The following is a 113,382-nucleotide window of genomic DNA, read 5'->3' as shown; positions in this document are numbered from 1 at the left end:
GCACTTACTCCAAGACCCTAGACTACCAGCAAACTAACCCTAGGGAATATCAAATAGAACTCACACAAAAGAAACCATTTGAATACAAGACTTGGCATCACCCAACCACCAGTATCACCCTGTGTAGGATGCCTCATGTAAACAATGAAGGAAACAAAAATACAAACCCAGTCTTCAGCAGACAGGATTACCAGCTCACTTAGCCTTGCCTATCAGAGGAAAAACAAACAAACAAAAACTCAGCACAAATCTCACCCTATTCAAAGCTTACACACACACACACACACACACACAAAACAAAGCTTACACAAACCACTGGACCAACCTTAGGAAGGCAGAAACCAAAAGGAAGAAAGAATTCAACCTTGAAGCCTGGGAAAAGGAGACCTCAAACACAATTAGTTAAAGAAAAATAATGAAAAGGAAGAGAAATAGTATACAAATGAAGGAACAAACTAGAAACACAGAAATGCAAGTAAATGAAGAGGAAATAGGCAAACTACCTGAAAAAGAATTCAGAATAATGATAGTAAAGATGATAAAAAAAATCTTGAAAACAAAATGGAGAAAATGCAAGAATCAATTAACAAAGACCTAAGACAATTAAAGAATAAACATACAGAGACAAACAACACAATTACTGAAATTTTAAAAACTCTAGAAGGAATCAATAGCAGAATATCTGAAGCAGAAGAATGAATCAGTGAGCTGAAAGATAAAATGGTGGAAATAACTTTTGAAGAGCAGAATAAAAAGAATGAAAAGAACTGAGGATAGTCTCAGAGACCTCTGGGACAATATCAAATGCACCAACATTCAAATTATACAGGTCCCAGAAGAAGAAAAGAAAAAGAAAGGGTATGAGAAAATTTTTGAAGAGATTATAGTTGAAAATTTCCCCAACATGGAGAAGGAAATAGTCAATCAAGTCCAAGAGGCACAAAGAGTACCATACAGGATAAACCCAAGGAGAAACACACCAAGACATATACTAATCAAACTAGCAAAGACTAAACACAAAGAAACAATATTAGAAGCAGCAAGGGAGAAGCAACAAGTAGCATACAAAGGAAACCCCATACACTTAACAGCTGATCTTTCAGCTGTTCTTGCCTGGAGAATCCCAGGGATAGGGGAGCCTGGTGGGCTGCCGTCTATGGGGTTGCACAGAGTCGGACACGACTGAAGCGACTTAGTAGTAGTAGTAGCAGCAGCAATCTTTATATCAGACAAAATAGACCTTAAAGATTATAAGAGATAAGGAAGGACACTACATAATAATCAAGGGGTCAATCCAAGAGGAAGAGATAACAATTGTAAATATCTATGCACCCAACATAGGAGCACCTCAATATATAAGACAAACACTAACAGACATAAAAGGAGAAATTGACAGTAACACAATAATAGGAGGAGACTTTAACACCCCACAGTAATGGCCAGATCATCAAAACAGAAAATTAATAAGGAAACACAAGTATTAAATGATACATTAGATGAGATGGATCTCTTTGATATCTTCAGGACATTCCATCCAAATGCAGAAGAATACACTTTCTTCTCAAGTGCACATGGAACATTCTCCAAGATAGACCAAAATCTTGGATCATAAATCAAACCTCAGTAAATTGAAGAAAATTGAAATCATATCAAGCATCTTCTCCAACCACAATGCTATGAGACTAGATATCAATTACAACAACAAAAAAAAACTGTAAGAAACACAAACACATGGAGATTAAATAATATTTTTCTAAATAACCAACAGGTTACTGAAGAAATCAAAAGGGAAATCAAAATATTTCTAGAAACAAATGAAAATGAAAACATGACAACTCAAAACCTATGGGATGCAGCAAAAGCAGTTCTAAGAGGGAAGTTTATAGCAATACAACCCTACCTCAAGAAACAAGAGAAACATCAAATATACAACCTAAATTTATACCTAAAAGAAACTGAAAAAGAAGAACAAAAACAATTAGTAGAAGGAAAGAAATCATAAAGATCCAAGCAGAAATAAGTGAAAAAGAAATGAAACAATAATAAAGATTAATAGAAGTAAAATCTGTTTCTTTGAGAAGATAAACAAAATGGACAAACCTTTAGCCAGACTCATCAAGAACAAAAGAGAGAAGAATCAAATCAACAAAATTAGAACTGAAAAAGTAGAGGTTACAACAGACAATGCAGAAATACAAAGGATTATAAGAGACTATCATGAACAACTATGTGGTAATAAAATGGATAACCTGGGAGGAATGGACAGATTCTGAGAAAAGTTCAATCTTCCAAGACTAAACCAGGAAGAAATAGAAATTATGAACAACCCAATTACAAGCATAAAATTGAAGCTGTGATCAAAAATCTCCCCAAAAAGAAAAGCTCAGGACCAGATAGCTTCACAGAATTCTATCAAATATTTAGAGAAGAGTTAATGCATATCCTTCTAAAACTCTTTCAAAAAAATTGCAGAGGAAGGAACACTTCCAAACTCATTCTATGAGGCCACCATCACCCTGATACCAAAACCAAAGACAACACAGAAAAAGAAAACTACAGGCCAATATCACTGATGAACATAGATGCAAAAATCCTCAACAAAATTTTAGCAAACAAAAACAAAAACAAAAAAAAAATTTTAGCAAACAGAATTCAGGAACACATCAAAAAGCTCATACACTATGATCAAGTTGGGTTTATTCCAGGAATGCAAGGATTCTTCAATATATGCAAGTCAATCAATGTGATAGACCATAGTAACAAATTGAAAGATAAAAACCATATGACGACCATTCAGTGCTGCTGCTGCTGCTGCTGCTGCTAAGTCGCTTCAGTCATGTCCGACTCTCTGCGACCCCATAGACGGAAGCCAACCAGGCTCCCCTGTCCCTGGGATTCTCCAGGCAAGAACACTGGAGTGGGTTGCCATTTCCTTCTTCAATTTATGAAAGTGAAAAGTGAAAGTGAAATCACTCAGTCATGTCTGACTCTTAGTGACCCCATGGACTGCAGACTACCAGGCTCCTCCATTCATGAGATTCTCCAGGCAAGAGTACTGGAGTGGGGTGCCATTGCCTTCTCCAATGACAACTCAACAGATGCAGAAAAAGCCTTTGACAAAATTCAGCACCCATTTATGGTTAAAATGCTTCAAAAATGGGCATAGAAGGAACCTTCCTCAACATAGTAAAGGTCATATAAAATAAGCCTACAGCAAACATTATTCTCAATGGTGAAAAACTGAAAGCATTCCCCCTTAGATCAGGAACAAGACAAGGGTGTCCACTTTCACCACTATTATTCAACATAGTTTTGGAAGTCCTAGCTACAGCAATCAGAGAAGAAAAAGAAATAAAAGGAATCCAGATGGGAAAAGAAGAAGTAAAGCTCTTACTGTTTGCAGATGACATGATACTCTAAATAGAAAACCTTAAAGATAGTATCAGAAAATTACTAGATAGAGCTAATCAGTGAATTTAGCAAAGTCACAGAATACAAAATCAATACACAGAAATCACTTGCATTTCTATGTACTAACAATGAAAATCAGAAAGAGAAATTAAGGAATCAATCCCATTCACCACTGCAACAAAAATAATTAAGTATCTAGGAATAAACCTACCTAAGGAGACAAAGGAATGGTGGCTGCACAGGTGCAGGAGGGCCAAGAGGAGCCACTCCACGTTCAAGGTCAGGAGGGGCAGCGGTGAGGAGATACCCCTCGTCCAAGGTAAGGAGCAGCAGCTGTGCTTTGCTGGAGCAGCCGTGAAGAGATACCCCACGTCCAAGGTAAGAGAAACCCAAATAAGACAGTAAGTGTTTCGAGAGGGCATCAGAGGGCAGATACACTGCAAGCATAATCACAGAAAACTAGTCAATCTAATCACATGGACCACACCCTGGTCTAACTCAATGAAACTAAGCCATGCCCTGTGGGGCCACTGAAAACGGTGGAGTCATGGTGGAGAGGTCTGACAGAATGTGGTCCACTGGAGAAGGGAATGGCAAACCACTTCAGTATTCTTGCCTTGAGAACCCCATGAACAGTATGAAAAGGCAAAATGATAGAATACTGAAAGAGGATCTTCCCAGGTCGGTAGGTGCCCAATATGCTACTGGAGATCAGTGAAGAAATAACTCCAGAAAGAATGAAGGGATGGAGCCAAAGCAAAAACAATACCCAGTTGTGGATGTGACTGGTGATAGAAGCAAGGTCCGATGCTGTAAAGAGCAATATTGCATAGGAACCTGGAATGTCAGGTCCATGAATCAAGGCAAATTGGAAGTGGTCAAACAGGAGATGCCAAGAGTGAATGTCGACATTCTAGGAATCAGTGAACCAAAATGGATTGGAATGGGTGAATTTAACTCAGATGACCGTTATATATACTACTGTTTTAGAAAAGGCAGAGGAACCAGAGATCAAATTGCCAACATCCACTGGATCATCGAAAAAGCAAGAGAGTTCCAGAAAAACATCTATTTCTGCTTTATTGACTATGCCAAAGCCTTTGACTGGGTGGATCACAACAAACTGTGGAAAATTCTGAAAGAGACGGGTATACCAGACCACCTGACTGGCCTCTTGAGAAACCTATATGCAGGTCAGGACTCATCAGTTAGAACTGGAAATGGAACAACAGACTGGTTCCAAATAGGAAAAGGAGTACGTCAAGGCTGTGTATTGTCACCCTGCTTATTTAACTTCTATGCAGAGTACATCATGAGAAATGCTGGACTGGAAGAAGCACAAGATGGAATCAAGATTGCTGGGAGAAATATCAATAACCTCAGATATGCAGATGACACCACCTTTATGGCAGAAAGTGAAGAGGAACTCAAAAGCCTCTTGATGAAAGTGAAAGAGGAAAGTGAAAAAGTTGACTTAAAGCTCAACATTCAGAAAACTAAGATCATGGCACCTAGTCCCATCACTTCATGGGAAATAGATGGGGAAACAGTGGAAACAGTGTCAGACTTTATTTCTTTGGGCTCCAAAATCACTGCAGATGGTGACTGCAGGCATGAAATTAAAAGACGCTCACTCCTTGGAAGAAAAGTTATGACCAACGTAGCATATTCAAAAGCAGAGACATTACTTTGCCAACAAAGGTCCGTCTAATCAAGGCTATGGTTTTTCCAGTGGTCATGTATGGATGTGAGAGTTGGACTGTGAAGAAAGCTGAGAGCCAAAGAATTGATGCTTTTGAACTGTGGAGTTGGAGAAGACTCTTGAGAGTCCCTTGGACTGCAAGGAGATCCAACCAGTCCATTCTGAAGGAGATCAGCCCTGGGATTTCTTTGGAAGGAATGATGCTAAAGCTGAAACTCCAGTACTTTGGCCACCTCATGCGAAGAGTTGACTCATTGGAAAAGACTCTGATGCTGGGAGGGATTGGGGGCAGGAGGAGAAGGGGACAGAGGATGAGATGTCTGGATGGCATCACTGACTCAATGGACGTGAGTCTGAGTGAACTCCGGGGCATCAGAGACTTTTCCAATGAGTCAACTCTTCGCATGAGGTGGCCAAAGTACTGGAGTTTCAGCTTTAGCATCATTCCTTCCAAAGAAATCCCAGGGCTGATCTCCTTCAGAATGGACTGGTTGGATCTCCTTGCAGTCCAAGGGACTCTCAAGAGTCTTCTCCAACACCACAGTTCAAAAGCATCAATTCTTCGGCTCTCAGCCTTCTTCACAGTCCAACTCTCACATCCATACATGACCACTGGAAAAACCATAGCCTTGACTAGACAGATCTTTGTTGGCAAAGTAATGTCTCTGCTTTTGAATATGCTATCTAGGTTGGTCATAACTTTCCTTCCAAGGAGTAAGCGTCTTTTAATTTCATGGTTGCAGTATCAAATCACGAATACAAAATTTCCAAAAATCTAAATAGTGCAGAAATATATATGAAATAGATAGAAAGTGAAAATCCACTGAAATCCACTCTTTCCAAAAATAATCATTATTTACAGCCTATTTTATATTCTTCTTAATTTTCTTTGTCCTGACATGCATATATGTATATGTCTCTTGTCAAAAATGGTATTGGATTATATATGCTCTTCTGCACTTAGCAGTATATCCTGCCACATCAGTGTACATGACTTCTTCCAGTTCCTCAAAGATGCCAAACTTTGCTTAGCTCACGACCTTCCATACAATCCTGGAATGTTCTTTCCCATACTTTGCAAAGCTAGTTCCTTGTTTCCCTTTAATCCTCTGCATAAATGTCATTTCCTTGGATAGATTTTTCCAGATCAATTTATAGGGTTCTTCCCACTACACAATATTTATTTCCCTTGAAGCAAGTACCACAGTTTGTAATTGTATGTTTGTTTACTTTTTTTTGGGGGGGGCCTACTTTTTTTCTCTAAATTGAGTCTTACAAGGACAGGGAACAAACCTGTTTTGTTCATTACTGTATATTCAGTGCCTTGCACAATGCCAGGCATGTAGTGAGCTCTCAATAAATATATTGAAATAAACATATAAGTAACACACTGAAAAAAAGTGTACTTGTTCTTTCATTTCCTATCCATGATGGATAGAGCATTGTTTTCTCTTTTTCTTCAGTTCTTTCTTTATTCTTAGTTAAGAAACAATACCATACAGTTGGCCTTTGAACATCATGAGCTTGAACTATGCAGGTCCACTTATACACGGATTCTTTTTTTCAGTAAATGCGTATTATAGTTCTTGCATGGTATACAGTTGGTTAAATCTGTGGATGTGGATACAGAAGCCAACTGTAAAGTTATACACAGATTTTCAATAGCCCAAGAGTTAGTGCCCCTAGCTCCCTACATTTTTCAATTGTACTTGTCTGGATTCCTACCTGGGATTTGTTTTAATCAAATACAGTAAGGTGACAGACACAAGGACAATTGCTTTTAAAAGAAGAGTTTATTATTTACAGTGTTCAAGAGCAGGCGGCATGCCGCACCATGCAGGGCCACATGGGGAAGCACCAGAGTCGGTCTGGAGGCAGAAGGAGTGAAAGAGAAAGCATAGCCCAGAGACTTTATTTTGGTTTCTGCAGGAACAAATGGGTGGGACAGTGTACAAAAGTCTGAGTGAATTTGGGATTGGATAGTTAAAATAGTTTTGGCAGGCTCTGCTCTATAGGGGTGGTCTCTAATTTTCCAGTACCTAGCCCGGGGGTGATTTGGAACAGGGGAGATATTGGCTTCATATATGAGAAATAAAGGAGGATTTGGGGGATATGGGTTTTGGGTTGGATGGTTTCCAGAGGAAAGGCACGTTCACAGGGGAAGTTGTTTGCTAGCTCTAGGATAATTTCCAGAGATCAAAGCCCTGGGAGGGAAATCCTCCCCTTCATCACTAAGGCCACCAAGATAGCAAAGCATCATAAAATATACAAAATAAAAACCATAATTAATACAGTTCTAACCTAATTTAGATATTATGACTGTTCATTTCCCAATTAAAATTTCCAGATGAAATATATAACCACATCTGTGTGTGTGAATTTTTTGTAAAGTTTAATGCAGGAAGATGGGCAGAGTCTGAAATTAGGAGTTAAGAAACTGAGTTTATTCAGTGACCCTTCCCATTTCTAGTTGGATGCTCTTAGCCAATTCATTTAACCTCCCTGAACACCAAGCTCATCATCCCTACAACAGGGATGACAGTAATATTTACCAGATGAATTTATTGGGAGAAATAGATTAATCTAAATGTGGTTATATTTGTCAAAGTGTTTTATAACTGCAAGGCACCATATAATGTTTGAGTTTCACTCTTACTGCAGTATACTGCAAGGACTTTTTTCAGAATAAGAATTCAGGTTTTTTGTTGCTGTTGTAGAAATATTCAAAGTTGTGATTAGAGGGGGAACACTAAAAATTCATTCAGGAAAAGAATAAAAATTCACTGTTTAGTTATTACACCGAATGAAATTTTGGATTTAAAAGATACTCTCCATTGATGGAGAGTACTTCAAACAGCTTTGAAACGTTTACTTATTTTCATAAGATTTTGAAGTCAGTTAGGTTAAATTTGTTCTCATTTAATCTCTGAAAGGGAAATAAACAGAGAGCAAGTTATATAACGGCTTTCAATTTTGCCATGGATTGCTTAGACTGGTGTGGCACTGCTCCCTACAATAAACAAGCACCTTCTTTTGCTGGAATCAGCTAAGGTTTGGTGCTGGTGGTGGTTTAGTCGCTAAGTCATGTCTGATTCTTTGCATAGCCTGCCAGGCTCCTCTGTCCATGGGATTCTCCAGGCAGGAATACTGAAGTGGATTACCATTTCCTTCTCCAGGGGATCTTCCCAACCCAGGGAATGAACCCAGGTCTCCCTCATTGCCAGGCGGATTCTTTACTTACTGAGCCACCAGGGAAGCATTGAGCAACTTCACTTTCACTTTAGGGCTTCCCTGGTGGCTCAGAGGATAAAGCGTCTCCCTGCAATGTGAGAGACTTGGATTTGATGGAGAAGGAAATGGCAACCCATTCCGGTGCTCTTGCCTGGAATATCCCACGGATGGAGAAGCCTGGTAGGCTACAGTCCATTGGGCCGCAAAGTGTCGGACATGACTGAGCAACTTCACTTTTATCAAAATGCTTCCTGAATCAAGCAATTAAAAGAGGAAGTCATGGAATAATCATTAGAAAATCATTTCTGGCAAATAGACCACATCAAGTGCCTCTAAGATATAGACATTGGTTTTACTTAATGAAATTAAAAATCTGTGTCCTTTCCTGAGGTCCCAGAGGTACTATTTTTGTCTCTTCTGAGCCATTCTTCCCTCTGCTTGCATCTTGTCTTCACATTCCTTTTCTCCCTAAAATTTCAGGTGATTTAAGACTAAATCCCAGGGAGGGAGGAGGGTTTGGGATGGGGAACGCATGTATGCCTGTGGCAGATTCATTTCGATATATGGCAAAACCAATACAATATTGTAAAGTTAAAAAATAAAATTAAATTAAAAAAATAATAAAGTAAGTTATGAAAGTGAAAGTAAAAAAAATAATAAAGCATCCAAATAAATAGGTTTTTCTGTAAAAAAAAAAAAAAAAAGACTAAATCCCAGGACTAAATCCAAAGTACCTTTCTTGGCTTGCAGAATCTTTATTTTCGGACTCTGAAACACCTTCCTCTGCTTCCAACTGCCTTTATATTTAAGCCTCATTAAATTTTCTGACAGTCAGACTCAAGCTAGGCCTTTTCACTGCCCTACCATGACACTCAACATTAATCCACCTAAAAAAGAAATAAGGGGAGGTTGAAGAAAGAAAGAAAAGGCTTCACTTGTGTTTTGGGGGATTTTTGGTTCGGTTGGTTGGGGTTTTTTTGTTTTTTGTTTTGTTCTGCCACAATGCGTGGCTTCTGGGATTTTAGCTCCCCAGCCAGGAATTGAACCTGGGTCGTCCACAATAAGAGTGTGGATTCCTAACCACTGGACCACTAGGGAATTCCCTACACTTATTAAATATAGTTGTTGCTCGGTATCCATGGGGGATAGCTTCTAGCACCCTCTTGAATACCAAAACCTGTGGATCCTCATTCTATAAAACGGTGTAATATTTCCATATAACCTATGTGCATCATTCTGTATAGTTTAAATCATGTCTAGATTACTTATAATACCTAATGCAATGTAAATGTTATGTAAATAGTTGTAAAGACAGTGTAAATGCTATGAAATAGCTGCCAGAGCACAGCAAATTCAAGTTTTGGTTTTTGGAACACTCTCTCTCTCTCTCTCTCTCTCTCTCTCTCTCTCTCTCTCTATATATATATATATGTATATATATATATATATCGGAGAAGGTAATGGCACCCCACTCCAGTACTCTTGCCTGGAAAATCCCATGGGCGGAGGAGCCTGGTAGGCTGTAGTCCGTGGGGTCTCGAAGAGTCAGACACGACTGAGCGACTTCACTTTCACTTTTCCCTTTCATGCATTGGAGAAGGAAATGGCAACCCACTCCAGTGTTCTTGTCTGGAGAATCCCAGGGATGGGGGAGCCTGGTGGGCTGCCATCTATGGGGTCGCACAGAGTCGGATACAACTGAAGTGACTTAGCTTAGCTTATATATATAAAATATCTATAGTTGGTTGAATCTGTGGATTCAGAACCTGAAGATATAGAGGACCAACTTCCCTACTGAGTGCTTACATACAGCAAGCACTGTATATATGGGTTTGCTGTACATACCTAATTTGTACAACAAACCCATGAAGCAGGTATTATACTCCATTTTGCTGATGAGGATACACATTTTAGTGGGATTAAGTACCTGTCTAAGGTCATACTGCTACTAAGTGGCAGGATTAGCTTTGGAACTGAAGTCCACCTGTGAGATACTTACTCTGGCCTCTTCCGTGCTGACCCTCTCCACCTACTGTAGTCATCAGCATTCTTCTTCAGATTCTGCTCAACCTTTTCTTCCTTTGGGCTTCGCAGCCTCCCCAAGACTCTCACAGTAGTCTATTTATAATCCTCTAATTATACTTGTATGTGCTGTGCTCAGTCGCTTCAGTTGTCTCCAACTCTTTGCAGCACCATGGACTGCAGCCTGCCAAGTTTCTCTGTCCATGGGATTTTCCTGGTAAGAATACTGGAGTGGGTTGCCATGCCTTCCTCCAGGGCATCTTCCTGACCCAGGGATCAAATCCGTGTCTCCTGCAATGCAGGTGGATTTTTTATCTGCTGAGCCATTGGGAAAGCCCCTCTAATAATACTTAGCAGGTATTTGCTTTTAATTAAGATATAATTCACATAAAATTCATCTGTTTAAAGCATATAACAAAGTGTATGTTCACAATGTCATGTAATCATCACTAGTCTGTAATTCCAGGACATTTTCATCACCCCAGAAGAAACTCCAAGACCATTAAGCAATCATTGCCCATTTCCCATTTCCTCCAACTTCTAGCAACCATTAATCTCTTCCTGTCTATATAGATTGGTCTGTTCTGGACATTTAACATAAATGGAACCATACAATATGTAGCCTTTTGTGTCTGGCCTCTTTTTGCATAGCTTAGTGTTTTCAAGGTTTATCCACATTGTCAGGTGTCTCAGTACTTCATTCCTTTTTATTGCTGTTGTTTAATTGTAAATTATGTCGGACTCTTTTGCAACTGTTTTAGGGATGTACCACGTTTTGTTTATCCATTCTTCAACTATAATGGACATTTGGTCTGATTTCACAATTTAGCTACTCTGAATAATGCTTATATGAACATTTGTGAACTAGTTTTTGTGTAGACATATGTTTTTATGGTTATAACCAAGTTCTCTTAGTTATATAACTAGCAAAGGAATTGCCAGATCTTATGGTAACTTTATGTTTAACATCTTGAGAAAATGTCAAACTGTTTTCCAAAGTTGCACTTCTTTGCATTCCCACCAGCAACGTATGAAGGTGCCAATTTCTGCACATTCTCTCCAACACTTGTTATCATCTGTCTTTTGATTACCATCAACCTAGTAAGTATGAAGTGATTGAGCTGCCCTTCCCTAATGACTAATAATAAATATTTTTCATGGTTTTTATGGCCATTTTTATGTCTTCTTTGCAGAAATGTATTTAAATTCTTTGCTCACAAAGAGAAACTGAATTGTATTTTTAGTTATAAGAGTTACTTACATATCTGAATGTGTGTGTGGTCGTATCTGACTCTTTGTAATGGGATGGACCACCAGGTTCCTCTGTTCATGGAATTTTCCAGGCAAGAATACTGGAGTGGGTTGTCATTTCCTACTCCAGGAGATCTTCCCCAGCCAGGGGTCAAACCTCTTGAGTCTCCTGCATTAGCAGGCAAATTGTTTACCACTGCACTGCCTTATCAGACATCTGATTTGCAAATATCTCCCATTCTGTGAGAAGACTTTTCACTTTCTGGATGTATCCTTAAGAAATACCAGCATTTTTAATTTTGATGAAGTTCAATTTACCTTTTCTTTTGCTAGTTGTAGTTTTGGTGACAATCTAAGAATCCCTTACCTAATCTAAGGTCACAAAGATTTACTACTGTGTTTCTTTCTAAGAGTTTTATAATTTTAGTTCTTATACGTAAATCTTTGATCTATTTTGAGCTAAGTTTTCTAAATGGTTTAGATACAAGTCCAACTTCATTCTTTCGTGTATAGATATTCAATTTTTTCAGCATCATCTGTTAAAACAAATTAACTCCAACCCCCTACCCCTCAAAACTATTATTTTCCCTACTGAGTTGTGGGGAACTCTTTGCTCACAAAGAGAAACTGAATTGTCTTTTTTAGTTATGAGAGTTACTTATACATCTGAATGTGTATGTGGTCATATCCGACTCTTTGCAACGCAATGGACCACCAGGCTCCTCTGTTCATGGAATTTTCCAGGCAAGAATCCTGGAGCAGGTTGTCATGTGTGGAATTTTGTTTGTTTTTTTGGTTTACACTTTCTAAATTTTTATTTAGAAATAAAATAGATTTACAGGAGTGGAAGAGATGACAGAGAATATGTGTTTTTAAGTAAATATTGACACATATTTGTTAAGGTGAGCTCCTTGAGGGCAAGATTTTTTGCATTCCTACCTGCATGTCTCAGAGGGGACCATGACCTAGTAAACCCTAAGCAAACATGTTCAATGAATGAAAAGCTGATTTGAGAATCCTACCGTCAACTTCCAAATACCAAGTCCCATAGACTTTGTCAGGTGCTGGGAAAGTTTTATGTCAATACATGATGTCACAGTCTAGTAAGTTTTTCAGGGGTCCCAGAAGTTTCCAAGGGGTCCCAGAATCTCACAGTCTTAGACTGGAATGGGACTCGGAGATCATGAAGTGAAGTGAAAGTCGCTCAGTCGTGTCGATTCTTTGCGACCCCATGGACTATACAGTCCATGGAATTCTGTACAGAGATCATGAACCCTCTCATTTTCCATTTTCCAGGAAACGCAGAGCTTAAAAGACTAAAAGGCCTGTGGCCTATCTCATGTTAATTTGCCAGAGGATCCCAGGTCTCTTTGAAATTACATTATGACTTTACAGCTTAACAAAGGATTTTTTTCAGTTAGTCCTCGATAAAGCATTTTTTCAGTTAGGCCTTGATAAAGTCCTCTCCCAATGAAAGACAACTACCTCTGTTTCATACCAGTCTTATCTTCTCAGATAACTGCTATCAGAGATTTAAAAAAATTTTTTTTCCACCTTAGTTGGGCATAATCACTCCTTTCTCTGAATTCTATAGCTATTATTTGCTCTTCCACAAATTAGCAATTTGTTTTGTACTGCCCTATTGCTTTGGATTTTTATGTAATCTTGAATTGTTATTTGTCACAGGTTTGTGTGTGAACTTCCTAAGGAGAGTACCGTAGCTAGAGCCAGGGGCAAAATTTGCATTTACATTTATTATATGACATTTAGAGCTTTGTACCTAGTGGACATGCAATAGATGTTTCCTGATATTATTTGTGTTTTTATATAATTCATTTTTAAAATAAGAAGCTATTAGGTTTAAAGTTTCATTCTGTTTTTCCCTAGAGGCTCAGGGTGAGAGGCTCAAAGTGATAAGTACCTTCTTTCCTGTGGACAATTGCTAGTGACCCTCTACTTGTTTTTATAAAGGAATGGAGATACCAGAGAACTAATAATTAGTACACATACATATTTCAGGGCTTCCCTGGTGGCTCAGACAGTAAAGAATCTGCCTGCAACAAGGGAGACCTGGGTTCAATCCCTGGGTCAGGAAGATCCCATGGAGAAAGGAATGGCTACCCACTCCAATATTCTTGCCTGGAGAACTCTATGGACAGATGAGCCTGGCAGGCTGCAGTCCATGGGATCACAAAGAGTTGGACATGCCTGCGTGACTAGCTTTCACTTTCAAGGTACATATTTAACTATTTCTTAATATTACTATTGAAAGTTTTAAAATCCTGCTAAAAGGATAAAGAAGATTTGTAGAATTCTCCTGAGAACCCAGTAAATTAAGCTATCCCTCAAGGGAACTTTGAGCTGTAGTTTTTAAATTACTGAGTCAGAAAGTAGAGAAAGAGGGACTTCCCTGGAGCTCCAGTGGTTAAGGCTTCCACTGCAGTGGGCACGGGCTTCAATCCTTGGTAGGGGGACGAAGATCCTGTGCCTCATGCGGCATGGCCGAAAATGAAAAGAGGAAGAAAAAAAGAAAAAAGAGAGTAGAGAAAGAGATCCTGTTTCTCTTATCGCAAGCTTGCTTTCCAGTTACTAGGTAGAGGAAGAAGATGGAATAATCTAGCCTCAGGTTGAACAGTGTTGCAGAACATAACCATCTCACCTGGAATTGTTTGACAGAGGTAAAATAGAAAAGGTGGCTGAACAGAATGATAGGATATTCAGAACATGGTCTTGCACCTACTGGGACACAGTGAGCCTGTTAATGGATTATGATAAGAATAGATTATGTGTAGATTATAGTGATTCTCTAATAACAATGAATCCAGACAACATTTTAGCATGTGATTAGATCATGGAAAACAAAGAGAAAAGAAATAAAAACTAAGAATTTTGTGAAGTTAATTTTCTTTTCCTCATCCGCCAGAAACCAGTCCTTGTTTCAAATTCATGTTATGCTTAAGAATGGAAAACATTGGAACAATGATACAAATCATTGCCATTTCCATACTTTGGAGTTCATTTGTAAAACGAGGCTTAGATTTTTTGCTCTTCAAGCTGCTCTCAGGGAGACCAGCAGCATCAGACATTTTATATCAGAATGTGCATTTTAACAAAACCCCAGGCCTAATTTTTATGTTTATCAGAGTTTGAGAAGCCAAAGTAACTCCCAGCTAGTTAATTCTACCATCCCATGATTCTTGTTGGAAGATTCCATGTTGGTAAAAGGAGACTCACTTTCTTAGGAGTCCTGTTTGACTTGAGTAAACAGATCGCTCAGCAAGTTGAACTAACTTTTCAGGTCATAGCTTTAACAAGGCAAAGCTGAAATAAAGACTTGCTCTGCTTGTTTGGTGTCATCAGCTTCCTTCCTCTGACACTAAGGTTAATCTTGTATCTAAGTGGACATAAACCAACAGAAAATTATTTCAATATAATTTAATGTTTGTGGAATACCAACAATTTTCTCAGTGCCAAAAAGAACTTGGAAGATAAGATTCCTGCTCTTGAGGCACCTAGGCAAGATGGTCACTTTGCTTCAAAAGTCTGTGATCTTATTTTCTTGGGCTCAAAAATCACTGTGGATGGTGATTGCAGCCATGAAATTAAAAGATGCTTGCTCCTTGGAAGAAAAGCTATGACAAACCTAGACAGCATATTAAAAAGTAGAGACATCACTTTGCCAACAAAGGTTTATCTAGTCAAAGCTATGGTTTTTCCAGTAGTCATGTACAGATGTGAGAGTTGGACCATAAAAAAGGCTGAGTGCTGAAGAACTGATGCTTTCGAACTGTGGTGCTGGAGAAGACTCTAGAGAATCCCTTGGACAGCAAGGAGATAAAACCAGTCAATCCTAAAGGAAATCAACTCTGAATATTCACTGAAAGGACTGATGCTGAAGCTGAAGCTCCGATACTTTGTCCACCTATTGTGAAAAGCCAGCTCATTGGAAAAGACCTTGATGCTGGGAAAGGTTGAGAGCAGGAGGAGACGAGGCTGACAGAGGATGCAATGGTTTGATGGCATCACTGACTCAGTGGACATGAATCTGAGCAAACTGCAGGAGATAGTGAAGGACAGAGAAGCCTGGAGTCCTGCAGTCCATGGGGTCACAAAGAGTCAGACACGACTGAATGACTGAAGAATAATATGGATTGATTCATAATTTGTTATTATCCAGGATGGGGAGCCATACCAATTCAGTAAAATACCTCATGCCTAAGTCTTAGGGTGATAAGCACAGTGTGAAGGTAAGCTAACAGACAGCTTTATCTCTGAAGTGCTGTTCCCTTTGACATTGTACATGTGATTAAGCAGCCCAAAATCATTACAGGCTATGAGCTCTGCTTTTTCCCTTGATTTCTCTGTGGCCCAAAATAGGATGTGGTTTAATTCAAGGTCAGCAGAAATTCGATATGAAAAGATTTGAGTCCAGTGAGAAATAGGTGGAGGTGGTAGAGAAAATGAGCTAGTCCTCTGTGAGAGGGGAGAGGGGTTGGCAACCTTGTAGGGGAGAGGAATTTACTCCAGAGACTGAGACAGAACTCAGTTATTGAAGGAAGCCAGTGCTGGGGTGCTGAGCTGCTGGATTGGGAAGAATTTATTAGATAAACTTACATTTTCAATTGGAAATGCCATCCTCAAAAACAGGTTTGCCTTTTCAAATTGGAGGGTAGCTTACATTTAATGGTTGATTATTGTTAGGGACAGCATACTTGGTATGCCAACATCATTAAACTGATACTTCTAAAAGAAGGCTGTATATTTTTGTTGTTCTTAAAGTTTTTTTTTTCAGTATTTATTTATTTGACTGTGCCAAGTCTTAGTCGAAGCATGTGGGATCTAGTTCCCTGACCAGGGATTGCACCTGGATCCCCTGCATTGGAAACACAGAGTTCTAGCCACTGGACCACGAGGGAAGTCCCAAAAGTTTGTATTTTTTTTTTTTTTGATGCAGGCTTTTTCAACCTGTCATTTACTAGTCAACTTTGTGCTGTTCAGTCAAGCCAGACAGAAGTGGATTCTTCTGGTTCCTGAAGAAGACGAGGTAGCACTCAAGAGCTGTTATAATCATTCTTTGTCATTTACTGGTGCAGAGTTTCCCATCTGCCTTGTTCTTCTCTTCATTGGTATATGTCCTGATATCCTATCTGGATTGTAACTTTCTTAAAAAGAAGGAGAGAGCATAGTGACTGCACCAATAAACCCCATAGGAGTTAATTATGTTGAGATTTCTCAGACCTCTTTGGCTATTCAGTAACTTTCATTAAGTACATGTTTGGGTTTACCTCATTTATTCATTTATTTTGCTGACTCCTCTGCTTCATGGGACTCTCCATTGATAGTTCATTAAAACAAAGCCGTTTTATTTCAGGCAAAACAAATTAAGGCTCAAACTGTTATATGTCATTATCTGTAGTGTGGGAGTGAGACTGGGGAAGGGCAGTGGAAATAAATGTATGTGGCTGGAGTGAAGGGAGTACCCAGATAAAGCGGGCGATGTCAATAGGGCCGTGAAAGGGTATAAGAGAAAGAAGGGCGAAGGGGAGTCATGGGGGTATTGTTTGCTATCTATGCTAACTCAGTAAAGTTAATTAACAGAATACACACTAAACTCTCTCACTAACTTCAGCTGTCAGGACTCCTATCAGGAGTTTGGGTCATGACTGCTGCTCTTCAAGGTTAAGTAAAACAATTAATGTGGTACTGCTGCTGCTGCTAAGTTGCTTCAGTCGTGTCCGACTCTGTGCGACCCCATAGACGGCAGCCCACCAGGCTCCCCCGTCCCTGGGATTCTCCAGGCAAGAACTCTGGAGTGGGTTGCCATTTCCTTCTCCAGTGCAGGAAAGTGAAAAGTGAAAGTGAAGTCGCCCAGTCATGTCCGACTCTTAGACTACCAGGCTCCTCCATCCATGGGATTCTCCAGGCAAGAGTACTGGAGTGGGGTGCCATTGCCTCCTCCGAATGTGATACTATTAGGACACAATTACATAGGACCTGTGTCTGTCATTTATTCCTTCAGCAGGTTATTTCTGGACATATGGACAAGCATTCTGATAATGACAAAATGAGAGAATGTTGGACAAAAATATTTTAAATCCCTTAAGCTGATGGATTTGAGCATTAATTACTTTTTTTTCAATTAAAATAATTGTAGTAAGCCAAAAGTAGGTATCATTCAGGTCATTCAGCCCAATATTTATCTCCACAGGTCATAAAGTCTGTCCAAATGGTCAGGACTTGCAGTTTAAACACTTTTCTCCCCTTTTAGTGACATTATCACATACTTAGTAAAACCACTAAAGAATGGTAAGTTAAGGAAGGCAGGTTTTCAAAACTGCAGGTGTTAATAAGCACCATTTTAAGTATTGGGGTGGCCAAAAAGTTCGTTCCAAACAAACTTTTTGGCCAACTCAATACAACAGAAAGAAAAAGGACTGTCAGAGGCTTTTTCAGAATGTCTACCATTGACTTTCCATTTTTGGATCATATGATTCTCAGTTGAGAAACAGAAATCAAAGATCCAGCAGCAGGATTTATCACCTGACATAAAGAACATGGCACACAAATTTTCGTATTTGATTTTGGCTTCAGAGCACACTGGCGGGGCTCGTTAAGATTGAACAGGAGTCTGCTCTCTGTGTCTGCATCTCCACTGCTGCCTTGCAAATAGGTTCATCGGTACCATCTTTCTAGATTCCACATGCATGCGTTAATATACAATATTTGTCTTTCTCCTTATGACTTTCTTCAATCTGTATAGAATAATAGAATACAATAGAGAATAATGTAATATGGAAACATATACATTACCATGTTTAAAATAGATATCAAGTGGGAATTTGCTGTGTGACACAGGGAGCTCAACCCAGCGCTCTGTGACAACCTAGAGGGGTGGGATGGGGTGGAGGTGGGAGGGGGTTTAGGAGGGAGGGGACATATGTATACCTGTGTTTGATTCATGGCTATATGGCAGAGGCCAACACAATATTGTAAAACAATTATCCTCTAATTAAAAAAAAAATTGAATACAAAGATCTACCTATTCTGATTAGACATTTTCTTGCTAGCTCAGTCTGTAGAAAGGAAGCCAAATTTCCCTAAAGATATGATTAATGTGATGCTAGGTTCCTTTTAAACCCTTTTACAGAGTCCTGTTTTCTTTAAACTGAGATAGTGTCTCATGTTCTGTTACTAAAAATGACATAATCTCTACACCCTGATCATCCTATATGTTTAACTGTGTGTGCTTTATCTAATTTTAATTACATCAAATTGACTTTAAAAGTTAATGTCATAGCACTTCCAGAATGGACACATGAGTAGCTCCCTATATTCTCCCCAATGCAACAACCCTAACTGGTAGAAATTATAAATAAAAAAACAACCACTGGATCAGACTGTGAAACAATTTTATGCCCCAGTTCAGTTCAGTTCAGTCGCTCAGTCGTGTCCGACTCTTTGCGACCCCATGAATCGAAGCACACCAGGCCTCCCTGTCCATCACCAACTCCCAGAGTTCACCCAAACCCACGTCCATCAAGTCAGTGATGCCATCCAGCCATCTCATCCTCTGTCGTCCCCTTCTCCTCCTGCCCCCATCCCTCCCAGCATCAGTCTTTTCCAATGAGTCAACTCTTCGAATGAGGTGGCCAAGGCATTATCAAAAACACTGGAGCAATCAGTTGCCAATTAGTGGAGGCTAACATCTGGGAGCTAAACCCCAGCCAAAAGCTTGATAGGGAGTTGAGGAGAAGAGACAAAGAGAATCAGACTAAAATCACTGTCATCCCCCAGGGGAGGGACCAGGAGTCGGGGTGACAGTGTGCATGCGAAAGCTACACCCTCTGAGGAGAGACACTAGAGGCTGCACACTGTGGAGGAAACAGACTCTAGTGACCTAGTCTGGTCAACTCAAAAACAAACAAGCAAACAACCACAGCCACCAAGGAGCTGGTTTGGATCAGTCTTCAGAGTTGCTGCAGTGGAAAGGTACGGTTTGCAACAACAACAAAAACAACATGAGACATACAAAGAAACAGGCAATGTGACCCATACACACCGAAACTGTCTTTGAAAGGACATGTATGGGAGAAGGCAATGGCACCCCATTCCAGTACTCTTGCCTGGACAATCCCATGGGCGGAGGAGCCTGGTGGGCTGCAGTCCATGGTGTCACTAAGAGTCGGACACGACTGAGCGACTTCACTTTCACTCTTCACTTTCCTGCATTGGAGAAGGAAATGGCAACCCACTCCAGTGTTCTTGCCTGGAGAATCCCAGGGAAGGGGAGCCTGGTGGGCTGCTGTCTATGGGGTCACACAGAGTCGGACACGACTGAAGTGACTTAGCATAGCATAGCATAGCATCACATCAATAGGATAAAGCACAAAACTACATGATAATCTCAATAGACACAGAATACTACTACTACTACTAAGTCACTTCAGTCGTGTCCGACTCTTAGCAACCCCATGGACTGCAGCCTACCAGGCTCCTCCGTCCATGGGATTTTCCAGGCAAGAGTACTGGAGTGGGGTGCCATTGCCTACTCTGAGACACAGAATAAGCACTAAACAAAACCCAACACTCTTCATAATAAAAATAGGCAAAAAATTAGGAATAGAATGGAACTTCCTTAACCTGATACAAGGCATCTACAAAAAAAAATCCAGAGCAATAATCACATCTAATGGTGAAAGACTAAAACTATCCACAGAAGACTGAGAATAAGACAAGAATGTTCACATACTTCTCTATTCAACATAATACAATAGCTTCTAGCTAATGCATCAGACAAGAAAAATAAAAGATATACAGATTGGAAAGGGAGATGTTAGTCTATTTGTATTCTTAAATGGCATAATCTTGTACAAAGGAAATTCTAATGAATTTATCAAAATACTATTAGAACTAATGAATGAATGCAGTAATCCAACCCAGGATTCAGATATATACCAAATTGATTGTATTTCTATACACTAGCAATGAATAATAAAAAATAGTATTAGGATGGGAATGTAAGTTGGCAAAGCCACTATGAACACCAGTCGATGTTAACAATGTTTTAATGATGTTAAAAAATGCTGATGTAGGCTTCCCTGGTGCTTGGTCTAGTGATTAAGAATCTGCCTACCAATGCAGAGCACACGGTTCAATCCCTGGTCCAGGAAGAGCCCACATACAGAGGGAGCAACTAAGAGCCAGAGCCACTGCTCTGCAGCAAGAGAAGCCACAGCAGTGAAAAGCCATCACACCTCAACGAGGAGTAGCCCCTGCTTGTTGCAACTCCAGAAAGTCCCCAAGCAGCAACAAAGACCCAGTGCAGCCATAAATAAATAAATGATGATGCATGGCTAGTTGGATGGCTTGACTGATTGGCTAAATATTCATTGTGCACCTGTTCCATGCAAGGGCAATATACAAGGGCCAAGATATGGGGAAAGCAGAAGGAAGAAAAGTCAAGTCTTCCATCATACCTTCTAACTGAGTTTCTTCATTACATTTATTATTACATTTGTTACATATATTGTACTACATTCTTTCCATAAAAGACGCTATGCTGCTGCTGCTGCTGCTAAGTTGCTTCAGTCGTGTCCGACTCTGTAAGACCCCATAGACGGCAGCCCACCAGACTCCTCCGTCCCTGGGATTCTCCAGGCAAGAACACTGGAGTAGGTTGCCATTTCCCTCTCCAATGCATGAAAGTGAAAAGTGAAAGTGAAGTCGCTCAGTCGTGTCCGACTCTTCGCGACCCCACGGACTGCAGCCTACCAGGCTCCTCCATCCATGAAATTTTCCAGGCAAGAGTACTGGAGTGGGTTGCCATTGCCTTCTCCGAAAAGACGCTATCAGTTCAGTTCTGTTCAGTCGCTCAGTCGTGTCCGACTCTGCGACCCCATGAATCGCAGCATGCCAGGCCTCCCTGTCCATCACCAACTCCCGGAGTTCACTCAGACTCACTTCCATCGAGTCAGTGATGCCATCCAGCCATCTCATCCTCTGTCGTCCCCTTCTCCTCCTGCTCCCAATCCCTCCCAACATCAGAGTCTTCCAATGAGTCAACTCTTCGCATGCTGAGCCCTTAATCAAATTCTTTCCCAAAAAGGTACTGTATAATTGAGATGATTTATGCAATTGGAAGGGGAATTCAGCAGAGAAGAAAGTCTAGACTGTGACGAATCCCAATCATTTCCAATGTCCTCGGATGCCCAAGGTGGATTCAGGATTTGCACGCCAAAGTTTCCTGGGGCACGAGCCGGAGACAGACAGAAGGCGGGGCTCTCTACTCGTAAGGAACCTCAAGTCCCAGAATTCCACGGGGACTCCAAATCCCAGAAACCCGCACACCAAATCTTCTCCGAGTCCCCAGTCGGCTGACCGCGGACGCGACCAAGTTAGGAAACTGGGGTGAGATGCCGCAGCACTTGTCTCCAACCATATTTGTAGGGAGGGCTTTTTACAGAAGTATAGTATTTGAATCTTCACGTTCTCTCAGTTACAGCTCCCACAAAAGGCCCCCTGCCGGGGAATCTGATATGATGTTCAGCACCACCCCCACCCTCCCTCCCCTTTGCCTTACTCCCGTAAGAATGGTTCAGCCGGACATTGAGGCTCCTTGATTTGGATCAATGGTTGCACCCGCCCTCCCCCGGAATGTGGGCCTTTGGAGCGAGCGAGGTGGGAGGGACGGAGGCGGGAGGCGTGCAGGGCCCGGGCGGTCGTAGAGGCAGAGTCGGCCGCCGGCGGTGGGAGGAGCCGTGCGGTTCCGGCTGCCCAGGCGAGGCGACACTTGGGTCCGCGCCGCGGGCGGGGACGACAGGTAGGCGAAAGGGCAGCCGCGGCTCCGCGGGAGGCTCGAGCTGCGGAGTCCCCTGCGGCGCCCGGCGCGCCCCCCGTACCCTCGGCCTCCGGCGAGGCGGGGGAATAAGGAGATGCCGACCCAGAGAGACAGCAGCACCATGTCTCACCCGATCGCAGGCGGCGGCATTGGGGACCACTCTCACCAGGTCCGGGTGAAAGCCTACTACCGCGGGTGAGTGTCCTGCGGTGGGGGTGGCAGGGGTGGAGAAAGACCAGCTCGGCTTGGCCTGGAGGAGGGGCGAATGTGGGGCTGGAGATGTGGGAGGAATGGTTTGGGCGGGCTAGTCGGGGGGACTCGGGATGGATGACCGAGTGGTCGGGGGAGGAACACCGGGCACTGGATGGGGACACCACCACCCAGTGGTGGTGCAGGACGCCCTGGAACCCCACGGCTGAGAATCCTGAGTAGGGTCCAGGGGAGGAGCCTTGGAGTAAGTAGGTCCCCCGGTGGGTTTGAGAGACTCGCCTACTAAGATTTACAAAGAGCTTTACGTCTTTTAAGTCTGGATGTATTGGGAGTTGAGAGTTGATTCTGAGTGATGCCTTAGTTAACTAAGTTTACTATTAGGTTTTAAAGACGGAATTGCTTCCGTTTGCTGACCCTTTTGATTACCAGCAGGCCTATAGCCTGTGGTTTTCTAAGTCAGATTTGTCTTGTTCCCGACATGTATCAGGAATATGATCAGGCTGCCAGTATATTAGACGTAGGGGTTATATTTGAGTAAAGTTGATGTGTTTTCAGGGATATGCATTAGGTACTAGGTCTCGCCTAGGTTAGGTTGTGTATGTGTAAATTAAAATTCGTGAACTCTTCTTTGTCAGTGTTGCTTTAAGTCTTTTTTTTTTTTTTTAAGTCTTGTCCGATAGGGTGAGATACTGCAAGAAGAGAAGAGGGTGAGAATAAGCAGTTTTAAAATCTGTGATCTTTACTCATATTATCACCTAAGTTACAACTACTGTGGTTACCAAAAATAACCCAGTCCTAAAATCACAGTATTAAATCATATTCCATAATCAGTAATCTGAAGTGTCCCCCTTCCTTTGAGTTCCGTTGAGGTGTGAAATTTTTTTTGAGATAATTACATTTAGGAACATTAGAAAGCTGAACTGTTAGTGTGAACTTAAAGATTTGAAACTGAGGGCTAACAGAAAACCCAACTTCTGTGGCCTGTCGTAACTGCTTGTCCAAGCAGAAGTAAATTGCTTAAAAAAAAAAAACAAAAAACTCAAGCACTAGGAGGTTTGAAACTGCAGTGCATACTTTTACATTCCTGAGAGGATCAGTGAAGATAGCAAACTTTCAAAATGCCTCCCTTGTTTTGATTTCAAAGAAAATATAAGCTCCTATGTGTCTTACTGATTTGATAAAAGGATTTATTATTTTGTTTGCTGCAGTGAAGCCTCGGACTCTGTTTATTAGCTTGACTGTATTCAGGAGTAGTTAAAGGAGTTATTTTGGACAGTAACCGTGGTTTTGCTTAAATTGATCAAGGAAGTCTTGATTTGAAAACAATAGCTCTGTACTTTGCACTGGAAAAAAATTGCTTTGTTTCCTTTACCTTATCTTTGACAGATGAGATATTTCACTTTAGAATCTGCTCTCTTTTATAAAGTTGACAGCCTGTGAGTTGTTAGGTACAGAGAATGAAATATAGTACATTTTCTTTTTTTATAGTGTCTGATAATTGACAATTTTAAAAAGCTAGATTTACACACACACACACACACACACACACACACACACACACAGTAGGAACGGGCAAATTGTTTAAAAATATAAAATGAAAAGTGTTCCCCATCCAGTCTTCCCAACCTCAAGAGTTAACTATTATTGATAGTTCATTTCTTGTTCTTCTGGAGATTGCCTTTATTTCTTACTTTAAAGTTTTATACTTCCGTTGTGTGATTTATCAGCTTTAGATGGTATCTAGCGATTCCTTCCTCTGAAAGATGATAAACTGGGTACACCCTACCCTCTGCTTCCTTGCTCCCCTGTGCCTCTCATATTTATTGTTAAACTATTGTTTTTAGTTCACCGGTTTACTTTTCTGACTCTTGACGTTAAATTTAGGTAGTTTTCAATGATTCCAACTATGAAACATGAAAATAGTGCTTCTTCCTTTTTTCTCCTGTTTTTATTAGTTTGACAATTGCAAATAGGCCTCGTGCTTAATTGCTCAGTTGTATTGGACTCTTTGGATAGTCCAAAGAGCCCATGGATAGTAGCCTACCAGACCCCTCTGTCCATGGAATTTTCCAGGCAAGACTACTGTTTGCCATTTCCCTCTCCAGGGGATCTTTCCTACCCAGGGATCGAACCAGTGACTTCTGCCTTGACAGGCTGATGTTTTACCACTGATAACATACAGGCCCAAATAGGCCTCTGCTGCTGCTGGCTGCTGCTGCTCAGTCACTTCAGTTGTGTCCGACTCTGTGCGACCCCATAGACGGCAGCCCACCAGGCTCCCCTGTCCCTGGGATTCTCCAGGCAAGAACACTAGAGTGGGTTGCCATCTCCTTCTCCAATGCATGAAAGTAAAAAGTGAAAGCAAAGTCACTCAGTTGTGTCCGACTCTTCGCCACCCCATGGACTGCAGCCTACCAGGCCCCTCCGTCCATGGGATTTTCCAGGCAAGAGTTCTGGAGTGGGATGCCATTGCCTTCTCCTTGGAAAGAAATCTAAGTCTGCTCTACTTTAGAATGTAGGTACAGCTCTAGTTTTTTTTTAAAAAGGAGGATAAGGACTTATAACCCTATTAATGCTTGACTAAAATGTCTCCAAGACACTCAGTGTAAAATTTTTTTTGCTTATTTTTAAAACCTTTGAATTTTGATTAGTAGTGAATCAACCTCTTGCCGTTTAGTGCCTTTATTCAATGAAAGCTTTCTAATAGTGCCTTCATTTCAAGCCTCATTTGAAGACAACATCAGCACTCCAAATTGTTCCAATTTCTGACCTCTGAAATTAGATCTGTTAAGATTATATGTTTATTAACAATAGCCCAAACTGATGGTTCTTACATTGTGTAGTCAGCTGCTCATTACTACAGATGAAACTAAAATGAGTCACCAATGAGGATAGTTAAACAGGTTGGCTGTCTAGAACACCTGCCTGGTTTTTAAATAGAAAATTCTTCCTTTACCATCAAGAAGTGTGAGGACAATCTGCATATGAAAAAGTTTCTTTTCTTTCACATTATGAGAACAGCTGTTATGGGAGAGTTTTCCCCTTATCCCCTTCTAATAATATTTCTTTCCAGTGAATATTGAAATCTTGGAATAACCAGAATTTTTTAGTGAATGAATTGCTGCCCCTTTCAATGATGTTTAGTGTTCTCATGTTAAATTTGTTCTTAGTGGAAATGTGCTGTCTCCCTAGATATAAAAGATATTTAATTAGCCCTTTTCAAGTTTTTAAGCAGAAGATTAATAGCCCTGAGAATGTGAGTTTATTGGATACCACCTAAGAGTGCCTGTCTCCTGGCCTGTACTCCTCTTCCCATGAGCTTGTCACTGAGTAGCCTGCCTTTCTTCAATCATTACCTACTGTTAGTTTGGAGGAGGAGAAACAGGTTTTGTGGGTTAGTGGTAGATTGCCATTGTGTGTGCTATCCTTATATAAAGTTACTGGATATTACGGGGTAGAATATAACAAGAAAATATCTGGACTACTCATTTCCTTGCATAATAAACATAAGAGAAATTTTGCGAAAAGCTTTGTAAACCTCCGCTGTTGAGCAGTTACGAATCCAGAGGATTCTTTCAGTGCACAACTATAAACAAAATGGGATGAGCTCCTTACATATTTGGAAAGTATAGCTGGTTCAGTGACGAAGTATGCAGGATTTTCTCACTGTGGACAAGTCTTGGCAAGACGTGTTTTTAAAAGTATTACAAAACAATTTTAGAGATATACTTCCAGTATGGGTTCTAAGGAAATAAGAATGATATATTGAGTTGAAAGTTAGGGGAAGGTCAGTTATTGGTCCTAGACTGTCTGGCCCGGCACCTGAGCAGAGGCAGCAGATCCATAGCTTCACCAGAGAGAGAGAAAGGGCATGGTGGCCTGCTGCCAAACCCAAAACAACCCTCTCAGAAATTTGGATTAGATAATGTGGAGATAAACTGCTTGTCAGCAGCGAGGACTGAAGCTGAAGAGTTACCAGAGAGGCTGGTGAGGCCAGGCTTGCCATATGCAAACTGAAGGGCTGAGGAAACGAGAAGAGAAAGCGATGTTTCTTGATAGCTTTCTAATACAGCTCCTGGACCCTCTTTCTAAGATTACTTGAGTGTTTGTTTCTTTCATGGTTCAAATGAGCCTAATCAAAACACAGATTTTAGAAAACCCAATCTTGTTTAGGATTTCACATTTTACCAAAGTGTGTTTCAACTCAGTTTAATAAATACTGTTGAACAATTACTCTGAGCCAGGTACATGGTACCAGAGTGGTCACAGAGGATGTCGAGGTGGGTATAAGGCTCTGCCCTTGAGGAACCGAGAGACTTGTAGGAGGAAAGACTTTAAAAAGTTCATAAAGTGGTGTGTGTGTGTATGTGTATGTGTGTGTTTATATGTATGGATGGCTCTTGGGGAGGAGTTTGGGTTGAGGGAAGCCCTCCTAGAGGATGCGGTGTTTGAGGCTATTAAAGGATAAGTTTGTTTGTCTGGTGGACTACGATGTTGGGTGGGAGGTCATTCCAGGCATTGCACAGCTGCATGATATGCTTGGGGAGTTAAGATGGATTTAGTTGTTAGTCCCATAGTCATTTCTCATTAGGACATAACGTGTATAGTGGGCACTGATAAGTGAGCTAGTAAGAAGGTTACAGGCACTGGATGAGGAAGACTCGAATATCATACTTTGGACTTCAGACTATTTCTCATTGGTGAAGATTTTAAGTAAGGGATGTATGATTTAGATTTTTATTTTAGAAAGATCACTCTTAGAACCAGTGTAGTAGATGAATGAGCAATGGATGAAACTTTATCTGGAGGCTTTGGAAGGAGTCCAGGTGAGAGATTCTGAGATGGAAAAGAAGATGTGGATTTGGGGTGATTTCAGGGGGTGGAATCATTATGAATTAGAGAGTGATTGCTTGTGGAAAAGAGAGAGGGTCTGAGTCTGACTTGGATTTTCTCATTTGGAGAGACTAGGGAATAGAGAAAGAAGAGATTTATTAGAGAAGGTAATTAATTCCCTGGAACAAGTAATCAAAATTTGCTTTGGGGGCATCCAGGTGGAAATGTCCAGAAGCAATTGAACAGCTGTTTCTTGTGTGCCTGCTCTGTGTCCCCAGCACTGTACGTGACAGACAGCTAACCTATGTAGGAACATGGCTGAGAAGAAAGATAGGAACAAAAATGCCACCAGCAGCCGACTACAGATCATAAAGACGAGGCACCAGAGTTAATTTTTAAAATACAGAAATATATAAAATAGAAAGTTCCCCCATAACCTCTCACTCTCACTTCCTGGGGGGGCATTGTTAACAGTTGGGGATATTCTACATCATATCAATGTATTATATGTATACATATACACACACGTTTATTTTTCCTATAAATGTGTTCACATGTTTATATGTGTTTCTGTACCTTGAGTTTTTTCATTCATGATCACTTTTCCATGTCGGGATAGACAGATAAGCAGGCAGATATACATAGAGCAATCTGCCTCTTTCTGTATAATTGGCACATAGTCTTGCATACTATTGTTACACCATAATTTATATAATCTTTTTTTTCTGGTTGATGAATTTTCATTAAATTGCTCTATTAAGTCATGTTGAAGGAATATCCTTATATTTAATATATATTCTTGCATGGTTGAAGATATGCCTATTTTAAAACTTGATATTGTCCTCCAAAAATATCAATTGACATTCCCAATAACAGTGTACAAATGAAGTATTTTTCCTTATGATTCCATTACATCTTATCGGTCTTTTAAATTCTTGCAAATACAATTGGCAAAAAACGCTAATATTTTTTAAACAATATTGAGAAGTAGATATCATTTCTATTTTATGGATGATAATACTGAGGCTTAGTAAACCACAATACAAAGTTGAGTCTTACTCTTCAGAGAAGTTTCCCTTTGCCCTGTTAATATATTGATGGGCCTTTTTGAGGTTACTTTTTCTTTATATTCAAATTCATATTTCATAGTTCTTTTCTATCTCCTTGACTATTAAAATATAGATGTTGCATTTTGGCTTTCTTATAATTAACAATTAATTTGAGGGATGATACTTTGAGATGGTACAAATATTTCCTCACCACCTTTTACCCAGTGGTATTACATCCATGGATAATCGTGTCTAAATCTATTATATTGGTGAACACAAGTAAAAATTTTTTTCTGATTCTGCTATATTTAATTTAGGAAAAAAGCTTATGTTGAAATAGCGAAAGGACTGAATATGGTTTGTTTTTTTTTTTCAGGTTTTTTTTTTAAAGCAGTTAGTCCTAAGGAAAAGCTTTAGATTCTTTATTTTAGAACATAGGAACATAATGAATGCTTAAAACTGTTTGGTGAAGCACAGTTAAAAATGCTTTTATTCTTTTCTTTTTTAAATTCAGCTAAAACTATATCTAAATTTACCATTTTGGGCATCTTTGTGGTAAAGCAGACTGTATTGTTGAAGACCAGTGGTAAGCTAATTTATGCCAACACTGAAGTTAAAACCAGGAAAAAAAAATCTTCCATGGATAATTTGTTTTGTACCTTAGAAGTAATATCTTTATTTTGCAGTTTATTTTTAGTTTTGGTACTATAATAAGAATCTGGTGATTGTGGGATAAATGAACATGGTGCTTACCCAATTGCTTAGAGGGGTATTTATAAAAAAAAAGTCCCCTAAAGGTTTTAGTTCCTGGAACTTAAGGAGTGGCAGTTGATGAAGCCTGACTGCTTCACTGAGTCTCTTTAGGATGTATGTACTTATGTTTTCTAAAGGATTTTTAAAGCATGTTTTAAAAGTATTTGCACAGTCTGGTAAATATTTTACAGGTCTTGAAAAATAAAGTTTCTGAAAAATCTGTATTATTTACAAATATGCTTCCATAGTGTTAATTGTAACTATGAGAGAACTTTAATAAGAAACTCATATTTTGATGACACCTGATCATACTAATTTCTTCTCTTTGCATTCAGAGAGATAATGTCACACTTGTTCTTTGCCAGGGAAGTTCAGCGAAAGCCTTTTCTTCTCTTCTGATTTAGTTCTAAAATGTATTCTCCCAATCCTCACCCCCTCATAATAGTAACCTGGGGGATAATTTGAAAGAAAGATTGCTTTAAGGTAAGCAAGTTGCCTTTTAATGTCACTAGAGGAAGGAACTATTTTCTGCTTTAATTTTCTTTTTGAAATACACACTTTAAAAATAATTAGAACAATAATTTTATTTATGTATAACAGTAATTTAAAATTTGTTTTATATTTTATTTATATTTATTTTATTACAGAGTAACATGTATCATAAAATCATACCTTTACATGGTAGAAAAATTAATAATAATCTATGCCATTCAGAAGGGTTTCAATATTTACAAAGTACCTCTTCTTTCTATCTCTTGTCTCCTCCTAATCCCCATTTCCACCACCAAGATTTAACTACTATTAAAATTTTGCTTTCTTTTTATTATATCTGTTGATCAGTATGAAAGATAAGAAATTTAGCACTTTTTCATTGCCTCCTCTCCTCACAATTTTTAGTTTTTCTTGTGGTTACATTTAAAGCTTAAATAATATACCTCCTCCTGCTTTTTCTTTTATTTATAATTATAGTAAAATGTTTTAAATTGACTATCTTAACCATTTTTAAGTGTACAGTTGAGTAGTGTTAACTATATTCACATTGTTATGTGACCAATCCCCAGAACTTTTTCATTTTGCAAAACTGAAGTTACATATTAACAACTCTTCCATCTTCCTCCAACCCCCAGCCCCTGGCAACTACTATTCTGTTTTCTGTTTCTATGAATTTGACTCCTTGTAGCTCAGAGATTAAAGCGTCTGCCTGCAATGTGGGAGACCTGGGTTCGATCCCTGGGTTGGGAAGATCCCCTGGAGAAGGAAATGGCAACCCACCCAGTACTCTTGCCTGGAGAATCCCATGGGCGGAGGAGCCTGGTGGGCTGCAGTCCATGGGGTTGTAAAGAGTTGGACACGACTGAGCGAATCCTTAGTCCTTAGTCCTTAGATACTTCATACACATGGAGTCATATAGTATTTGTCTTTTGGCGACTGGCTTATTTCACCTTCAAGATTCATTCATATTGTAGCATGTATGAGAATTTACTTTTTTTTTTAAGGCTGAATAATACTTCTTTGTGTTTGTATATCACATTGAGTTTATGTATTCATCTGTCAGTGAACACTTGGGTTGACTCACCTTTTGGCCATGGTGAATAATGCTGCTGTGAATGTGGGTGTACAAATATCTGTTGGATTCCCTGCTTTCAGTTCTTTTGGATATATGGAGCCAGAAGTGGAACTGCTGGATCATATGGAAATACTTTTTTAAATTTGTTGAGGAACATCCATACTGGTTTCTATAGCTGCTGTGCCTTTTTACATTCCCACCAATAGTACACAGGGCACCAGTTTCTCCACATCTTTGATTACACTTGTTATTCTAGGTTTTTGATAGTAGCCATCCTGATGGATACGAGGTGACATTTTATTGTGATTTTTTCTGTTGGTGTGCAGTTGATTTACAATATAGTTTGTTGTGTTAATTTCTGCCCTATCATTATGGTTTTGGTTTGCATTTTTCTGATAATTAGTGACGATAAACATTTTTTTCTTAAGCTTGTTGGCCATTTCTATATGCTCTTTGGAGAAGTGTCTGTTCAAGTCCTTTGACTATTTTTAAATTCAGGTTATTATTTTTTTTCTTGTTCTCTGCTTTTATATTTAGTTATTAGTTTTAGATAAGAGTGTTGACTCTCCATTAGGAAAGACATGTTTTTGAATTTATACTTCCTTTTGCTTTCTCACGTCTCGATTTTTCCTGTTAATTTTTACATTGTAAAGGTATATAACATTATTCTGTTCTTTAACTCATATTTTTTAAAGCAGTTTTTTAAAAGCACTTATAATGAATGCTTATGTAAGTGTGATACACTTGAAAAACAAAGAAGTGTGATTAGATGTTTAGAGAAGGAAAAGTAATTTTGTGTCAGTAAAACTTTTCTCTTTAAAGGGTTCCAGTTAACTTTAATTTTGGGGGCTGGTATGTTTTCTCCATCGATTTTATCTCATCTGTTTTCAGTCATCCAGGATTTTTTCATACTTTCTGGTCTGCTGTTGATGCCTTTTTTTGTTTTCTAAGACTTTGATAAACTTGTCATTTCGGTGGGCCCTTAGAATGAAAGGGGCTTCCCTGGTGGCTCAGACAGTAAATAATCTGCCTACAGTGCGGAAGACCTGGGTTCAATCCCTGGGTTGGGAAGATCCCCTGGAGGAGGGGATGGCAAACCACTCCTATATTCTTGCCTGGAGAATTCCATGAAGAGAGAATCCTGGTGGGCCACAGGCCATGGGGTCACAAAGAGTTGGACACGACTGAGAAACTAATACTTTCACTCAGAAAGGATATAGATGTTTGTTCCCTCCACCATATTGAACAATCTGTGTGTTGTATTTAGAAAGCTGGATTATTTTCATCTAATAAAGTTCCACTTTTATTTAAAGTATTATATGAATACATAAAGTTTTAAAAGTTCTTGAACACATTAAGGGTATGTTGAACACATTAAGCTATATGCTAGGTTGGTCTTCCCTGGTGCGTCAGTGGTAAAGAATCCACCTGCCAGAGCAGGAGACTCAGATTCAGTCCCTGGGTTGGGAGAATCCCTTGGAGAAGGAAATGGCAACCAGTCCAGTATTTTTCCCTGGGAAATCCCAGGACTTGCAGGCTGCAGTCCATGGGATCGCAAAAGAGCCAGGCACAGCTTAGCGACTAAAAGACAAACAATATGCTAGGTATTATTCTAAGTATTACAAGTGTGAATTCACTTGACACATTAAATCCTTAAAGTACCATAGGAGATAATATTATTCTCATTTTATAGGTGAGGAAATTGAGCCAACAGAGAAGGCAAATAATTCACTTAAGACCATACAGCTGGTAAGTGATAGAGCCTGGATTCAAACCCAAACATACTGGCTTTAGCGCTCATGTCTTAACCATTATACTATGGCTACCTCGAATATGTCATTCCTCCTTTGTGGAATGCTTTTTATCTTACATTTCCTCGTGGTTTTTTTAGAGTCCAACATACGACACCTCCATTTACTCAACATATATTAATTGAGCATCCATTCTGGCCTGATGTTGTGTTAGATATTGGTGATACAGCGATGAGCAAAACAAAATGCTTACTCTCAGAATTTTACATTTAGTTGGGGGAATGTGTATAATTTGTTTGTGCTGGCCATGTATTTTCACTGAAAAATAAAAAAAAAAAATCAGTTTCATGTACTAAATTGTACAGGCTCCTCTGTCCATGGGGATTTTCCCGGCAAGAATACTGGAGTGGATTGGCATTCCCTCCTCCAGGGGATTTTCCCAACCAGGGCTCAAACCCAGGGATCGAGCATTGCAGGTGGCTTCTTTACTATCTGAGCCACCTGGAAAGCCCATGTACTAAATTAGACTCATTAAATCTCTGAAACAAGGATTATAGTTTTTATTAGCCAGTCTCTTAAAAGTGAGATTGACTTATTGTACCCATTATGCTTTTGTCACAAAATAACATCTGATGGTAGCTATGCTTTGGGTGGATGCTGTTGTGGGAGGTAGTGCTGCAGATGAGCATTCAGGTGGTTTTTCAGGAGTACTTTTGGGGTTGATAGCTATGGAAGATAAGGGGAGGGAAGGAAGCAAGCTTAGGTAGGAAAATATCAAGATGCTGTGAAGTCTCAACAGAAACTTTAGCTCACCCTCTGGGAGTTCTAAAGATGAATTGGCACTTCATAGCTTTTGCAAGTCACATGTAGGACCTTTATACTGAATTGCTCATTAGTTGTGGGCTGACCAGGAACGGGCTTTGACTGTAGATGAGGAGTCAAATCTCTGAAAGAGGCTGAAGATTGGGGATGTCTGGTGGTAGCATTCCCGGCAGCTGGTGTGACAGGTGCTCTGTTGCTAATGGGGAATTCTGCAGGCGGAGTGGAGAGAGGAATGGTCAGATCACAGCATCCACAAGTGTCATTAGGAGATGTGGATTTGAATTAATTTTCTATTTCCTGTAAAACTCTGGCAAATATTCCTTTGTGCTTTTGCTTTTTAAATCTGTAAAACAGGATTAGTTTGACAGTTATTATGAAAATCATATAACCTGTTTGTTCAAACACCTGAAACACACTAAAGAATCTGTATATGTTTATAGGCTAAGGAAACATAAACAGTGGTATTTCCTTGTCAGTTCAGTTCAGTTCAGTTGCTCGGTCATGTCCGACTCTGTGACCCCATGGATTGCAGCACGCCAGGCCTCCCTGTCCATCACCAACTCCCAGAGTTTACTTAGACTCATGTCCATTGAGTCGGTGATGCCATCCAACCATCTTATCCTCTGTCGTCCCCTTCTCCTCGTGCCCCCAATCCCTCCAGCATCAGGGTCTTTTCAAATGAGTCAGTTCTTTGCATCAGGTGGCCAAAGTATTGGAGTTTTCAGCTTCAGCATCAGTCCTTCCAATGAATATTCAGGACTCATCTCCTTTAGGATGGACTGGCTGGATCTCCTTGCAGTCCAAGGGACTCTCAAGAGTCTTCTCCAACACCACAGTTCAAAAGCATCAATTCTTCAGCACTCAGCTTTCTTTATAGTCCAACTCTCACATCCACACCTGACCACTGGAAAAACCATAGCCTTGACTAGGTGGATCTGTGTTGCCAAAATAATGTCTCTGCTTTTTAATATGCTGTCTAGGTTGGTCATAACTTTCCTTCCAAGGAGTAAGCGTCTTTTAATTTCATGGCTGCAGTCACCATCTGCATTGATTTTGGAGCACAAAAGCATAAAGTCTGCCACTGTTTCCACTGTTTCCCCATCTATTTGCCATGAAGTGATGGGATCGGATGCCATGATCTTAGTTTTCTGAATGTTGAGCTTTAAGCCAACTTTTTCACTCTCCTCTTTCACTTTCATCAAGAGGCTCTTTAGTTCCTCTTCACTTTCTGCCATAAGGGTGGTGTCATCTGCATATCTGAGGTTATTGATATTTCTCCTGGCAATCTTCTACATTCAGTTAAGGAATATTTGAGTCCCTATTGTGTACATAAAATAGTTACATGAATGTAGTAAAGAGTCAAGAATTTTTTATCTTCCAGTTTATAATTTAGCTAAGGATGTGTGTATATAATTAATTTAATAACAAAAAATGGAGCATAAGATACAGGTTGGGCAGGTTTAGAAGTGTAGACCATTGGGGCTATGAGGTTAAAAAAGTTTTAATGGAAGTTGATGTTGAAGAAAAAAAGATGATGTTGAAGAAAAATTTCCACCTCCCTCCTTAAACTGAGGAAGTGACAGGATTAAAACTTAGATCATCAAAGTCTTACATATAGGGATTGTGAGTACAGATGTCTATAATAGAGTGTTTGTGCTGGAAATGGTGGGATCACGTTAAGAATAGAAAGTGGAACCAGCTTATCTAGAGTATTAAATACTACAAAGAGAGCTGAAATTACAGATTTAGGAGATACTTACATAGAGTTAATAGATAAAACACTAAAAGTGAATTAGGTTTCAGAAAGAGAAAGACAGAGAAGGAATATGAGAGAAGGAGTGAAGAATGTCTTATGATTGAAGACAGAAGGAGACTTAATAAGTGTTCAGAATGGTAGAAAGGGAGACAGGGAAGCAGACTGTTACGAAAGCCAAGGCGAGAGAGTTCTAAAAGACAGGGGCATGAAACCATGATATGCTTAGGAAGAGGCTCGTTTTCAAGAAAAGGCCATTCACTTTCCATGTGTGGCTCTCTGCTAAGCTTCTGTAGAGTCTCTGAAGACTGGAGTTTTAACTTTTTTTTGCAGATGACTAACAATTTTAACACCTTACTTCTTACTCCACATTCTGTATTCCAACTACCCATGTCAGTTCACACAGTCCCTAACGCATTTCCTTCCTTTCTTCAACAACTACTTATTGAATACCTGTTCTGTGCTAGACATTGTGTTGGCCACTAGGAATATAATGAACAAAATTCCTGCTTTCATCAAGCTTACATTTGTAGCTGGGGTAGATGGTGGACTCTAAACACTGGTTTATCTGTCCAGTGGTAGAAGAGGTAGGTCAGAGGGGCAGCAAGGGCCAGTTCCTACAGGGCCTTGTAGACCCTGCTGGGGACTTTGGTTTCCCTTTACTTTTGGGAAAGGCATTTGGAGAGTTTAAAGCAAAGGAAAGATGTGAACAACGTTAATTTTGTAAAACCCTTATGACAGAGCCTGGCACATGGAGATCGCTATATATTTGTTTAATTAGTCATTGGGTCTATTTGACTTTCCCTGAAAAGGATGACTGTGGCTGGCTACTCTGTGGGGATCAGATCACAGGGAGTCTTCTCATGGTTCCTTGGAGGAACACCCAGGCTTTTGTTCTAAAACATTTTGTTGTGTTTTTGAGTCTTGTAGTAAATAGCTGCTCAGTGGATTTATTTAAGTGTTATGATTTATCTAACAGTAATGTGAAAATAAATGCATATTTATGTCTATTCCTTTGTTTTTGGGGTGTCTACCTTATAATATGAATTATATTTTAAAGTCGATTTTGGGAATTGGATTGCTAATCTGGGTGGTTAGTCTGTGGAAGTTAAGGCTGAAGAAGAGGACGTGACAGATCCTTATTAAATTTTTGAAGGGCCATCTCTTTGATGAAGATAGACTTCTAGGGAAGGGGAGATTAGCGATTAGAGATTGTAAGATATTTCAGTTAAGTATAATCCAGAAGCCGACCAATAATAGAGCTACTTGTCTTTGGAGTATAGTACTCACAAAAGAGTGAGCTTCTGATAACTAGCATTAAAACAAAAGTGGACCTCCTATTTGTTAAAGCAGGTAGGGTGGGCTTCTTGAATGAGGAGGGGAGATTAAGATTTCTCACAAAACCACTGTTTTTATTTTTAAGCATTATTAAGTATTGGTGTTTTATTTTTTACAGAGATAGTTTACTGGAAGTGACACGTGTTGATGCCCACACAGAATCTCTGAAGTCCATCAAAACATCAGGCATTATTAGTCACTCTCTAACTTAAAACTCCTTTTTCTTTTTCAGGGATATCATGATAACACATTTTGAACCTTCAATATCCTTCGAGGGTCTTTGTAATGAGGTTCGAGACATGTGTTCTTTTGACAACGAACAACTTTTCACCATGAAATGGATAGATGAGGAAGGTGAGTGGCAAAGAGAGGGCTGCCTGTGTGAGCATTTGATTTCAGATGCCATTCTGTTGTCTGTTTTTAAAGTGTAGTAAAAATTCTAATTAATATAAGGAGGGAAAGGTATGTTAGAAATTTGATGCCATTCTTATTTTCCCTCAAGCGTTTAAAAGAGTACCAGAGAGGCGCTTCCCTGGTGGCTCAGTGATAAAGAATCCGAGTGCCAATGGAGGAGACACAGGTTCTATTCCCAGTCCTGGAAGATCCCCCATGCCACAGAGCAACTAAGCCTGTTTACCCCAACTATTTGAGCCTGTGCTTTAGTGCCCATGAGCTGTAATTGCTGAAGCCCACATACCCTAGAGCCTGTGCTCAGCAACAGGAGAAGCCACTGCAATGAGAAGCCATCACACTACAACCAGAGAGTATAGCCCCTACTTGCTGCAACTAAAGAAAAGCTGGCACAGTAACATAGACTCAGCACAGCCAAAATTAATTAATTAATTGAAAAAGTGATTGTGACGACCATTATTTCAAAGGTGGTGGCAGAAATTTATTTTTTTAATGTTATTTGGGTGTGCAGAGTCTTAGTTGGGGCACGTGGCATCTTTAGTTGCTGCTTGCGATCTCTTGGGTGCAGCATGTGGGGTGTAGCTCCCTGAGCAGGGATCAAACTTGGGCCCCCTGCACTGGGAGCTGAGTCTTAACCACGGGACCACCGGGAAAGTCCTAGAAACTTAATTCTTTAATGACTTGTACACAGAAAGCATTTATTTTGTATCTGTGTGCTGAGAACGGATATTTTTTATCCTCAAACTCCACAGGGAGATGGACTTAACAAAAAACAAGTGTGACAGTCAACCCTGAATGCATAGGAGTCTCAGAATAAGAAAGAAACCGCATTCACATATGCCTGAAATATCTGCAAAGTTTGAACTAAACCTCTAACAGAGTAAAAGCTTTTGAAGGGGAGTAGGTAAGGGGAGAACCAGAAAGAAATAGAGAAAAAGGAAAGTATAAGATATAAAAAGGCATGAAGGTATGAAGAACATGGTATGTGGGGAAGGGCAATAATTCACTAAGTTGAAAGAATGGGGAGGCCTCCTCCTCTTGGTCCCATTGTTGAACCTGAGTTGGAAGAGGCAAGTCTGATCTCAAAGTGAAAGTGAAAACGTTAGTCACACTTAGTCATGTCTGACTCTGCGACCTCATGGACTGTAGCCTGCCAGGATCCTCTGTGCATGGGATTCTCCAGGCAAGAATAGTGGAGTGAGTTGCCATTCCCTTCTCCGAGGGATCTTCCCGATCCGGGGATCGAAGCTGGGTCTCCTGCATTGCAGGTGGATTCTTTACCATTTGAGCCACCAGGGAACAGAGGTAAAACCACTACCAGATCACCCCCAGCTGGCCACCACCAGAAGGAGGGGGGCCATGATCCAGAGGAACCAGCACAGTTGAGAACTCTGCTCTGAAACTACAGACGACATTTTAAGAGAACATTCTGAGAAATGGGGCACACTGACAGATCGAGCAGTGATGAGAGACGCCCAGACAAAACATTCTAGGACTTTTAGTCTTATGACTTACTCAAGTGTTGAAGAGGTGGACGTGGCAATGAGTGCAGAACCACACGAAGTTGCTGGGTGTTTGGTGAAACCAGGGAGCTGTTTCTGGAGGATTCTGTAAAGCCTAATGCTCTTTTGAAAGCAAAGAAAATTTTTGTTGATGGTATTAAAGAAGATACAGAAGAATATGAGCAACTGCTTTGAAAAGTATGGCAAGATTGAAACTATAGAAGTTAAGGAAGACAGGTAGAGTGGAGAAAAGAGAGGATTTGCTTTTGTAACTTTTAAAAAATATTTATTTACTTACTTATTTGACTGCGTCGGGCCTGAGTTGCTGCATGGGGGATCTTTCATTGCGGTGCACAGACTCTGGTTGAGGCGTGTGAGCTTGGTAGTTGCAGGGTGTGGGCTTAGTTGCTTCTCGGCATGTGGGATCTTAGTTCCCTGACCAGGGATCAAACCTGCATCTCCTGTGTTGCAAGGTGGATTCTTAACCACTGGACCACCAGGGAAGTCCCTGCTTTTGTAACTTTTGATGATCATGACACAGTTGATAAAACTGGTGTTCAGAAATACCACTCTATTAATGGATGAGCTGTGACATGAAAAAGGCCCTTCCTAGACAAGAAACGCAATCTGTGGATCACAGAGAGGTTGTGAAGGTGGATGTGGCAACTTTGTGGGTTGTGGTAGAAACTTTGGAGGTGGTAGAGTGTTTTTATATTTAATGTGTTAACCAGAAGCCATGGAGGCCTAATTACACTAATGCTCCTTTTTAAAATATAGCTCCCCCTGCCAGCAAATAATTAAAATACTACTCAATTGCTATTCAGATCAGATGCTGATTATTCATAAGGGCTATTATTGCTGCCCCAAAAGGGCTTTTTAAAAATTGAGATTTTATGTTAATTTACTTTAAAAAAATGACTGCTGAGGGAGAGATGCTTAAGATAAAGCTAGTTTCTAAATAATTTTTTAAATCAGTTAATTTTCAAAATTAAGGATGGGGAGTGCTAAGGAACTTGGGCTAGATCCTTGCTACTTGAAGTACAGTCTGTGGTACTTAGTAGAAAAGGGGGCTCTCCAGCCCCATCACTGAATCAGAATCTACATTTTAACAGGATCTACAGGTGAGCTGCATGAATATTACAGTTTGAGAAGCATAGGACTAGATCCCAGAAGGCTTTGCAAACCACATTAGCCTTTATTTTACATGATGGAATGTCACTGAAGTATAGTTGAAAGATGCCTGAATATGCTAGTTTTGTGTAATGGTTCTCAATTAATTGTAATACGCATGGAATTTGATCTTAAGGAATGGCATTTTAATTCAATATTTGGGGCTGGCTATTTCTGTATTCACTAATATGAAGAGCCCTGAAAAGATATTTTTCTAGCTTCAAGCTATGGATAAACTGAAGCCCATTCTCACTTTTTAAGACATTTTTTAAAGTTTCTCTAAAGTAATCCATGTTTACTGTTTGGGGGGGAAAAGTAGTAGAGATGATTATGAAATTTAAAAAATCTTCTGTTTACCCTTTATCCTCTCTCTTCCCTCACCAGTCCTGGTCCTAAGGGAAGAAACCACAGCTTAGTGTATATCATTCTAGATATATCCTATGCATATATAAATATTCTTATTTCTATATATCACTAATAAACAGCTTATTTCACATAAAAAGAAATATATGCAAGCCAGTGAACTTTGATAATGAGTATTGGACATTGTTTCATTTCAGTATGCATCCCTTTATATCATTATCTTTTTTATAACCCTGTGAAATATTCCATATTGTAGATATTTCATGATTTATTTAATCTTTGATTGATGGACATTGGACTGTTTCGAGATTTTGGCTACTATATAATAAACATTTTTATATGTAAATTTCTTCTGTTGTATGGGACTCTCTCAGTAGTAAATGCACACGGTATGCACATTGTAGATTTTGGTAGCTAGTGACAGTTTGCTGTCTAAGAAAGTTAAACCAGTTTAAGGCACAACTACATTGAATGAGAACATCCCTTCACTCTTGCCTTCACCAGCCTCAGGTATTATGTCTTTAACATTTGGGCTCCAAAATCACGGCAGATGGTGACTGCAGCCATGAAATAAAAAGACGCTTGCTCCTTGGAAAGTTATGACCAACCTAGATAGCATATTCAAAAGCAGAGACATTACTTTGCCAACAAAGGTCCATCTAGTCAAGGCTATGGTTTTTCCAGTGGTCATGTATGGATGTGAGAGTTGGAGTATAAAGAAAGCTGAGGGCCAAAGAATGAATGCTTTTGAACTGTGGTGTTGGGGAAGAGTCTTGAGAGTCCCTTGGACTGCAAGGAGATCCAACCAGTCCATCCTAAAGGAGATCAGTCCTGGGTGTTCATTGGAAGGACTGATGTTGAAGCTGAAACTCTAATACTTTGGGCCACCTGATGTGAAGAACTGACTCATTTGAAAAGACCCTGATGCTGGGAAAGATTGAAGGAGGGAGGAGAAGGGGACGACAGAAGATGAGATGGTTGGATGGCATCATCAACTCAATAGACATGAATTTGAGCAAGCTCCGGGAGTTGGTGATGGACAGGGAAGCCTGGTGTGCTGCAGTCCATGGAGTCACAAAGAGTGGGACATAACCACGCGACTGAACTGAACGTTTTTTAAATCTAATAAGTGAAATGCTAGCTTTGTATTTTATATTTTGTACTATTTAAGAGTAAGACTGAGTTTTCTCATCTATTCAACTACTTTTTGACCTTCTCTATCTAAAGGTTTGTTTAAATATTGTTAATTATAAATGATGTGGATATTTCATAATATGTCTTCAGCCTGAAAATGAAACTATATAATTTAGCACAGTGCATAGAATATAGCTAGCATAGAGAATTCCCTGGGGGTCCAGTGGTTAGGACTTGGCGCTTTCATTGCATGGCCTGGATTCAATTCCTGGTCAGGGAACTGTGATCACCTCAGCCATACAGCATGGCCAAGAAAAGAGGAAAAGCAAAAGAAAAATATAGTTAGTATCAATATACTGTTTCTTACCCAAGGCAGTGTTATTTTAGTCCTGTTTTGATCATTTCTTTTTATTTATTCGCCATGTAGTGCTTTTGCATTCAGTGATTTTCAAACTGTAGTGCATATAGAAGTCACTATATAATGTGGGTTTTTTGTTTTTTTAAAAGACGTATATTTATTTTATCTATTTATTTTGGCCATGCTGCACAGCTTGTGGGATCTTAATTCCCCAACCAGGGATTGAACTAGGGCCCTCAGCAATGAACGCAGGGAGTCCTAACCACCGGACCACTGAGGAATTCCCTAGATAATGCGTTTTCTTTAAAAGAAATTGGTTTTAGGACTTCCCTGGCAGTCCAGTGCTTAAGAATCCAAGCTTCCACTGCAGGGGACACAGGTTCAATCCCTGGTCAGAGAACTAGGATCCAGCATGCCAGGTGATGTGCCCCAAAAAATAAATAAAAATACAAATAAATGAATGAAATTGGTTTAGAGCCATCCATTTTAAATTGTCTTGGTACCTTTATACTTTGTTTCGTCTTTGCCTGGAGAGTTCTCTTCCAAGATTGTCACATGGTTGTCTCTTTCTTGTCATTCAGGTCTTAATTCAGATGTCATGTTCTTCAAGAACCCCTGTTTTTCTTCTGAACCCGTATTCACTTTGTATCTTGTTTGTGTAGACTATAAGCTCCATGAAAGCAGAGATCCTGGCTTTTCTGTGGAGTTCCAGTGTCTAGAGCAGTACTCAGTAATCAGTTCAGTTTAGTTCAGTCACTCAGTCATGTCCGACTCTTTGCAACCCCATGGACTGCAGCACACCAGGCCTCCCTGTCCATCACCAACTCCCGGAGTTTACTCAAACTCATGTCCATTGAGTCAGTGATGCCATCCAACCATCTTATCCTCTGTCGTCCCCTTCTCCTCCCCCCCTTCAATTTTTCCCAGCATCAGGATCTTTTCAGATGAGTCAGTTCTGCACATCAGGTAGCCAAAGTATTGGAAAGTATTTTCCAAAGTATTTTCAGCTTCAGCATCAGTCCTTCCAATGAATATTCAGGACTGATTTCCTTTAGGATGGACTGGTTGGATCTCCTTGCAGTCCAAGGGATTCTCAAGAGTCTTCTCCAACACCACAGTTCAAAAGCATCAATTCTTCGGTGCTCAGTTTTCTTTATAGTCCAACTCTCACATCCATACATGACTACTGGAGAAACCATACACTTGACTAGACAGACCTTTGTTGGCAAAGTAATGTCTCTGCTTTTTAATATGCAATCTAGGTTGGTCATAACTTTCCTTCCAAGGAGTAAGCGTCTTTTAATTTCATGGCTGCAATTACCATCTGCAGTGACTTTGGAGACCCCCAAAATAAAGTCTCTCACTATTTATAGCATGCTGAAAGAGTATTTGTAAATTGTACAAAGGGTGGTAGCAAGCCTTTCCAGGGTTAGTTTTATATAACTTATTAGAGATTTAAGCATTGGGAGTTGCAGTGTATTCTGCTTTTTCTTAACCTAATAGTGTATTTTAATTAAAGGAGTCACATAGTAAATTAAATTAGTTCTCTGATGAAACAGCCTTATTCTTTTATAGTATAACTCATAGTTCTTTCTCCCTAAATAGTTATTAAGTGCCCTAATTTTCCAGGGAAATCTATAAAACCTTATAAAGCCTTTGCCTCATTCAAATAAAAGGTTAAACTTTTCATTAAGGTCTGTTGATTCCCCTATGATCCTTCTTACCCTGGTTAATTCTGATACCTGTCTTTTCTTAATTTAGGCCTACAGAGCCAGTGGTAATTATTCTTAAGTTCCTTGCAATTAGTTTTCAGTTGTAATTTTTCCCCTTTATTTTTAATCATGTAGGTATTAGGGCATTCTTACATGGAGAAAAAATTTTCTCTAGGATCAGTGGAAGACAAGACTATAATTTGATTTCTCTGGTTTATGAGAGACATTGTTCTAGAAACTAAACGTTTGATTGTGGGATTTTATATCAGAGCAAATAAGGATCACACGCTTACTTCATTTCTTTAAACAGACTTGTGACAGCTGCTTTTTTTCTTTGTGTTCAAAGCCAGTTTTACTGATTTGTTTTGATGTGCATGTAGAAAAGCTGGTTTGCTTAATCTAACTAAATATTTTAGAATGAATAGTAGTTTTGTAATAGTCATATCCTGGTTCTCATATGCAGTGAGAGTGTGGGACAGGAAGTAATAAATGTGGCTTTTAGTTCCTTATGTGTGTGACTGTTTTTCCTTAAGGATGTACTTTATTGCCTTTTTTTGTTTTTTTGGTGGCACGGCCCAGCTTGCGGATCTCAGTTCCCTGATCAGAAACTGAACCCGGATCCATGGCAGTGAAACCCCAGGTCTTTACCACTGGACTGCCAGGGAATTCCCAAGGATGTACTTTAAAAATATTACAACCTAATATTAAGTATTCTCTAAATTTCTAGTTCTATAAATTCTAATTTATTCAGGGTCTGATTACCTGATTTAAATTTAACGGTGTCACTTCTCTTTTACTGGAAACTAGTTAACTCCTGTCACTAGCTTTTGGGTATTCTGTTTCTTATTAAAGTTTTTATTGAGAGTAATGCATGCTTTTTTAACAAAAATATTGACTTATTTGAAGAAAAAAGTATCTCTGGGGATTTTCAGATCTCCAAAAATAGCCGCTATGAACAAATCAATGTCTCTTTTTCTGAGAATATACAACTCGAATGGATAGGGTAACAATTTTTTTCTATCTTACAAATAGACTAATATTATACAAACTGTTATTTCTTTTTAAAAAATTATGTACTTATTTGGCTGTGCCAAGTCTTACTTGTAGCTCTCAGGATCTTTGATCTTCATTGTAGCATGTGGGATTTTTAGTTGCGGCATGTGAACTCTTAATTATGGCATATGGGATCTAGTTCCCTGACCAGGGATCGATCCCAGGCCCCTTGCATTGCAAGTACAGACTCTTAGCCACTGGACCACCAGGGAAGTTCCCTATAAGCTGTTATTTAACCTGCTTTTCACTTAGCATCTTATAAGTGTACCATCTCTTTTCATATAAGTGCAAATAATATATCTTATTCCTCGTAAAGCCTGTATATATAGTATTATATAATAATCCTATTTTGATGAATATTTGGATTGTTTGCAGTTTAATTGTCAAAAATTTTGATGCAGTAAATACCTTTGTGCCTGTATTTTTGGAACACTTATACTATATTATCTGTAAAGCCCCTAAAATGAAATGTGTCCTTGATGATAAATTGACCTCCAAAGGGGTAAATATTGTACCCCTTGTTATAGTTTCACCAGTAGCATTTGTGAACTTCTTTTCCTCACACCCTGTAAAAGACTATGTGAGGGAAAAAGCTGAAATGTAATTGATTTGCAAAGAGTGGGAGAAGGTGTTTTTTGGATATAGTTCTTCAATTCACATCCTGTTGGCTTCAATAGGTGAGATTCACGGAAACTTAAAATGAGAATAATTGTTCTTTGACAAAAGAGTATGGAGTATTTCTGAATTCTGGATTAAACATCTTGCATTATAAAATCTGGTATATTCACAGAGAGAAAATAGAGTGCCAGAGTTTAACAGAACCACACTGAGTATGGGAAGAAACATATTTCTCTTATGTGATATTTTCCAAACATCTCTAGTCTGGTGTAATTTTAGCTGATATGTTAAGAACTAAAATAGTAAATCATTCTTCATACTTATTCTTTATCAGAAAAAAACGGTGAGTGAAAACGTTTTGACTGAATGTATATTCAGTGTAACTTCAGTTATTTAGATAGCAGTATTGTGATTCCAAACCTGAAAATTAAAAAATGAAAATCAATATAAATAAGTAAAAATATCCAAGTACCTCTGAGCAGACCTTGTTTTGTAACTGGTATTTTTCCTTCTGCTTGGAGGACTTCCTGTACTGGAGAACATTTCTGTATTGGAGGTTTACTGGTAATGAATTCTTTTAGCTTTTCCATACCTTTGTTTCTTCTTTAAAAATTTCTTCATTGAGGTATAATTAAAATACAATAAACTGTACATATTCTAAGCATACTGTTTGATGAATTTTGTCACCACGGAAACCATCATGGGAAGCAAGGTAGAGAACATGTCTGTTATCTCCAAATGTTCCTTGTGCTCTGCAATTCCTCACTCCTACTCCTCCATTCCAGGCAACTAATGATACTAATGATCTGCTTTCTGTTCCTATAGATTAGTTTCCATTTTCTAGGGTTTTATAGGGACAGAATCATACAACATGTGCCTCTTTTTTTGAGAGCAGGTGTCTGGCTTCTTTCACTCAGCATGATTATTGATTCATGTGTTGTATGTGTCAGTAACTCATTTCTTTTTATTGCCGAGTGGTATTCCAACATGTGGATGTACCACAATTTGTTTTTCTATTCATCTATTGATGGACACTGAGGTTGTCTCTAGTTTGGGGCTATTATAAATAATAGTTTATAATAAGCTATTTATAAATAAAAGTGTTGTGGCAGTCACATACAAGTCTTTGAATGGATATATGTTTCCTTTTCTCTTGGGTAAATACTTAAAAGTGGAATGGCTGGATCATATGGTAGTTTTATATGCTTTTGTAAAAATAAAATAGGAAAAGAAAAATTTGAAAATTTAGTGAGGTAAGGTGCTACATTCCAGGCATGTTCTCAGGCAGATGGTTTCTGGAAAGGGGTTTATATGGGAGTTGAGGAAAAGGATGCCTTTAATAAACTGTCTAGCATGGTAGTCCCTGGAAAGCCTTCCTGTGCTCACAGGGGTAGAGGATCCCATGAGAAGACAGCTAACTTTAAGAAATCCCGAGCAGTTCTCTCAGCTCTGGCGTCTGCCCCAGCTCCATGCTCCAGACATTGTGCCTGGTAAATTCTGGCTGCTACTGTTTATATACCAGGCTGTGGTGCTGCCTGAGAGGCAAAAGGATCAGGCTGGGACCCGCCTCAGAGAAACCCCTTGGAGTGGTGGAGTGGAGATGTGTTGAGAGTTGAACAAGGAAGGACATAGGAGCCCAGTAGGGCACCAGGGCTCCCAGACATGCTCTGCTCTCTGAGAGCATGTGTCCTTCTTGTTGGCATCCCCATCTCCAATTGCATTGTCTTCCTTCCCTCTGTAAGAGGCAGCTACTATCATAGGACAAGTTTATAGTCTAAGCTGTTTTCTTACTCCTATCCCGCCATCCCCAAGCAACCACTAATCTTTCATTATTTCTCTCTCTCTCTCTCTATATATATATATATATGACAAAGTATAGTGCTTTTATGTACTTTCGTTTTTAAATTTAATTTTATTTTATTTTTCTTGACCAGGCTGCACACTTTGAATGATCTTGGTTTCTTGACCAAGCATTGAACCTGGCCCCCACCCTCCTAACCCTCCACCCCTGGCAGTGAAAGTGCTGAGCCTTAACTACTGGACTGCCAGGGAATTCCCTTTATAGGCTTTTAAATTCGTATCAGTGGTGTTATTCAGCATGTATTTTGAAACTCTCCTCCCCCTCTTTTTTTCCTAGGCCTTATGGCTTGAGGTCTATTCTAGTATATTCCTTTTTTTTTTTAATTGTGCCAAACTGTATATAATATAAAATTTTGCCATTTGACCTTTTTAAAGTGTACAGTTCAGTGACATTTAAGCACATTCAGAATGTCATGCAACCATTCTCACTACTCACTTCCAGAACTTTTTAATCATCACAAACAAAACCTCTATACACATCAAGCAATTACTCTCCTCCTCCAGTTCCTGGTAATGGCCTCTCTTATACTTCCTCTCTCTATGAATTTGCCTTTTCCAATGAGTCAACTCTTTGCATGAGGTGGCCAAAGTACTGGAGTTTCAGCTTTAGCATCATTCCTTCCAAAGAAATCCCAGGGCTGATCTCCTTCAGGATGGACTGGTTGGATCTCCTTGCAGTCCAAGGGACTCTCAAGAGTCTTCTCCAACACCACAGTTCAAAAGCAGCAATTCTTTGGTGCTCAGCCTTCTTCACAGTCCAACTCTCACATCCATACATGACCACAGGAAAAACCATAGCCTTGACTAGACAAACCTTTGTTGGCAAACTAATGTCTCTGCTTTTCAATATGCTGTCTAGGTTGGTCATAACTTTCCTTCCAAGGAGTAAGCATCTTTTAATTTCATGGCTGCAGTCACCATCTGTAGTGATTTTGGAGCCTAGAAAAATACAGTCTGACACTGTTTCCACTGTTTCCCCATCTATTTCCCATGAAGTGGTGGGACCGGATGCCATGATCTTCGTTTTCTGAATGTTGAGCTTTAAGCCAACTTTTTCACTCTCCACTTTCACTTTCATCAAGAGGCTTTTGAGTTCCTCTTCACTTTCTGCCATAAGGGTGGTGTCATCTGCATATCTAAGGTTATTGATATTTCTCCCAGCAATCTTGATTCCAGTTTGTGTTTCTTCCAGTCCAGCGTTTTTCATGATGTACTCTGCATGTAAGTTAAATAAACAGGGTGACAATATACAGCCTTGACGTACTCCTTTTCCTATTTGGAACCAGTCTGTTGTTTCATGTCCAGTTCTAACTGTTGCTTCCTGACCTGCATACAAATTTCTCAAGAGGCAGATCAGGTGGTCTGGTATTCCCATCGCTTTCAGAATTTTCCACAGTTTATTGTGATCCACACAGTCAAAGGCTTTGGCATAGTCAATAAAGCAGAAATAGATGCTTTTCTGGAACTCTCTTGCTTTTTCCATGATCCAGCGGATGTTGGCAATTTGATCTCTGGTTCCTCTGCCTTTTCTAAAACCAGCTTGAACATCAGGAAGTTCACGGTTCACATATTGCTGAAGCCTGGCTTGGAGAATTTTGAGCCTTACTTTACTAGCGTGTGAGATGAGTGCAATTGTGTGGTAGTTTGGGCATTCTTTGGCATTGCCTTTCTTTGGAATGGGAATGAAAACTGACCTTTTCCAGTTCTGTGGCCACTGCTGAGTTTTCCAAATTTGCTGGCATATTGAGTGCAGCACTTTCACAGCATCATCTTTCAGGATTTGGAATAGTTCAACTGGAATTCCATCAGCTCCACTAGCTTTGTTCGTAGTGATGCTTTCTAAGGCCCACTGGACTTCACATTCCAGGATGTCTGGCTCTAGGTCAGTGATCACACCATTGTGATTATCTGGGTCATGAAGATCTTTTTTGTACAGTTCTTCTGTGTATCTTGCCATCTCTTCTTAATATCTTCTGCTTCTGTTAGGTCCATACCATTTCTGTCCTTTATCGAGCTCATCTTTGCATGAAATGTTCCTTATCTCTCTCTGATTTTCCTGAAGAGATCCCTAGTCTTTCCCATTCTGTTGTTTTCCTCTATTTCTTTGCATTGATCACTGAAGAAGGCTTTCTTATCTCTTCTTGCTATTCTTTGGAACTCTGCATTCAGATGCTTGTATCTTTCCTTTTCTCCTTTGCTTTTCGCTTCTCTTCTTTTCACAGCTATTTGTAAGGCCTCCCCAGACAGCCATTTTGCTTTTTTGCATTTCTTTTCCAGGGGAATGGTCTTGATCCCTGTCTCCTGTACAGTGTCACGAACCTCATTCCATAGTTCATCAGGCACTCTATCAGATCTAGGCCCTTAAATCTATTTCTCACTTCCACTGTATAATCATAAGGGATTTGATTTAGGTCATACTGCTGGGAGGGATTGGGAGCAGGAGGAGAAGGGGACGACAGAGGATGAGATGGCTGGATGGCATCGCTGACTCGATGGACGTGAGTCTGAGTGAACTCCGGGAGTTGGTGATGGACAGGGAGGCCTGGCGTGCTGCGATTCATGGGGTCGCAAAGAGTCAGACACGACTGAGCGACTGATCTGATATGATCTGATGTGATGAATTTGCCTTTCTGTCTCAACAAATTTCTCTATGAATTTGCCTCTAGATCACCTTTGTTTTAAAAATAATTTTGCTGGGTAAATTGTAGGTTGATAATCTTTTTCCACTCAGTACACTGTTTCGTACGCTTGCATTGTTTCTGATGCAGAATCTGCTGTTATCTTTACCTGTGTTTCTCTGTATGTAATGTATCTCTTTGACTGCTTTTAAGATTTTTCTTTTTATTGCTGGATGAAGGAATTTGATAATTATAGGCCTTAGTTTAGTTTTCTTTATGTTTCTTGTCTCGTACACATTTTGTATAGTTGATCTACTTGGATCCATGGATTTATAGTTTTCATCAAATTTGGAAAAATTTTGGCCAGATTCCTCTTTCAGGGACTCCACTTACATGTATAGTAGGCTTCTTCAACTTGTCATAAAGCTCACTGATGCTCTGTTCTTTTTTTTTTTTTCCTTTTTCTATCTTTTTTTCTGCATTTCATTTTGTATAGTTCTGTTGCTGTGTTTTCAAGTTCACCAGTCTTTTCTCCTGTGATATCTAATCTGCCACTTATTCCCTCTAAAGCATATTTCATATCAGACATTGTAGCATTATTTCTAGACATTAAATTTGGGTGTTTTAAAAATATCTTCCATGTGTACTTATCATGCTTTGCTTCTGAACCTTTCAGATATAATAACTTTTAATGTCCTTGTCTTCAAGTTCTTTTATTGGTGTCAGTTTGGGGTCACTTTCAATTGACCTTTCTCCTGTTATGGGTCATATTTTCCTGCTTCTTCACATGTGTGGTTTTAGTTTATCAGATTCTGGACATTGTGACTTTTGCCTTATTGGATGTTGAATATGTTTGTGTTTATATGAAAGTTTCTGATTTTTGTTCTGAGATGCATTTAAGTTACTTGGAAATAGCTGATCCTTCATTGCTTGATTTCCAATATCTTGAACCACTTTTTTGTCATTAATTTTTTTTTTTCAACACGTGGAGTGGATGGAGCAAGCTCCTATTCCAACTCCCTGCTCCAAAAATCCATTTAATATATTGTCCTTGGATAGAGGACGTATCAGATATTAAACTGATAAGAACAGATACTACACTTGATCTTAGCCAAAAGCCCGAGAAGCGATTTTGTCATTAATTTTGTCTAATTTTTCTTTTGTTTTAGGTAGAGGGTTAAATCCAGTTCTTTTTAGTTTATCTACTCCAGAAGTGGAAGTTGAGGGTGTGTAGCTTGATAGGAGAGTACATACTTCTGGAACCACTGATTTCCACCTCCCAGAAAAAGGAAGCAAGAAACCAGAAATCTATTTATATCTGTGACTGGGCCTAATAGTGAAAGGATGACCACCTAAATACCATAGTATTCTTGGAAAATTTTTGCAAGTCTTCATTTTAAGCAGTGTAGCCATTTAGAGTAGGGAGTGCCCTGACTTTCATAAGTGGCATACAGTGTCTTGAACCCAGTATTCAGAAGCGAGGGGTGAGGGGGAGAGTGGTAACATCTTGGTGGGAACAGCGAGTGAATCTGTAAATCTATGTCAGGCTCCAAGATCAAGAACAGTGTGGTGGTGCTATCTCAGGCAATATTAAAGGTTGCCAGCTTTGGTTTTAGGCTATGTTGGTTCTTTCCGATGTGTGGCACTGAATTCAGCCATATGCTAAAATATCTAATATAGCTAGTGTTATATTCCTGTGTCATGTTCTATACCTCTTGAAGTTATCTCATAAATAATTGAATCTTGCATATTTACCAAACACTTTGAGTTTCCCTGATCTAATTTCTTTGTTTTTATAGGTGAAAAGGATATGTAGATGCACTGAAAAAAGAGCAGGCCTGCTGACTAATATATAGATTTTATTACACTGAAATTCATTAAATCAAGCTGATCTCACTCTAGGTATTTGCCTGTTTTAGGATATGAATTTGACTTTAGTAACTGAGTGGGCCTTGGAAAATAGCTTTCTGTCTCATCTTTGTTTCATGATGACTATGCATGGAATGTTTTACTTCTGAGTTACATGTCCTGCTTTATCAGGCATTAAGCAACTGGCCTGAAAAGGTAATACCTGAACCAAAAACATTTAATCCAATAAAAACAAAGTAGATTTGAGTATACACAGTGTCAGTGACTAACACTTACTTTCACACTTCCTTGTGGTTATTCAAAAGCATCCATCACTAGGTACATACTGAAAGCAGGTACTTGACCTGACTTAGATTTCAACCAACAGCAAGCAGATATTGGCATAGCAAGAAAACTGTCTAGCAGAAGGGAAAGACTGACTTTTAAAAATATGGTTATTTTACCTTTAAAAATGATTAATTCAACTCATGACTTTTAATCAAGGTGCATTAATAAAAGCCACACCTATAATGAACTAAGCATTCTATGAGTCACTTTTAATATAAGATCTTTAGTTTTCCCATTGTCCTTGCAATACAGGTAATAGCCCTTGTTTTAACATAGGAGAAAATGAAAGCTTAAAGAAGTAATTTTGCTGAAATCATGCAAGAATGACGGGATTTGGAGTCTGGGAGAGAATCTGTGTGTGAAGCACTGTAGGACATGTCTTTGGGGGATTTTTGATGCTTTTTAAAGACCTTTCATAAGGACTCAGGCATTTCCTAGGAACATAATTTATTGTATATGATTTATCTCAGTTCCCTCCTGGAAAATTAGAAATGAAGCATTAATTATGTTTCAGATTCATTCTGTTTCTGAATTCTTTGACTATTTCATTATTTGGAATTAATTTAGTCAACTGGTTTTTCATTTTTTTAAAACTGGCTTATTTGTCTAACTGGAAGAATAATTTGCATACTTACTGAAATGTGAAGTTTTCTTACTCTCTTTTACATTGCTTTTCTATTTTTTAAACTTTGACCTGCACTTAAATATACTTCTGTAGAAGCAAGTTATTTCTTTAAACCTATATTTAAAATGGAATATAATTATATGACTTTCAGTTTCATGTGTATGGCAAATTAGGAGAAATTTAAATAACTGAGAAAGTGAGTCTGTATAAAAGAATTACTTTAGTTCTTTGAGACAAGTGAAAACAAACTTTGCTTTTGGACTGGAATATTAAATTGTTATTGGATTCACTTTTATAAAAATGCTACACTAAATTTTTTTAACAGCTTTATTTAGAAATAATTTATCATTTAAAATGTACAATTCAGTGTTTTTTACTGTATTTGTGCAGAAAGTTGTGCAGCCATCACCACAATCAATTTTATAACATTTTAATCACTCAAATAAGAAACTCCATGCTCATGAGCAGTTACTGTCTTTCCCAAGCTGCTTCCCCTAGAATTCCCAGACCTAGATAACCACGAATCTACTTCTTGTTTCTACAGATTTGCCTAATCTAGACATGATATATAAAGTATCAATACCTTATCCTTTTTTAATGACTGATTAATAGTTCATTGTATGGATACCACATTTTATTTATCCATTCATCAATTGGTCGACATTTGGGTTATTTCCATTCTTTGGCTATTATGAGTAATGCTGCTATTAATATTTGGTTACAACTTTCTGTGTGGACATATGTTTTCATATCTCTTGGATATACATCTAGGAGTGGAATTGCTGTGTCATATGGTAACTGTGTTCAAGTTTTTGAGGAACTATCAACTGTTTTCCAAAGCAGCAGTACCAGTTTACATTCCTACTGGCAGTGGATAAGGATTCCAGTTTCTCTGCATCCTCACCAACACAGATGAACCTTGAAAACATTCCAAGCAAAAATATCTAGATATAAAAGACCACATATTTTGTGATTCCACTGATACGAAGTGTCCAGAGAAGGCAAAACTATAGAGACTGAAAGTAATCAGTCACTGGTTGCCTAGGTCTGACAGCTGGAGGAGAGGTTGGGGGGAAATGGGGAGTGATTACTATTTAATTGGAAGTGGGTTTTTTTGAGGTGGGGTTAGGGTTAGTGTTATGATTGTTTGGATATTTTATAGTGAGTTTTTGTCAGTTTTTATGGGTTTATAGTGATATTATGAATATATTAAGAAAATTTTATCTAGAATTATAGGGATTTGCTCAGAATGATATGGTGAAGGGGAATAAGTGAGTGAGTATTGCTGGTGGAACAGGATTTTGTAATACATTTGAAAATTTCCAAACTAAAAAGTTAAAAGAAGAGTTGGTAAACCAGGAGAATGGTGTTTTAGAAACCCAGACACAGAGTTTCTATAATGATCAGTGGGTAACTTTGTTAGATGGTATAGAGAGGTCAACGAGAGTAAAGACAAAACGTGCCATTGATTTCCGCAGCTGCTTTAATGACCTTAGATACGGCCGTTTTAGTAGCGTTTGGACTAAAACCTGACAGCAAAATTGGGAGAAATGCTTGGAAGATAGGAACATAGAGAAAGCAAGGTGGGTCACTCTTGATGGTAAGAAATGTTATTACTAGTAAATCTAAAAGATTATAAACCTTTAATTTAAAAAATATAAAAGTATGAAGTCAAAATTCAAAGACCCTGCCCTGCTTCTGTTGCTTTTCACTCACTGCTTCCAGCTCAGTTTGCAGTTTTCTCTTGAGACTACATTGTGGCTGCAGAATGAATGGCGGCCTGGGCGGGAGAGAAATTTTTGAGGAGACTCAAACCTGCCTTTGCCTGAGAAGAGCTAGTGGAAGGAAAGAAAAAATAACAGTGAGACTGGGGAGGACTAGTGGAATAACTGCTAGAAAAGATAAAAGGAAGGAGGGATTCAGTGGCCAAGTTGGAGAAAAGAACAGGGGCACTCGTTTCTTTGAGTCAGAAGGGAAGGAGATCACGTCATTTTTCTCTCTCAAGTAGTAGACCGGTCCCTGCTGTGAGTGACTGAGGTTTGGACCGGGTTGATGGCATCTCTTGGTGTAACCACAAGAATGAGCAAAAGAATGGCAGCGTGCAGGACCCAGGTCAGGCCCCACCTATATTCAAAATGACTTTTTCATTGAGGAATGCCATGATACAGGGGGATGATTCAGTTCATTGGCGGTTGACTAAGGGAGCTGTTTCTTTCTTCCCCTCTCTGTGTGTAAGTTTACTAAACTGTGCATTTATATTTAAAAGCCAGCTTTTTCACTCTCCTCTTTCACTTTCATTAAGAGGCTCTTTAGTTCCTCTTCCCTTTCCGCCATAAGGGTGGTGTCATTTGCATATCTGAGGTTATTGATATTACTCCCAGCAATCTTGATTCCAGTCTTGTAATTCATTATGCATGATGATACAGCATTATGCATGATGTACTCTGCATATAAGTTAAATAAGCAGAGTGACCATATACATCCTTCACGTACTCCTTTCCCAGTCTGGAACCAGTCCGTTGTTCCATGTCCGGTTCTAACTGTTGCTTCTTGACCTGCATACAGATTCCTCAGGAGGCAGGTAAGGTGGTCTTGTTTTCCCATCTCTTTAAGAATTTTCCACAGTTTGCTGTGACCCACACAGTCAAAGGCTTTGGCGTAGTCAATAAAGCAGAAGTAGATGTTTTTCTGGAACTCTCTTGTTTTTTTGATGATTCAACAGATGTTGGCAGTCTGATCTCTGGTTCCTCTGCCTTTTCTAAATCCAGCTGGAACATCTGGAAGTTCATGGTTCATGTACTGTTGAAGCCTCGCTTGCAGAATTTTCAGCATTATTCTGCTAGCATGTGAGATGAGTGCAATTGTGTGGTAGTTTGAACATTCAATGGCATTGCCTTTCTTTGGGATTGAAATGAAAACTGATTTTTTTCCAGTCCTATGACCACTGCTGTTTTCCAAATTTGCTGGCATATTGAGTGCAGCACTTTTAACAGCATTATCTTTTAGGATTTGAAATAGCTCAGCTGGAATTCCATCACCTCCACTAGCTTTGTTTGTGGTGATGCTCCCTAAGGCCCACCTGACTTCACGTTCTGGGATGTCTGGCTCTAGGTGATTGATAACACCAGTGAAAAAACTTGCTTAAAACTCAACATTCAAAAAACAAAGATCATGGCATCCAGTCCCATCACTTCATGGCAAATAGATGGGGAAACAATGGAAACAGTGACAGACTTTTTTCTGGTCTCCAAAATTACTGCAGATGCTGACTGCAGCCATGAAATTAAAAGACGCCTCCTCCTTTGAAGAAGAGTTATGACAAACCTAGACAGTATATTAAAAAGCAGAGACATTACTTTGCTGACAAAGGTCCGTCTAGTCAAACCTGTGGTTTTTCCAGTAGTCATGTATGGATGTGAGAGTTGGACTATAAAGAAAGCTGAGCGCCAAAGAATTGATGCTTTTGAACTGTGATGTTGGAGAGGACTCTTGAGAGTCCCTTGGACCTCAAGGAGATGAAACCAGTCAATTCTGAAGGATATCAGTCCTGAATATTCACTGGAAGGACTAATGCTGAAGCTGAAACTCCAATACTTTGGCCACCTTATGTGAAGAACTGACTCATTGGAAAAAACCAATGCTGGAGAAGATTGAAGGCAGGAGGAGAAGGGGATGACAGAGGATGAGATGGTTGGATGGCATCATCAACTCAATGGACATGAGTTTGAGCCAGCTCCAGGAGTTGGTGAAGGACAGGGAAGCCTGGCGTGCTGCAGTCCATAGGATCACAAAGAGTCGGACACAACTGAGCAACTGAACTGAACTGACGTTTAAAAGCAATCAAGCAGGAACGCTCTTCAGTCCAGAGTACTTTAATAGTTGTTCTTCCTTTCTGTGAGCCTCTTGAGAATGCTCTCAAGTAAAAGATAAATTTGACAAAATGACTAGAGACCTCATGTGTCGATAGAATCATTTTCACTTCCTCTTTTAAAGAAACAAGTAAATTATCCCTGGCCATTAATCATATTGCAGTGACAATCTAAAATGTGATTAGGGTAGATTCGATTTGCTATATTTTGAATATAAATATTGTTAAGAATTAAATGGTTATATATATATAAAGTTTGTATCTATGAGCCTCATTTAATATTTTGTAGAAATTGGAGTGGAAGTTACATTACCTGCTTCAGAGAATAGAATTATCTAAATAAATATCTAAACAGTTGTCCTTGTTAAATATTTCTCTGTGTGTATGTAATTGTTTCTCCTCAAGATTTTATGTAGTAGAAATTATTTACTAATCACATTTAGAGGATTTAAAATATGAGCTTTACTTTTCCTTTTTATATTTTTTAGGAGACCCGTGTACAGTATCATCTCAGTTGGAGTTAGAAGAAGCCTTTAGGCTTTATGAACTAAACAAGGATTCTGAACTGTTGATTCATGGTAAGGAGTAGTCATTTCTTACTCTTCCTATAATCTTGGGAAATTTCTTATTTGCGTATGCCTTCCTGGATATTAAACTGTGATCATATCAGTGTTGCACAGCAAAATTTTAGAATACAATTTAAGAATCAAGTGCCCAGCAGAACCTAAGTCATCTTCTTGCAGTTTTGTAATGTATTCAAATAATAATTTCCAGAAGTAAGATGTCTTAAATGTTCTTTCTTTTGTTTAAGGGTTAACCGTGAAACTGTTTACGTAGTTACCATACACTTTAATGTGTTAAAGGTCAACAAGCCTCAGAGGTGGGCAGGGGTATAGAAAGAGAGGCTGAAACTCAGCCGTCACGTAACTGGTACACTGTAGACCTGGGTTGTATATCCAGATATTTTCATCCCAAACCTGTTCTTTTCATTCTGCCATCCTGCCCCTCAAATTTTTTATGTCATGTAGAACCCACTTAATATGATTAATATAATTGTAATACATTAGCAGTATTTCATATAACATTTTTGGGAGCCTTAGGAGACCAAACCTAAGGAACTCTTTAAAACTTGAAACAAACACACATCTCCCTTCAGTGTAATGACTCATTTCATTACCTTGTTGTCATTCCTTTGTACTTTCCTTTACAGTGTGTTTTCTTAAAAAACAAGTTTGATTTTTGTCTTCCTTAGGAATTTGACATAGTAACTCCCAAAGTTTTTACACTCTAATTTATTGAGATCCTGGAAGAACTTTAGAAGTCATTCTTTGATCGTCTCTTTCTAGAATAAAACTACAGTGGATGTTTAAAGAAATTATGGATCCATAGTCTTGAGCAGTTTAAGTGTTGTTGCTTTTTATGCTGTATCACGATCTGTTTTCAGAAGTTAGCTTACATTTCAACTTTTAAAAATATTTCAGAAACTGTGCTTCCCATATTCTGTGTTCTAAACCACGTCCTTTTTGTACATCACAAAGAGTTGACTAAATGTTCATAAATGTGCTGTTTCATTATATTCTCTTTAAGAATGTTTTGAATTAGCATGTTTATGGATGTGTCGTTCCTTAGACAAAGCTTATGTTTTTGTATTTGGGTATGGTTTTCAATGAAGTTTAGTATATACATCTTTTAAAAACTATCGTGGCTTATGTTTATATTTGAATACATCTTGCAATTTTAATTCTTCATCCTAGAAGATTTGTTACTACAATAAAGATTTAAGGAAATAGTTAATGACTTCTCTATGACAAAAAAGTCAGTTGGTGATGTAATAGGGACAGGAATGAGTAATTTGAGCTTCTAATACATTATTTATGGATGGTGCTTTAATAAGAACTTCTTTCATTATAGCCTTGGTAAAATGGATCCCTTCCAAAAATCATACTGACCATATACTAAAATACCTTATGTCACGAGAGGCTCTTGACATTTTGATCAACTTATATGATTTTTTAATTTAAAATTCTGTATAATTTGTATGTTTTTAAACATGCTGTATTAATTTTAATTTGTTGTCTTTCAGTATTCCCTTGTGTACCAGAACGTCCTGGAATGCCCTGTCCAGGGGAAGATAGTAAGTATTTATCTACATCATACCTTTGAGTAGAGTTATTTATGATAAAATGGCACAAGTGAAATGAAATCAGAACTAGAACTTTTAATTAATTTCTTTTCTTTTCCATTCTTAAGTCTAATTGAGAATAGATTAGCACACTGCCTAAATTCTCTACTTTTGCTAGATCAAAATCAGGCAGTTAAAAAAAAAAAGCAGGTAGTTTTTGATTACAACTTACTAATAATCGTCTATTGTGCATTTGAAAGGAAAATTAAGTTCATTATAAGTCATTTCTTGTTTTTTAATTTTGGAAATTTTCAAACCCTAGGAGAAGTTTAAAAAACATAGAAACATTGAAAACAAAGATACCCATATATCCTTTACCTAGATTCACCAGTTATTAACATTTTCTATGTTTGCTTTATCTGTGTATCTGTGCACACATATACATACATGTATATACACAACAAACACTTATTTTTATTTTTTTGCTGTATCATTTTAGAGTAAGTAGTTGACATGACACTTTACCTCTAAATACTTTATCATGAATCCTTAGGGACTGCTATGGGACTTTCTTTTGAATATCTAATCCACTGCTTAACATTAATGAGATGAGCTGAAAGAGTCAGACAACTCTTTAGTCTGATGGAATTTGAAAATGCAAGCTTACGTATCAGTTCAGTTCAGTCGCTCAGTTGTGTCCAACTCTTTGGGACCCCATGAACCGCAGCACGCCAGGCCTCCCTGTTCATCACCAACTCCCGGAGTTTACCTAAATTCATGTCCATTGAGTCAGTGATGCCATCCAACCATCTCATCCTCTGTTGTCCCCTTCTCCTCCTGCCTTCAATCTTTCCCAACATCAGGGTCTTTTCAAATGAGTCAGGTCTTTGCATCAGATGGCCAAAATATTGGAGTTTCAGCTTCAACATCAGTCCTTCCAATGAACGCCCAGGACCGATTTCCCTTAGGGTAGACTGGTTGGATCTCCTTGCAGTCCAAAGGACTCTCAAGAGTATTCTCCAACACCACAGTTCAAAAGCATCAATTCTTTGATGCTCAGCTTTCTTTATAGTCCAACTCTCACATCCATACATGACCACTGGAAAAACCATAACCTTGACTAGACGGACCTTTGTTGACAAAGTAATGTCTCTGCTTTTAAATATGCTATCTAGGTTGGTCATAACTTTCCTTCCAAGGAGTAAGCGTCTTTTAATTTCATGGCTGCAATCACCATCTGCAGTGATTTTTATCACGTTATTACTTTTGATATATGGTATAATTTATAGGTTATAGATATTAAAGAACCCATTTTTATTTGTGGTTTCTGCACATATCCATGACTTTAGAAGGAATAGTGGTAAATGTTTTGTTTTCTATTAAGTGAAATAGCTCTAAACTTTTAATTCTGTAACTCTTTATGCAACTTGGTAAAAAGGAAAAATTAAAGAACTAGGTGTTTCTATATAGAGTTGTGGCTGTGTACTTTATAGACTGGAGAAGGAAACGGCAACCCACTCCAGTATTCTTGCCTGGAAAACCCCATGGACAGAGGAGCCTGGTGGGCTACAGTCCATGGGGTCGCAAAGAGTCGCACACGACTTAGTGACTGAACAACAATAACAACTTAATAGGAAGGTGGGGAAATATAAGGAGTAGGTAGGGCTCTGAAGGAATAGTGAAACACTTAGGTTTGGGTTCAGCTAGGAGTATTTTACTGGATTTCCGGTGGCAGATGGGTTACAGCCAGCATGGGCTGCCTTCACAGAGGTGTTGGAAAAGCAGCTGTCCTCTCTTTGTCCAGGTGAGAGTTTTGAAAGTCTTGTCATTGTAGCAAGTCTTGCTTGCACAACCCCATGGGTCCAAATCTATTATGAGTCTGTAGTACACTTCCCAGATAAAATGTCATTTCCTAACTTTTCATTATATTTCATGCTCACATTGCCACTTTAAAATTTGCTGGTGGAGATTTTGATATACTCCTCCTTGGTATAATTAATATTACTAAACTAGAGCATGAAGGAAAATTGATAACCGTTAAGGTGATCTCCTTTTTTAGGTGGCTCTTTTAATTCCTAGACAACATTAACATGTTTAAATCTGAGATATATCAAGTTGTATAGTTCATGAAAGTTTCTTAAATAAGATACTCTTAGTTTAAGATAGTAACAAACTTTCTTCTTTGGTTATTCCTAACAAAATAAATAATTAAAAATAAAAGCATACATATTTGAGGTTCTGTATTAGGGTTTCCCTGGTGGCTCAAATGTTAAAGAATCTGCTTGGAATGGTGGGAGGCCCAGGTTTGATCCCTGGGTTGGGAAGATCTACTGGAGAAGGAAATGGAAACCCACTCCAGTGTTCTTGCCTGGAGAATCCCACGGACAAAGGAGCCTGGCAGGTCCCAGTCCTTGGGGTCCCAGAGAGTCGGACGTGACTACGCCTGACTAACACACACGCATGTTAGTGGCTCAGAGGTGAAGAATTCGCCTGCCAGTACAGGAGACACAGGAGGTGGGGGTTCAGTCCCTGGGTGGGGAAGATCCCCTGGAGGAGGAGATGGCAACCCATGCAGTATTCTTGCCTGGAATAAGAATACCCAATCCAGTATTCTTGCCTGGAAAGTCCCATAGACCGAAGAGCCTGGTGGACAGCACACACATTATGCTTCTCAGGATTTCTATTTCAGAGCATTTTACCTGTTTTATTCTTTATTAATTTTAAATAATAGACCCAGTGCTATATTTGCTTTAAAATGAGTTTAGAAAGCTAATGGACTCTCCACAGTATTTCTATTACTGTGGAATGACTAAATAGGAAATATATGTAATAGTGATTGATTTAACCAAAATTACACTGGTAGAGTTGATTTGATCTCATGGAACCTCTTAGTTTGTTTAGGGAAAGTATTTAGAGTATTTAAAAATATAAAAGCCATTGAATGAAAGATTGTTGTGGAAGAGAATATTCTTGTGGTTACAAAATGTTCGTTATACAGTACTATACTTATAAAACGAAGAAAACTAGCCATCACTGTCTTTAATAGAGTGATTGAATACCTTGTAGGAGTCAACAATCTCACATTTGTATATTCCTTGATGTGATGCAGTAAGAAATACACATCGCCTATGTGTTATTTTTGCTAAAAGTATTTAATATGTGGGAAGTGTTACAGATCTGTATTAGATTTGAGTCTAGTCAGGAAACAGACAAATCCAGAGTGTAGGACTTAAGATAAAACAGCTGCCTAAACTTTTTCAACATGATAAAAAACAAACAACAGTAAATGAGACAGAGTGATTGGTTTAGCATATATTAAAGAGACAGAAAAGGTATAGTAACGAAATGCAATGCCTAAATCTTGACTGGATCCCGGAGAGAAAAAGAAAACTGAAAGATACTTTTCAGGCAAATGGGAAATTTGCATATGAACTGTATATTAGATGTTACTGAATTAATGTTAACTTTCTAAGACACCGTAATGGTATTGTGGTCAAATAGAATTAGGGGGAGTGTCTTTAATCTCAGGCCGTGGATACTTGGATATTTAAAGGTGAACTGTTACGATGTCTGCAATTTATTTTTAAATGATTCATTAAAAAAGTGTATGTGTAAATAGAGAAGAAAGCAAATGTGGCAAAGTGATTGTAACTGATAAATGTGGTTGAAAGATGAAGGCATTTTATTGTTCTATTCTTTCAACTTCTCTGTGGGCTTACAATTTTTTCAAAATTAAAAGGGAAAAAATAACAGAAAAGCAGTAATAGTTTTTCAAATATTTATACTCCATGGGCTTTATTTTCATCTGATCTCTTGATGAATCTATTTTATTTTTTCACTTTCAGGTTTTTAATCAATATATTTTTTTTGTAGTGAATATCATAAAAAGTCATAGACTTTATATAAAATGACTTATAATCACACTTGCTCTTTTTTTAAAAACTTTTAATCTCTGTTTAGAATCCATTTACAGACGAGGTGCACGCCGCTGGAGAAAGCTTTATTGTGCAAATGGACACACTTTTCAAGCCAAGCGTTTCAACAGGGTAAACCTTAGTTTGCTGAATGTTGATAATTGGAGAAATCTGTTTTTTTCCTCTCTACTGTTACTCCCTTCTAAAGGAGTAAGTAAAGAGTTAGTTGCTCAGTCACATCCGATTCTTTGCAACTCCATGGACTGTAGCCCGCCAGCCTCCTCTGTCCATGGAATTCTCCAGGCAAGAATACTGGAGTGGGTTGCCATTCCCTTCTCCAGGGGATCTTCCCGACCCAGGAATCTGAGGCTCCTGCACTGCAGGCAGATTCGTTACTGCCTGAGTCACCAGTAGGGTGACCTATAATTCCCAGTTTGCCCAGTGTAGTGCATTTGCTATCTTGAAGTACTTTTTAATAGCATCTCTTGACTCTTAAAAATGTTCCAGATTGAATGATTAGTTATATGATTACCATAGCCGTAAGAAAACTGGATATTTTGAATATAATGCAAGACAGCTAAAAAATAAGCAAGGTTTAGTTTGCAGACCATTTACTATTGGGTTTTTTTCTCTAGTTTTCTCTGTTTTAGAAAATGATCTTTGCAGACACTTACCTAGTTTTTACTATGTACCATGCACTCTTCTGAATGCTTGACATGTACCGCTCCACTCAGCTTAAGGGATCTTAAGTTCTGCAACTGGGGATCAAACCCGTGCCCCCTGCAGTGGAAGCACAGAGTCTTAACCACTGGACCACCAGGGGAGTCCCTATTTTCCGTTTTAGAGATGAAGAAACTGAGGTGCAAAATAGTCAAATAACTTGCCCAAGATAACCCAGCTAGTAAGTGACAGAGCCAAGGTTTGAAAGCAGTCTTTCTCCAGAAGTCCATGTTTTTACCTACTCTTGACAACTACAAATATATGGATTCCATTTCCATTCTAACTGTGCTGAGTTCTCAGTTCATTAATGTAATAGAAGCCACCACCTGAGGTTCCCAAATTCCTATTCCCAGTTGCAGAGATATTTTAAAAGTTTTGAAGTGAAAAGTCACTTTAGATGTTGCTGCATAAGACATGTTTGACCTCTGAACAGTCTAGAAGGTTTATGTTTGCTTGAGAGTCCTTGCACAGGTTTTCTGCCATGTTTTTCAAGTTTAATTCACTTTTCCTATTTTCATTACTCTGAACCTAATTAGAAAAAGACTGAAAATCCATGGACTTAGGAAACATCATGGTTACAAATTTCACTGTCTCTTTAAAACAAGCTCTATTTTCTGTTTATTTCCCATGACCATCATAGCTTTAAGTTGTGTATGATGAAGGAATTTGAGTTAGAGAAGAAAACTACTTATTTCACTGTTCTATGAGCAAACTGTTGGGAAAGTTTATGATGTGTTTTTTGTTAATTTTAAAAAAATACTGTTGAATTAATCTCTCCAGCGTGCGCACTGTGCCATCTGCACTGACCGAATTTGGGGACTTGGACGTCAAGGATATAAGTGTATCAACTGCAAGCTCCTGGTTCATAAGAAGTGCCACAAACTTGTCACAATTGAATGTGGGCGGCATTCGTTGCCACCGGTAAGACACCATTGTCTAATTTTTCTTTGATAGAGGATTTTTTATAACTCTGCTAGAACATAAGACTAAAACAGGGGAACGTTAAGGAATCAAAGCTCAACAGTGTTGTTACAGAATGTGACTAGGAACACTTTAGGAGTACAGTTAACATATTGTGAATTTGGAATTAGATTACTACAAATTTGTTTATAGGATATGGTTAACTTCTTTGTTTGACCTGCTGTAAAATCCTTTGGTCTAAATTAGAAAAATGTAAGGAGAATCATTTAAAAGCTATGTTTTTCTTCTTTTAGCTACTCTTCAGTCTAAGCTCCCATTATTGTAGCATCTGTACTAAGCATAAAGCAGGTGAGAAGAGTCAGAGGCTTCCTGTTTGCTATGTGAAGTGTGAGATAATGGGGAAGCTTTTGCACTTAAAATTTTTGTTTTTCACTTTCTATTTTAAATATGAAATTAAAACGTGTTCATCATAGAAAAAAGATGAATAAAAAACTTAAATAAATATCCTCCATTAAATCTACTATGTAAAGGTAATGGTCATTTGGTGCATATTCTTCCAGAGCTATGCAAATTTATATGCATAAAGATTTAAAATCCTTCTATATTAAAAAATTTGTAAACATATATAAGACCTGATGGAGCAGTATAATGAACTTTCATATACCAGTTATCCAGCTCCAACAGTTACCACCTCACGACCAATCTCTGCCCATACCCAGTTAGCCTGAACTCATCCTATAGTATTTTGGTGTGTTGTTTTTTTTTTTTCATCCTATAGTATTTTGAAACAAATTCCTCTTTTTGCTCTGCATCTGCACTTACTGGACTACTGGATTCTTCAGCCTGGATCCACCAGGGGGTTGTGAGGGGGTGGTGAAGTTGTCAAATATCCATCGAGCCAATGTTCAAAATTTTGGTTGTCACATAAATGTTGTAATTTTGTTTTCATAATTTTCATTAGGAATCAGGATCTAAATTAAATTCATATTTACAATTAATTGATACATCTAAGATATTTTTAAATTTACTGATTCTTCCCTCTCTCTCTCTTTTCCTTATAATTTAATTGTAGAAGAAATAGTGTTATCATTTAAAGTGTTTCAGAATCTTTCTCTTGCTTCTTCATGGTTATGTTTAAAATGGTCTCCTGTCCTCTTTATTTTCTGTGTGTTAACAGTTGAATGTGAAGAGGTTTGATTAGATTATGATTTTTGGTTTTTTTGTGAGTTTTTTTGAGATTACTTCATAGAAGGTGGTGTGTTTATCCATCAAAAAGCATATAATGTTTTTATGTCTTGTTCTTTTACACACTTTTTAACAAAAATAAGACTTTGTGTTTACTGTTTTCTAACCCATTTTTCTTGCTGAACAATATATTTTGTTCATCTTTCTGTACCTATATATTCTTCATTTTTTTGCACATTTTTTTGTGTGTCTTTACCATAATTTATTTAACCAGTTCCCTATTTGAGTTGTTTTCTACATTTTCCTATAAGGAAAATCATAGTAAACTTCCTGGTAGATTAATCTTATTATTTCCTTAAGGCTGCAGAAGTAGAATTACTGGATTAAAAGATGAGCATTTTTTAAAAGATCTGCATTTGTCTTTTTTTTTTTCTTTTTACTTGCAATGCTAGTGATAGAACCAAAGGCTGATATCTATATCAAACAGGAGAAACGTAAAGGAAACTAAACAATTTTATGTAATCACGTGGCCGTGATCCTATACAGTAAAATGGAAATTCAAAGGACATGATTTTTCTGAATGCAGGAGACCCCGATTTCATTCCTGGGTCAGGAAGATTCCCTGGAGAAGGGACAGGCTACCCACTCCAGTATTCTAGCCTAGAGAATGCCATGGACTGCATAGTCCATGGGGTCACAAAGAGTCAGGCACAACTGAGCCACATTCACTTTCACATGCGGATATTATTAAAAAAAAAAAAATGTGGTAACAGATCTAGAACCTTTGGCAAGCTAACGAATGAGTAATATAAATATCAATAATCAACTTTGTCCTTCATGGTGATTACCGTCCGATATTTGCTTTGAGAGCACTTGAACTCCTCATTGTTAAAGAGAAATAATCCTTTCCTCTCTGAAACATTTGTGAACCATTCAGTTGGGTGTGGTGAATAAAATACTTAAGGATCTAATACATAAAAATGCAATAGGCAAAGCACATTATTTTTTCGCTCCCTTTCTCAAAGGATGGAATATTTTGTATTTGCCCTGATTTTATGTCTTGACTTCATGTACCATTGTATAGTGACATTTTTAGTTGAAATACAGTAGGACTAAAAATATTGATATAATACTAATAAATCATGTTGGTATGTGTGCTTGTCACATAGGATTCACAGGAGATTTAAATTCACAGTTGTCAACGTAAAGGATTCATGCTATTTAGCTTCTTCATGAATCTATACCACGAAGGAAGAGCTTTTCACAACACATTTCACTGAGGGAACTACAGGGATGATAGGCATAATACTATGTGTCAACTCATGGATTTCTAAGCATTGCTCACAATACAGATCTGATTTTCAACATCAGGGTTTTTTCATTGTCCTTGAACAGCATTTGTTTTTCTGTTCAGTTCAGTTCAATTCAGTCGCTCGGTCGTGTCCGACTCTTTGCAACCCCCATTGAACCGCAGCACGCCAGGCCTCCCTGTCCATCACCAACTCCCAGAGTTTACCCAAACTCGTGTCCATTGAGTTGCTGATGCCATCTAACCATCTCATCCGCTGTCATCCCCTTCTCCTCCTGTCTTCAGTCTTTCCCAACATCAGGGTCTTTTCAAATGAGTCAGCTCTCCAAAAACTGGAGTTTCAGCTTCAACATCAGTCCTTCCGATGAACACCCAAAACTGATTTCCTTTAGGATGGACTGGTTGGATTTCCTTGCAGTCCAAGGGACTCTCAAGAGTCTTCTCCAACACCACAGTTCAAAAGCATCCATTCTTCTGCGCTCAGCCTTCTTTATAGTTCACCTATATATTCCAGGCGAAGTTCAAGGGAAGCTGTGATGCTCCACTGCCCTTGAAGGAGTCCACATGGAATGAAGAAGTACTGTGGGAAGTCTGTTAGTAACCATCATGCCTTGGGTCTGTGGTCCGCACCCCTCCGCTCCGCTCACTGGATGCCGATCCATGGGGACCCAGGAGTGCACGAAATGCTGCATTTGTCTTTCTAAGTTGTCTTTTAAACAGGGGTCCCCAGGCTCCTAATGCCTGATCTAATACCTGATGATCTGAGGTGGAGCTGATGTAATATTAATAGAAATAAAGTGCACAATAAATGTAATGAGTGTGAATCATCCCAAAACCCTCACATGCTGGGTCTGTGAAAAAATTGTATTCCACAAAATCAGTCCCTGGTGTCAAAAAGGTTGGGGACCACTGTTTTAGAATGATTATAACATATTTATTCTTAGTACCTGCTCTGGACATTGTGAAAGTAGGTTTTAACTGGTAGCTCATTGATAGTAACGTTATTTAGCTAGTTCAAAAAAGTTTACAAATGGATTTATGGTTAGAGAGGTTGAAAGCCAATCTTAACAACAGCAGAAAGCCAGAAATTGTGAAAATAATTTATCCAGATTACTGATATATTCTTGAGTATTCTTAGTCAATGGAATGACTTGTGTGAGTTCATAAATGCAGAAGGATTTAAAAGGTACTGAAATTAATTTTGGTTTTTCTGCGATCTGTAAAATGTGGCTAACATTACCTCATTCATAGGAATGTTGTATTGTTTCATGTAATACAATTAAAAATAAATTGTATATAGTAGTATAATCCTTACTAAGTTACATTTCAAATTTAAATTTTAATATGCTGTGTCTCATCAAAATGATATTGTTTCTGGATTTATGGAAGTATTGATATTTGATAAGAGTCCACTAAGTTACTATGTCTTTGGAAATGATTGTAGGAACCAATGATGCCCATGGACCAGTCATCCATGCACTCAGACCACGCACAGACAGGTAAGAATGACGGTGGCACAAGCTACTGCTCATTAAGAAAGTGTCACCTAAAGACTTCTGTATGTGAATCTTTTGCCTAAATGTAAAGACATTTATATTCTTACCAAATAAAAGCTAAGTAACCATGCTGCTAAGCTGCTAAGTCACTTCAGTCGTGTCCGACTCTCTGCGACCCCATAGATGGCAGCCCACCAGGCTCTGCCGTCCCTGGGATTCTCCAGGCAAGAACACTGGAGTGGGTTGCCATTTCCTTCTCCATGTAACCATATTTTGGGGATTTAACATCAATCACAGTATTTAACATATATGTTTGGCATTTTTAAAAGACAACTATGTAAACTACAGCAAATGACTGTTTCCTTTAATTCCGATAAATTTCTTTGAGACCTCTTTATATACCAAATCTATTTTTTTTTAAGTAATGAAGACGTATTGATTTTGTGGACTGTTGACTCTATTCAAGTGACATTTTAAAATAAAACTCTATTATGAGATGAAGAAATGATGTAAAAGATACAGAGATGCTGTATCAAAAATTCAAGAAAGATCATGTGAGTTCAAATGTCTAGTAGATACAAAACCTTTAGTATGTCTCTGAGAAATTTGGAGAGCAATTACATGGGACGTGGCAGCCTGATCTGGGATGAATCAAGAAAAAGGGACTTTTTCTAGAAGGACAGAATGTGGCATCTTCTTCATGGAAGAAGCTAGTTATATGAAATGTAGGTTTTTTTGGCCCCAGCTGCTTTAAGGAATAGAAACCTGGAATCCAATCTAGTCTAAACTAGAGACCCTCCATCTCTTATGTCTCAGTCATACTAATATAATTAAATAGGGTTTAGAGGGTTACCCTTTTAGAAGGAATTTGTAAAGAAGAAAAATATATTTTAAAATAGCAAAAGTGTTTGTTAAAATCAGTAGTCGCTATTGATTGGTTTGTTCTCTTTACCCTCATTAGAGATTAGAATTTAACTGATATTTATGTATAATTTGTTATTAATAGGACAGATATTCAGTTTTAAATGATGAACAATTATTGAAAAATAAAAAGTAAGAAAAATTAAATGAGAAAATTTTGTGTAACTTAGTTAATGTGTACTGTGTTTTTCTTCTTTTTTTTTTTAAATGTTTGGGATTGGGTTTTTAGTAATTCCATATAATCCTTCAAGTCATGAGAGTTTGGACCAAGTTGGTGAAGAAAAGGAGGTAAGATAATTAGTCTTATGGTACATTATGTCATCAGCTTTTTAATAACACGTGACAGTTTAAAACCATGACAGATTGACTTGCTTAAATTTTAGGTCATACTGGAAAAATATAGGGATGATTTTTAATGATTCTAGAGTTTTATTCTGATTTAATTTGTTAATTAAATTACTAAAATCATTTAAATCAAACAGTCTGGTGTGGTGGGATAACTTATTTTCATTTTAAGGTAGCATAATCTAAAAATTATAATGTACTTAAGAATGGTGTTTCAAAATACTTGGTAGTATTGTTTAAAAATCTCGATCCTTCCATTTTACAGACTAATGGTTTATTTAAAGTATAAATAATTAAACATCTTAACTGCCCATCTTTTTTTCTGACTGTTAAACAGTTCATCAGTTTTTTAAACAGTTTAATTTAAAATGTTGAATTAAAATGATAACCAATTTTTTAAAAAAAGCTTATGGTAAGATTTAGCATGCCTCACACGTTTCACTCCCACTTTGACTTCTGAGAAACAACCTTTTTTAATCTTTTCTAGTTGTGTCCACAACGTGTTTATCCCTTTCTTTTTCAGGTTTTTCAACTTTATATACTTCTGGCCACGAAAGGTTTAAACTAGTATACTGTGTTGTGCTGTGCTAAGTCGCATCAGTTGTGTCTGGCTCTTTGCGACCCTATGAACTGTAGCCCACCTGGCTCCTCTGTCCTTGAGAGTCTCCAGGCAAGAATACTGGAGTGGGGTGCCATGCCCCTCCTCCAGGGGATCTTCCCCACCTAGGGATCGAACCCATGTCTTACATCTCCTGCATTGGCAGGCAGGTTCTTTACACTAGCACCCAAACTAGTATACTGCCTCCTCCTTTTCTCTTTCCATTGTTTGATAAGTGGTATTATGTTTTACTCTGGGTTACCTTTTTATTATGGAAAATGTCAAGTATCAATAAAAGTAAACAGAATACTATAACAACCCCCTGTGTCCATTACCCAGTTAAAACAATTGTCTGTACATGTTTTGTCTACCAGCTTCTCTCACTCCCTTTGGCTTAGATGGTAAAGAATCTGCCTGAAAATGCAGGATACCCAGGTTCAATCCTGGGTCAGGAAGATCCCCTGAAGAAGGGAATGGCAACCCGTTCCAGTATTCTTGGGCTTCTCTGGTGGCTCAGGCAGTAAAGAATCTGCCTGCAATTTGGGAAACCTGGGTTTGATCCCTGGGTTGGGAAGATCCCCTGGAGAAGGAAACGGCTACCCACTGCAGCATTCTGGCCTGGAGAATTTCATGGACAGAAGCGCCTGGCAGGCTGTAGTCCATGGGGTTGCAAAGAGTCGGACATGACTGAGCGACTTTCACTTCTCTCACTCCTGTACTGTTTTGAAGCACATCTGTTGGTTACCTGTTTAGTCTCCTATCCCAGTTTCTTGTATCTCTTTTAGTTTGTTTGACATTCTTTTGCTGTTTTATTACTAGTTGTTATAGGGATTGCATCTTACACCCTTAACTTACTTAAATTCAGTACAGATTATTAATAATATGTTTACCATTTTCCAGGATATCAAGGACCTTAGGGCACTTTAAATTCACTCATGCTCACTTCTTGCCTTTAGTGCTTTTTCTGTCCTATTTTAAAATTCTGCATGTGTGTGTTAGTGTTTCTGAACAGCCAGTCCTTACTTTGGTTTATCCATATCTTATTCTTTTGTTCTGTGTCCTTCCTGTGTGTCTGCTTCCATATGAGATCATCTTTCTTCCTGAAAAACTCAGTGTTTCCTTTAGTGAGAATAACTAGTGATGGATTTCCTTAGTTTTTGTTTGTCTGAAAATGTGTTTCTTTCACTTTCATTTTGAAGGCTATTTTTCAGGCTTTAGGATTGTAGAACATCGGGGGTGAGGGAGGTTTGGGCCCTTTAAAAGGTGACTTTCCACTGTTTTCTGGCTTCTGTCATTTCATTCAGACTTATTATTGTTTATGTGAAGAAACTGTTACCTTCACTCCATTTGATTCTCTTTTATGGTTTCCTATTAACCATACTTAGTCTATACATTGCTTTATCTTTTTTACCATTTTCTGCATTCTTAATCTGCCCTAATCTGGTTTCTTTCACTCCTGTTCATTTATCCTTGTTTCCCAAGTCACATTATTATTTCTGCATTTTCTTTTGAATCATCATTCTCCTTCAGTTTTCATAATACTTCCCTCCCACCCAATTGGTGCTTACTAGTTTATCTTTCTGAAAAGTTGCTCCTTGCTTTTGTTTATACTCTTCACTTCAGAGAATTCACACTTAATTCTCATGCGTACATCTGTTGGTTGTATGCTGAGAATTTTGCAGGCATCTAATAAAAGATTATCTTTAGTCTTCTTTGTGAAGAATCAGAAGCCTAAGTTTCTGGTTCTGAATGATTTACAGGGCTGACTGTCATTCCAAAGAAGGCTTGATATTGTGTAAATAAGAATGTTTTACATTAGCTGAGCTGCCTCATGCTTGCTTTCTGCCTGTAGTTTTAACTCAGCTTTCATACATGAAGCTCCTAGCAGACTTATCTTGATGAGTAACTTCTCACTGTAACTTCTAACTTCAGTGTGAAAAACTGAGCTCATTATCTCATCAACTCTGCCAGTCTTATCCTGTGCTCACACTTTCTTTTTCTATCAGTGATACCTCCAATCTCCTGGTCACCAAAGTTAGTGTCATTTTTTTTTTTTTAATGCTTATATCTTCATTGCCTCCATTCCCCAAAATTATCAGATTCTTTTAAAGACATCTTTTAAAGTTTCCCAGGTTTCAGCTTCTTCTCCATTCCAAACACCACCCCTCTGACCTCAACTCATGAATTTATCCTATCTCTTAAGTAGTGCGATTCTATCATTTGGGTTGATGTAAGAAAATAATTAAGAATTTAAATCAGAAAATATTTAAACATCTTACATGTATATCTAGGTGTTAGAAGTATATTGTGTTATGCAAAATACTTCAGGTATAGCTCTTTGATATAAATGTCCTCAACAGGCAATGAACACCAGGGAAAGTGGCAAAGCTTCTTCCAGTTTAGGTCTTCAGGACTTTGATTTGCTCCGAGTAATAGGAAGAGGAAGTTATGCTAAAGTACTGTTGGTACGATTAAAAAAAACAGATCGTATTTATGCAATGAAAGTTGTGAAAAAAGAGCTTGTCAATGATGATGAGGTAAGCACAATGATGTTTTATTACCTCTAAACTATTACATTGGCTTAAGCGTATGATATCAGAAAAGATGTCAATGTTTGTGCCTTATTGTTTTAGTCTGCTTTTCTAAATACATGCTTCAGACTGCTTAAAATATATAAAGTTGTCTGATGATTATTAGATTAAAAAAAAAATAAACTTCAAACCATATTATTATCAAGGGAAAGTACTTGAGCTTTGTAAAAGTTTGCTAGACTCTTTAATAATATTGAAAGGTTTGCTGGGTAGTAGTTTCTCTTTGTATATAAATTATTATTTCATGATTATCAATGCTTTTGATGTTTAGCCTAGTTAGTAATTGCATTTATGGTAATAGAATTACTAAGAACAAATTTGTCATAGTTTTGATACTGTCATTCTAGTTTGACATAAATTTCTTTCATATTTTAAAATAGGATATTGACTGGGTACAGACAGAGAAACATGTTTTTGAACAGGCATCCAATCATCCTTTTCTTGTTGGGCTGCATTCTTGCTTTCAGACAGAAAGCAGGTAAGATTGAAAGATAATGGAATGATTCCTGGGTTTGACACAATAAGAACATTTTGGTATATTATACAGTAAGAACCCTTTTTACAGTAATTCCTGAAGTGGAAATCACATGGAAACACAACAGTACTGTGTTCATAATTGCCTGCAACTCCTGTTGGATCAGCATTAGGAAATTACCTGCTGCTGCTGCTAAGTCGCTTCAGTCGTGTCCGACTCTGTGCGACCCCATAGATGGCAGCCCACCAGGCTCCGCCGTCCCTGGGATTCTCCAGGCAAGAACACTGGAGTGGGTTGCCATCTCCTTCTCCAATGCATGAAAGTGAAAAGCAAAAGTGAAGTCGCTCAGTCGTGACCGACTCTTCGTGACCCCATGGACTGCAGCCTTCCAGGCTCCTCTGTCCATGGGATTTTCGAAGCAAGAGTACTGGAGTGGGGTGCCATCGCCTTCTCCGAGGAAATTACTTGCTTTACACCAAAAAAAAGTCAGAATTATGGCAGGAGAAAGTAGACATCCAACCTTTTAAATATCACCAAAATTCTAGTTTTAGGACTTAAAATTTCCTAGAGTTTAATTAGGTGGTAAATCCTAACTTCTTTCACTTGAAATGACGATTGGAAATGACTTACATTGCACCTTCTAAAATTGGGGTGGGAGTAACAGTTCTGGATCGCAAGTGGTACTACTTGAGAGTGAAAGTAGCAAGTTACAGAATTATTATCTTTGGTTTGCTTTCTTGTATCTTCTGTGGTTTCTCCTCCAGTCACCCTTTGTTTCCACCAAATTCCTGGAATGTTTGTTACGGGTTTATCTTGTAGAAGGCTCTCTGTACTGTGACTGGTCTCTAGTGTTTAAACTGCAGAAGTGACACAGCCTTATTTTGGGTCTTGGTTTCATGTGTTCTCTCCTGTGTTTTAGATTGTTCTTTGTTATAGAGTATGTTAATGGAGGAGATTTAATGTTTCATATGCAACGACAAAGAAAACTTCCTGAAGAGCATGCCAGGTAAGTTTTGTGTTGTTTCTGTGTGTTGGATTTTGGTAGGAGTAGTTCTGGGACTTTTTATATGTCGGTGGTTCAAAACAGTAGATAAATCATTTATTTTGATTCCAACTAATTCTCTGTAAGTCATGTAGAGGCTGAGCTAAAAGTTAATTTATATTGTAATATTACATATATAGCATTATATATTACATATTTAATAATACAAGCAGTTGAGAGGTATAAACAGTATTCAAGGGGAAACCTTTAGTCTACTAAGCTCAATTATTTTCGAATATTTTGTCTATTCAGTATCAGCCACTGAAATAACTAATGAATTTATAAGCACATATTAATCTTATTATGTATGCAGTGATCTCTGACAGTTTTTTGTTAGAAGATGATTGTTGGGACTTCCCTGGTGGTCCAGTGGTTAAGACTCTGTGCCCTCAGTGCTGGGGACATGGGTTCAGTCCCTGTCAGGGAACTAAGATCTCTCTGGCATGCCTCACAGCACAGCCAATAAAATGAAATAAAATAGAATAAAGGTTATTGTTCATATTTACTTGAGCGTAATGAAACAATTCCTCTTAACTATGATGTAATTCTGACTGTTCTTCCATAGTTATAGTTTCTGAATTATTCTGCCTTTGGCATTCCCCCCTCTGATTCCATATATGTTGATTAATAAGAGAAAAGAGTATTAAATATCATTTGTTTAGTGCCCTTAACTTGATGTTATTATACAAGATAGTAAATAGTTTCTCGAGGACTTTGGTGGGGAAGGATCATGGCCTTGGATAAGAAGTTTAATCCGTCAGTGCCATATTTTGTTTTGTTTTTTACTCATAATTAGAAATAATTCTACCCTTCTGCACTTCACGAGAGTAATGCCAAAAGGAAGCAAGTGAGTTTGTATGTGTATTTAACAAAGGTTGGAGACTCATTTTAAAAAAATAACTTATTTAGTGGAAATCTTGCTATTCATTGATATTTCTTATCAAAAAGAGTTAATAACCTTCAATTTTATAGGAAGGTGTAAAGTGTATTAATCTATCTTGTTTAATTTACTGTATGTTCATTATTTATTTCAGCTTTGACAAATGGTCACCCTTCATAGCAAAGCCACAGATGATATTTTGAATTGTGGATATAGCCAGTATTTGTTCCTTGTTTGTTCCGTTGGACTAAGGGAATGTAGCCTAGTTTTTATTTTATTAAAGTGCCCGTTCTGGTTTTATACCATCTTTGCTTTTGTAGGAACCAGATACAGGATAAGGGCTCAAGTTCCTTGTTTTTAGAATTACGTAGCTAGAAGGTGTGTATTACACATCTCCAAACATGATCACGATAATACTCACCAAAGCAGCTTTATTCAGGTCAAAAATTTTCCTATCACCAATGAGTTGGTGGCAATTCTGAAAATGTCTTCCTGTTATAGAATAATTTAACTCATTTTTTAGAATTTTGGTGTGGGTTTTATTATTTGAGTGGTCAGCTTTCAGTATTCTTTCCATTTTTGACCAATCAGTGGTTCTTAGCCTTTTGGAAGGTCTTTTGTCCCTTAGAGAAGTGATGAAAACTGTGGAAACTATAAAAGATATCCATACAACTTTGTATCCAGTTGTAGGAGTGTGGACATTCTGAAGTCCATCCAAGGACCCAGATTAGGAATCCCTGTTTGAGACTTTCAAATTAAACTTTATGAAAGGTATGGGTTTAATTTAGACTGGAACTTTTATAATTGTGTTTGGGGCTCAGCTATTTTAAAGTGGTGCCTCAATTTGTGTTTTGGTATTATTCCTAAAAACATTGGGAGGAAAAAAATCTTTTGACATGATTTTGATGTTCTGGTTTGCAGATGTAAGTAGGATTTAAATACCTTCCTCTAGAAACTTACCACGATTTAAAAACTTGAATCAAATGAGTTAATTTTTCATTTTATTTTAGATTTTACTCTGCAGAAATCAGTCTAGCATTAAATTATCTTCATGAACGAGGGATAATTTATAGAGATTTGAAATTGGACAACGTGTTGCTGGACTCTGAAGGACACATTAAACTCACTGACTATGGCATGTGTAAGGTGAGGGAAGTTTCTAGTTATTGAGAAGATCTCAACAGCTCAGGAAATTGTTTTGGTCAAATAATTTTACATTCAAAACTGGGGAAATAGTTGCTACTTTGTGCTAAAATGGCAAAAAGTATCCTAAACAGAGACAGTTGTACTGATCTCCTATCCATTTATGAAATTCCACATTTTCTATGAAGTTACATGTGCTGTAAAAGTTCATTTCTTTTTATTGTCTGTATTTTTTTATCTTGAAAGTCATGCTACTATTAAATAAAATCTGTAGGTAAAGACTATCTGCAATCCCAGACTTTAGCACAACAGCTTGCATATCATCTTCCAAGTTTTTGCCTTTTGATTATGACTCTTTATAATGCGCTCAAGATTTTCCCAGGGAATCTAACATTTTTTCATATTTAAATATCTGACATAAAGTACAATAGAGCAAACTTAAGAATTTTAGTTATTCTCAGGACATGTCCTTTATGTCTGAGTGTTTTATTCATTTTGTAACAGTGTTTCATTTAAAGGTCCAGTCTTTTTTCAGAAAATGTGTAGGGGACTACTCTCCTTGTCAAAATAACCTAGACAGAATTTTCTTCACACGGTAAATGTGGTAGCAAGCCTGTGAATGTGAATGTGTTAACTGCTTGTCCCCATTCACCTAAGGGAAGTGCCTCTAGGGCCTGCCTCTTTTTTTTTTTAATAAAATTTTTAAATCTATTTTTGGCTGCACTGGGTCTTTGTTGCTGCACACAGGCTTTCTGTAGTTGCGGTGAGTGGGAGCTGCTCTCTAGTTGCAGTGCTCGGGCTTCTCGTTGCAGTGGCTTCTCTTCTTCTGGAGCACAGGCGCTAGGCGCCTGGGCTCGCTAATTGTTGCAGGGGCTCAGTTGCCCAGTGGCATGTAGAATCCTCCCAGACCAGGGATTGAACCTGTGTGCCCTACATTGGCAGGTGGATTTTTAACCCCTGGACTACCCAGGGAAATCCCAGCCTGACTCTTTTATTCAAAGAAACTTGAGCATCCTGTTTTGCCTAGAAGATATTAAAGAAAACTTATTACTTGATCTTTTCTTACACTTAATGAAAAATAATACTGGTTTGTTACATACTCTCATTCTTTTCAGAGATCCTCAGTCAATTTAATCAAGATCTTTGATAAATCTTCTAGAGGTTTTTTTTCAGTAATTCTTTAAATTGGTTGTTCCACTTACCTCCTTTTCTGCCTCCTTCTCCAGGAGTTGTTTAATGTTATTAGTAGGAAATGATCCCAGAATTTGAACTTGTGTTCAGAGACCTTACCAACAGTACTTTGTCTCTTTTCCAACCTAATACATTTACACTCAATGTTTAAGCTTGTGGGAAATAAGTCCCCTGGAAATTGTAATGTTCCTATCTTACGACTTAAGAGTCAGTATTTAAACTTGCCTAAAGTCTGACCTTAAGCAAATATTAGATGAATTTCTCTTCTTTATAATTATTCTTTGAGAAATCTCAAACACTAAGATTTTTTCCATAGTTTTTCTAGAAATGCTTTCTTTAGGTTTATTTAATTTAATTTCTTCAGTTTCTCACTAGATGCTTTTATATAAGGAATGCCAAGAATAGTGATGACTGGAGGCATATGAAAACTGCAATTAACATCTTCAGAGTTTGAAATATTTTATGAATATTGATTTTTTTATTGACTGAAAACTTTAGCTATTTTATAAATTGATGTGCCTCCAACTATTTTTTATCAGCAGGGGGATTTCATAATAATATCTATTTTATGCTGTAAGTAATTTGGCTGATAGACGTACATTCAGATATCCAGTCCAAAGCTGAATGATTTAGTACAGCTCTTTTACAGGTTAACAGACTGCATCCCTTGCCTCTGACTCTTACCCTGCAAGTGCATGTCATAAACCATCACTGTATGTCAAGCCATTGCCATTAATACAAAACAACTAAAATCCCATTCATATTTCTTTGTACAGGCATGCCTTGTTTTACTGTGCTGCACAGATACTGTGTTTTTTTACAGATTGAAGGTTGTGGCAACCCTGTGTTAACATTTTTTAGCAATAAAGTTTTTTAAAAATTTTTATTGAAATATATTTGATTTACAATATTGTGTTTAAAATATCTTTTAGTTAAGGTATGCATTTTGTTTTTAGACATGATGCTGTTGCACATTTAATGGATTACAGTGTAGTGTACACATAATTTTTACATGCACTGGAAAATCAAAAATATTCATGTGACTCAATTTATTGTGATATCTACTTTATTGTTGGAATCTGAAACCAAACTGCAGTATCTCCATGGTATGCCTATATATAAAAATAACATATATACCCCTGTTAGGGATCTTAAAAACCCTTGAAGTCACAATATATATTACAAAGTATTTCTTCTAGATATTTATATTCATATTATATATAATAGTATAAAATCTGAAGAAAAATACATACCCCATACCAGGAATATCTCTGCAGGAATTCATAAGAACCTCATATAACAGTGGTTGTCTCTAAGAAGCTGAAACTGGATATGTCAGACAAGAATGGGAAGAAGACCTGATTTTTAGTCTGTATTTTCCCCCTCCTTTTGTTTGGAATTTTGTACCATGTAATTTAACAATAGGGAAATGGTTAAATTCTAGGTACATACGTTGAGTTGAATTTTGTATTCATTAATAATAGGAAATCTGTAATTACATGGGAAATTACATAACTTACAAAGTAAAAAAAAAAGCAGATGTTTAATTGTATATTTAGTATTATTCAGTTTGTATTTAGACTTTTGTTTTTCATTTTAATTGAGATGTGGTTGATTTACAGTATTATATATTTCAACTGTACATCGTGATTCACAGTTTTTACAGATTGTACTCCATTTATAGTTATAAAATGTGGACTGTATTCCCTGTGCTGTACAATGTATCCTTGTAGTTTATTTATTTTATACATGGTAGTTTGCACCCCTTAATCCCCTACCTGTACTTTGCTACTTCACTCACACCACTGGTAGCCACTCGCTTGCTCTCTGTATCTGTGAGTCTGTTTTGTTGTCTTATTATATTCATTAGTTTTATTTTTAAAATTCCACATATAAGTGATAGCATACGGTATTTGTTTCTCTGTCTGACTTATTTCACTAAACATAGAAGCTTCCAAGTCCATACATGTTGTTGTTTATGGCAAAATCTCATTCATTTTTGTGGCTGAGTAGGAGAATCCCAGGGACGGGGAGCCTGGTGGGCTGCCGTCTATGGGGTAGCACAGAGTCAGACACGACTGAAGTGACTTAGCAGCAGCAGCAGCAGCAGTATTCTAGTAGTATTTTATAAATGGTTTCCTTTCTGTGCAAAAACTTTAAGTTTGATTAGGTCCCATTTGTTTATTTTTGCTTTTGTTTTCTTTGGCTTAGGAGACAGATTAAAAAAATATACATATTGGTACAGTATATAGCAAAGCATGTTCTGCCTGTGTTTTCTTTTAGGAGTTTTGTGGTTTCTAGTCTTAACATTTAGGTCTTTAATCTGTTTTTATTTTATTTTTGTGTATGGTAGGAGAAAATGTTCTAGTTTTATTCTTTTACATACAGCTGTCCAGTTTTCCCAAAACCACTAATTGAAGAAACTGTCTTTTCTCCATTGCATATTCTTGCCTCCTTTGTCATAGAATAATTAACCATAAATGCTTGGTTTATTTCTGGACTTTCTATTTCTGTTCCATTGATTTATATGCCTGTTTTTGAGTCAGTACCCACTGTTCATTACGTTAGCTTTGTAGTATAATCTGAAATCAGGTAACGTGATTCCCCCAGCTTTGTTCTTCTTTCTCAAAATTGTTTTGGCTGTTTGGGTAGATTGTCTTTCTATTGTTGATTTCTTATTTAATTTCCTTTTAATCAGAGAATAGTCTGAATGATAATGGTGCTTTGAAATATGTTGAAATTTCCTTTATGCCTTGTATTTGGTCAGTATCCCAAATGTACTTTAAAAAGCATATGTAATTGGCACCCCACTCCAGTACTCTTGCCTGGAAAATCCCATGGACGGAGGAGCCTGGTAGGCTGCAGTCCATGGGGTCGCTAAGAGTCGGACATGACTGAGCGACTTCACTTTCACTTTTCACTTTTCACTTTCATGCATTGGAGACGGAAATGGCAACCCACTCCAGTGTTCTTGCCTGGAGAATCCCAGGGACGGGGAGCCTGGTGGGCTGCTGTCTACGGGATCGCACAGAGTCAGACACGACTGAAGTGACTTAGCAGCTTAGCAGTCTCTATTTTGCATGCAAGAAGTCTCTGTCTCCCTCCTTTTCCCACACACACGCACACACACATATATATATTCTATATGTGTGTATATTATACATATTTTAAACTTTAGCTTTTATTCAAGTCTCCCTCTGCTTACTAATTTTTTGTCTATATGATCTTTCTTCCTTTTTTTTTTTTTTTTTATATAGATGTTTTAAAAATCACCTGTCATGATTGGGGATTGTACTATCAGTCTGGGCTGCTATAACAGGGTACCATAGGTTAGGTGGCTTAAACAACAAACATTTATTTCTTATGGTTCTGGAGACAGAAGTCCACGATCAAGGTTCTGGAAGATTTGGTGTCTGAAGGTACCCTTCCTGGTTTGCAGATGACTGTCTTCCCATTGTATCCTCACATGGTGAGGAGACAGACAGAGAGCTAGCTCTCTTTCTCTTGTAAGAACATGAATCCCATCATGGGGCTCCAACCTCATGACCGAATCACCTCCCCAGAGGCCCCACCTCCCAGTGCTGTCACATAGGTTGGCAGCATGTGAGTGTCGGGGGCACATAAACATTCAGACAATAGCAGAGACTCTGAAATCCTCTTAATTATTTTGCCCGTTTTTACTAGTTGTATTTTGAGGCTTGTTGTTAGCTGCATACTAGTTTCTTTTAGCTTCTTGGTGATTGTTCCATTCGTTGTTGTGTAGTTGCTCTATTCGTACACGTTAGTGTGTTCTACCTTAATTTCCTCTACCCTGTAGCTATTAAAATGCAAAACCAATAAATGTGTGACTTAGGAGAAATGACCAGAAGGGAAACAACATAATGCATCGTGGTTGTGTTAGGAAGTGGGATTTAAAAGCTTTTCTTCATAAAATATGCTTCCTTTGACTCATGTAATTTACATTTTTATATTATAATTTTACTTGAATATAAATTATTTTAAATGCCGTTTTCATCTTAATTGAATTCTACCATATCTAATGAGGTCAAGTTTTCTTTAAGGTATTTAGTAGCAACCTGTGGTTTTAATAATAAAAGCAGCTGTGCTAGTGATATTTTATTTAAGCTCAATATGCTACGTATAGATGCTAACCTTATATGAAAATGAAATAAAAGAGGTTAATTTAAAACAAATATTGCATCTTACTATTTTCTTCCTTTTTTTTTTTAAATAAAAGGAAGGATTACGGCCAGGAGATACAACTAGCACTTTCTGTGGTACTCCTAATTACATCGCTCCTGAAATCTTAAGAGGAGAAGATTATGGTAATAATTTGGTGGTATTTTGGCCATGTGATTGAAGGGTGGTTAGATGTGATACCAATTGCATTATAGTATACTGTAGTATTTCAGTACTGAGCTTATTAACAGAAACTTTCTTGATCATCCTAAAACCTACTAAAAACTCCAAATTCTAAAATCAGAAACAGTGGGACTTTGATAGTATTTGGGGATGCCAATTTGAATATGGCAAGCACTTAAGAGTACTGGCACTGTGCTAAGCAGTTTGCATATATTAACTAAGTTAATCTAATCCTTTTAGTAATCCTATGAGATAAGCACAATTAATTGACATTTTACAAACAAGGAAACTGGTAGACAAAAAAGTTAAATAACTTGCCCAAGGTCATGTAGCAGGAAAGTGGCAGAGTTGGGATTTAATCAACCATGTAATTTCAGAATCATAAACTTCTGTAAGGTTGTTCAGATTTCCTGGGGTATTTCCCCCAAGAATCTGAAAGATGGAGGAAAGATTCCCTGCTTGTCAGAAACCAGAGGTTGTGTTTATCCTAAGAGAACATTTGGCCCTTTGGGTTCTGGCCCTTCCTAAGAAAACATTTGGCCCTTTGGGTTCTGGCCCTTTGATTTCAGCAGTTGTAAAGAAGGATGGCTATTTCTGATAGCTGCTTATAATCTGGTTCCAAAGTCCTTTCAGGATCTTTAATCAGGTAGCAGAAGATCAAATTTCACACCACGAAAGGTTATTTCAAATACAATTTAATTATGTCCTCAAAACAAAGTATTAGAGGCAGGCTCTTGAGTCTGTAATTACAAACATATTTGATGGGACAAAGTGTACAGGATAATTGTATAACTTGGCATAGACATATTGGTCTCTGCAGCTTAGTGTAACCAACAAACATATTTGGGAAGAGAAACTCGTGTTTCATTTTCTATATTTTATTTTTTAAAGTTATCGTTTAGTTACCTCCCTTCTTTGATAAGTGAAATGTTCTTGTAATCCTCAATGCCTGCCATGATCATGATAATGCATTTCAAGTTTACTTTTTCATTATGTTTATTTTTTTAATTATGTAATAAAATTAATCTCAAATTACTGACATTTTAGAATGTGGAATGGATAATTTATTGCTTTAAAATTTCATTTTGAAGGTTTCAGTGTCGACTGGTGGGCTCTTGGAGTACTCATGTTTGAGATGATGGCAGGAAGGTCTCCATTTGATATTGTTGGGAGCTCGGATAACCCTGATCAAAACACAGAGGATTATCTTTTTCAAGGTAATTTGCAGTATTTTACAGAGTCTCTGTGAATAACCTATCCTAAGGCACGAATGAAGACAGCTATAGTTATTACTTTCTAGTAAGAAAGAGGAAGAATAATCTGGAAAATATACCCGTAAACACATGAGTTTGTTTTTGTTGTTTTGATCTATCGTTCCTACTGCTTAGTTTTTGGTCCCAGTTGCCAGTTACCTTCTCATACTCAGAAACAACAAGGAGGTGACTTCAGATTGTACATCACAGAGGTTGGAGGAAGGAATTGTGTGGCCGGAGAGGGCAGTCTTTTCACCTGGACCACAGTCCTGAATGCATAAATCCAAGAGCAATAATGGGAAAAAGCAGAGTACTAAGGAGATAAAAAGGATCAAAAGGTGAAGGAAAAAGCTCTGCAGTTGGAAATACAAAGAACTGAATAGAACAGAAACAAGCAGACAAGCACAAGGACCCCGAACACACCGTCCAAAGAAGTGCAAAAACTGCCATAAAATTCTACATTTAATGACTAAGGCCATTACAGAAAATGAATAGATATTTCATGTAATAGGAAATCTAGCTTGCTGTGAAAAACCTGGAAACACTTTTAACCTCCTTAGTCAGGGGTGTGCATATTAAAAATTAATGGGCTTCCATCTCATACCTACACATTTGGCAAAAATTTTAAAGTCTGACAACACCAGTGCAAGTAAGGGTTAATAACAGTGCTGGTGAGGATATGAAGCAACTGGAACTCTGGTGGATGGAGTGAAAACTGACATGACAACTTTGGAAAATAATTTGGCAAAGTCTAATATAATCAAATATAGTAATACATGCCACACATTTTACAGACACTAACCTGTTTAAACCTTATAACTCTCCTATGAGGGCTTCGTTGGTGGCTCAGTGGTAAAGAATCTGCCTGCCAATGCAGGAGATGCAGGTTCCATACCTGGGTCAGGAAGACCCCCTGGAGGAGGGCATGGCAACCCACTCCAGTATTCTTGCCTGAATAATCCCATGGACAGAGGAGCCTGGCTGCAGTCTATGGGGTTTCAAAAAAGTTGGACATGACTTAGCAACTAAATAGAAAACAACAGCAACACCCCTATGAATCAGATATTCTTTTTATTCCAATTTTACAGATAAGGCAACAGACACAGTAAGGTAGTCAAAGAATAAAACCTACACATGTAGTGATCAAAATTGTTCAGAGTAGAGGCTCTGAGTAGGAAGGAAAGGACAGGACTGGGAAGGTACACAAGATGCTTAGACAGTGTTTGTAATGTCTGTTGTTTTCTGCTGGAATGCCTTAAATATCTTATAGTAGAAATATAAAGATGAAAACCCTGTAAAAGTTAATTATAATAATGCTGTAAATTTTATCTTTCTAGTTATTTTGGAAAAACAAATTCGCATACCGCGTTCTTTATCTGTAAAAGCTGCAAGTGTCCTGAAGAGCTTCCTCAACAAGGTATAAATTGTATATAAAATCGTTAGTGATTTATCTCTATACAAATGGCACTGGTAAGGAGAGTTTCAGGTGACATAAAATTCCAAAACATCAAAGTGTATAATTTTTCCATTAGATCTGGAACTTGTCTCTTCACCAAAGGGTGCCTTGACAGAATGAGATCCTTGACAGAATGAGATCCTGAGATGCGTCGTCCTTTCCGTTCTGCCAGTATAGTTTACCCCTAGCTTAGTATCACGTATGGTGTTTGTTTTGTTTTGCTTTTTGGCTGCGCTGGGTCTTCACTGTGGTGCATGGACTCTTGTCTGATTGTGGCACTCAGAGCTGCTCTTCTTATGGAGCATAGGCTCCAGAGTGTGTGGGCTCATACGTGTGGTGTTTTTAATGTAAACAAAAAATACCACGTGCTCAATTAGAGAAAAACTGCATCTTTGGGGGTAGCCTCAGTTGTACCTCCATCTCTATTTTTTCAGTTTCCTTTAGATGATTATTATAGAATGTTTTAACTTATTGAGTACTTGGTACAGTAGTGTTCTCTGCAAATTCTCTTATCACAACCCTATAATTAGAAATTATTCAGAAAAAATAAAATGCTGAAATGTTGTCTCTTTAAAAAGTCTGAACACCATTCTGTCATTGTTTGTTGCAGTTGATAGGCTAGAAGATTTTTTTTTTTATATGTATCTTTATTTTATTTGTTTGCACTGGGTCTTAGTTACAGTATATAGGCTCTTAGTTCCCTGACCAGGGATTGAACCCAGGACCCCTCCATTGGGAGCACAGTCTTAGCCACTGGACCAGCGGGGAAGTCCCTAGAAAAGTTTTAGGATCTAAAATTATGACTCTGAATTATGTTTATTCATAACACTCTAACACCAAATGTGTAGGTTTCTTTCCACACCACCAACCAGTTTTCCATCCTCTTACTTTAAAAATCTTGTTTAAAAATAAATGGTAGGTTAGAAAGTAGGTTGACTTGTGTTTATTTTCTGAGATAAATAAGATAATGAGTTTTAATAAAATAAATTCAAGCTTGTTTTAAATGAGTATTTTATGTGAGGAAAGATTTAAACTGGAAACCTTAGTTTTAACACAGTGAAAAATGAAGGTGAGAAGTGTCAGTATGCAAAGCAGAATGCCTTTTGCCACAGAGGAAAATGGAAACATGTTCTCATTCACGATAGTTGTATAATTTGCAGGCTGCTTCTCAGTCCAGTGATTCAGATAATGGTTGTATCGTTGTTGTACACAAATTATGGTTGTTGCTATAATTGGACACAGGGCTTTTAAATTGAGCTAAAAACAAACTGGTGAAGTTCGAGGGTTTGTGTGTTTTGAGTATCACTCCAGCCCGTGTCAAAGAAAGAGTTGGGTGCTGCCCAAATAATTCTGCTGCTCTCTTTGTCTTCTTCCCATTTTTCTTTAGCAAGGTGTGGTGACATCTCTCCACTTGAGTTACAAGGATAGCTGGAGAAGAGCTGTGAGGAAATCTTGCTTGCCACAAGCATCAGATACTCCTTTGATTATCTAGTGTTATATTTTCTAGAAATGAAAGGTAGACCATTCTGATTTCAGATATAAAGGTGTCATATAACAGACACAAAACACAGGTCACAAGGGTGATTTATTCTGAAGCAGAGTATTCACCCAGCTCTTGAAACATTTCCACCATAGGACCCAAAGGAACGATTGGGTTGTCATCCACAAACAGGATTTGCTGATATTCAGGGACACCCATTCTTCCGAAATGTTGATTGGGATATGGTATGTACATTTTGATTATTTTATATATTGTTGTTGTTCAGTTGCTAAGTCCTGTCCGACTCTTTGTGACCCCATGGAATGCAACACGCCAGTCTTCCCTGTCCTTCACTGTCTCCCAGAGTTTGCTCAAACTCATGTCCATTGAGTTGGTGATGCCACCCAATCATTTCATCCTCTGTTGTCCCCTTCTCTTGCCCTCAATCTTTCCCAGCATCAGAGTCTTTTGCAATGAGTCAGCTCTTGACATCAGGTGGCCTAAGTATTGGAACTTCAGCATCAGTCCTTCCAATATTAGTTTTCATTATTTTCTTGGGCCAAAATTTATTAATGTAAAAGAATATTGAAAAACTAGTGTATCACAGCTTACATAACTTAAAACCACTCTCTAAAGTGCCTTTTTAAAAATTTATTTTTTAATTGAAGGATAATTGCTTTACAGAATTTTGTTGTTTTAAAATCACTTTAAATGACAAAAAACAACAAAATTCTAAGTGCTTTTTAAAAAGCATTTAAAACTGTGAAAGCTTAGAATATTAATTTAATGGAGCAGGTTGTAGTAGTATTGGGGCCTGCATCAGTGTTCAGATTTGTCATTATTTCCATCATATGAATATTGTAGAACCAGGCCCAGGGACTCACTTTAATAAGACTGGGAAATACCTAAGGACAGAGGAGAAGCACAGAGGTGGAATTTTTCTAAGAATGTGGGCTTGAGCTGTCACCCATTATGTCTCTTCTAGATGGAGCAAAAGCAGGTGGTACCTCCGTTTAAACCAAATATTTCTGGGGAATTTGGTTTGGACAACTTTGATTCTCAGTTTACTAATGAACCTGTCCAGCTCACTCCTGATGATGAGTAAGTATTTCTGTAGACTGAAATATTTTTTAAAGTGCTTTGATAGTCCCATTTTTTAATAACTACACAGTGTTCCATGATCAGATTATCTGATTTTATCTAATCATCCAGTTACAGGACATTTGAATTATACAGTTATAAAAACAGTACTTGTCATTTTCTCCTTTGCTGACACGTATTGGCTCTAATTCTCAACAGCAGTCTTACAAACCTCATTTTACAGGCGAGGAAACCGAGGCTCAGAGAGGTTAAGCAAGGTTATGCAGCTGTGAGTTGACAGAGCCAGGATTCAAACCCAAGTCTGACTAAGGCCTGTGCTCTTTGCACTGCACTGCACTGCTTCCCACTGTGATAGTGACCATCTTGGTCTGAGTTCCTGAGTATTACCTTTAGATAGATTCCTAGAAGGGGAATTAGGTCAAAGGGTTTAAAGTTTTTAAAGCTCTTGATATATATTGCCAAATTACTTTTTAAAAAGATTACATCAGTGTGTCAGATCCAGGCAGCAGTGATCTGACTTACTTTTTGTGTTTATATCTTTGAAAGATATGGCTTAGAATAACTTGGGGATATTTGATCCTTCAGCTGTCATTAACTGATTCATTCTGTCATGTCATGGAAGCCTTTTCTGCTTGGCAGTCATTTTACTTTAACATCTGGTTAGTTCTTATCACATTCCTCACCGCAGCTGTTCCAAACTCTCTCTACATTTTAGAAGCCTTCAGTGCTCCCCCTGCCTCCATCAGTCTAAGTGGATTAACCTTGCCTTGAGTGGCCTGCCAGGGTTGAGACCTCCCTACTGTGAGCTTGCTCCATTTCCAGCCATCACCAGACCGCCTTGTGTCTCAGAAGTGCTCTCTAACTCGTCCCAAACTTTTGCTGCTTCCTGCTTCTTGGAAGGCTCTCCCTCTTATGCATGGGGTAGCCTCCCACTTTCTCAATCTGTTTCCTTCATTTCCTCCAGGATTCATTGTGTCAGTTATCCCCATTCCTTCACCTTCCTTAATTTCTCTTTTCCAACTTCTTCTCTATGCTTATAAATATGCTCAAATTCAGTAATTTTCCCCACTTCTTTGAGCCACCACATTTTTCTCTCATCTTCTTTTCATCTTCAATCTTTTTCAGAAATACTTAATAGATGCTTATGGTAAAAGAGAAATAAATAAGCAGTGTCTCTATTAAATTCCTTCAAAGTAATCAACATTGACTGTCTTACACTTTCTTGCTGCCAGCACTTTAACCTCTTTACAATTGAACCTGCTCTTTAAGCTTTTAAAGGTTGAATTGGCTTCTTAATTTCTAGATTTTAAAGCATTTTTTGATCTGCCCTGTCTCCTCCGATGTCTGTAAAGCATCTGACACTGATGGCCTGCTTTAGTTGGTGCTGTCCATCCTGGTTCTGCATTATCTCTTTAACCACTTGTCATCTTATTTACCCTGTCCCCTTGAGACTAGCATGCTCCATGATTCTATTCATGACTGCCTTGTCTTTGCTACATGCAGTTTGTACCTTGGAGGTTTCAGCCAGCCCCGTAGCATGGAAACCAGCTATTAAATGCCTCCCAGCTAAATAGGCAGATAACTGTTGAACTAAAGACACTAGTAGACAGTAAGCCTTGATTATTTTTGAATGTGTAGTACTTAGCATAGTGCCTTTTGTCATTATTTGTCACAGCAGTGTGTATTAGAAGGAGCACTGGATTTAATCAAAAGATGGAAATTTGAATCCCCTCACCACCTCTTAGCAACAGGGTACCCTGGGTCTGAGTTACATAACTTCTCTGAGCCTGTGTCTACTCATATCGCCTACTTCCCAAGGTTGCTGTAAAGAACAGCAACAATGAACAATGGTTTTTAAAGCTCTGAGCCACCGCCCTCTTATCTTCCCTGAGCTTCATTTCCCCTTAATAGTTCAAACATGTCTCCTGGTTTGTCAGACAAGCACCTCAAACATCTGAAGTGTAAATTGTTCACAATCGGGTCCTTGTTTTTACCCTTTTCTGCTCATTGTACCACCATGCATTCCTTTATTCAGATTCGATCATCTGAGTCAGTGGTTGTTGACTCCAACTCTTCCTTACCAAACTGTATAATACCTTCAGCTGCCAAGTTCTGGTCTCTTTTTCCTTTACTTCATCACTTATGTCGTTTCTAATTGGCTCCTTCTTTACTTTACAACTCGTTCAGTACATACAGAGTACCAACTCCTTTAATCAGTTTCCTTCAGTAAACTCCTACCTTGCCTAGCAGGTAAAATCTGTCCCCTTGGTGAGTAATTAGTCTCCCATCATCTGCTCGAGCATGACTTTCTAGCCATATCTCTCACCGTAACATAAGCGCCATGTTTTCATCAGGCTCAATTACCCACCATTCCCTGATAGCATGCTGTTAACATTTCCTCTCTATTCCTCCTTCCTTTTCACCTGTTGAAATCTTCCCCATCTTTCAGAGCTCCCGCAGATGTAATCAGACCTTTGATAGATCAAGATGGACCTCTTTAGTGTTAACATCACTGGCTTCTTTGAGCTAGCCATTACCTTCCTTCCAGCATCCTCTGCCTTCTATTCCTGTGCTCCAACTCTAATAAATTACTGACATTTCCCCAGACTTACGGTAGTCTTTCATAATTCCATTCAGTTAGTGTTTGTGGAATGATGCTGCCTTTCTTGATTTTGCCAAGTAGAAGTCACCTTTTTCTTTAGAACTGTGGTTAGAGCCTGGAGAAGGCAATGGCAACCCACTCCAGTGTTCTTGCCTGGAGAATCCCAGGGACAGGGGAGCCTGGTGGGCTGCCGTCTATGGGATCACACAGAGTCGGACACAACTGAAGTGACTTAGCAGCAGCAGTGGTTAGAGCCGGAGAAGGTGATGGCACCCCACTCCAGTACTCTTGCCTGGAAAATCCCATGGACAGAGGAGCCTGGTAGGCTACAGTCCATGGGGTCGCACAGAGTTGGACACGACTGAAGCGCCTTAGCAACAGCAGCAGCAGCAGTGGTTAGAGCAGGGCTTAGCTTGTCGTGTAGGAGACTTAGCAGGTACTGTTTTGTTATATGAAGTACCTTCCCTCTTGAAGGAAGGGGCCATATCCTGTGTAACTTTGTTCTCTGCAGTATGATAGGTACATTTAAGTACTAAAATATTTGATGGTAATGGTCTTGTATACTTAACTAGAAGCCCAGTGTAGCAGAATGCCAGCCTCTCTGCTCCCTGTGACCCACTGCCTCCCTGTGGTGGCCCTCTGGATCTTTCAGAGTACTTCCTCTGGTTTTTTCGTTTTGGTTAACTTCTGGGCTTTCTCTTCACCATGTTCCATCTGGTTGTTGAAGTGAAAGTCGCTCGATCGTGTCTGACCCTTTGCGACCCCATGGCCTATACAGTCCACTAAATTGCATGCTGATTCAGCCCTGGGTGTTCACCTATAATTATGATGTTGTTTGCTGCTGCTAAGTCGCTTCAGTTGTGTCCAACTCTGTGCAACCCCATAGACGGCAGCCCACCAGGCTCCTCTGTCCCTGGGATTCTCCAGGCAAGAATATGAAGTGGGTTGCCATTTCCTTCTCCAATGAATGAAAGTGAAAAGTGGAAGTGCAGTCGTTCAGTTGTGCCTGACTCTTAGCGACCCCATGGACTGCAGCCTACCAGGCTCCTCCATCCATGGGATTTTCAAGGCAAGAATGTTGTTTAGGTCAGAAATTAAGATTACCTAGAATTGTGACTATTTGTGCCTTTTTTATTCCCAGTCTTCAGTTTTGGACTACCTTTTGGTTCCAAACTTGCTCATGGGATTATAAGTCTTTTCTGATTTTCAGTACTGCTGATTCTTCTAGAAAATGTTTGGGGGTTAATCTAAAAACTTGTAGATTTTCCCCCCATAATTTATAAATTAGCCTTATTTTTAATTTTTAATCTTATTTTACCATTTAAGAAAAAAAAATCAAAGAAATCTTAATGGTGAACATTATTTTTCTTTCAACAGTGACATTGTGAGGAAGATCGATCAGTCTGAATTTGAAGGTTTTGAGTACATTAATCCTCTCTTGATGTCTGCAGAAGAATGTGTCTGATCGTCCCTGCTCAACTGTGCATTTTGCTTGTGTTGCCATTTAATGCATGGATAAACTTCTTACCAGTCCGGATGCAATGAACCATTTTATATTTTTCACCTACAGAAAAAACACTCAGTACCTTCTGCTGTTGGCTGTAAAAGTCAATGGTTACATCTCAGTTTAACTACGAAAAAGATGAAACTACTTTCCAGACAATCGTGTCAAAATTTAGTTACACTGGTAATCCAGCAACCTACTGATGAATAATAAAGTTGTCTTTTTTGTGCAAAGGAAATACTCACTAAAAAGAGTTTCTGTTAAATTAAGGGACGTGGTGGGGTATCATAAACCTCCTATGATTTTTGTCATATTCATGAGGTCACTTAAGTATTTAATTTTGGAATAAAAGAGTAATTCAAAATACAACTTGTTATATTACCTGTTACTTTCTGAGTTATTCATGTTTAAAAATTCAGCTGCAAATTCTGTCATTGCCTTAGAAGACTAATTTATTGATTTTTAAGGCAACAATTATTGGTTGCTTAGAATTGAGGAATACAGAGTCTTCTGAGGAAGAGAATGGACACATTTTATTAAGAACCAAATTCCAAATTATTAGCTGGCTGGCTTTGAAAAACTGATTCAAGTGATTTCTTTTATAGTGAGGGGTTAGCTTCTGAGTTTGTCCCTGCAGTGGAAACTGTAACTGGAATGTTAATAAATGTAGTTCAGAGAACCCAGACTTCTGTTAAGTGAAACACTTCTCAGTATATTAAAAAAAAAAAAATTAAAAACACTTAAAAAAAAAAGTGCAATGGTAATATTTATTTTTTATTGGAAAGTAAATCCCACAGTCTCCTTTTGTGATTTGATCTAAATAATAAGGAAGCACTAGCTTGTTACCAAAAACTTGTAAGAACACTCCATTATCCAGTGGACACAGAATGTATACTATTTTTTCCTTGTAATTCAGTATAAAGGAAAATAATTTATCTTCCAAATAGTGTCTTAACCATGCTTGTTTTTTCCCCAAACCATACTTTCATATCCTGTTTTGGAGCCTTCAATGAAATTCAGGAAAAAAAGAATAAACATGAATAAATGTTCAGGATATGCACACACATTCACACTCATCGCAGTTCCAACTGCTTAAGTGAGTTTTAGTGAAGTAGCTAATACATGTAATCAGAGTAGAATACATATCAGGGGCAGAGTTCTTCAGATTATTTTTAATATTAGTGCTTAACAATTATTATTTAAAGTGATGCCAATGATAGTGTCCTGTTGTTTATTTTTAAATATTTTTTTATGAAAAGGGACTTAAAAAATAAGCATGATCATTTAAATTACTTATAAATGTCCAGTCTTAGTAAAATGTAACTTTTAGGAAAGATATCTAGTCTTAAATTTAAAATGACTTAGTATATGTAGGCATTTAATAAATTGTCTCTTTTTTGACGGGATTGCTACATTTCATTTGAAATGTAATTTTTCCAAAGTTTCTGTCCATGTATACTCTCTTTTCTTTGAATAAGTCTGAAAGCAGTGAAACCTCAAAGGAAATGTTTATATAGTTCACATGTTTATTTAAGAAGTATATATGTTTCTCTTAAGACCTGAAACTTGTTTTAGGAGAAAAAACAGTATTTACTTCAAATCATAAATTTATAAAAATTTTTGACATATCAGAAAATACTTTATGATCTTGCTTTTAAATGGTACTATTTTCCTTAGGACGTTTGTTCTCAAATTTTAGAATGTGGAATAATCACCTAGTAAGTTTGTTGTAAAAAGCACATTGTTGGATCCACCTTAGAATTCTGTTGGGTCTCGGGACCTCAGTTTGAGAAGCAGGTTTGTTTTTTTAGTTACTTTTATTTTGTCTTTAGTTACATATTAGAAAGAGTATTCATGATAAAACATTTTGAGAAGGGTTAGATAGTTACTATCTTATCTACAATTTCAAATAAATTTTCAATAATTGACTTCAAGTTAGATATCTCCTAAAAAAATGTATCAGTTTTCTATCAATGTTACAAATGATGAGACATTTTTCTGTGATGAGGTTTTAACCGTTATTCAGGGTGGCCTTTTTTTTTTTTTTTTTTAATTTTTTTTAAACTAAGATTTACTGTGTATATTTTATACTGAATTGCATTACAAATATGTTTTTAACTGTGTTTTGTTTTTTTGTAGTCCTTATGTACCATGACAGTTCTTTTTATATTACATAGAAGTTGTCTCAAATACTCACCAGGGGACTAAGACAGTTGACAAAATGGTTGGAATTTTGGTGTTCTAAGAAACAATTTATTTTACATAAGCATGTATGTGGTCGAATCATTTTCTGTGTATGCAGCCTGAGCCTGAAAAGGATTTCAGGTATTATGCTTGTTTAGTACCTGTACATTTACTTAAAATAATTTTTTTTGTTTTGATTTTTGTCATGTAGAATACTGCCTTGGTCTAATGTAATCTGTATTTGTGTACCTTTTTTTAAATTTTACTTTAAAATCTTTAAATAAAATGTTTAATACTCATCAGGATTGGAGCATGTTTACTATGTAGTGTATCAGAGCTTTGTGTAAGAACAAAGGTGTATTCAAAATTGGTTCAAGAAGAAAAATGAAAATTTTAGGGTTTGGAATTTTGCTGTACTTAGAGCAGCATTCTGGTAGTTCTCATGCCATATTGTAGACATTTACTCATAAAATATTGTTCGGTGTATTTTTAAACTCACCCGTCTATGCATCTCTTATGTTGGGAAACAAATTAGTAAAAAATCAGCTGAAGAGAGAGCATTTTAACTAGTTTTAAAACTGAATTTAAAACTAAATTTAAACAGAACAGTATGTTCTACAGTGATCTATTCTAGAGTTCCAGAACTTCTCCTTTCTCAGCTGTAGCTAGTGTTCTTCTATAAACAAGCATGAGCCTGGCGTCTCACACTTCCAAACCTCTTCAACATTACTTAACCTTTCTTTTCTTTTACAAGGAGAATGAAATTCAAAGTGCTTTTCTTTTTTATTGACATGAAATAGCTAGAGCTGGTATATTAAAACCACCAAAGACTGATCTCCTGTGTCTTTTCTATTATTTTATCGTAATATCCCCTATGCGTGCATGCGTGTTCAGTTGCTCAGTCGTGTCTGACTTTTTGTGACCCCGTGGACTAGCCCACCAGGCTCTTCTGTCCATGGGATTCTCCATGCAAGAATACTGGAGTGGGTTGCCATGCCTTCTTCCAGGGGATCTTTCTGACCAAGGAATTGAACCCTCCTCTCTGGCACTGCAGGCAGATTCCTTACAGTCTGAGCCACCTGGAAAGCCCCAAATATCCCCTATACCAAACCATAAATTTGGTTGTTTTCTTTGTGTTAGTAAAATACCAAAACAGAGTCCAAAGAGGAGTTTGAAGCTTTCGGGAAATTTTGCATTTGAGCAAATAATTGATAGGGCAACCAGTTTCTCTGTGAAAGGTAAAATCAATCTCCAGTCTTCAACAGGTTGGTTTCTGGACAGCACCCAACGGGGAGTCATTGGTATAATTGGTGGTCTCCCTTCATAGATTTACCTTCCTCTCCTCTACAGCTTAAGGAATCAGTTAAGATGCATATAGTCTGAGTAGTTTATATCCAAAGTTCATTGTTCCAGAATGTTCTGGAATTTGCTATGTAAAAAAAGTGTTAGTTGCTCAGTCATGTCTGACTCTCGGACTGTAACCCACTAGGCTCCTCTGTCCAAGGAATTCTCCAGACATTACTGGAGTGGGTTGCCATTCCCTATCAGATCAGATCAGATCAGTCGCTCAGTCATGTCCGACTCTTTGCGACCCCATGAATTGCAGCACGCCAGGCCTCCCTGTCCATCACCAACTCCCGGAGTTCACTCAGACTCACGTCCATCGAGTCAGTGATGCCATCCAGCCATCTCATCCTCTGTTGTCCCCTTCTCCTCCTGCCCCCAATCCCTCCCAGCATCAGTTTTTTCCAATGAGTCAACTCTTTGCATGAGGTGGCCAAAGTACTGGAGTTTCAGCTTTAGTATCATTCCTTCCAAAGAAATCCCAGGGCTGATCTCCTTCAGAATGGACTGGTTGGATCTCCTTGCAGTCCAAGGGACTCTCAAGAGTCTTCTCCAACACCACAGTTCAAAAGCATCAATTCTTTGGTGCTCAGCCTTCTTCACAGTCCAACTCTCACATCCATACATGACCACAGGAAAAACCATAGCCTTGGTGCTAAATAAGGCTAATAAACAGAATTTCTGCCCTTGACATTTGAGATAGAGACCAGACATACTGAGAAAGACGGTTGTCATCACAAAAAGTGTACAGTGATAAAAGCCAAATAAACGCAGTAAAATATTATGTGGCCATGATAGGTTATCAGCTTTACCAGTAAAACTTGTATGAATTTTTACTTGACATTTATTTTAGGTTTATGGTAGATTCCAAAAAGCTTTATGAATTCAAATATACATAACTTAGATATTTATCTGTAATATGTATATATATGCACACAATATATACATAAATATATACAGAGAGAGAGTATTCATATATAAGATGATTTTTGGGTTTTGTGCTCAGAAATATGAGTTGAAAGTTACGTGAAAATGGGAGAGAAAATTGTCAGATGCTTCTGCTTAGATTTTTTAACAGTTCATCTCTGAAATTTATAATTAAGATGAATCCAGCTCAGAATTTGAGATGATTTTTTGCTTGAAATGTGACAGTGCAGTTCACCTTTACATAGCAATCTGTGCCTTACTGGCATTAACATATATTTGTACTCCAATTACTATTTTTACTGAAGAAAATGGAATTACAGGTTTTCTAAGAATAAAGCGGCTGTTTCATATGATCTTTTACGGGCTATAAAAGTTAAACCCCATGCTAGACGTATTCACTAGACTTGAGAGAGATTTAGCTCAAGTTTCCATTGACAGTTTAGCAAGTCCGAAGCAAATTCTAATTTTGTAATAAAGAACCCTGTGGGGGAGGGGAAAAAAGAGCCCATTGAAAGGCTCTAGCAAAATCCTTAATTCGATGCTTTGATTTTCCTGAAAAAGTGAAACGTTGCTGGGTTTCTAGAAGTAGTGCCATGTAACCAGGTTTAAACCTTCCATCATGTAAACTATCTGCAACGTGGCTGGTTTGACTTGATGACTTTTTATGTTATTTATGATATATTTAGGAGGAAAAATCATGGTAAAGACAGTTAAGTACAGAAACCTAATTCTAACTCACATTTTATGATCTTTTTTACAGAAAAAATACTTTCTTGGCTCTTGATTTTTACTTAACAATCAGATATTTAAATTTAAGAAAATGTTTGCACTTGTGAATCATTTGAAAGTTTACTCAATTTGAAACAATATTTTAAAGAAGAAATCTGAATCTGTGTTAAAGAGGATATTTTACTACATTATTCTTACCGTCTTTAGGTTTAAAATTTTATTTCATTTCATATTTCAAATTTTATTTGAAGGCTATGTAATGTGTCTAGCACTATGCTGATTCTACAGGATTTGGAGAAGTTTTTTTAATTTTTATTTTTGATTAGAGAGTAATTACAATATTGTAATGGAAAAGTTTTATTGTAAGGAATAAATGAATTCATTCATTCCAGAAAAATTGGCTTAGGTTTAAAACGAAAAAAGTGTTGATGTGTATGCCACCCTTTTAGGTAGGGGATATTTCCTATGATTAAAATAAAAATTAACATTTTCTCCCAAGTAGTGAGGTCTGACGTGGAAAGGGGAAGTAGCAGCGTTCTGTCGCAGATGGGTGATTCCATCTGCTTCACCACCACCAGAGGCCAGTCTCTTGCTGTAATGAAGGTCAAAGTTACCAGCACTTTCACCCTCTGAAGGAGGCAGTGTGTTTACTACAAGCCAATTACCAAGAGGTTCCAGGTGCTCATCATGTGTGTGTGGATTTTACGGAACTATTCAAATTCAACATTTGAATTGCTCTTTTGAAGGAAATCTCACATAGTTATCTGGGAGTCTGGCAAGCTGTCATAGAACTGCTTTGCCTTCTTTAGAAACTCTTTAGGGTGTTAGATCTTCCATATTTAGTCAACACAAATTAGGACCCACTATGTGCTGGGGACTGGGGATATAACCAGCAAGAGGCCAGTCATGTCATATTTCATGCTGTCTAGGCAATTTTCCACCTGTGCATGATACCTTTAGCTGAAAATAAAACCAGGGCTGATTTTTAGTCATTTAAATACGGATTCAATTAAAACAAAGTGAAAGAAATTCTCTAGTCTTTAGTTGTGGAAATTTCTATATCAACAATTGCGTGTCATCCCAGATTTAACCCATGAATGTTTGAATTCATTGAAGACATGATTTCAAGAAACTTTTTTTAACTATGTTGCTATTTCACAAATACTAAACACTTTTGTACTGCAAGTAAATAGTTGAAAGAATCCGTTTGCCAAGGAAAGACATTTTCCTGCTAATTCCATTGAAAATTAATCTTGGAGAATGCTTCAGTTCCAGGCAGTTATTTACTTCACTGCTGAAAATAACTCTACAGTGTTGCCATGAGTTGCGCTAAACAACCTCACACCTTCTCCTTCACAGGTTTTTCATCAACAACTTTTTTTAGATTTGTTGTGATGTTGACACCACTTGATAATCTTCACATTGTAACTTGATAGTAAGAGCAACTAGGAAGTATGAAATCTGTCCACTTACAAAGTATTCTTAAAAGTATAAGAATTCCTTTTTGTGAGTCTGCTTTTTTTCTCTTTTTTGTTATATTCAGTAGTTTATTGTACTTCTTAGATTCTAAATATAAGTGGTATCATGCAGTGTATCTAGAACAAGCTAGTGACTACCAGTGGGAGAGGGAAAGGGGAAGGGGTAATAATAGGGTGGGAGACTCAGAGGTACAAACTATTAGGTACAAAATAAGCTACAAGGATATAGTGTGCAACATAGGAATATAGCCAATATTTTATATTAACTATAAGTTAATATAACCTTTAAACTATAACTATAACCTTTAAAATTGTAAATCACTAGACTTTACCTCTGTAGCTTATATTGTACCACAACTATACTTTGATAAAGGTTTAAAGGCATATATTTTACCCAAAAAATGGGGAATAGATAAATATATTTTTACAAATTTCTGTAGTGATAGAAATAAAGAAAAGAGAAAAAAAAAAGAATTCCTTTATGTGTTTCAAAATATAAAAGGAAAGCTTGTACTTATGATGAGGACTGGTGATTTTTACTTCTGTTTAATTTTCAGTGATGCCAAAGGAAGTTAAGTTTTCCAAAGAAAGTTGCTCCTTGCTGTTGAGTCCACCCAAATAGAAATACTATTTATGGATTTTAATAGCTGACATGGGCCAGGCATGCGCTAAACATTTCACGCACGTCTCATTTAATCCTAACAATCCGGTGATTGTTTCTTATTCCAGAACTACTGAACTGAAGCCTGTGTAGGTGGGAACTGAGGCCAGCACCTCAGGTGGTCTCAAGTTCAATTCAGAGACCCGCTAGCCTGTATTATGTCCTATTTTCACCAACTGATGGGGGGTGGGAAATAAAGTTTTAAGGAGCTTAAGTAACTTGCTCAAGGTCCATATGATTCCAATGCCTATGGCCTCTCAAGACAGTTATGTAACATTTGCTCCAAATTCTGTCTCCTGAGAAATTACAACTAATCAATTCACTATTCTTCTAACTCTGTCTAGCTAACTCCTTGAGGGTCAGCTCTGTAAGTCTGGTCTTGGCCTCTTCTCTGCAACCATCCATGTTGGCTCAAACCTGCCAGCCTTTTCCTGAGATAGTGTGCTCCATCTTTCCATGCTCTGCGACTCCCACTTCATAAATATATGAAATATACTTTTTAAAATTGGGGTATAGTTGCTTTTGGAGAAGGAAGTGGCAACCCACTCCAGTATTCTTGCCTGAAAAAGTCCATGGACAGAGGATCCAGGTGGGCTGCAGTCTATGGGGTCACAAAGAGTCGGACACAACTGAGTGACTAACACAACAATGTGGTTGCTTTACAAGGTTGTGTTAGTTTCTGCTACATAACAAAGTGAATCAACTGAATGTATACATATATCCTTTCCCTCTTGGATCTCCCTCCCTCCCTACCCACTGCCCCATCCCATCCATCTAGGTCACCACAGAACACTGAACTGAGTTCCCTGCACTATACTGTAGCTTCCCACTAGCTACCTGTTTTACCCTTTCTTGAGCAGCCCAGGATGCTTTTCTTTCAAGCACTCAGAACTGTGTGATAGCCCATCAGAAACTGTTGCTTCTGTCCAAGATTTGGTGTGAACCTGACTGTCAGGAAGCATTTAACAGGAGGCTTCCTGTGTGCTGTTCTGGATCTGTCAGGAATTCTCTGTTCCTTATTAATTCCTGAATATTCAGGAATTAAGAGGAGAGGCAAGCTTCTCCTGGGGGCTGGGAAATCCAGGCATTTCCTTCATTAGTTTTTCTATACAATGATAAGTACCCTCTTCCTTCTTGTGAACCATACCTAAAAGAGATTGTTTACAACTCTCTCTCTTTAATATGGATCGCCTATGTTTTGTAAGTCTGGAATTTTAATCTTTATCTTTGCTGAGAATAACTACCTTGTAAGACAGTATATATGCCCCCACCATGTTGATTAAAACACCTTTGCTCCATCAGAGCTCTGGTCCCCATGTCTTTCTTTCTCTTTCTTTCTCTCTGTCTCCCCCTCTCTCTCTTTTTCAGGCTGATCCCCTAGAGAGCAGAGGCTCTCTGAGTTCACTTTCCTGCCCAGGCTTCTAAGACCCTCTGGAGAAGGCACTCTGCGCCTTCACCCCATTGAGAGGGTGCCTGAGGCCTTCGTGAACAGAGCAAGCCCCTGCAGGGGCTTTATTGGCTTTCTGCGTAAACCAAGAAATAATCAGCCTCTTTCTCTCTCCTTTACTTTCTTATCGGTCGACTCCGGACCACCAGGTTCCCATCCATTAAAGGACCTCAACACCTAACCAATGAAATAATCCTGTGGCTGGCCTCACCCAACCACGATTTCCTCTGATCTAGAAGTTCAGGATTAGAGAAGGAAATGGCAAACCACTCCAGTATTCTTGCCTGGGGAATCCCATGAAAAGAGGGGCCTGGCAGGCTACAGTCCATGGGGTTGCAAAGAGTTGGACACAAGTGAGCAATTGAACAACAATCAAAATGTGGGTAGGAGACCTAAACAGACATTTCTCCAAAGAAGATATGCAAATGGCTAATAAGCACATGAAAAGATGCTCAACATCGCTCATAATTAGAGAAATGCAAATCAAAACTACAATGAGATAGCACCTCACACCAGTCAGAATGGTCCTCAGCAAAAAGTCTACAAACAATAAATCCTGGAGAGGGTGTGGAGAAAAGGGAACCCTCTTGCATTGCTAGTGGGAATGTAAATTGATACAGCCACTATGGAAGATGGTATAGAGATTCCTTAAAAAACTAGGAAAAAAACCACCATACGACCCAGCGTTCCCACTCCTAAGCATATACCCTGAGGAAACCAAAATTGAAAAAGACACATGTATCCCAATGCTCATTGCAGCACTATTTGCAATAGACAGAGCATGGAAGCAACCTAGATGTCCATTGACAGATGAATGGATAAAGAAGCTGTGGTACACATATACAATGGAATTAACTACTCAGCCATAAAAAGGAATACATTTGAGTCAGTTCTAATAAGGTGGATGAACCTAGAGCCTGTTATATAGAGTGAGGTAATTCAAAAGAAAAAAACTAATATTGTATATTAATGCATATATATGGAATCTAGAAAGATGGTACTGATGAACAATGGAGAGGCAGACATAGAGAAAAGACTTGTGGACACAGGTTGGGGAAGAAGAGTGTGGGACAAATGGAGAGAGCAGTATGGAAGCATATACACTGTCATATGTAACTTAGCCAGTGGGAATTTGCTGTATGCCTTAGGGAACTCAAACTGGGACTCTGTGACAACTTAGGGGGCTGGCATGGGGTGGGAGGTGGGAGGAAGGTTCAAGAGGGAGGGGACATATGTGTACCTTTGGCTGATTCATGTTGACGTATGACAGAAACCAGCATAATATTGTGAAGCAATTATCCTTCAATTAGAAATAAATACATTAAAAAAAAAAAAGAAGACGACATTCAGGTTGCTCTGGGAAGCCAGGGTGCCCCCCAAAACACACACACCTCCAATCCACTAGGCGACTGTGGAGGTTTGTTCCTTTAGACATCTGGGAGTTAGTTATACCTGTATGCTTATTATTTGTGGCGACACTCCAATATGTGACTCCAGCAAGGTAGCCTGCCCTGTCCCCTCATCTCCATTCTCTGTTCTTGCCCTTCCCAAATTCAATCTTCTTTCTTCCTTTCCTTTCTAACAGTTCTCTGAGCCCACTGGGACCCTCCTTTCTGGATAAACCGACATTGAGCTCCTCAGCCCATTCGCTGCACTCTCCTTCCCTTTGCCCATTCCTGCATCTCTCTCAAGTGGAGGCTGCTCATTCTGATGGCTCCCAGATTGAGCATTCTCCTGCTCCCTGAACACTACTGCGCACTATTACTCCTCCGCCTTTGTGTAAAAACCCCTCTCCTTCGGGGCCTGTGCTATGTGGCTCTGCCCTTATGTCACACAGCACCCTCCTGCTCATTCCATTTCCTCTGAGGAAGATGTGGTTCCTGGCTCAACCAGCCGAGATGCATTGAGCTGCAACCAGCATCTCAATGGACCGGGAATCAAACATCCAATCAAACACCAAAATCCCATCCTTTCTTTCAGCCTTTCTTTCTTTGCAAAGAAAACAAAATGCAGCGATAGGGACAGTCGTGTGAACATGCTAAGTCGCCTCAGTCACATCCAATTCTTTGCAACTCAGTCTTTTCCTTTTTAAAACATATTTATTTATTTGGCTGCACCAGGTCTCAGTTGCGGCACACAGGATTTTCTATCTGCATTGCGGCATGCAGGATTTTTGCTTGTGGCATGTGAACTCTGAGCTGCAGCATGTGGGATCTAGCTCCCTGACCAGGGATTGAACCTGGGTCCCCTACATTGGGAGTGCAGAATCTTAGGCACTGGACCACCAGGGAAGTCCCTCTAATCAATCTTTTTCCTACCACACTTGTTTCTACCTAAGGGTCTTAACAAGTGCTGTCCCAATGCCTCCTCTCCTCTTCCCCTTGCTCAGGTGGGCACCTTATATCCTTCAGGCATGTGTGTCTTTTCCCCAGGGAGGACAACCTAGGGCCCCCTTATCTAGCCCTCTCCACTGTCCTCTGGCTTTCCAAGTGGTGTTAGTGGTAAAGAACCTGTCTGTCAATGCAGGAGACGTAAGAGACATGAATTTGATCCTTGGGTCGAGAAGATCCCCTGGAAAAGGACACTGCAACCCACTCCAGTATTCTTGCCTGGAAAATCCCATGAACAGAGGAGCCTGGTGGGCCATATGGTCGCAAAGAGTCCAACATGACTGAAGCGACTTGGCATGCTCACACGCACCGTCCTCTGTCACTACATTTTGATTTTTTCCCAGCATCTCTCTCACAACGTATAATGGTGTATTGCCAATTTATTTTACCATCATCTGTCAACTCCACCCATCTGTATGTTCCATGAGGACACGGGCCATGTCCATTTCATTTACTATTGCAGTCCCAGCACCTAGAACAATGCTTGGCACAAAGACCTTCCAGAAACATTTATTAAATGAATAAATAAATGAGTGAGTGAGCAAATGTTAGCCCTGTACTTTGGAAAAAGCCCTGCACTCCCACTGGCTTGTGGTTTCACTGTGAGTAGAGGTTGTCAGGGAAACTTTCACTGCTCCAGCAGAGCTGGGACTAGGGAACCAGAATTTTTTATAGACCACGCAGATCCTTTTTATGCTTTAATAAAGTTTGGAAAACAGAACCAGGAAAGGGCCTTCACCCACGCACTAAATGCTGACCTAGGCTAGAGAACTTGGTGCTGTAGTCGGGAAGGTGAATCATTCTGGGGTTTTGTGGATTCCCCAGCACTGATGTAAACAGAAGCATTTAGAGAAAGCCCTAAGTTACTCAGGCAATAAATGGAAATCAAGGGGAAAGGGATCCCTGAAACTTTGTAGAGACTGAAAAGTGTAGACTAATTTTAGCTTGTTATTAGTTTTCTGTTTTGCATGAGGAATTTTGGAGAGGATTTCGGTGTATATATTTCCCCTGTCTCCTTAATCAGGTGAATAAGTCACTGTAACCACTGAAAATCCTCTGTGACAGCACATTTCATGCCCTGAAGAGAGATTTGGTTCTCAGAAGTACTCAAAAGCCACTTCAGCGTAGGTGGCAAAACTGGAAAATATTGTTCTGGAAATCTGAACCTTAATCCTTCCTCACTTCACCCCCTTGCCAAAGAGTCTCTGATGGGATGATGCCTTGAGATGATTTCTAGAGGTAAACAGGACATATTGCCGCTGTGCTTTGGCCACAGAGGAACTTCAGTTCTTCTCAGGGGCAAAGAAATGATGACCCAGAGAAATTTTTTCCAACATGATTCCCCGAAGCCATGCCCTTTGTCTCTACATTGAGCCCCCTCAAGGTATCTTGGGTGCTTGCTCTGGGCCAGGGGAGCAGAGGATCTAGTTCAGAAGCTCTTCCATCAAAATCAGTGTTCACAGACCCAGAAGAGTATTTAATTAGATCTGTACTCCAGGCTCCTTGTGATGGGATTTCGTTGGGCCTGGAGCGGGGATGAGGTTGAAAACAGAGATTTTGCACCTCTCAGTTAGAATCCTATCCCTAGAAGCTCACAAAACTTCAGGGTCTCACCCACAGGCCGTGGGAGTCCTCATGTGGGAGCCCTCTAAAGAGAGTGATGAATGTCCCACCCAGAATTCCCCTTCCTCTCCCACCCTCTCCCACCCACCTCCTTTACCACAAGAGTAACTGCTCTTCTTACCCCACGGCCATCTCTGCTGCTAAAATGAGTTGGGGAAACACAGGGGTTGGAGGAGGGGAGGAAAGAACTGCAATTGCCTTACTTTTGTTTTCGGTTTGTTTGTTTTTAATTTGGTCACTTTAAATTTCTTTCAAAAAACTCAGACATCTTGCATTGTGAAGATGAATACCCTATGGTTACATCTCCATGTCTACATTTAAGATTCATACTCTCCTTGCTAGCATGGTTCTTGGGCCCTTGGGATTTAAAAGAGCGTTTGTCTCCTTTTAAAACCTGGAGTAACCTTACAAAGTCCCTTTCTATTAATGTTGACTTGACACAAAGCATGTCTGATTTCCCCTTTTCAGTTTTCTATTCCCTTTACCCTCTGCTTTCAGGCAAAGAGATGTGATAAATGACAGTGGACTGTACTCAGCTACTGCTTTTGGTATTATAGGTTCAACAAGGGTAGGGGTGAGGATCTTCATGCCATTTTCTAACACCATCTATATGGGGAAAGATCTTCTATGTTCCAAACAAAGAACAGACAAGCAAACTAGTGGACCTAGTGTTACCATGGAAACAGTCCCTCAGTGTATGCATGGGCGGCCATGCCCATAACACACATAACGGCGGCGCCCTGGAGCAGTCTCTCACAGCAATTCTTTTGGGACCTTGGGCAACCCCTGGCCTCACTGAGTATTACTCAGAGTAAGCTACGGGGCTTCCCAGGTGGCTCAGTGGTAAAGAAGCTGCCTGCCAATGCAGGAAATGCAAGAGACTTGGGTTAGATCACTGGATTGGGAAGATCCCCTGGAGAAGGAAATGGCAACCCACTCCAGTATTCTTGCCTGGGAAATCCCATGGACAGAGGAGCCTGGTGGACGACAGTCCATGGGCTCACATAGAGTCCAACACAACTGAGTGAAAGATTATGCGCACATGCAAGCTACACTGCTCTAACAAAAAGACCCATATGGTGATGGAAGTTCATTTCTTTCTCTCCTAATAGCCCAGGGCAGATGCTCTGGCTCTGGAGCTGGGAGGATGAAGTTGTTTCCCGTTGACATTCAGGGCACCAGCTCTTACGTGACTTAGGAAAGGAAAAAGCTAAGAGGCATATTCATGGGAAGTGCTAAGGCCCTGGCTTGGAAGTGACTTGTCTCACGTAGGCTTACATGGCTTTGGCTAGAGCTCAGTCCTCTGGCTTTTCCTAAAGCAGGAGAGGCTGAGGAATGTCAGGGAGCTGTGAGTCCAGGAAGACGAGGTGGGTGGATATAGATGGCCTGCTAGCTGCCTCCACCATGCTGAGGCAGAGTTTCTTTCAGGTTGAATTGCATCAGATGAGAGACCCTGAATTGACCCTTGGAGGGGCATCAGCATAGGTTTGAGACTAAGAAGGAAGGGGTGGGAAGTCCTGAAATGATGTTCACAGGGTCAACAGCACAGCCCCTCTTGTTTCTGGCAGCTGCAACTGCTGTGTCCTGCTTCCACTTCCCTCTCCAGTCCCTGGCTCAGCTAAACTTCCAGCTCCTAAACTGCTCTCCTCCTGGGCCTGCTCTCAGGAGGCCTCATCAGGCTCACAGTCTTTCCTAGCTCCTGGGACCCAATAATTGAGTTTCCTGGTCTCTTATTCAGCTGTCCACTGGAATCCCTGGCTTTCAGGCTTGCACATCCTGTAAGTCCCTTTCTGTTCCTCCTAATGTGGACAACAACACCGGGGCTCTGAACCTTGTCCTGATGCCCCACCCCAGGCCACTGTCTATGGCCTCCACCTTGGCTTTGGCATGGTGGTCTCCTCTTTCCTTTCTCTCCCCTCCTCTAGGCCCCCCATCCTGGCTGACTGCTGGTTTGGCCTTCCTGAAGCTGTCCCTTTCACACTGGAAGACACTCAGCTCTTTGCACCACCCCCCACCCCAAACTCCAGACAGCATCTGTATTAGGGGCTTTCTCCTGCCTGCAAGATGCTCCCTCGCCGGAAATCATCTGTGATCCAGGCAATTCAGAAGATGTAGAGCCATAAAATACAGTCAGTAAGAATCCTTCACTTGTCACTTTGCAGATGTCAACAGCTTTGCAGTGGTGGCGTTTTAAATGCAGGTGATCTGCCATCTTCTTCCCATCTAAGTTAAAAACCCATGGTTTATATTTAATTAATTTCTCTTTATGTCCTAAGTATCGTGACACATATATACTTCTTTGTTTACTCCACAGCGCCTAGCCCACACTAAGCGCTCACTAAATACTACTAGCATCAGCGTCTCCCTCATCCATTTACTATTTAAAGGGAAATTATTTTCATAGTGAAGATTTAGAGGACTTTAAATGCCACTGCTTAGCTCTCAAAGTAAGTGTTACAAATGAAGCAATCATAGAAGAGGCTGAACATGTACCTATACTGAGGAAAATTATATTAAAAAACCAAAAGGCCATTTACGGACTACATACAAGAAAGAAGTAAAGCTAGATATGTACTGTATCGTTCTGAAGTTTGCTTTGTCATTGTACTTATAGTGTGGTCTGGCTGTGTTTTTAACAGTCTTATAACTACATTTTGAAATGAGGATCTGTCTTGATAAAAATACAGAAGCTATAAAGAGAAATATGTTTGCAGCCTGTAAGTTCGCTTGACCAAATAATTCATTAGAATTTCATTTATATCTTTTTGCACAGTGGACCTTGAGAAGGAGTTGAAGTTATGGAATGATAGTTCAGGTTTGAAAAGGGAAGTCTGTTAGGTCAGAGACAAATTCTTCTTTCTAGAATCCAACTCATCTGAAATGAGGCCGAAAACTGATAGATGGTTTAAAAGGAAATGTTTGACTGAAGACTGCCTGCTGTACCCATAGCTACCTGCCCACCATGGCTCCCTGGTGACAGCTGTACTAATTATAGAAAAACAAGTTGAGTGGAAGAAGATGAATTATGTAAATTTACATTGACTGAGGATCCTGTTGGAGCCTTTAGGAATTTTGATTAATAAAAATAAACCTGGGATTTTCTTATATTAAAAAGCTATTAAAAGATGAAATATAATTTGCTGTAGTCTTAGAATAAAATCTAAATCAGCCAAAACAACATTTATTAGCTTTTTAAAAAATTTCTTACTGATTATGCATTATATTACATATGATTACATGTCATCATATGTGTATCATTTATTACTGTGAATCACTTGCTGGTAACAGCCATTTTGTGGATTGGAAAGGAAGCATAAAGTGTGCTTTAGGCTATATGTTTATGTTTTTATTTATGAAAAATAGTGAAAGATGCCCCCAAAGTCATGTTTTTCATAAACCCATGCTGTTAAAAGAGAAGCCTGCAAATTTTTCTCTGCTCCATTTCAACAATTTTCTTATTTTAAAATATTTGTTATTTTAAAGTATTTTAAAATATAAACCTAGCTTAAAAGCTGAGGATTAGAAAATATTTTATTGAAAATATTTATTTAAATATTTTAAAATATTTCTTATTTTAAAATATAAACCTAGTTTAAAAGCTGAGGATTAGAAGACAATCAAGAATGGTATCAACCTGCTAAAAGAAAACATTTTTGTTTGTGTTCATAGATGAGCCATTGAAACAATACCTTAATAAATTTGCTTAACTCGGTTCTTTACACATTTAGAAATTTGATAAACTCAGACTTAGTGAATATGTTAACAAAAGTAAATGAAACTGGTATTTAAACATTTTTTTAGTGAAATATCACTCAACACAATTTAACACGCTGTAATTTGAAATGAATCTTTTTTCCAACTCAGAGACATTGGAAATGCTGTTAATTGTTTCAGTCGCCCACTCACTGAACCAAAAAAAAAAAAAAAGACTTATTACTTGCTACATATCAGGAAGGTGAAAGGTCTGCCACTAAAGTTGCCCAATTCACAGGGAAGCTCTGTTCTCACTCTCCATCATCACAGCACTTTGACTAAGTGGGGAAAAGTACAGTGTGAACGCAAAACACTCTACGTTTCTTGCCGCTCTTCATTGCCAAGTATGTATATTTTAATAGAGTAGTTCAGGAGAGAATACCCAAGCCTTTTCCAAAGGCAGATAGATCTCTCACGATTTGTGTTACACTGAAAACCTCTGTACAGACAAAGAACAGCTCAAGGATACCTGAGAGTTCATATTTAGCACTGACACAGCACTTTGATCTGTAACGTGCTTTACAAACATTAGCTAATTAAGAGGAACAACACCCCTGCAAGGTATTTAACAGGATGCGAAAATGAAAAGCTACAAGAAAGCCAGAATGAATAAATCATGCATTGTTAAATCAACATGACCTGAAAACCAGCAAGACCCCTTTCCCCATTTCTTGCCCTGACAGTATTTTGGGAAAGGCAAAGTCAGATTTTATGCCAGGTGTTGGGGACAGTGGGATGATGTCTGGATGGGAGGATGGTGATAAAGTTCCATGTATCACGTTTGCAGAGGGAAATGTTCTACTAGCTCAGAGAGGGGGTTTCAAGAATATAACCTTTTTAGAAGTACCCGGGAGAATAGGAAATCAATACAGTATTCAATTAATCTACTGCAGATTGACTTCACATAAAGGAGCCCCAACCAGGAAAGTACCCTGCTAGGAAATCCGACAGTGCACAGTTGGAGAGTCTAAGAGGGCAGGAACATGGCCTGCATATAATCTGCATTTTTCATTCTTTCAGGAGATGGGAGCGGGCATTGTGACGGCTCTGGGGTCTGACTGCAGGCTTCCCTCACCTATTCTGTGACATGAAAGCAGTCTCAATAGGTAACAGTGTTACATAGTGGTTAAGTGGAATCAGTTCCAGTATCTTTTGGAAGACAGAATGGACTGTCATTCAGAGGAATCTGAAGTTAAGGGCTTTGGATGAAGAAGACTGCGATTCTAAATAACCAGAGCCTCTGTTTCTCCTCTTTTTCCCCTTTGCCACACCACCCAACATGAGGGATCATAGTTCCCCGACCAGGGACCAAACCCATGTATCCTGCCGTGGAAGCACAGAGTCTTAACTATTGGGAATTCCTCTTCATCTATTTATGGTTTAATAATCTCTCTCTCAAAGAGGTGCTGGAAAATGAAAGGAAATGGATGTGAGAATTTAAAAGCAGAGTAGATGCTCAATGAACTGTAGTTCTGTTTACTGCCTTGGGTGAGCTTGGCTATGAGGCAGGTACATAGATAGGGGCTTTCAAGAATATAATTTTTTTTAAAAGTACCCAAGAGAATAGGAGATCAATACAGTATTTAAGTAATCTACTGCAGATTGACTTCACATAAAGGAGCCCCAACCTGTCTTAGACTTAGGAGGTATGTCATTGGGTGGAAGCAGTTTTAGAGTCAGGACACACCCCTCTAGTATCCCCAAGAGGCCATGTCTAGCAGGAGCCCCAAGAGTTGCTGAGCACTTTCAATGTGGCTCATCCAAGAGATGAGCTGTCACTGTAGTCCATGCCAGATTCCAAAACTTAGTAAAAGAAAAGGAATGTAAAATATTTTGTTCATAATTTTTTTTAATATTTATTACATGTTGAAATGGGAATATTTTGGACATATTGGGTTAAAGAAAATATATGAAAATTAATTCGACCTCTTTTCAGTTTTAAAAATTGTGGCTGGGGAAAACAAAGTTGCATATGGAGCTCACATTTGTGGTTCACATTATGTTTCTATCAGGCAATGTTGCCTTGGAACATAACTCTCGAATAGCTTAGTTCATACACTTCATCAGTGAAAAAGGATTTGAGAATGCATCCCTAAATATAAAATTTTTAATTTATAAGTATACTTTATAAATGGAATTTCCAGATAGTTCAGTGGTAAAGAATCCACCTGCCAATGAGGGAGACTCAGGTGACATGGATTCAATCCCTGGGTCAGGAAGATGCCCTGGAGAAAGAAATGGCAACCCACTCCAGTATTCTTGCCTGGAAAATTCCACAGACAGAGGAGTCTGGCGGGCTACAGTTCATGGGGTTGCAAAAAGTCAGACACAACTGAGCACACACACACATATTTTATAAACACTGGAGACATACAACAGCAGAAACAAACAAATGGATAGAAGTCTGGGTATCTTCTTCTCACCCTGGATGATCATACATATCCCATAAAGTGCACCGGCCCTTTGGAAATTGCTGCCTTAGATGAGGCAAAGGACTCCCAGGCTCCTTTGGGGAGTAGGGGCAGTGGGTGATTATAATTGGAAGGAAACAAAATTACAATAAAAATTGTAACAAGACACAGATTGCACAAATACAACTAAAGGAAAATATTAACAATGTAATAACATGGGTAAGGGAGAAAAAAACAACAAAACCTGAACAGTAGGCTTCCCTCTGCAGAATTGTTGGTTGGGGTGTGGCCAAGTGAGGAGGGCCAAGTGAGAGGTCATGAGATCTAGCCAAGAAGCTCTGAGTTTCCCTGGTGGCTCAGATGGTAAAGAACCTACGTGCAGTGCAGGAGACCTGGGTTTGATCCCTGGATGGGGAAGATCCCCTGGAAAATGGAATGGCAAACCACTCCAGTATTCTTGCCTGGAGAGTCCCATGGACAGAGGAGCCTGATGGGCTACAGTCCATGAGGTCACGAAGAGTCATGTAGAACTTTACAAGATTATGGAGGAGGGACTAAGGCATATCCTGGGTTTCGTCTGGTAACTTCTCTCACTACTTCCCTACAGCAAAGAGGAGCAGGTCCTGGGTTTCCTCTTTGTTAAGAAGAGAGGAAAGGAATGTTCTGGGGAGGAAGAGAGTGTAGAAAGAGCCAATGCCTATGATTTCAGGTCCTCTGAACAGAGGCATTGATCCCACTCCACATAGGGCCCCATGAGGTGGCAAGACCTTTTTGATGAGAAGCGTTGGGAGATGGTAAGATCTGTGAGCAGCAAAGAAAAACTCCTGTGCCCAAGCAGGGCCCAAGAACCAACAAGTTTATGGGCTTGGGTGAGGCATGGGGCTCTATGTGCGCTAGAGACCAGACAACATGCCCCATATGTTCTACAGTACACTAGACCATCTGGGACTCCTGGAGGACCTTAGTGGTGGGAAGAATCCCAAATCATGACTGAGATTTATTTCCTGGCAGCAGAATTATCTGAACTAAAGATACCTAGAAATGTAACACATTTTAAATGAAAAATACAGTAATTAGTAAATATACAAATTTAAATAGTTTAAACAGAGTGTGTGTGTATATATATATATGCCTGATTCTATAATGAAAAGGACATCTTTTTGGGGTGTTAGTTCTAAAAGGTCTTGTACGTCTTCATAGAACGTTCAACTTCAGCTTCTTCAGCATTACTGGTTGGGGCATAGACTTGGATTACTGTGATATTGAATGGTTTGCCTTGGAAACGAACAGAGATCATTCTGTCGTTTTTGAGATTGCATCCAAGTACTGCATTTCAGACTCTTTTGTTGACCATGATGGCTACTCCATTTCTTCTAAGGGATTCCTGCCCGCAGTAGTAGATATAATGGTCATCTGAGTTAAATTCATCCATTCCAGTCCATTTTAGGTTGCTGATTCCTAGAATGTCAACGTTCACTCTTGCCATCTTCTGTTTGACCACTTCCAATTTGCCTTGATTCATGGACCTGACATTCCAGGTTCCTATGCAATATTGCTCTTTACAGCATCGGACCTTGTTTCTATCACCAGCCACATCCACAGCTGGGTATTCTTTTTTGCTTTGGCTCCATCCCTTCATTCTTTCTGGAGTTATTTCTCCACTGATCTCCAGTAGCATATTGGGCACCTACTGACCTGGAGAGTTCTTCTTTCAGTATCCTATCACTTTGCCTTTTCATACTGTTCATGGGGTTCTCAAGGCAAGAATACTGAAGTTGTTTGCCATTCCCTTCTCCAGTGGACCACATTCTGTCAGACCTCTCCACCATGACCCGCCCATCTTGGGTGGCCCCACAGGGCATGGCTTAGTTTGAGTTAGACAAGGCTGTGGTCCTAGTGTGGTTAGATTGACTAGTTTTCTGTGATTATGGTTTCTGCCCTCTGATGCCCTCTTGCAACACCTACCGTCTTACTTGGGTTTCTCTTACCTTGGGCGTGGGGTATCTCTTCACGGCTGCTCCAGCAAAGTGCATCTGCTGCTCCTTGCCTTGGACGAGGGGTATCTCCTCACTGCCGCCCCTCCTGACCTTGAATGTGGAGTAGCTCCTCTAGGTCCTCCTGCCCCCACGCAGCCACTCACCTAGAGCCAGACATCCTGGAATGTGAAGTCAAGTGGGCCTTAGAAAGCATCACTATGAACAAAGCTAGTGGAGGTGATGGAATTCCAGTTGAGCTATTTCAAATCCTGAAAGATGATGCTGTGAAAGTGCTACACTCAATATGCCAGCAAATTTGGAAAACTCAGCAGTGGCCACAGGACTGGAAAAGGTCAGTTTTCATTCCCATCCCAAAGAAAGGCAATGCCAAAGAATGCCCAAACTACCACACAATTGCACTCATCTCACACGCTAGTAAAGTAATGTTCAAAATTCTCCAAGCCAGGCTTCAGCAATACTTCCAGATGTTCAAGATGGTTTGGGCTCCAAAATCACTGCAGATGGTGACTGCAGCCATGAAATTAAAAGATGCTTACTCCTTGGAAGAAAAGTTATGACCAATCTAGATAGCATATTGAAAAGCAGAGACATTACTTTGCCAACAAAGGTTCGTCTAGTCAAGGTTATGGTTTTTCCAGTGGTCATGTATGGATGTGAGAGTTGGACTGTGAAGAAAGCTGAGTGCTGAAGAATTGATGCTTTTGAACTGTGGTGTTGGAGAAGACTCTTGAGAGTCCCTTGGACTTCAAGGAAATCCAACCAGTCCATTCTGAAGGAGATCAGCCCTGGGATTTCTTTGGAAGGAATGATGCTAAAGCTGAAACTCCAGTACTTTGGCCACCTCATGCGAAGAGTTGACTCATTGGAAAAGACTCTGATCCTGGGAGGGATTGGGGGCAGGAGGAAGAGGGGACGACGGAGGATGAGATGGCTGGATGGCATCACTGACTCGATGGACGTGAGTTTGAGTGAACTCCAGGAGATGGTGATGGACAGGGAGGCCTGGCGTGCTGCAATTCACCGGGTCGCAAAGAGTCAGACATGACTGAGCGACTGAACTGAACTGATGCCTGATTCATTTTGCTGTTTGCCTTAATACAACATTGCAAATCAACTATCCTCCATAAAAATTTTTAAAATGTTTTAAAACAAAATGTGGAATAGAAATGAAATTAAAATTCCCTGTCCCACCTCCACAGTCCAGATTCCCACTTCCTAGGAACGACCACTTTCAGCTTTTTTAGCTGTTTCTTCTCAGGCTTACCTCCATAATTCTAAATAAGGTGTTCTTACTATTCCTAAAGTTTTTGAGTTTTACACTGTCTAAGAACTTCTCATATAGAAGATGACAGTTCATGCGCACTCACACACTTTGTCTCCCCTTTCTCCTCTAAATATATTAATAGTTATATTGCAATTTCATCATTTTGGTTATTAATAGAGCATTTACATCGTTATTACTATGCCAATTTTATTCACAGCCGAGCCAAGTAATGTATTGTAATTTCCTTTCTTGAAATACTTTTTTTTTCTAGAATTCATAAGTGCCTCAAAAAAACTTTGCTTACTTTTTGTATTTATCTATGAACCACTCATTCATTATCAGATTTTCTCACTACACAATAAGGCTCTCTCAGTGCATTCAAACATTAGGAAGTGTGTCATTTTTCTATCATTTCTCACGCTGATGTGTTACACTGGATTGGAACACACTTGTCATTCTGGGGCTTCCTTCCCCCATCAGTCTCACATTTCCCTTTGCCCTCATTTCTTGAATTCTTTTTCTTTTTTTTTTCTTTGTTCTTGTGG

The 113,382-nt window shown here is 38.7% G+C and overlaps 1 protein-coding gene, 1 non-coding gene and 1 pseudogene across 3 annotated transcripts; 1 reads left to right on the top strand and 2 right to left on the bottom strand.

The window, feature by feature from the left end:
* Positions 1 to 9,369: 9,369 nt before the first annotated feature.
* Positions 9,370 to 9,442, bottom strand: TRNAK-CUU (transfer RNA lysine (anticodon CUU)). The gene has a single exon. It is a non-coding gene; the product is annotated as a tRNA-Lys (tRNA).
* A 12,872-nt stretch (positions 9,443 to 22,314) lies between these two features.
* PRKCI (protein kinase C iota) lies at positions 22,315 to 93,112 on the top strand. 2 transcript variants are annotated; one of them, XM_061416183.1, is made up of 19 exons: positions 22,570 to 22,649; positions 32,560 to 32,615; positions 36,763 to 36,884; positions 56,507 to 56,596; positions 58,102 to 58,152; positions 62,101 to 62,186; positions 63,555 to 63,695; positions 67,634 to 67,688; positions 68,836 to 68,894; positions 71,910 to 72,086; positions 72,521 to 72,618; positions 73,535 to 73,621; positions 75,548 to 75,683; positions 81,109 to 81,196; positions 82,325 to 82,450; positions 83,824 to 83,903; positions 85,578 to 85,667; positions 86,408 to 86,523; positions 90,503 to 93,112. In XM_061416183.1, the coding sequence occupies exons 3-19, from the start codon at positions 36,770 to 36,772 to the stop codon at positions 90,588 to 90,590; spliced, it is 1,683 nt and encodes a 560-aa protein (XP_061272167.1). In that variant the 5' UTR covers positions 22,570 to 22,649; positions 32,560 to 32,615; positions 36,763 to 36,769; the 3' UTR covers positions 90,591 to 93,112. The 2 variants fall into 2 exon arrangements, with proteins under 2 accessions (XP_061272158.1, XP_061272167.1); XM_061416174.1 differs by lacking the exon at positions 32,560 to 32,615 and having other exon boundaries at positions 22,315 to 22,649.
* LOC133255442 (U2 spliceosomal RNA) lies at positions 50,281 to 50,460 on the bottom strand (annotated as a pseudogene).
* Positions 93,113 to 113,382: the final 20,270 nt, after the last annotated feature.

The sequence above is a fragment of the Bos javanicus genome, chromosome 1 (genome assembly GCF_032452875.1).
Source record: "Bos javanicus breed banteng chromosome 1, ARS-OSU_banteng_1.0, whole genome shotgun sequence".
Lineage (NCBI taxonomy): Eukaryota > Metazoa > Chordata > Mammalia > Artiodactyla > Bovidae > Bos > Bos javanicus.
Note: the sequence above shows the minus strand (reverse complement) of the source record. Positions and strands in the feature narration are given on the sequence as shown.

Excerpts from the sequence above, each read along its gene's own strand:
- PRKCI (XM_061416174.1), top strand. The coding sequence starts at position 22,549 with ATGCCGACCCAGAGAGACAGCAGCACCATGTCTCACCCGATCGCAGGC. Across the intron at positions 62,187-63,554 it reads AAGCCAAGCGTTTCAACAGG|CGTGCGCACTGTGCCATCTG; the intron begins GTAAACCTTAGT and ends TAATCTCTCCAG. Across the intron at positions 86,524-90,502 it reads CAGCTCACTCCTGATGATGA|TGACATTGTGAGGAAGATCG; the intron begins GTAAGTATTTCT and ends TTCTTTCAACAG.